The sequence below is a fragment of the Rhea pennata genome, chromosome 1 (genome assembly GCF_028389875.1).
Source record: "Rhea pennata isolate bPtePen1 chromosome 1, bPtePen1.pri, whole genome shotgun sequence".
NCBI lineage: Eukaryota > Metazoa > Chordata > Aves > Rheiformes > Rheidae > Rhea > Rhea pennata.
In genome coordinates, this window is record NC_084663.1 from 41,562,986 (window position 1) to 41,684,764 (window position 121,779).

The 121,779-nt window shown below is 37.2% G+C and overlaps 1 protein-coding gene across 8 annotated transcripts; it reads right to left on the reverse strand.

Moving 5' to 3' along the window:
• Positions 1–958: 958 nt before the first annotated feature.
• Positions 959–102,296, reverse strand: KCNC2 (potassium voltage-gated channel subfamily C member 2). Of its 8 annotated transcripts, XM_062567839.1 has the most exons (5): positions 101,655–102,296; positions 9,915–10,845; positions 9,462–9,593; positions 7,338–7,505; positions 3,099–3,235 (listed from the first exon to the last, which is right to left on the reverse strand). In XM_062567839.1, the coding sequence occupies exons 1-5, from the start codon at positions 102,294–102,296 to the stop codon at positions 3,099–3,101; spliced, it is 2,010 nt and encodes a 669-aa protein (XP_062423823.1). The 8 variants fall into 8 exon arrangements, with proteins under 8 accessions (XP_062423842.1, XP_062423866.1, XP_062423882.1 ...); XM_062567858.1 differs by lacking the exons at positions 3,099–3,235; positions 9,462–9,593 and adding an exon at positions 959–1,260; XM_062567882.1 differs by lacking the exons at positions 3,099–3,235; positions 9,462–9,593 and adding an exon at positions 2,301–2,389.
• Between the last annotated feature and the right edge of the window lie 19,483 nt (positions 102,297–121,779).

Genomic DNA, 121,779 nt, shown 5'->3' on the forward strand with positions numbered 1-121,779 from the left:
TTTAAATTGGCTTAAAAGCCAGCTCATGCTAGTCTTTGAATTAGCTCCTCATGTACCCCAGGAAACTGGTGTGAGGATCAGAAGGATGGCCAGCAGCAGGGAAAGGACCGATACAGCTAAAGAAAGCGCATGAGCCACTTCAGAAGTATGTTCCAAGTTCCTCCCCAGATCTTTCACCTTTTATTCTCCAGTTCAGGTATTACATTTCCACTGGTTTCCACCAGGATTGTGCATGCACCTTGACATGTTCACAGAAGTTCCACAATACAGAGTTTCACAACTGGGATATGTCCCTACAATCGGGACACCAGGGTGACAAACAGATTCTGGAGAATTTCTCATTGAATTGGATGGACAGAACATAATTATCACATCGTACCACTACAATGCTTCATAAACATAGAATAGACTGGATCCATTTACCACAAAAATCACAAAAAGTAACTGATCAAAGAATATCTCTTTTATGTAAAATATACACTTTTAGGATATAATTTTAATACATCTTACATACTTATTGATGTTGGGTTTGCAACACTTTGAATAAAAAAGAAATATTCTTGCTGCCAGAATTTTATTTCTCATAATACTTATAGTCTGAGGTAACAATGAAGAAAGACTGTGCTGTGAACAGAGTCAGTGATGTTTGTCTGCAGTCACGTTTCTCTTATCAAAGTGAAAAGTAAACCTAAGATTTGGCAGGTACGCTAGAATTCATATAAATATAGATCATGGCAAACTGAGGAAGCAAAGACTTATGCAAGCCTACTCTGTCCATATTTGTGACCTTTGCAAAATATACCATTATTATGACAGAAATCAAGACAGATGTAGTTTACATCACTATCATTATAAGTGTGTGTCTTTGTATGATCCACAGCACAACTTACTGCAGGAACCAGGAAGAATATACACAGGGGTGTGGGTCTTTGCATGGAGTCTTAGCAATGATGACTTGATTTCAGCTTTCCTTGATATAGATAAAAACTGATATTCCATGCACATACATTTTATTTACAGCTGACTCATCAACAGTGACTAGTCACCCCTTCCTCTGGCAGCAGTAATCATGAGCAGTCTTTAATCTTCTTTCACAAACTCTACTTCCCATGTAAAGTCTCAGTGACCTCTTCAAGGCGCGAGTTGTTTATCAGGGCCCATTCAGCAGCAGCAGTCTCTTTCCAGTACAGTCCTTGGTATGGCTAAATTCCATTGTCCCTTTTTCAGCAGTCAAAAATCCATGATAAATTCTGTACAACACTGTAGTTAATATAACAGCAGCACCAGATATTATATTAATTCCTTTGCTGAAAGCTGTTTGCAATTATCTATTGACCAAAATTAAACAAATGTACATCTCTAAATATCAGAAATGTATACTTTGATAAATACATTATTATACAAGAATTCTGGCATGCAGGTCATGCTGTTGGGCTAGGCTATATACAGGAGAACATGTTACATGATCAACAATAAGTTATATTTCTTTTCCTAATAAAAATCAAAACATGACAATCAGGGATTATTCAACAATCTCAAGGATACCTTAAGATTTGGGGAGTTATGGTCTTCCCCATGTAGTTCTAAAACTCTATGTTTTATGGTAATTTTTCCTCACCAGCCCAGAATACCGAATCTGCTATTGTGTTTGTCCTATTGCATAAACATAGGTTTAGATCAAAGAAAAAGCTACTAGAGGAGATACAGTTTCAAAATGTAATGAATGTTGGTTGCTAGGAAACAGGATTGATGGTCATGCAATAGGCAACTGATCAGAACTATAAAATCATTACTAAATTCCACTCAAAAATTCTTCATAGTGCCTATGTGAGTTAGTCTAAATGATACTAACTTGCACTTGATATATAAATATATATAAATGTATCTATACATATATGTATAGTCCACATGAAAAAAAGAGAAAAGGAGAAATATGTCCTTAGTTTATCTTAAAAGAGGGGAGCCTTTTAACAGTATCTCAGTGCTTTATGGAGACAGATGGAGAATACAGTAGACAGGCTGCAAAACAGACAGACAAACAACATATAGGACAAAGCACCTCAAAAAACACTGACTGAAGAAATTTTTGAAGCTCATGAGCCAGAGGTATAAGGCTGGTCAAAAATCCCACTTGAGAATCACTACCCTCCTACAATTGTACAAAAACAACCCAATAATCTTGATTTACTTGGTACTCAGCCTCTGAAAATGTTGAAGAACCCTGGAGTAGAGAAATGACTACAGTACCAAGCAGCACTTGCTAGCTTAAAATTGCAAGCCTGGATGGCGTTTACCTTTCTTGCATGTTTTGTGCCTTCCCCAAGCCATTAAGAAAGAGATCTGGCTTCTGCTTGCGTGTAACCAGTAATGACAACCTCTTTGCAGTTATCTGTGTGCAAACAACCGGAGACATTCAGAACTCTGATACAGCAATCTAATACCAAAGTAAGTTAATCAAGAAACAAAGCCATTTATAAACAAGTAGTTTGTTAAAAAAAATAAAGGAAAAAGTTAAACAAAGAAAAACAATCTCACATGCAGACCAGTTTATCAGTGCTTTCATTTCAGCAGGATGGTACAATGCAAGAACACACATCCAGAGCCATCTGTGGTCTCCGTAATCGGCAACACGGCTTGTCAGGTGATGGAGACAGGATGGTCCATGCAAATGAGCAGACCCAAGTCACATTGTGTGCAACCAAGACACGATTCCAGACATCTTCAGAATGGAGTAGAGTCACAAGAAATGAAGGTTCAATGGAGTGATTGATAATTGGTTGGAAGCACATTATTTAAAATATATCTCCCTGAAAATATGCTTATTTATTGAATATACTGGCCAATGGCATCCACTAACTGTCCTTTTATTGCCACAGGAAAGTAGGACAATATAGTAGATAAAAGCACTACCTTAGGTAATTTTTAAAAGCCAAGATAAAAATCTTCAGCTACCCAAGTGGCATTTCTTACTACTGACAGTTATATCATGCAGGAGTTATACCATATTTGTGGAGCCTATAGTTAATGCTACATTTATTTCCAGTATGCGTAAACAGTATTTGAATTAATATTAATGTAGCCGATTGACGCCAGCTGGTTTACAAGATAGAAGGGATAGGAGACCGAGAGCGCCTTAGAGGACAAGGTGAGCTGTAGGGTGATGTTACTGGAGACAGTCGCAGAGCATTGCCTGCCAAGCCAGCTATGTTGTTTAAGCTTCGAGATTTTTCGTAGCCTTGTATGAGAAAATGCACAGACATCAGTTGAATTCAGCCAAAAAATACACAAAGACAAACAATACAATGTAATGTAATCCAAGGAGCTAACTGGGACTCAAAGGGAATCTGCCTGCAAGCAAACTCAATCCTAGTACAAGTTACTACTCAAAGATATTAATAAATTAAATAATTCACAAATTAATGCAGCTATTCTTTCCAGGAAGTGAAACAGAGCATCACACAAGAGCTCTGGCCTGTTCTTCTACATCCCAACTTGCACTCAGAACCACTCTGTTGGCTTCAGCAGGGTTGCACAGAGTGTAAGATGAAGGATGCCAAGAGGGTTGTTGGGAAACCTATCTGCCTAAGCATATCCAAAACTCCATTGAAAGAAAGGCCAACTATAAAAACTGTTAGAATAATACAGTTGCTATCAAACCAAATTCCTAATAAAGGAACATTTTTATTTAAAAATAAATACAACAAAAACCAGATGAAATGGCATAAAGTATTTGTAAGTCATTTCTACAGAGGATTTAAAGACATTATAGTAAGAAAAGCTCCATCTTCAGATTTGTTAACCCTAACACTTTCTGTCTAATATTAAAGTATAATAAGATAGCAGAGTTTGACATATTTAAAATTCCTTCTCCCTGGCAAATATAAATCACCATATTTGTACTCGTTATCCAGATGACTAAAATGAAATACAGTTTTATTCTACATAAGCAAGTAGCACAGAATTAATCACTAAATGAGGCAATCACATAATAACACTTCACAATTTGGAGAGAATATTGCACTTGCAGATATTGCACTTGCAGACATTTCTGTTCACATACACTGTCAGCTCCAGCTGCTATTTTTGGTGACATATAGATTATTTTCACTTTGTAAAGGCTATGGTATAAAACATCACCCCTTCACTATCCTCATATTTAAGTATTTTCGGTAACGCCTGAATAATTTCACCTATGAAGAAAGGGATCCACCCATTGGTCTGCAGAGAGCTATCAGCAAAGAGAATTTAATGAAGACCAAGCTTTTTTGGACTACTCTTCCCTCATCCCATGTCACTTTTCCTTGACGTTGCTGGACAGGACCTCACTCCTAAAAGGACTGAGATACCTGTTTCATTATAAGCATGAGAAGTTCTTTTGATTTTAATAGCACTACTTACTTGCTTATTAATAGCAAGCATGTATCTAAGTATTTGCAACGGTAAGGCATTCAGGTGTAAACTGCTTACAGGAAATACTGAGGTTTTTCCTGCAGCAAGTATAAACTGACAATACATGTAAACCTTACATGGGATGTCACCAAGCATTTTCTTTATCTTATTAAAGCAGTTATTGGTTCAAATCCCATGTCTCAGGTAACAGAGCACAGGTGATCGGCATCTTTAAGAAAAACCAAGTCGTACGTTCCTTTCAAAGTACACATTCTTTTCGACAATCACTGCACCCGTTTGTGTTTGCACAAGTCTCCAGCTACTGAGCACCATGGTGAAAACATGCGCAGTAATAATAATAGAGACAATTAATGGTTCTTACTTACTGAAAACTGCATGCTGTAAACCTGTACTTAAAACAAATGTGTAATCTCATGTCTGTTTTAACATTGTGCAGTATCTTCTCCAGATTGCAAGAGCAGGTTGGACTGTGAGGCTTCACGAACCTCTGACACATTTCAAATCCAAACTCCAGTTTCTGAGTTTCTATCAACATTTATATAGATTAGCAAGAATCATGTTTGAAAGGGGAAGCCCAATCCTAATGCATGTATTTAAATTTTCCTCTAAACTTAACACTGGCAAAAAGATCTAAAAGATCAGGTAGCTTCTTTTGCCACACAGAAGCTAGGAAACTAATATTTTTAATATTCTTCCTGTTACTTTTTTAAGTAATAGTTTTTTTCACTTTTCTATAAGCAAAGAGGAACTGATAGAGGAAGGAAGGCAAGATGGTAAAAGCAGTAAAGAAAATAGGAACTCCTAAAAAATGAAAATCAGATACACAAGATGAATAGAGATAGAGGCATAATCCAAACTTGGTCATTTCCAGGTATTTCAATGGAGTTTGGATCAGTTCTGAAGCAATATCTCCTTAGAGATGGAGATACGATGCTAATGCAAAAAAGCTCAGAATAAACAATCATTGAACACAACTAAGAATCAATCAAGGAACCAACCAAACCAAAAGGATATATCAATAGAAAATAAAAAGGGAAAAAATGAAAAACTAGTAGACTTGATGTGTGAATTAAATTCAGGTAATCAAAACCATCTGGATGTTCCTTGAAGATGTTTTCTGCTTATGAGCTAGCTTCCCTACTCCATCTAAAATAAACTCCAAAGCCATTGGCTAAAACATTTCAGCCTAGGTTAAGGTTATCACTAGGGCCAGTCAAAGACCACATTTCTCATTGAGAAAATGTTAGTTCTGAACTTAAAAGTCTCTTTTTGTAGGACAAACTATGAAAAAAAATGGATTTCCTCTTGAATCTAGATTTTGAAATGAAAATGTTCATGTAGTCCCAGTATAACATATATTTCATTTTTATATGAAATATACATATCTCCAGAAATTAATGACTGACTTCTTTTAGTATTTCTGAACTGTTCTAACTACAGCTATTGCTAAGTGAGCAGTCCTGAAATTTTTATACTAACATCTCTAAAAGGGCCTGATCTTGCAAGATGCCATGGTAATCTGCATTATTCAGGTGTCCTTGACCTCCTCAAAAGACTAGACCTTACCATTAGAGGTTTTGTGAATAACTCAAGGTATCTAGAAGTCAATACATGACATATTCTCATTAGACAAGGGTCCTAAAATCTGCGCGCAAATACGTGCTCACAACCAAGTACCACTTAATCTAAACATTCTATTCTATAGCAATATGTAAAATGTAGGAGAATAGACACTATCATATTCTTTACGAATACTATATACATTGCACTGTGGCTGCACATCTGCCTTCACAGGTTTAACCTACTGAGCTCATGGTTTTGAAATGTGAAAACATATCCTCTTGCATTTTGCTGAATAACCAACATAGTTTCTTTTAGAGCCTGTGTCTGGCTGGGACTGCTACATTTGCTGCAAACAGAGCTAGTAAAAAAATAAATCAAAAATCTCAGCCAAAGTTGTTTGTCCAGTGCCACATGGCTACTGCAGATGGTGAATTCTGAGGGAAATTGCACATCTATGATGAGGAATATGAAAATTATTAGAATGCTATAATTTGCCAAGAAACCAAAGCTAATCTTGTATAAGGAAATGGCAAGATTACCACCGGCATTGCCAGTTCTTGTGCTATGCCCTAAGGTTAGCCTTCCAGACACTGCCAGCTCTGGCCCGTTCAGATAGTCACATAATTAATTGTATGAGCGACACATAATGCCAGAAGGTTTTGCAAATGCCACCCGGAGAACCCAAACCTAATGAACAGTGAGTGATCAGATTTGAACAGGATGGAGAGCTATACAGGACATTTTCAGCACCTTGCAAGATCACACCTCTTTTTTTAAAATGTAGTTGAATTCTGATTGGAGTAGACTGTGCTATTGCTGTCACCTTTAAGCATTAGTGGTGTTTTACAAAGAGGAAACTTTTTTTTGTAACATTTTGTGGCAGAAATCTCAGTAGAATCTCTCGTGATATGGTTTGTTGTGTCCAGAACAAAAATACTGTTTACTTCTGATATTTCAATGTTTTAAATGGAATTTATTCAGCTTTAATTTTTACTAAAAAACTTACTAAGTGTAGAACAAAGTTATTAACTATTTAATCTGCCTTTTGGAATGACAAATGGCATTGAGTGATGAGTGCTTGAATGAGGAATGTCTGAATTACAGGCTTTTCCATAAAAAGTAACAGACAAATGAAGACACAAGTGGAATGAGAGTCCAAGATCAAGCACTTTTTTTGAAGACTGACAGATAAAGTGTATTTTGGAAAGGAAAGCAAGAAAAGAATGACTAGGAAGAAATAAGAAGATACATTGTGAGTACAATTTTTCCTATCAGAGCATTGTGCACACGATTTTACTCTAAGCTTGCTTTTCACAAGCACATTGCTGAGTGACCTTTTATGATCTAATGAAAGAAGTCCATACCTTTCCTGATCCCTCCATCAGTAGCACACGTGTAATCACCTGTTGTCAGTAGGAAACATGTTCCCCCTCTTCTGTTTTTGTCTCTGGTACTAGAGCGTCTGATGGGAGGGAGCCTTTCACCAGGTGAGAGTGGCTGCTCACTTCCTGCACTGTCTTCACCTGATAACACTGGTTAAAGCACCATGCCCATTTACAGACAATAATGAATGAGGAAATGAGACATCACAAAGAGCTTACGTTGAATGCCAGATATTCCCATCACTCAAAAAATAGTCATAAAGTAAATCATTGGAAGAAAATAAGATTGCAATTCATCATTCATCAGTACAAAATGGCAAAAATATATTTTTTTCCAAGTACAAATGATCTTTTGATTTTCTGTTCTTCTTTTTAAATCTCACTTAATGTTCCACTAACTTAACATGAAATAAAAAATAATCAAATCAAGATTAAGTTAGTTGCATTTTGTGGACTGTAACCTTTCTGAGTATAGTCAATCTCAGATATTTCAAAAATGAATTTTTTATTTTGGCTATCCTTTTTATTAAACAAGAAGCCATGCTAGTCATTTTTACCTAGAACATGTTCCTTAACATACTTTAAAAAAATCCTCCCAGAAGGGTTAAATTATGAAATATTTGGCACTAAAACCTCCTTCAAAATACACACCTAGCATTCATTTCCAGGCTTGTTACCATACTGGTATTGCTTGTCATCATAATTACCCAATACTAAACGCTTTCTTTCATCTGTGTAGTTAATTTAGTCCAATGGCAAAACTCTAACTCTACTCATCCCAAAGGACTCTTTTTAAAATTATCTACTATTTCAGACTTGGGCCACACTTCCAGAAAAAAATCATCTCTGCTCAGTAAGGGATGTAACAGGTACTGGCATGTTATTGACTTCAACTTTACCTTTGCATTTAATGCTGAGCAGGTGCTTTTCTGAAATGGTAATGCAAAGAAAGGGCTATATATGCATATAGATTCAGCCTTAAAGTTTGCACAAAATTCCTAATTAGTCTAACAGAATTCTCCAAACAAAATGAAGTTAGCATATACAATGTAAGTGGTGGCACTACCAAAGAGAAAGTTAACACTTAAAAATTGTTCCTTCTGTGTATCCACTTTCTCACTAACCTCAAGGATTATAACACCTTGTAAATAAAGCTATAGACACACTAGAAGTGTCTCTTTGCTCTGATCATACTGAGCCTCCTCCATTCTGGTACACCTTTAGCAGGACCTGATGACTTGAAAAAGCTGTTCTCATTAACACTTTAAAGATGTCATCTGAAAGTGTGTATCAGTCAAAGCACTGTAAAACTAACTATATTCCACCCACCATGCAAGACCTTTCAAGGGTTTCCATCCTCTTAAATATCCTTAAGATGTTCAAAAAGCTGTGTTAACTTTGTGAACACTCACTCGGAGACTGAGCTTCTTTAAACATAAATGCTATTCAGTAGCAGAGCAACAGAACAAAGAAGGATATTTTTCAGAGACTGATTTCCCAGATTCTTCTTTCTAAAAAATAAATTTCAGTTACTGAATGACATCAGTCATGGTTTTTGGGGGGTCTTATGATCACTTAATAACTTCCCACTAGGAGTCTAATGACTGGTCTGTGAGCTTTGTAATCATACTGTGTTTGGCTTAAAAATAAATACATTCAATAAACAAGCAAGCAAAGATCGTTGCTGCTACAAATTTGTTTCAATTATACTGTAAAATAATCCTCTCTCTTTAATTCAAAAGATACAGAATTTGGGGCAGTGGTTTGGAGGAGTAGAGGCTGTCATTTGATATTTTTTTTCACAGAAATTAGCATCAGTCCAGGTCCATGACTTGGGGCTCTAAGAGTGGAGGTAATACAAATCATAAAAATCAACACTGATAGCAATGATGATGTTGCTGGGGATTGCCATTTTCATTTTTGCTTGACAAATTTTACATCAGCTTTACTATTATCATTCAATTAATAGTAAATACCATGCAATGTCTCATCTAACAGAGTTGAAGGAGGTTCCTCCTGCCAGGGAAGCAAAATCAAATGGAAAGAAAGCTAGAAAGAGAATTTCTTCTTATTTCCTTTGAGTGCTGGGCTTTTTATGTAAAGCACCTGTTCCTTGTAAGTGGCTGCTTCTTTTTAGGATCTTATTTAACAGCCCACTGTGTGGCATAGGCAAAGCTGATACAAGAGACAAACACTGAGGCAAAACACCATGGAATTCAACAGGGTGGGACACGGTGGCTGTTCAAATTGTCACAGTCATGCAGAAAAACAAGAAACATCCACACAACACAACGAACAACAGGCAAAAAAAAAGGTTGATATCATCAGCAGGAAAGCATTCGCAACAGAGCAAGCAAAACTGTATAGACCAGCTACATATAGAATTGGGAACATCACTGTAACTATTTTGTCCTCTACAAGAACACGCAAACACTGGAGGGGAGAAGGGTGGGGGCTATATCTGCTCATTGCAGAAAGACTGGCTGCTTTCTGACACCTACCAAGCATACTGGTCTATAAAGTGTTTTGAGAGGACATGCATTTCTAGTGGGGTCCTACCTGATGATCTGTTGTGTTCCATCAGCTGGTTGTCCTTGCCCAGGCAGATGTCCCCCTGCGTGCTGTTGCAGGCCATGTTCAAGTCCGTCTTGCAGAACGTAGGGGAGCTGGCTTGAGGGGCAGGAGGGATGTGCTTCTTCCGCTTCCTCGGCAGTTTCTGCTTTGCCATTGCCAGGGAGTAGTACATTCCAAAATTGTTAACAATAACAGGCACGGGCATGGCTATGGTCAGCACCCCGGCCAAAGCACACAAGGCCCCCACCAGCATGCCCGACCAAGTCCGCGGATACATATCTCCGTACCCGAGGGTCGTCATGGTGACGACAGCCCACCAGAAGCCAATAGGGATATTTTTGAACTGCGTGTGCTCGCTTGCTGACGGGTCATTGGGCTGGGCTCCCACTCGTTCTGCGTAGTAGATCATGGTAGCAAATATCAAAACACCTAGTGCCAGGAATATTATAAGCAGCAGAAACTCGTTGGTGCTGGCTCGCAGAGTGTGGCCCAGCACCCTGAGACCCACAAAGTGCCGGGTGAGCTTGAAGATTCGCAGGATTCTCACAAACCTTACCACCCTGAGGAAGCCAAGCACATCCTTAGCAGCTTTGGAGGAGAGCCCACTCAGGCCCACTTCTAGGTAAAAGGGCAGGATGGCCACAAAGTCAATGATATTCAACAGGTTTTTGATGAATTCGAGTTTGTTTGGGGAAAACACAACACGGACTAAAAATTCAAATGTAAACCACACCACGCAGACTCCTTCCACGTACGTCAGAGCAGGATCTGTCTCAATTTCATACTGTAGAACAGCTTCTGTCCCGTTGACAACCTGCTCAGTTTTGTTTATAATAGTATTGAAAGCCTCATGTGTTTCCAGGCAAAAGGTTGTGATTGAAACTAGGATGAAGAATAAAGAAGCAAAAGCAATAAACTGCAAAAAAAAGAGAGGAAAATAGGACATCAGAACCTTGCTTTAACAGTAACAAAAAATCGACTATCATAACTTTTATGCTGATTCATCCCCAAAGCTCCCCAATTTTTTCGCAGATTTCTACTCATGAAACTCATGAAGCATTCAGCCCAGAGGAGAACAGCAGACAGCTCCCACACTGCATGAGGCCAAGAGTCTAGGAGCAAGGAAAATGTTGGTGATGGACACTACTGCAGACTGCCATCCAGAAAAGCGGCAACAAATTCTTCAATCCACATTAAGTAATCCGAATTCCGTTCAAGACTTAAGACACCTTATGAATAACCTTCAAACATACCCATTGCAGCAAAATTTAAGGCTGTCAGCCGCTCAAACAGAGATGAGTAGGAAACTGGGCTGACCCTAAGAGTCTTTGAATTATGGTTCAGGAATTTACACCTGGTCTGAAGGGTACCTCAGCATGTCCTAGGAACAGATCCAAATTGAAGGTTTCCTTTGGATTTTCAGTAATTCACAGACACAGAATACTCACTGACAGAAAATGTCTTTGGCATCATAGCTAGTTGGTTGCATAGCCTGTCTAGTTGAGTCATCCACAGTTTTGTTGAAAATCTTCACTTGTACTCTTTGGCAGAACTAAAATAAACCTAATGTACTTGTCCTCTCTTCTAGGGCCTTTCTTAGCAAAACACTTTATTACTTTTAGCCAGCACTGAGAAATCAAGTACCATTTCCCAAAAAGCTAATACACCAATGTCCTTCACCCATCGTCATGCTTCTGCAGTTCCTTTGCTCAGAAGGAAAGCTCTGGAAAACACAGGGGCTGAAGCAGTCTCGCAATGTAAGACACAACTTCAGATGTTTTCTAATCACATCAGACTTTAACCACTAAGGTTAAACTCAGGTGCCTTACAGTGCTCTATGCTGGGTCTTGGTCTCTACTTTTTTGTTTGTTATATTCCAGTAAAAAATGGGTCCAGTCATTTCTATCAACAAGATCAGATGAAGATATTTTCCTTTATCTCATTTTCAGAAATGCATGCAATCATTTCATTGAAAACATCTAGGACACACAGGATCTGGAACAAGGCGGCAGCACTTTACTGGTGCTTTAGGAGTGCTCTACCACAGCCCTATTTTTGAAATTACAAATCCAGGACATCCTGAACAAACAGGGAAATCAAAATACAGGTGTTCTAGTAAGGATACTTGAACCTATAAAATACTATTAATCTGGAGACATCACAACACTTACCTAGGACTGTTAAGCACAGCACTTACCGAGGATTGTTAAGGATTTAAGGCTCTTTAAGTCAAGTTGCAACAGTTAAACACAGAAGAAAAACAGCATTTCCAAGACAGGATCTCACAAAAATTAACACTGAGCCAAACAAGAGGGAGAGATAAAAATCCTTACATCCAGCAGAACGCATAGAACAAAAAGATATTTCGAGGGCACATGCTCCTCTGCTAACTTATTTTTTTTGAATGACAACATTTTACCAGCATATCATCATTCCATGGTACATGAAAAGGCAATGTGTCCAAACACTTCTCTGAGCTAGGATTTACAACATGTTCTCAAACGTCCTTGTTATTTTGGAATTCCAGCTTAATAAACATTTTATAGCCACTATCACCCTCAAACACATTTTCTAAAGACTGAACATTTTCAAAGGTATTAAGGCCCAAAGAGGTAGAATGATTCCTAAGCAGATTTTTGAAAATATCATAGTACATATATGCTTCCTTACACATCTAGCAGCCTGAAATTGGACCATTGTGTGATATCAAAGCAGAAATAAAACAAAACAGCAGCAGGTGACTAATTCTCTTAGCCTTTGATTTTTATAATCTTAAATGCTCATTTACTAGTAAAATAAAAACATGTAATAAAAAATTCAGAGCTTAACTTATTCTCATGAAGCAGTCTCTTTATCCTTTTTAAATATTATTTATTTTACTAAACAGACTTAATGTGCTTTGTATTTGTCTTAAAACTACTCAAAAATCACTCAGGGTATCACTTTCTTAATCTTCTAATACCCTACCTGAAACTGAGCACCTTAACAATGTCCAGCAAGTAGAAAAAAATATTATGTTCTCTGCTACCAATCTAATGGAAAGGGCATCTTAGGTTCTGGGTCCCAGAGCTACAGACAGGAGAGACTACGGCAGCAGTAGGATGTTGGCATGTGAGCACACCAAGACCTTGAATCTCACTGAAAAAAATTCTAGTTACAGTGGAGACGATGTGGTAGCCATAAGCAAGAATGTCTCCATTCCACCACTTTAATGCAGACTGCAATTTTATTGTAAAGCCCATTTTGCATACTTTGGTAATCAATCACTGAATCACGATTCAGAATTGTGTGCTAGAATAGATCACTTGGGCCGGCATGGCTCTGTTTTCCTAATACAGAATGTTAGTTAGGTGACAAAATGTTGTCTGTGCAACCTGTAGAGACAATTGCTTTTATTCCGTGCAACAAGTTTAAATTTGCAATGAGGGTCTGATTCGGACTGACAAGCTATATCCACCCATCTAAAAAAAAACATATAACTAACATATATCTAATACCTATATCAGACATTTGTGCCTTGTTTATGGCTTCCTTTTCCCAATCAAAGGAACTAAGTTATTCCACCCAGCCCTTCAATTACAAACACTCTAAATCTGATCCCTTTCAGAAAGGACTGACTCAGGGACTGAACTGAACAACACTTAACACCCAGTCTGAATTTCCTGCTGCAAACTAAGCAAACAATCCATCTAGCTGATTTTTACCAAGTAGGCTTTCTGCCTTTGCCTTAACTGCAAAACTGCTGCACATTCACAGACAATTTCTTCCTGGCACCTGACACCAGTATAAACACACAAGCCCTAGCCCTGCTTGAGACAGCTACCGTCAGCAAACACAAACAGATTTATATAACCTAAATGAATTAATCTCAGCAGATCTTTGTAAATACTCTCCCTAATGCCGACAGAGAATATATCAGACTCTAAGCCAACAGTGGGCTAAGAATGACCCCTGGGATGCTATGACAGCACCTTCCAGCATCTTTTTATACGGTGCAAGAGGGTACGAGGCAAATGAATCTGTGGAGTGTAAGGATCACCGATGCTAAGTCATGCTCTATTCTGCAATTTTGGTGAGGATTTTTAATAGATAGAATACTTTTTTAGAAGCAACACGTCTGCTTATTTCAGGCCACTGTGAATGTTTTTCATCTGAGAAAAACAAAAAATTACATTCAACCTAGCCAAAAAACAAATTTACCAACAACCTGGAAATAATAAAGACTATATGAGCCTTCAACAATACATTGAATCTAGTAGTAGGTAAGTAATTAGCATAGCACCTTTTTGGGGCTGCTTTTCAGCAAAAGTGTCCTCTCTGGTTCAGATTCTTTCCAAAATCACCAAACAGCATGGGACTTATTATGGGCAGAACTGCCTGACAAGCTTTTTATTACTATAATGTATAACACTGACACTGTGAAAAGCCGCAGTTCACTTGACGTTTGACAAAGAAGCTAGGAGTTTTTAAACGGTGAACCTACATTCAAAGACACTTTATTATCCCTACAGGAGAAAAACATTCAGTCATTTTCAAGATCAGCTGAGTATCCTGTTATGATATCCTGATGGCAAGCATATTTCAGAGGTTATAAAAAGAAAGGCAAGAAAAAAGAAAGACGAGAAAACATGGTTTTCTTAATCCAGTGACAGATTTCTTGATAATCCTATGACTTCCATTCATAGTAGTATAAAATGAGATATACACATTTATCCATATACACAACCACATATATGTCACAGACTTTGAGCGAAGGCACTCATTTTTTTTTGCTACTCCATATATCTCTTCTTGTATCTCGTTTCAGGCTGTAAATTCCTGACATCAGGACATTACAGACAGAGTTTGTGCAGGACCTATCACAATGAAATTGCATACACATGAAGGACCTATGATGTTATGGCAATAATCAGAGAGTTCAAAAAAAAAAAAATAAAAATAATACCAGTGTGATAAAGAATAGTTTCTCAATGAATAAAAAAGAGCTTGGGGTTTTATATTATATTAATAAAGTCATTTTGTTAAGTGGCACTACACAAGTTCAGGCAACAGGTTGAATGGAATCTATCAACCTCTTCACAAACAGCGGTAATGATAGAAACTGAGTTAAAACTCACATGCTAGCCTTGCTTTCCACTATTTTCTTGCTTCATACTAATTCCATATTCTCATTTTAAAGGCAATGAGCCTCAAAAAAAAAAAAAAAAAAAAAAAAAAACACACATCTAGTTTTGTCACACGAGTAACCACCACATTTCAGACACAGCTGGTATAGATTCAAAATCTCAGCTTCTCTTGTGGATGAGATCACTAGCTGAGTTCTGCTCCTGAGTCCTACTAATGTTCACTGTAACTGGTGTACCATCCATAACCGTTATTTTTCATGAGGCACATAAATCTAAAAGGAGACTGACAGATCATCATTTGAGAAAGGCTATCGAAAGAGATAATTTTTTGTTTGAATTACTAGTAACTCTTCATTATGGGAAGTTCTGAAAAATTAGGTTTTGATCAGCTGTAAGACAAATACAATCTTCCTGTACAGCAAAAACATTTCCTTGACCTCCTCTTTTGCACTGAAGAATTTGACTCAAGCACATGGCTTAAATCAGAATTGAAGAAAAAGCCTCAAATAACATCTTAATAATTATGATTATTTTCTCAATTCATAACAGTTTTCCAGAAATAGCTGTTTCTTGTTTGTTTCAATGGGCATGATAAAATTGTCTTTCTTCTTTTAGTTTTTTTTTATTCCATGGGGGCAAAATGTTCTTAAGTGAGAGAATGGTTGCAAAGATAGCCCAGTGGCAACAAAGGCAGTCATTTCCAGAAATTATTTGAATTAAGAACATTTTTAATGCATTTGGACTGGAGAGAGCACAGTTAAAAGGAGTATTAAAATGTTTAATATGTAATACAAAGCACGCAGAAAGTTCTTCATTAAGTTAAAGCTCTCAGTAGGCTGACAATTTCCTCTGCTCATATTTTGAAGGCAAAACCCACTTTTGTTCCTGTGTGTAAACATCACAACATCACATTTCAAGCAAAGCTGGTACAAATTCCAGCTCCCAGTTTCTCCTGTTGATGAGCTCACCAGCCAAGTTCTGCTGTTGAGTCCTACTAATGTTCATGAAAACTGGTTTAATCACCCACAACCTTGGTTTTTAGTGAAGTGCACAAACCTAAAACAAGTGGCAGATGCTTGCAGATAACTGTTAGGAGATGAATAATTTTATGATACCTATTTTGACGTGTGTTCCACGTGGAAGAGCCGCTCAGAGTTTAAAGCAATTCCAAATGACAGCCAGTTTTAGGAAAACAAGTTGAGCAATTTGGGAGTTATCAGAACTTCCATGCATTTAATGACCTGCTTTATCTGTACACAGCTCCTGAAGTGCCTCGAAGAAATTAGAGTCAGTTTAAAAACCTCGGCTGCAAACGACCTGACAATAGTCTCTTAGGCCATCTTTCACTTTCACAAGAGAAGAAGGTAGCCGGTCAGAGGGTGCTGCGACTCACGTCTGGCCCACCTGTCCGAGCTTCCTTTCCAATGCAAACCTAGTCATAGTCATGGTGCACACCTTGATTTTGTCCTGTAATGGAGTCAGGGCATGGCCTCAATTATTTTAAGGTTTACCAGCTTAGACATAGCCCCAATAAATCAGCAACACATCAAGAAATTGATCCTCATACTCAGATGTGTGATTCATATTCATAAAATCATATTAATATTCACTATTCAATACATGTTCTTCCCTTCCTCTCTCTTAAAACATGCTGCTTCGACATACTATTTCTATTCCAAGATGGACAATTCACAGTCAGCTAAGTGGTTAATGCACTGTCAGTTGTTGTTAATCCTCACATTTTGTTTTATAGTTAACTTTTGAATAAAATCTATCATAGCATTTTAGTATTCTCTCAGAAAGATTCTGTATCCTGTCTGAATACAATTTATTCTAGGTTGAATCTCAGTATCTCCTCCTTTAGCTCCCCTCACTGTATAAGGTATATTTTCTATTATGAGTAATCAGTAGCAGCTTTTAAGGTTCAGTTAGCTCATTTGAATTTCATTGTAGGACTTACAAGGCTTGCCCTTGATACACTCAGCTACAGAAAAAGAAAACTACTTAATATTTAATAAGGCCTTGGAAATACAACAATTTGTATTCTCTAATGCAGGTATAGTGCTGACTTTAAGAAAACGTCTCTAAATAAATGTCTTCACAGACACATTATGAGGCTTACCATATAACACTATATACTATATAATACAAAATACTAGAGTAATTCTGAAAAATCAAAGAAAATACTTTGGAGATTTAAAAGTAAGTTCCAATGATGTCTGTTTACATTTGTTAGTTTAACCTTCATCTTTTCATAGTTCTGAATATGACACAAATTATTTGAAAATGGATTCCATTTGTTCAGCTCACTTACCCCGAGGCTATACAAGTAGAGATAATCTACGCACTAAACGCATCCAATCTCACTAACTATGACAATTTGATCAGATGCATTAATTAATTGTATTTTATAACATGATTTTTCTTCATATGTACTCTAAAACTGATATACCCACATTACGTCTTGATTAAAAATAACCTTAAATAAGATAGAGGTTATATCAAAATAAATTTCAATCATTCCCATCATAAACATTATAATCTAATATCTATTTTTTCCTCTCTCAAGATTCAGGGCAGAAAAGTCTCTGTTCATGTAGATTTTCTTCATATTTGTCATGTAACAGTTTCCATCAGCCTTTTTTACTCTTCCAGGAACTCAAACCTCCAATTTTTTGAATTTCTCTAATTCTCTAGGAGAGAGACTCAATCAAACAGGGAACAAAGCCAATGTCATGTACTATTTCTGATCCATCACAGCTAACTGGCAATGCTAATTTCTTTAAATCAAATCTTGTAGCTGCTTAGCCACATTCCCGTAAACTCCAGTACTTTGGGAATTCAAGAAACTATAACTATGGATATTATGCAAGCAGAAAAAGAAACTGTATTTGTAAAGTACAACAATGTGCTTCACTAATAAGCAGCAGCTAACTGTGGAACAAAATCATAGAATTAGGTATTACAGTCTTACTTCCTTGTATTCCTTAATGTTCTGCTCAGGTGAAATTTAAATATTAAAGTTCATTCTGCACAAAAACTCACCAAAAAGAGAAGCTATTCCAAAATCTCACCAAAAATATCAGTCTCTTCAAGACTTAAAGTTTAAATTTCTCAAAGTTGCTATTCTTCCCTAAGTACAAGCTCATCTTGGTAGATTACTATCCCACTCAAGAAAAAGGAAAAGTCATAGATGTTTTTATGTTGTGTTATGTTTGGTGCATTACATCTGGGTATATTGAGTAGGAAACAGAAGACCACCAGTAGCTACTTATCAGACTATTGGAATTTGAAATATAAACTCAAACCAAATAGGCCAGCACTACCGTTTTGCATTATCACTCATAAATCATAATCTCCTATATTATCACTCTCCAAATATTAAAGAATAGATACAGGTATAGAATTTTAATGAAATCTTCAAGGAAAAAACAAAAACCCATTAGAAGAATTAGAAAACACAGTTGGTAGAGCTCTTGCCAACGTTTTAAGTTTTTATCTGAACAGCCTCCTGTTTTTAAATCTCCAGTGCAGTTCTTTCTCATTTGTACTCTCTCCTGTTAGCATTATTTGGCATTTGATCTAATGGTTAACATTCTGTTGTTACAATTCTATGCAGCGTCATATTCAAATGAAAAAATCTATATATTAATACACTGTTATTGATATAATGTTTAAGAACAGCATATAGGACAGAGAAAAATATGCTTGCAAAGATTTATAGTGTGAGAGTATTTATAGTTCAGACTGGCTACCATCTGTATATAGTAGTGGGAACACAAATGTTCTCTTGCTTGCTCATTCTCTTCCCATTTGTTACAGTCTCACAAAGCAGTTTTCTTTCATTACCAGCTGGAGCACAGATAAAAAGGTTATGAATGCCCCTGCTCATATTCAGGAATCCAGTTCCACAATTAAGTCGCTCTAATTCAGCGATCAGGTAAATCAGCAGCCTGATAATAGTCTACACCAGATAAATACCTGACTCAACAAATCTACATTTTAAAGCATATCATAAAGAAAAAGTTATAAATTTTGCTGTATTTTAATTGCATTTAAATGACATATATCTTCCCAAAGGACCAAAAAACAATTTACAAACTTATCGTGATACATACATATATTCTGCTGCTCAACACAGATAATTTTGCTACTGCTATGCAGCTGGAAAGAAGATGTGATAGTGCATGTCAGTGGTGGGTCAAAGTTTCTGTGATGGAAGTCCCAGGGACAACACGCCTCTGCTGTCTGTGACATTCCTCCACATCCCCTGAACTTCATCCCTAATTGGCTTATTTCCACGAGAGTTATTAATTTCCCAAATGACCATTTCACCTTGGACAAACGAAAATTATTTGACTTAGTTGTTGCTTTCAGAGGCTAAGTCAAATATGTAACACCCAACACACAGCACACTACCCACTGCTTATGTTTTTTATTCTTGAAGATGCAACAGATCTTCTGGTTAAAAAGTAATTGCACTGCTCCAGAAGCTTGCTTTTCTCATCCACTTGAATCTATCAAGCTGATTTTACTTACGGTCTTTCTGAGCCGTGACTATCCCAGTAATATACTAGGTTTTACAGCCAGTTGCTTTTAGCTAGACTTGGCATTTCCATTCCAGCAATCATTTTTTTAAAAATGCATCAGCAAGGCTCATTTTGACCTTGCTTTATTGAAAATGTCTGCATGGTTACATGGACTGATAAGCAAATCACTACCACTCATTCATTAAACATTGTTATACATCTACGCACTAAAACAGGCAAAAAATTTCCAACAGCTGCAAAAATGCAATGCATGCTCTTCCTGGAGTTAAGGGAAAGGTAAGAAATAGAAGAATTCTCTAAGTCAGTGTTCTAGGTTCTGCTATCAGATATTCAGAGGTTTCTTATTACTAATGGAGCATCTCACAAAAACAAGCTAAAACTCATTGAATGGCTGAAAAAGGTAGATTCCAAAGGACCCATTTCAGACAATGCCAAATTTACATTCTTTGCCAAGTTAGCCTCTCTGCATGCTTTATTCTCCTGCCCTAGACTACCTGCTCTTCACACCATTACAGCAGAGATTAGGCTTTGGGACTGGCAACTAGAAACAGTACATACACACACTGTCTTTCCCCACTTGACTTGTTATGAAAGCTTGTATTTGGCTCAGTGGGTCAAAACTGGGAAAAGTATTTAGTATAATATTATTTATCATTCATACACTTTCACACCTAAGCAGACAAATAAAGAAAGAGAGAAGTCTTAAGTAGAAGACAAATTCATGAAAAATCTATTATGCTGTAGCTTGTCTAGCACATCAATCTGACGTCCATTAAAGTTACAGAAACACTCTGTGTTCTATTATCTCTTTCTCATTTAAGCACTCACGTTCATTTATGTTGTAATTTTTCTCTCACTTAGAGCAAGTCTGACAATGCAATTCAAAATTACACTTTGACAAATTTAGAAAATGTTACAAGTATGAGGTTAGTCATCCCTTAGGATTTTTAATAGACACCATCTTAGCTTTCAACAGAGAAACCTTATAACCAAATCATATAACCTTTTTGCCAACCATAATCTAATCAAAACATATTGGAATTATTTACAAGTTTTCTGAGCTTTCATCTTTCCTGTACAACATAATAAGACTTGTACTGCAAGCACTGGAATGGAAATTGCCAAACTACATCTTAAAAATTAAAGAGATGGAGCCATCTCCAAGATGTTCAAAAGCATTTGCAGCCTTCAAACACCTGATTACTAGGTCTCATTTGACTAGAAGCTTTTTCTTCTTTATGCTGCCTTGTTGGTTTAATTCTTCACAGCTACAGCACTGAAATACAATACAGATGATATTAACTGGTACCCCTACTGGCAGTTAGAAGAGAATAAAATATAGAATGGAAATGGAGATTAAAATTCATCTCTTTATACTGCTAAAGACAAGTCTGGAATAAAAAACCAGATTCTTAATAGTTACATGCTAAAATATTGAGAGATGAAATAGTCTTCCTTTAGTGCAGATTACTGCAATCTATATTTAATTACACACATAGAGAAAGGCTTCATTAAAAAGAACATTATAAAAATTGCAAAGTGAAGCACTTAAAAGTCAGGAAGCGCCTAAAATGAAATTACATGGAGCAACCTCTACTCTGCCTCAGTGGGAGTGCACGGGTTGGGAGATAGTCCTTATTACACAACTGAAAATTAATTACGCAAACCCTGATTATGTCATTGCCTAAATCTTTATTACTTGGCATGGCAGTCTTAATGACAACCTTTCAATGCAGCAGGTTGTGTGTAGTGATCTAGGTTTCATAAAAGGAAATGAGGAACCCAGAAACTTTATCATCTGGCTTCTTCCAGGAGCTGTTATAGATGCAGAACCTTGCAGGCAAGCACACGCGAGCCCTCTGCCCCCGTGCACTAACACAGCAGCCAGTTTGGGAAGCAATGTGAACTATCTCATGGTACAGCACAGTGCTGAGACTTGGGAGTCTCAGGTTTCCCAGCTTTGATATGAAAAACCTCTAGCAAGCACCGATTTTTCTCCCCACATTTGTTAAGTTTGAGCTATTCTGCCATTTAGTTTGTAGACTGCCCCGTCCTGCTACTGCCTTTTCTCTGTCCTTCATTTCTTTTCTCAACCTCAGCTGTATTCCTCAGGATTAGCATTCCAGTCACCTTTCCTCTTTCTTCTTTTGAGCTCCCCACCCTTGCCTTATTTCTATATCCATATCTTGCATGTCCAGTCATTCTGTATTTCCATACGCAACAGCTAGTGCGTCTCCCCTCGTCCCTCCAGGCCCTCAGTTCCAGCCCCTTCTTCCAAGATCTGTCTCCAGGCTCAGCCTTTACTTCACATGCTGCCCTAGTTATTTGTCCCAGTTTATTTGCTCAGCCAACTCTTTGCCCCCTAGTCTCAATCTCTTTATTCTTCTGCCTCCCTCCACTTTTGTGGAGGCTCTTAAAAGTCCTTCTCTTCTCCCCTTCCTTGATCTCCAAATGCAACTTCAGCTTCTACCTACCGCAGGCTCCTCATCCAGTGGCTCTAAGCTTCCAGTCACAACCTCATCAGGATTTTTATGCCACTACACTCTTAAGAGTCCCTGTGAGGTTTCTGTGACTTATTTTTGAAGGGCACATGTGCCTGCAAACTCATCTGCTTTTTCCAATTGGATCAGTTGATCTAATGAAAGATATTATTTCTTCCTCCAAACCTTGTCTTACTCTGCATCTGAAGGTTTCCACCCCTGCACTAGCTAGATGCCAGGAAGGAGGAAGGGAGCACAGGATAAAAGCTGACCTTAATTAAACAAATCTACCATCTAATAAAATTAAAACAGTTCCTCTTCAGATGAACATTTATGCCTTTCTATTGTCAAAACACTGGACTTTCTATAAAATAAAAATAATATCTCAGCTTTATCCTTTCCCTAAGCCAGACAAGATAGCACCTTGGAATTCCTCCATGATCTCACAGAAGGCACTGAAAAGTCTTCCAAGGTGGGGAAAAAAAAAAAAAAAAAAAAAAAAAAACCACTTTGAGATACCTAAACTAATGAACTGTGCACCCTAATATTCTGGTACAATTCTGGTACAACTCAAAGAGTGATGCACTTGGAGAACAGTTTGAGGTCAGAAGGGTTTGGGTTTTTTATGAGAGGAGGAAAGGGAGAGCAGTTTAAGCTCTTCTGCATGTGTATGTGAATGTGTTCCAAACTCACAACACAATCACATGGATCAAAGCTAAATTTAGAGACAGTGAATTATTCATTGCAACAATGGTCAGCTAAGCTTTTCTGGACTCTCAGGAACTGAGTACATCATCCGAGATAAGTTTATTTCATACACATGCCTTATTTTTTCAGCTCTCACTTCTGACTTCATGGTCCAATCAGTTGCCTAGAATCCTGTTGAAGGTTTCATTTAAAAAGGCCAAAATTAATATGTAGTTTACATGCAGTTTTTAATACATTAAAATTCCATTTACCTCTGTAATCAGGGGTGCAGCACTGACATTTCAATTGAACTCAAAAAGGGTAACATATAAAAGAGAAAAGTCTCTAGTAGGATAGCTGTTAGGATGATCCTAAGACCGTGATGTTCAGACTTCATCGCTGCCCTATTCAAAGCAAACACTTGATTTCAGACAAAAAGTAGTTCAAGTCCCTCCGCAAGATCCTGGGAGAAGCATGTTTAAGTTTATGAAAAAGATTACTCAGGTTTATCAGAGGGATTATTGGGCCTGTGATAACCAAGACCTGGACTGAATGGCACAAGAGGCACCTCTAGCTCTCTGTCCCTCTGCGTACTTCAAGATCCAGTTCACATGTTGCATTCAGTGCAGAGATTATATTCTAAGCTATTGCCATTGCAAGTATTAGCAGTGAAGCTGCATACAGCACCATATCAAATGTATTCCCATTAAAGGCATCTGCATTGCCAATACCACTCAGCCTAAACATTTTCTCATAGCTTTATTGCCAGGGCTGACACTTATCCTTATACTCAGGATTGGACTAATTAGTGTAACAACAAAATATCAGTGATATTGTGCATAAATCGTCATTCTGCTGAAAATTTCTTTATCCAAGAGCTTCTTATTGATGAGCTGGAATTCTCTAGCAGCAAAGGGGAACATATGGAACTTGCCTTGCTATCTCAGGAGAATCAAGGAATGAGTTTATTTACTAAACCTGTCAATCCACCATAGTATTTATTCCTTCAGAATTGTAAGGTGCTGAGATGGACGAGAGTGGTTGTCCCAATCTGGTAGGCTTCAGAATAATAAAATTGCTTGGGAGAGATACTATCTGCCATACTTCTACGCAGTACAATAATTCAATCTCTTTCACAGGTATAACAGTAATTCAAAAAATAAACATCTTTATTTTTTTTCAGGTGATTCTAAACCTCATTTTTTTATTTTTTAACTTACATTAATAGTTTATTTATGGGAAACCATTAGTAGAATATGAACAGTGCATCCATTTAATGTTCTTTTTGACTATATTCTCCACACAGAGGGGTGTAGGAAGTAATTTAAATTTAGTATAAATATTTGGATTTTTGGAGGACTAAAATTCATCTGCAGTAAAGCAGTCAGCAGTATCTATACTATCATTTAAGTTTCAAAGTCAATATGCTGTTAAGATAGCTGGGACCATTCTTGCTCCATGCAACCAGGATTTTGGGCTAATGGAAGGAAAATAACTGCACTGCTTGTAGTTTGAGCTGCTATCTTTAAAATGATCCTCACACAGCAATGAAACACAAAGTTCATAGCTTATAGTGTATGCTTTGCATTACGGAAACACAATTCTCCAGGGACAGTTTCTGTAGTTAAGACCACAGTCAGAAAATGTTTCTTGACATGACTTGAGACTTTGCTGTTGATTATTCACAGACTGGGATCTCTGCGAGAAGGAACTGCAACTGCTGCCAGCACTAGACAGCCTTTGCTCATTAGAGACTGTTTGTAAATTTAACCTGCAGAAGGATTGGCATGCAATGTTGCACAGAGGCACAGCTTTCAGTTTCCATTTCTCATTTCAGATGTACGTGGGATATTTACTACTAGCGCATTCCTTTCAAGCCTCGCTATGCCTTTCTGTGTGCACCCCTTAGATAAGGATCAGGTCGCTTGTACATGGATTTACAAGTATTGTCACTGCTGAAGTATGCATGGGACATACCAGCAGAGAACAGTCACTGATGGTGTTTATGGAGTAACATGCCAGGCTTTGGGAACTCTGTGATTTTATTTAGGGCTTTGCAGTTCCGATTTGAAGAATAATAAATTCTCTTTGTTTACATATCACTGACAGTCATATAACGTCTTGACAAAATGATACAAGCCAAGAAATACGACTTCATTTAACAACATACAAGCAGAGAAGTCTAGCGGCAAGTTCAGCTTCAATTTCTACTTTGTTTCTTCAGCTCTTTCTCATCAGTTCACCTACTCTTACCCTTCTGCAGTTCAAGATGTACAAAATGCAGATATGCCATTTTGCTCAATTTTTCCAGATGGTTTGCTTCTTCTGGAGTTGAATGAAAGCCCATTTCCCTGGTAGCTAATGAGATTTGCCCTGGTAATTCTTGGGGAAACTGAAAACAAAAATAAAGGATTACCAGGATGTTAACGGCAACTGCATTTTTACAGTCACCTAATTCCTAAGAAATATATTGTCTCTTACTCACAAAGATTCTTAACTATTAGACTCTCTGCCCCTTAAAATGTTCAGTATAATACCAGCATTAAAATGCCACCCTTTATTTAACTAGACACTAATTTGGGGGGACTAAAACAAGCAGGAGAGATGAGATTCACTAAAATAGTCCAACATAAAGTTCTCTCTTGCAGGATCCATTTGCAAAGTTAGAGCCAAGACACATTAAGAGACCAATGATCTAATGACCTGGAAAGATTGGGGGAAAACAGAGCTAACTTGAATGCACCAGAGAGTTTTTTCCAGTTTGCAGCACGCAGCAGGGAGAGGTCACCTTTCATCCCCATTTTAGGAACAAAAGACTGTTTTGTTTCACTAAAGAATATGCTATAGTGTAGATATTATCACAGCCAGTCCGGTAGTTTGCCTGGTCTCAATACATGAACAGTTCAAAAAATAACATCTGTGAGCAGGGTTTATCATGTTGCAATGTTTATACCATATGTGATATGTTTATAGCATATGTTGTGTCATCTTTAGTTTTGCAGTTTCCTGTTCAAATACAGATTCCTATACTTCATTGTGTTTGACCTCTATTTTTATGCAATTTTAAGCAATTATGACTTTGATCACTAGGGAGAGACAGCGAGTGACCACTGATGAGTGTGCTACAGGAATCCCAAATGTGCCAAAATTGGCAGCAGCACATAACACGGAATAAATGGAAGAATGTTCTCCTGCAAATGGGAGTTTTACAACTGCAAGAAACTACAGTCATCTTATTTTACAACAGTAGTGACTGTACAAGTCTGCTCCCTCTGTTCTCCAGAGCAATACGGTGAAGAAAGGCATTATTTGACAAAGAAAAACTCATAGCAAAGAAACTCACATGCATAGCGTGTTTTTCATTGATCCAGTTCAAGTCCTCCAGAATGATCCATGGTATCTGTTCTGTGTGGGCAGGGATTTTGGATTCCAGTTCCCTCCACTTCTTGATCTTGAGCTTCCTTCTATCTTGCCACAAGACCAGGCAGCTCCCAGGCCACAACACTGTTCCAGATGTCTCAGTGTCAAAAAATATATATATATATTTCTAGCTCCCTCATATAGAAAGGAGATGAAAATGGTTGAAATCTGCATACGGCGTATAGGGTCTTTAACTGGCAAAATTTGTGTGTGTAGACTATACTTCTGTCTCAGGCTATATGACATATACTCTCCAAACCTACACACTTGCACATGAATAACACATTTCTAATAATACCTTCATTTAAACACAACGTGGACATTGATATGTTACCTTATATATATGATAGTCTTAATACATGAATATGGGACTTCCATTTTAAAAAATTTTCTGTTGCAGTGGATCTTCCAAGCATACTGAAAACCATCAGATTTCTTTGTCCCATAAGTGTCAACATATTTTTGGGTGGGAAGACAAAGGGAGGTGTTATACAACCTCTGGAGCTGTTCCAGTTTGAAAAATCCTAATGTGTGGTCAAGTCTCTTCGTTCTAGCTCATCATTATGATGCTACTTTTATTTCCAAAATAACGCTATCCAAGAGATGAAAGGTCACAATTATTCACAGAGAAACTGTTCACAAAATTTTCAGTATGAATCACAGTTTCACTGGGCCAAGATTGAATTTTTATTCCACCTCCCCCCCAACACACACACACAAAAAAAACGTTTCCCAGCAAAATAGCCAGTAGGTGGGGGTTGATGTGATCACATGGGAAGTGAAAAACTACATTCGAGTCTCCACTGAGTACGTGCCTGTCCTAGACCAGAGTCTTGGACTGAGGTGGATTACATCTTCCCTCTCCTTCCCAAGGGTTAAGCAGAATGACAACAAGCTTCAAAACCCCAAATGTTTCATGAAATAAAATTCCTGTTTTCCAGTCGGCCATAATCATGAACCCATTTCAGTTCCCAGTGGGCAGGCAACAACCACCAAAAAAAAAGACTTTAAAATCATCATGGAATGACTCTTGAGATGCTAAGACCAGAAAGACTAATGCTTAACTGAAGCCAAAACTATTGCTGTTCTAGTGTGATAGGCAAAATAATTTGCACTGCCATAACTCACAAGACATCTATCCTCAACAATAAAGACTTCATGTGCAACACTGTTGATCAAACAACTTTCATAATCATTCTCTATATTAAAACAGGGGACGGTATAGTATTACGGGATGTTAATATATTTTATTGTATTTCTTCACCATCTTTTCTCTCCCAGAAGACAGTCACTGTTCCTACTTCTAAATTGTATTTGTGAAGCACAAAAATGATCAACAACAATAACTTATGATCTCACTTCCAAACCCCCCTTTCAATACCACGAGTAACAGATGTTGTACAACCTTGTTCAAAAGGCCTGGTCAAAGAAATTCCCATTCATCTTTTTCTCACCCTCTTTGGTAATACTGCCCTGTCAAAATTGTTTTGAAAGCAGACACTTCCAAACCAACAACATGCTTTGAAAACTAGCCAACTTACCATCTCACCCCTTAACAGCCTTCTTGGCGGTTCACTGAGAAGTCAGGCTTGTATTTATACCCAGCAAACTATGAAAGAAACTGTCCCAAAATGAAATTTTCATTCCATTTCATGAGAAGCTTCAAAAATCTGGGAAGTTATTTTAAGTTGGGAGTGAATCCTGTATTCCTATGTTTAGGAATAAAATACATTTATCCGCCATGAAACAGAATACCTTTCTTGGCCCATCTGCTAACCTAACACAGTAACAACACTCAAGCATTAAAAACATGCATGGTAGACTGGGACATTACTTTTTACCAACATGTAACAAGAAAAGTTTACTATTTGGCTGGCATTTAATGATACTTTAAAGTTTCAAATAGATGTTTCTTCAGTTTGTACCATACAGGATTATGTTCAGGTTTCCCAGTTTAGGTTTTCTAGCTGTAACACGCCATGCATATTCTGTCTCTAACTTTTCCTCTCCCTCTCTTCTTTCTGTATCAAGCACCATCTAAACTGACAGGCAGACAATGCATCAGCCTTTTCAAACTCTACTAGGAAACACACTTGAAATAAAAGTATCAAAACCACCCAAAAGCACACACAAAATATAATGGCATGCAATTAATTAACCTGTCAAGAGAGAAGCAGGCATTATTGTTTGAATGAGCTTTTCAGATCGTGAGTTGCTTCTTCTCGCCAGGTGCAGCTGGCAGCAGTGATAGCACGGGGAAGTCTACAAAAATACCGGGTTTTGCCATCCCAGGGCAAACACTGGCCTTCAGACAAATGGCTTGGTCATGCACTCACTGAACACAAGAGCTTCTCTCCAGAAGAAATCAGATGCAGGACAAGACAAAGCAAGGGGTTTTTTTTTGTTGTTGTTTTTTCCTATTTTGCACAGCTGGTACCAATACTATTTCCATCAAAAAAAGTTTAATAGAAAGAGTGGTTGGGGCTCAATCAGAGCTAAATATACGGTGCATTTAATGCTCAATCCTGTAAAATACTGAGCACCTCCTGCTTTGGAAACTGAGGATACATAACACATTACAGGAAGAGACAAGTAGAAAATAGAAACAGTTCGGTGAGGGCTGTTTACCCAGGCTCCTTACAGGAAATATAAGAATGTAGGAATCTGACAAAGCCATTTAGCTTTATGGCAAATAAAAAGACCAGAAATCCCAGTTTGCACACACTGTTTCATCTGGCACTGTTAGACTTTTATCTCAATTTCTGTATGGGATTTATAATAAATTCTATTTTAGTGTTTCCAGAGTTCATATTTTGCCACCATAGCTTTCTGGACTTTTTTTTTCACTTTGTTAATGTTTCATTTACTGTTTCTTTGATTATGTAATCCCTTAGTGCAGTTCTTATATTACCCACACTGCCAGTTATAACTTTCTTTTCTTGGTCTAATCTTTAAAAATTATCTGGGACTCAGAAAACTCTCTGTTACATGGGGTTAAGTCACAACCAAGATTCACAGGGTTTGTTGAAAAGTTACCTTTATATGTATGTCACCTTACCCTGGGGTGTTTCTTATTCATACTTTTGTTGCAGGTTATTCATAAGGTAAATGAGTAGGAAACAGATAATCCTTTAGGTTCAGGTAATTGCAGTACTGGGTTGGAAGGCTCTTTAAATACAGAGCATTTTATAGGTGTTTTATGCTCCTTTTTCTGGTATCAGCCGTAAAACTTAAAAGGAAGCTCAACAGGCATCCTAGGCTACAGATACACATTATAGTTTGGGAATATATTCTAACAGCTAGGTTCTGAAAATATTGACAGCAAGACGTTGATTTGTACAGCTAAAGACTGCTTCTTTTTTAGAAGACTATCTATGTGCAATGGATTTTGAGAGTACCTATGTAAGAAACAGAGTTATAGGCATATACATTCCCAACTGAAATCCATCAGGTCAGCTGAGATAGTTTTTTTCACTAGATAAAAGCCTGTATTTAAAAGATATGGAAAGTTTTATTCCCTATGCCACTTGTAGGGATTTCATTAAAGATAAACATTATGATTATTAGCAGGCTATCAAGTGATAAAATGCTTCAGGTATGAAGTGATGAGCCACAGTATAAAAATCTAGGTTTCATAGCATCATATCCATTACCAACGTTCTTCAAATGCATGAAAAATGATGCTGGATATGACCAGAAAAAGCACTCTGAGACTATTATTAAATACCTTTTTATCTGCCAATAGCTAATGATGCAGACAATCAGATGTCAGAAACTGGGGATGGTTGGAGAAGGGCTTGGTACATCTGTAAATAGACCTGTGCCTATCCTAGAAGACCAGATTGCTAGTATATTACATTACTCTTTGTCCAAATCCATGAATGCATCAGATAACTAGAACAGGAAAACAGAAAGTCATCGACCTGCACTACTTGAGTTAAAGTATTTTCTTTATTTTATTTTACTTACCTGATAATAGTACTATGTGAAAATTTGATTACATTTGTTTTCTTGAATTGTCTGCTACTGAAATAGCCACGTTTCAAGAGACTCACAAGGTCAAAATGTGACATTGCCCTAATTGCATATGAGATTCTTGCACTTATCAGAGAAAGAACATAGAGTAGGTGAAAAACTTCCCATATGAAGGCAAAAGAAGCCTAAGCTATGTGTAAATGGGGCCACAAAGTAATCTTTTCTTTGGCTGCAGAAGTGACATAAAATTGCCTCATGCAAGATATGGTCATATAAAATTTACATATATGAACAGATACACATGGAGGTCTGTAGCACCCCATTTGAAAATGCGGCTCATGAAAGATAATAGAAAGCAAAGGGTAAGCAACATTCAAGAGCAAAAAGTTGGAAACAAATATCTATCAGCCAGGTGTACATTTACAAGGTGCACTAAGGAGGCAGATAAGGCTTAGCAAGGTATACACAGACCCATCTACGTGCAAGCAGCAATGGCCTGCACGGGCCAAGGACCTCTTTCCCTCACTGCAATCAGAACCAGGCTGTCTGCAACACTAGCTGGTAACAAAAGGCACACTTCCAAAAATATAAATTGATTGAGGCTTGAATTCCTTTAGTGGCTGATCATTAGCATATGAGATCTGATTACAAATGCAGCTGCACAGATAAAATTCCAAAATAATTTAATGCAACTCTGTGGAGTTTCATGCTGTTGTAATCGGGATCAGAAATAAACCCAACGTTACAGAACTTGAGAAATGGGAGAGGAAGCCAAAAAAAGTGACCTAGACAATGCATGGCAACGTCAGTAAGTCTAACACAGTGACTCTGCGGCTCTTTTGAAGTCAATGTGATGACCCAGAGGTTTGAATAGGGCATGTATTTATGAATCTTGCTGACCCAGGGATAAATGCATCGATTTTGGTAATGTGATGCTGACTTTGCATACCCTATGGGTGTGTAAGCTCACCAAATGTGCACAGACTGGTGCTGGTATTCTACAGCTACTAGCTGTAGTAGTTTTATAGAAAAACAATGAAACAAACTTTCAAATCCATTGTTACATGATTCAAGATTCAGCTTGTGACAAAGACCTTGAGACCTTTCTTATATTCCAAGTAAATCTGTAAAGGTTTATGTAATTTAGAACTGCCTGCAAAAGTCTTCGGTGCAGGCCTGTAAGATATGCAGACACATAGCATGATGTTGGTTCTGAAACATCAATTAAAATGCTCTTACCTCAAAAGAAAGCTTGAAATGAAGTTCAAAATGGTGACAGTGCAAGTGAAAAAGTTTCATTTCTCCCAGGTCCCTGGAAAATTTCTCCATGAAGCTATTATCATGATAGAAAGCATTTATTAAACAAAATCTGACTAGTATATATACATTAAATTAACGGAAACTCTTCATATATCTAATCAGCCAAACTGATTGTACTCAGTCATCACTATAAAACACTTATATGTGGATAGCCTGGGAACCCCCCTTTGGGTAATGGAGAAGGTTAGTAAAATGAAACTTACCCAGTTCTGCACTGGGGCATTTCTAAGAAAACTGTGGCACTGCCATTTTTAAGATTACCAGCTAACAAGACTCACTGGAGACTGTAAACAGCTGTTTGCATTTCCAAAATCTGGTTTTGTAAAGAAGCTCCTATTTTCTAAAAATAATACTAATAACTATATCAAATAATGTAGCTGAGAGCAAGAAAAAAAGTAAAACATTCAAATTTTTCAAATTAAATTCAAATTTTTGGTGCTACTTTTAACCTAGATCTAACCCAAATGGATTAAATGCCAGCACAGATGTTTTGAATTAATGGCATTCAGCTAACTAGAAGTTTCATTTTGATTTTCAGCATGAACGTACGCTAAGCCTCAGGCTAGATTTCAGAGCTACTTACAATATGTGTGCTGAGTAGCTCAAGGAGGAGATAGGAGGAATCCCCAGGTTAGCAAGGGGGGAGAAGAAAGCTTATTTTCTCACTCTAGACCACAGATAAACAAAAGTATTTTTCAATTTCAGTTTCTGTGTCCTCTAATTTTTTCAACACACTACCTGCAAACAGGGCAGTTTGGCTTAGATCAGTGTTTGATGCCTCCATGCAGCACTGCAAGACTGAAGCTATTCCTACCATCATACCTCTTTAGCATTTCCTCTTTCTCCAATGCAAGTAATTTGAACAGAGAGTTTAACCTACAGATGAAAACACTGTGAGGCCCAGGTTTAAATTCTTTAAACTTATTCCAGTTTTTAAGGGTGTAATTGTGCTTGAGTGTATATGCATTTTTATGTTCTTACAATTCTTTATATTTTCTGCCCACATTATTAAGGAGAAAATTGTCAGGAAAAATGGAAAAATATCTGTTCCATATTTTGACTGCTGTAATGCTTATTTACTCAGAGCTGCTGAAAGAGAAGATAAATCCCAGGCTTCAAAGGTTTAATTATTTTTTTGATTGTGTAGGCAAAGAAGAGAGATCCCACTAGGACCTCCAAAAGCTATGCTAGATATTGGAACGAAACAGAAGAATACGTTTCAGCCTATGTGAGAGAATAGTGAGAGTGGCAGACCATCGTCAAATGGGCTACCATGAGCAGCCCATGAGCTGCTGCCCTCAAGTCAAACTGAGCTGTTTTTTGAAACTGCAGTGTAGAAGTGCACCAAAAACAACTCTGATTTATTTTCTTAGGACCTTCATCCAGAAGGTCATTTACAGTGTTTCTCTTGAGAGCAACATCCTAACTCCCCAGGTGGGCAGCCTGCTTGGGGAAAAAGAGATTTGGGCAGAATACTCGCTCTGCTGATCAGCACTGATTTAATATGGTAGCCATTCACACGTCTTGGCACCCACTACTGCCACAGCCAAAACCAAGTTTTCTGTAAGTATCTACCACCTTTCCCAGAAAGGCCAGACATCCCCTCAGGTCTAGTTTAGACACACACCACTAACTGTACATGGATCAGATCACAGACTTATCTCATAGTACTGGCATGTCCACGGGAAAATAGTGAATATTGAAAAATTGCGAGGAAGGAGATTATCACAGTTACCATAGATTCACATCACTGGAAAACATGGAGAGAAACAATTGTTTCCCTCCTTAACTGAACCAGTTTGGTGAATTGCTCTTGCACAGTCATCTACAAAAGACAGGAGAAAGAACTGCTGTTCAGAAGACAGGACTCCTCTCTGATAAATGTAGGTAGCTGAAAATACGCCACTGCTGCTGGCCTCTCTGAAAATTTTGCAGCATGCTAGTTCCTCTATTTAGGAGTTCTTGTTTTAAGAGCACAGCTGAAGAGAAGCCCATATTTTCCCTAGAAACAATAAAAATAACAGCATCTTATCTTTAACCCAACCATGCCATAAGTAATTAATTTGTTTTCTTTCCTAATAAAAAAGGTAAATAAACAAGATATAAATATTTAATCTGCAATGTTCTGTCTTGCCAGTATGTGGTTGGTTTCTCATAGCAACATAGCTGTTCCACCGTCAACAACAGACCACTTGAGTTACTGCGAGTCTGGAGTAATTCCACTGAACAAAACAGCCCGATATCTGTCCTTCACCGCAGCTGTTCCTACAACACCAGCTGGAAAGGCTCACTAATGGCTGTTCTGCTAGTCAAGGGTCAGCACGCAGTCCTGATCCCAATCCCTCCCATCTCCTCTGGCTCCTCTCCCTTAGATGCTTCTCCTACTAGGACCCGGGAACAAGTGGTATTAAGCACACAGATAGATATGTGCCTTTCAGGGAGCATTGTACAGAAACAGCTCCGCAACGGTGAAAATCAGAGGGAGTAAAAACCCTGGATGGCACAGTGATTTCAGAAAGTTACTGCAGATTCAAAATGGTGTAACATAAGCAGCACCTGATCCAATGTCATTTCACTAGGCTGCTATTAAATCCTGTATCTTACAGACTCTACTGCATTCTCCCTTTTGGCAATTAGTCAAAGTCCCTGATTTCATTCTGCAGATGATCATGCTACTTATCAGCAAATCAATTTTCTGCACATGAATTTCTTCTCGATATCTAGTTGACCTTGGTCAAACTCCCCACTAGACCTTCTCCTCTCATTACTAAATTGTTTGTTTATATACCACTTTTTATTATAGCAGCACATCATTCAAGATGACAACAGGCCAGCCACTATAAGCAAGTTTCTTCTTTCATACAAAGTAGCTGTTAGTTGCTCAAGCTGCCTGTAGATTTCATACATCAACTAATAATGAGGTGAGAGCACCTAAATGTGAGGAAAATTATAATAGACTGAAATATAAGAGCTTTTTATTGAAGTTGATATTGCCAATATCTAGAATCCTGGAAACATTACTGATCAGATCACTATTATTGCAAGTAACTGCATGTAACATGGTGAATTATTCACTCCTCACATTTGACTGTAAAAGAAACTGCCTTGATAATTCAGCTGGAGCATTCCAGAAGACAAGGATTTAATCAGAAATCAATCAGCATATATATGTTTCAAGTTTAGTAATAGGGAACTGTCAGCACAGCTAGAAAATTTCCTAAGTTTGACTTCACCATAGTTACTAGCCTGTTAGAAGAACATGAAATATGATTTTAAAAAGACCCTGTAACCAATTGACTACATGTGTCAACTTGCCTTGAAAGATTAACTTAATTATGTTGAAAGGGGAAACAGAGCTGGTAGGATTGGTAGGGTTTAAAACTCTTTGATGTATGTTTTTTTAAGTGTTGAAACCTCATATAATACTATGAAAAAGTAGTGTTTAATGTAAATGCCACGCACACATTTGGGGTATTTAAGCTGGCTGACACTTCAGAAAATAGGCATTCTCTCTTATCTACATGGTATCCTTGCAGAAATCCTGTCTTGTAGTCACCCTTTACAGTCAATGGAGAGAGTCGGCCGTTTTTAGGTTACAATTCACCTGAACCATAAGGATCTTTGCTTTAGGAGGAAATAGAGCATGTAAGTGTGTGTTTACCTCCACTGGTTATAAAAGGAGCACAGCATGATTGAAATACGGTGTAGACACCAACATTTGAGCTGATGACTCCCATCTACATATCTAACTCACCTGAGATGTTAATTCCATAGAAACAACTTGCTTCTTATCTGTCAATTTAATTTATCTGTAGATACTTCATACACACGGAAGCCAGATTCAATAGTGGGATCAAGTCTAGTTACATTTGTCAGGCTTCAGTTACCTTAATTTTGAGGGGAGGAAGAGGAGAAGTACAGATATGGAATTCATATTAAGCGAAGAAAGTCTGAAATGTTTACTATAAAATTGTGTATTTGAGAGAAAATAAAAAATTTTGGAATGTTTATGGTCAGGATTTCTATAATATCACTCAATAAAAATCAAAGCGATAAGTTTTCTTTTCGCTAAAATATTTCATATGGTAAGACTGCATCACATTGTTTAGATATCCTTTAAAAATTTCCTTTAAAAATAATGTCCTTTAAAAATTTTCACTTACAAATCAAAGTATTTGTCTTGGCCCCTGCAGCACTATAGAACAGTTTCTGCTTGTTGCATCTCAGGCCATTTGTAACTGTAAAATTATGTCAAAAGAAAGAATACCGCTAAGTCAGGCAGTAAAGAGAATTGTAATATAAGAGCAGATTTCAAAGGACTTTTTTCTGATGTATTATTAAAGTCAGATCAGAAGAAATTTTTATCAAAAGAATAACAGTGCAATTTTATCAGGTCATGAAACAAATGTGCAGCCTTAATCTGACCTTCAAATACAGTCTATTTGGTTGAATGACTGGCCATTTACTCCTTTCTATTTAAAACACAGACATACAATCTGTGGCAGAAAAATGATCAATTAGAGCAAATAGCATGCCTAAAAATTATCTTTTATACTAGAGCAGCAATATAAGTATTGTAATGAACAAAACCTCTTATTTTAAAAACAAAATAAGAAATATTTTACTCAAGAGAAGTAATACACAGAAAAGTTTCACAAAAAAAAATTTATATAATTTGATTTAAAGACTGCTTATTACTGCAAGAACAAGTGATATTTCCTGTTACACTACCACATTTTTATTTAACAGAGGTAAAACTTTGCTTTCTACTGTTTAAGCTAGATATGTATATGTATAAGCAGCAATATGTGTATGTAGAAAGCAGAAGTAGTAGAAATTGTGGAAAGTAGTCTACATTTCCAAAGGTAAATCATGTTTTAGAGAACATGAGTTTTTAATGGCTCCCCAGAGACTTATTAAGACTGGATCTTCAGGGAACAATCTCTTCCTGACGCACCTGAGGGCTGTGCTGCCATTCAGAGAGACCTGGACAGGCTGGAGAGCTGGGCGGAGAGGAACCTCATGAGGTTCAACAAGGGCAAGTGCAGAGTCCTGCACCTAGGGAGAAATAACCCTAGGCACCAGTACAAGGTAGGGGATGACCTGCTGGAGAGCAGCTCTGCAGAGAAGGACCTGGCAGTGCTGGTGGATGACAAGTTGGCCATGAGCCAGCAAGGTGCCCTTGTGGCCAAGGAGGCCAATGGTCTCCTGGGGTGCATTAGGAAGAGTGTTACCAGCAGGTCGAGGGAGGTGGTCCTGCCCCTCTACTCAGCCCTGGGGAGGCCTCATCTCGAGTAGTGTGTCCAGTTCTGGGCTCCCCAGTACAAGAGAGACATGGAGCTACTGGAGAGAGTCCAGCGTGGGGCTACAAAGATGATCCGAGGGCTGGAGCACCTGCCCTATGAGGAACGGCTGCGAGAGCTGGGCCTCTTCAGCCTGGGGAAGAGAAGCCTGAGGGGGGATCTTATCAATGTGTACAAGTACCTGAAGGGAGGGTGTCAAGGGGACGGGGACAAACTCTTTTCAGTTGTCCTGTGTGACAGGACAAGAGGCAATGGGCAGAAGTTGAACCATAGGAAGTTCCGCCTGACCGTGAGGGGGAATTTCTTAATCGAAAGAAAATAACAACTAAATAAATCTTTACACAAAAATAAAAGGATCTGAAGTACTTTGCCTTTAATTTTACATCTTCACTGCACACATACACAGCCTGCATCTTCCTATTGACTTATCAACGCAAGACAAAGCAAAACAAAACAAAATAAAAACACAGTAAAAAAAATGCTTGACTTGAAAGAGTAAAATCAAAGCAAAATTCAGTACTGGATGAACTCCTTTCCCTCTTGTTTCAAAAGTAAGAGCACACCATTGAAGAAAGCACTTTGTTTTCTCATTTAATTCCGTTGGCATGCCTCCCAAGGGGAAACGACGTCTGAATTATGAACTACTGCCTCAGGATTCTCAAAATTTCTTGAAGTACTTAGTTGCTTTACATCCCTTGTCCTTCATCCCTGAGGTTCATGTAATAAGGTTAAAAAACAGCCTGAGTTTCTTGACAGGCAGGATTCTGTGTGAATGAAGCTGCTGAGGGTTCAAATGACTTTCATTTCTTGCTCTTCATATGGCAAATGGGCATTAGTTGTTTATCATCTCTTTAATGGTGCTAAACTGCCTGATCAGGCATAAAATCACAGCAAGAATGTTTCTGTTCAGTGTTTTTTCCTTTGTACATAAAAATGCCTATTGTAGTAACCTAAAAGGGTCCTTATTCTGGGGATGGATTTTTGTGGTGCAGTGGCACAATACTGTTTGGTTTGATTTGCTTTCTGGCTCTCACAGAAATGAAACACATTATAACAGGTGAATAAAATAATTCAGTTGGCAGATCCATATTCCACACTAGTGTTTTACAGCACAGAGATTACACAGGCAGAAAAACATCAACTGCAATTCCTTGCACAAGAAGTATCGAGATCTCCATTCTGAGGACATGGACTTCAGGATGGACTTGAAATTGAAAAAGCTGGATGGACAACATAAATGAAAGAACCAATATAAATGAAGGAAATATTATAACGAATAGTAACAACATCGTGCTGTTTTGTAGCATTGCCCTTGTTTCAGATATTTGTGAACTTTGTTTCTGATTTGCTGAACTATTTTATATCCATTTTATCTCCTAAGTGATATGGCTGAAAAAAACCAAATCATTGTATAATTCAAGAACTATTATGATCAATTATAATCTCATTTAGTGTTACACACTTGCAGAAAGCTTTTCAGGCAATACAATTCACTCTTAACACTGCAAACATCATTCTAGGGTTTCTCCTTTGCAATGATCACTGCAACGAGCTGGCCAAGAGCAGGCTACCTACCTTCCTGTTTTAAAAGGAGATAGGGAAATGTTTCTGCCACTGACTGTGAAGGTTACACACCAAATTCCATTTACAGAGAGCTTCAAATGACAACAGATGGTGCTACGTGATTTCAATCCTACTTGACTCTTTTATGGATATATCATTTATCTATTGCTCCATTTGCCATATAAACAAAAAAGAATGGAAGAAGCTTGGATATTTCTTTTAATTGCATTTTTTGTGTTTGATATTGAAATGGTTGCGCCTCAAAATTTCATACTTCAGTAGACTCATTATGAAACTTATTATGAAACATAAAATTATGAAATTATTATGAAATTATGAGTTATGCAAAACATATAGACTTTTGCAACAGTCCCTCTAGACACACCTGAGGGGCTAAAAAATAAAATAAAAGTTTGCTTCTGTTTAGAAGAATCTGACAGAATTATACTTAAAGCTGAATGAATTTCTTCTAAAAATGTGAATAATGGCATTGTTTGTTAATGCACAGATACATACAAAAACACAAGAGTTAAATGGGAATATAGCACAGCAGTGTGAACATTTAGACATATTGGTATGTTTATTCTTTCCCCATTTTCTCATTGCAGAAAGTTCTGAAAAACATATTTGAAGACACAGTATATATACTGTGACATACTAAATCATTTCTACCTACTATATGAATATATACATTAATATACTTATATATTTCACACATCCAAAAATATTCTATACAAGTGCTATGCTTCTAAATTTTCTAAATTTCTAAAAATGTTTTATGCAAGTGCTGGTATAATAATATTTGTGAGCCTAGAAAAGTTTTCCCTTTCTACATCAGTTTTCTTTCTCTGTCTTTACTCTCTTAGGACAGATTCCATGCTTAAAAGAGGGGAAAGCAAAGAAAAGCAGAAGAAATCCTGCTGGCTGAACTGAAGTAACTAAAGAGCATTGACTAGAAGGGACCCGTAATTTTACCAGCTAGAGAGTTCTTAGGTACTCCCTGCAACTCAGTCGATAGCAGTCTTGCTTCCTAGTAACTGGAGTTATAATACAGTAAATGAAGTCCAATAATTGATTATGAGAAGGAAAAGAAATACATAAAAAGACAATTTTCTTCAGCTCCTTCTGACAACGAAAGAACTGAATACCTTGGCTCTCCATTGTGCTTCTAGCAGGGAAGGGCATATTCACAATCCACTAACCTTGGACTGTGGCTCAAAGCCACAGTTTATTTTTAAACACTTTAACAATAGAAGTCTGAAATAACCTTCTGAGGCTTGTATGAGACATACTAGCATGCACATTTGACAGACGGATAGCTAACTATGCCTACACAGCCAGTAACAGTCAGCGATACTGTCAGTGAACTTGATTGAAATACAATAGCCCAGCCTAGCTGCACTTTGAACGCAGCACCCTCAAGCTGTGGCTTCTCAGAAGTCCTCTGCCCAGACCACCAGAGCAGTGAGCAGACTCTGAAGGGGCTCTAACTCTTCACACTTGCCACACAGGGACTCTTAGGTGTGAACAGGATAAACCACAAGAACTTCCCGGGCCAGTGGAAAACCTCTGAACTCTCAGGTATGGGGTGCTGCTAACGGAGAAACACAAAATAGCGTAAGCCCCAGTGTTTCCTCTAACGGAGCACCAAGAGAGCAGCCAGGTGCTGTACTTGCATTGGTAAATGTAAAATGGATAACTGCAAATGAAAATTCCAGTTTGTGTACATACCACTGGTAATAACCTGGTTTGCACAAAATACATGACCCTACACATTCTGTGAGCATCAGAGGGCTTATTAAATTAAAATATTTATTTAAATCCACAAAAAGGGACAATTCAGTTAGGGCTCCTCCAAAAATGTCATTCTATAAAGCACCTTCCAACTCATTAGCTTTATTGACTTAACTATAAGCTAGTTCCCTCAGTAGTGAATGGGGAGCTCTTCCAAGGAATAACACTTTCTCTTCATTTACTACACAAGGTTCCTCAGAAGACTATCCTCTGAATTTGGCTGTGGTTTCATGAGAATACTGCAATGCTGTCTTGAATTTTCCCAGCTCATAGGCTTTTAAATTTTTGATTCCCAAGTCATCAACTTCCAAATTCAATTCACAGCACAGCTGCACTGAGTGCGGGCAAAACAGCAAAGGGAGAAATGCACTGTGTTGCAGGAGGGGAAATGACTACTTGAGGACAGAGAACATACCACAGGCCAATATTGCACATACGATTTTGTCTTACAAAACCTTGGATAATTATTAGCCAAATTATTAAAACTAGTTGGCTAATGAGATGCTTGAATTTGGGTGATGAAATCTCTCTTCTCTCACTCACACGTCAGTAGTTAGCAGTGGCAAGTAACACAGTAAGCCTAAGGACTAATAGGAGTTTCTTTATTTGGAACCTACCCCTCTCTCACTGCTGCCAACCTATATAATCCCCTACGACTTTCCACAGTAACGTAGGTCTTGAAACACTCAGTGAACAGAAAGAAATGTACAATCAAATTTTAGAAGCATTTACTGGAATAATCAATCTGCCACAGAAAAATTAGTATTTCTATTCTTTGTACTAAGTATTGACCACGTTACATTCTCCATGCTGATAAGGATGCTAAACACTGTGTTTGCCCCTCTAGCAAGCATCTACCCCCAGGCTGCCAGGGTGTGAAAGCAGGAGGGAAGGAAGGATACAAGGCCGGAACTGGATCACCTTGAAAACCACACAAGGCATCACGCGGCTACGTACAAAGGACAATGTTATCTTTGCAACAGCTTCATGCAAGACATGTTTCATTAAGTCTGATCTGAGGAGATAACGAACGCTCACACAGCTCCTTTTAACGTTAGCATTAGCTGTCAACATTTAATTTATTCAAGAGCAGGCCTTAAAACTGGAAATGGACAAGTAAAGTCGCACCTTGTTCACTTTACTTCACATCACTTCTAGCATCCAAGTCACCAAACACTGCTGAGTCTTCTTAACCCTACATCTTAACTCTAAAAGGAAAGGAGGAGTATGTTTTTCTTTGCTGACCAAATTCAGTAAGCTCTCAATTTACATTAAAAGCAACTTTTCATTAAGGACTAAAAGAAAAAATATCTGAACACAGAAACAATCCAGCTCAAACAGTTTATGCCAGCAATGGAAAGTGACAGCATATGCACTCATATAATCACATGGAAAATAATAATAGTACATCCCAGTGCACTGCATAGCATGAGAAAGCCAAGTGCCCAAGGGAGATGTCAAGAATGATTTATTTGTATACAGTGCTCTCTTTCCGTGTGTCACTGCCTGATTTCTTCAATGGAATCACCTAAATCTCAGAAGGAAAAGCATCTACAGCTTCCTTCTCTCACCTTATCTCTTTTCATTTGAAAATGAATTAAATAGTTCTTCTAAAAGAAACATAAGATCTTTCTCAGTAATTGAAAAATTGGGGAAAGCTGTTTAAAAGCACTTAGCTTCCAACTCACATTAAAACACACATACACAGGTAAAATTTTACTGAAAATATGATTGGTATTTTGAGACTGAATGACAGCTTTTCTTGTCACTATTTTTGGGGCCTTTCTCACATAATCTTTTGACTCAATACTGTCCAGTTTTTGCAATGTAATTGTTTTGCTTCTATATATCCATTATATCCTTTCAAACTAATCAGATGTAGAGGTGATCTATTCATTTATATAAATCACAAAGCTACTATATTCTTTTCCCCACAACATTACTCTCTTCTTACTACTTACTATCTTTTTTCACTTTTTTGTTTCTCACATCCTGCCATGCAACTTCCTTGGAAAGTTTAAAGGAAACAGTATCTGCAATGTCAATGTAACCTGGGGAAAAAATATGTCAATTTGCCACTATGGCTTATTCTCTCAATTCTTTTATTATCAGTCAATATTGAGATTATATTTAACCTGTCATCTATTTTTTATTAATTTTTTAGATATTATTTTTAATTTTCACTCAAAAAATCCATTCAAATTCTGAGATAAAAACAGCAATCAGTAACTTCTGCAATGGATTTACCATAAATCTGAGGCTTCTGATTACCTCAAATATCTTTGGGTTTTGCAGTAATCCTATGCATAAGCTTCATTTTGGCACTTTGTCAACCACAAAGCAAAACTATGTCTTCCTTTACTAAAGTGCTATGAATACTATACCTTCTATTAAGTGTTGGTCAAATGAGAATAAAAAGGATCAAATACATTATACAAATGAATACTTTGAACATCCAGAAGTATAGTATTTACCTCTGATAGGTAAAAATCAGAAAATTGCAGGGAAGTTGCCTTTTTCCTCTTTTGATACTAACATGGTTTCCATCAGAACAATATTGGAATATCTCCCAAACAGCAGAGTTTATTCTTACATCACTCTTACAAATTCCCATCGCTCAGATAAGAAACTAGAGAAAAGACAAAATAGAAGACTAGTCCAAGAACATGTGGTCACCCTGTGTCAGATGTAAGGAGTTTACAAAATCCTCAGAAATCCAGCACAGTATTTCACCTATTAAGCACAAAACTTGTAGCAATGTACTACACTTTTAAAAAGACAAAATTCAACACAATTATATGCATCCACTGTGAAAATGTCACAAAGAATACACAAAATAAAGTACTGTTAAAAGATACAGCCTGCCTTTTCAAAAACAGCCCCTATCCTGCACTGAGACACCTGGCAGCTGTGTTTTGCGATGATGCATGCCCACAGGAGAGCTGAAACAAAAGGAACTCCTAGGTGATCAGCGTGGCCACTAGTCACCCACAAGATACCTCAAATTGAATAAACCTTGAAAACTTTGGCCCATGTGATTTCAGATTATATTTTACAAGATTCTGTCACATTCCTATCTTTTCCGTAAAGAGTATCATTCAATCAACAAATCAGTCTTAAGACAGTTTATAAAGAAGGTTTATACCTAGGTGGAACAAGGTCCACCTCTCTGTCTAGGCAATACGTGTATTGCAGTCATTGTAACAAAAAGAGAAGTGTGCAAACAGCCTTTCTTATTCCAACCAAAACTATAGAAAATGTTTTGACATTAGTGATTAGGAATTCATCAGTATTGTCTGAAGTACAAGCGAAAAGATATCTGACCAGGAAAATGAAATTCAAGAAACAGATCAAGCCCACATCATTGACAGCATCGTGCTCAGAATGGAATCAGCAGTGGTATTATCTGATTTCCTCTGTAAGAATCACATGCGGAAGAGGATTGTTAATCAGCATCTTTCCAAAGATTTAACACTTTCTGCAGTATGAGCTTTACCCAGTGTGCAGAAGCAAGCTGAGTATGAAACAGTGCTGCTTCATCCACTGATCTGACAGATGAAAGGATTTTCTGTTTTGAAATCTTCAATATCATTAACACTTACCAAATCAGAATTCTTACAAAGACAAAAATGATATTCCTTCTTAGTAACCTAACTCTTCCAGTTGCTGTTGACTTGAACAGTTAGTCTATCTTTCTCTTCATCTTCATGTATGCTATCACCACGAAAGCCCTTAATGACACAATGTTATTTCCCATGGCATTTCTAGATACATTAAAAATTTGAAATAGTTTAAATTTTACAAGATTTCCAGGTGACTTTTGAAGATCAGAAAGCTTCAACTTCAACTAGTAAGGTTTTGAAAAAAATAATTTATATTAATTCATAATAAATAATGAAGCAAGGCTACCTATCACATGAAGACGATGATGAGATAAAAATGGATACTAATATGCAACCAGCTGCAGAGAACAGTCTATAACAAGATGAAGTAGGTCCTAATGCACTGAATCAAGGTGGGTCAGCATGAAACACACATCTATCAATAGCATAGAATGGCATACATGAAAAACACCAATGAACAGGTTTACTGTCACTGATATTCTTGTTACTGCCAAGGAAAGGAAGACAAGGATGGTACACTGACTAATACAATTACAGAATATTGAACACATCTGGACCTAGTTAGTCATTAACCTAAATTAATAGAAATGTTCAATACCTGACACAATACAGCATTATTAAACAGGATGAATTCTAGATCTCTGATGATGATCAGCCTATGTTGCGCCAGAGATACCAGCAAAGCATTGCTATTGTTTGCTTGATAGTGTTAAAGATTATCATCAAATAAATTCTTGATTAACAGACAATAGCAAATGCTATGAACAAAGCTGCCAGTGTTAAGCATGTGGCTGAGATAAACGAAAGGAGCAATTGTGCCCCTTTATGAAGCAAGACAGGTGGGCACACTAAAAGCCACAGCGTAAGTCCACGAAGTGCATAGGACATATGGCACAGTGCATAGCAAAGCCATGCTACATGGGAACTACAGAATTTCTTAAGTCCCAGCACAGAAGAAGGCTTATCAGCAAGCAAGGAAGACAGCATGTACTGGGGGGGAGAGGGGAGTGTGGAGATAGAAACTCAGCAAACAGAGGAAAACTCTCTTGGCATTAGTCAGAGAGAGCATAAAGACAGAATTCTTTGGATGTGGCATATACTGAAAGGCAGAGATGGGAATTTCTACATAAGCACCCACATCCAAAGTACTTCCAAAATACCATTCATGGCATGATTAGGTAGTGACAGATTTATTTCAGCAGCAATAATTATTACCCTTCTCCATGCTAATCCACAGAAAAGGAAACAAAGGCAAAAACATTCAGTTACCTTTTTACCTTTACTGATGAGTTTGAGTTTTGGAGGGCAGAGGATTTCATGTCTTACACATTTTCAGTTTGCATGCAGACAAAATACTGCATTCATTTATCATCAGTCAATTTGCAAATGGGAGAACAACAATGTACACAATCATCAAGATTTTTATTTTCAAAATGTTGTGGCCCCAAGTCTCCTTGGCAGATTTCATAACCTGCATTATTTTCCACCCATATTAGGTAAGCAAGACAGGGATGATTATGTATTATACAAAGGACATTATACAAATCTCTAGAACAAACTATACATTCTGAGCTAATGCCTTTTAATCACAGGTCTGCATTAGCAGCTAGGAAATGTCACCCAACTGAAGAGAATGACTGGGGAACGTGTCAGGAGACTCAGTCCCCAAAAGTCACCTTTCCTCTCAGACCGCAGAGGCTGACCTGAGAGGTGGGAGGACCTTCCCTGAGTCCCGTAGGAATATTCAGAGCTTCTGAGAACAGCAGCAATTCATTTCTGCAGGATTTCTGATCCTCTGCAGCACCAGAACGCTCAGTTCAGAATATGGTTTTGCCTCCCCTCTTCAAATCCCCAAGTAACCTAAAAAGGTTATCTGCAAATCTGAAAGTAAAACTCACGCATGCAGCCCTGTGCAACATGCCTGTGCCACAGGGATGAGGCCAAGGGCTAGCGCTCTAAACGCACATCGGTCAGGATGTAATCAGGAACAGGCTTTGTCTATTCCTAACAAGAACCACTTTGCCTCCCCATGCAAATAGGAATCTCTGATGAAGAGAGAGGATGTTCCCTAGCATTGGTTATGTTTAATAAGTCATTTCCCCCTCTTCTTGAGCTCTTTTCACGGAGCTTGGGAGAGACATCTGTTCTTTTGTTATTTTGTTATTTGGCTGCTGCTACAGAAACAATAAAAGGACTGGTAAATACTCATAAATGCAATCCTTATTTCCTTAAAATACAGTTACAAATTGCTATCAATTAGATATGAAAGATTTCAGAAGCCACTGTTCAGCTACTTAAACATCAAGGTCTTTCTCTCTGTACTACAAGTATTCATTCAAATACAAAGACATGTAAAACTAGATTGTTACTTAAACATTTCTAGGCTCCAGTTCATTTTGCTTTTTATATATTGTCCCTTGCATTTAAAAGGGCTTTTTGTATCTCAGAAGAATATGAAATATTTGTGTAAGGAAGAAAAATAACCCTGTATGAAAGTGATAGTTATTCAGAAATAAACCAATTCATGCATCTGATGTTACACAGGAGGATGCACATTAACATGGCATGTTAGTGAAGTACATGTGGAGGTAAAAAGGAGGAAATGTCTAATTTTTAAGGAAGCACTGATAACATCTGTCAGATTCAGAAAAAGTGAAGTAGAAGCCTCCATAAAATATTTATATATGCCCCAAAAATATATCTGGCCTCCCCAGTACCAGAGAGGCACGGAGCTACTGGAGAGAGTCCAGCGTAGGGCTACGAGGATGATCCGAGGGCTGGAGCACCTGCCCTATGAGGAACAGCTGCGAGAGCTGGGCCTCTTCAGCCTGGGGAAGAGAAGGCTGAGGGGGGATCTTATCAGTGTGTACAAGTACCTGAAGGGAGGGTGTCAAGGGGACGGGGACAAACTCTTTTCAGTTGTCCCGTGTGACAGGACAAGAGGCAATGGGCAGAAATTGAAGCACAGGAAGTTCCACCTGACCGTGAGGGGGAATTTCTTCACTGGGAGAGTGACGGAGCACTGGCACAGGTTGCCCAGAGAGGTTGTGGAGTCTCCTTGTCTGGAGATCTTCAAGGCCCGCCTGGATGCAGCTCTGTCAACCATGCTCTAGGTGATCCTGCTAAGTGGGCAGGTTGGACTAGATGATCTCCAGAGGTCCCTTCCAACCTTTCTGAATCTATGAAATTAACAGATTCCTATCTTATGTTATTATTATTATACATTCAATTGTGGTAACACCAAAATTTCAATTGCAATCAAAGTATAATTTTGCAAACACTGAAGTGTCAAGTCCCTGCCCCAGAGAGTTTCTAATGTAATTTGAATTCATAAAATCTGTAACAATTTAATTGATTCAAAATTTTAGAGGACAAATATAACTACTTATATGATGAAAGGACGACATTACTAAGTTTAGTAAAAATATTTTTTGATTATTTAATTAAAAATACAGCGTTGTATATAGTTATTTCTACTTGTATCAACTTGGATAGCCAATGAACCTTAATTAGTTGCAATTTTTACAATGCATGATCTTTAGAGACTACAGAATTTTTTTCATCATAACAACTAAGTTGTTAGGTCCTGCAGTTATATGCTTAAAAGGTACATAACATTTATTACTCATGCAGAATGGAAGTAGATTGTATGGATCATGGCAAATAAACCAGTTACTCTGTAATTCACACTCTCTATAGGAATAAATAGACATATAAAATACAAATATTTATATGTATGTTTGTATGTATGCATATACACAATTATGAGGACAATGTTCACAGTGGTTTAAATCAGCAGGAAAAAAAATGGGGTTTTCATTACGCTAATTCTGAAAATATACTCCTGTTACAACTCCATCAGCTGTGTAGAATTTGATTATATTATAGTCGGCACTATGGACACTTGACTTTTTTCCATCTACCTAAGAGTTAGCTTTTTCTGTAGCCAGACAAAGTAAGACTTTGCACAGTGCTCTAAGATAGTGTTTAACCAACAGGTCCTGTCAGTTGCTTCTTTGTCATCCTTGGACTACACTAATCAAATGACACTAGAATAGTAAATCTGAAAAAAAAAATACTCTCCTATTCTTAAGGCATTCAATCATTCAAATCATTGGGTTATTTTATATGGAATCCAGACAGAAGACGAAGTGCATGCGTAGCATTATGCAAGCATTAATGAGCAAACGTAGATGTCTATGCTGTAGGCACCTAAATCTAGGTTCCCTTCACAGTCAGTGGAGACAAGCAGGTATTTTTAAGGTCTGCTTCATCTCAACCCAAAGTAAAGATTTTATCCTCCCACTACAGTCCAGACAGAGGCAAGATAACAGGCCTGGAACAAATAAATAGTTGGAAAATTAAAACATTTGCTTGGCACATTGGTATTCAATTCAATAAAGAAAAAGCCAGGATAAGTGAGAAGTTTTGCTGGAAACATCCTCTTCTGTGCATGAAGGGTACATAAAGACAAGTACAAAAAGCATCAGACAGAAGGGAGCAAACTGAAATGCCCCCAATGAATAAACATACAAAGGTATGAGCTACAACATGAACACTGGAAAGGGCAAAGCACAGCCTAGGTCTGGGGTGGTTTAGCTCCATCAGCTGCAGAGGCTGTTCTCTGTCTCATCAAAGGGAAAATGCTGTGCATCTGCCCACAATCACCAGTCAACTTAGCTGAGGAACTGGAAACAACCAGGGAACATATGGATGATAAAGAAAACAGATACATTAGCTTCCTCTCACTTTCCAGTAGTTGGAATTTTGACCGCTTTCCACATTCCAGATAGGATCATACAAGCACAACAAGGGTAATTCCAGAACTCTCCTGCTGCCAAGGGTTAAAGACAGGAAGTATTCTGCCTTTAAAATCACCCTTGGGCTAATCTATACAGCCATGACATCTGAGTGACAGGCATTTTGGATGTTGATATTAGCATTAGCTTCTTTACTTTTATGAACTGTGTTGCTAAGAGAAACTCATGTGCAACTTTTACTCTTAAGGTTATAACTTTTTTCCCCACTCTGTGAATTTTCTGTGTATTATCACTTGCTGTAGGGCCCCATGTCCCAAAGTTTACTGCTGACCCTGAACTTCTCCAAAGCCCATATACCAACTAGATTTTGTCTGGAAGCTTCTCTGCTCTATGAAATTTAAAGAAAAATACTATATGCATTTTATAAAACAGCAGTTTTAAGAATTAATTTACTGAAAAGTTTATTTAGTTAATGGGACGAACGCAGATATGTTATATGCAGAAGTCATGCATTATGATTCAGAGTAAATAGCTCAAAAACATTAAATAAGCATGGTATATTTCCATGTTCATCTTTTTCTGCAGATAAGTGACTGAAGACCAGTTATTTTTTTCTTACGCCACTGAGGAGAAGTAAGAGAGAAGTACATGTGGGAACTCAAAAACCCAGTTTAATTTCCTGTTGGATACACAGGATGGCTTTTTCAAAAAGAAACAGAAAATACTTGTTGACACATGGAACTGCTCACAGCACTGTCTTTTTCCTGTATATATTCTAGATTAGGGCAAGGGAAGGGTAATTCTTTGCTAATTCCTGCAACGTTGTAGAAGAAAACATTAAATTTAAGCACCATTACTCAGATCCTGTGTACTCCCTTCAGTATTTTTGCTCCTGGCCTACACATAGTTAGACTCATGAAAATCTCATGTTATGAATGCTTTCTATCAGGAACATTGATATAGTCTAAGCAGACATTTGCATAGACTATGGGTCAAACTACTACTCAAGTGTTTTCCCAAACTGATTGTATATATTTATGATACATCAATTCCTGCATTTTTTCAACCTGACTGACTGGTATTTACTTTTTCTTTAGCTCTCCACTCCACAACACCTACTATTTTTTCAAAAGGTGTAAGACTGGATAAGCCTGTAGAGAAAGGGCACAGATTCTAATAAATACTCAATGAAATAATTCCTAGAACTACATCTCCAAACTTAAAGAGTTTTCTTGGGAACAAAAGCAGCTAAATTACAGATTATAAAGCATGGCACTCCTATATTTTTAACAGGTTTTCTAAATTCAGTGGCAATGCTTCAATGCGGTAAATCTGCGTCCTGGAACTTATGTAGTCTATAGGATTATCTGGGGGTGAATGAAACATTTGGCAAGGCAGACAGCCTCAGAAACCTTAAATTGGTTATTCACACGCAACATTTGTAGTTCAATAAAATAAAAGCTATAAAAGACAGTGAGAGTCACAGCCTCCATCTTTAGCCCAAGTCTGTGCCTTGAAGTATAATTCTTGCTAAAAGTAGCACTGTCCTGCCAATCCTGGTTTTCTTATTAGAAAGATATAGCTAGCAAAAGTCTCCGACCATTAAAACATGTATTTTTGCTTTAACCTTAGATTTTCACAGGCAATGTGAGTCTAACTCACACTGAGTCTAACTTTAGCCAAGGGTTACCTTTTTTTGTGTTCTAGCTAATCTTGGGTTTGTTACCACGAGGTTTGCAGGCATCATCTCCCCTCCAGCACTTATTGTCTTTATCAAATTTAGACAATTAATATTTGCTTAAGGGATTTCAAGAGAGCACTCAATTGTCCCATCTCTCAGCAGACAGCAGGTCTACTAAATATCAGCCCTCAGAAAAGTTTTATAGAAGTAAATCCTAATTAAAATTTTGAGAAAATTAATCGAGTTTGGTTTATAAGCTTAATGGTATACTAGAAAGGAATTCTTCTCTTCTAGTGGAAAAGCTAAGGCTGTGGCTAAACTTGTGGAGCTGGAGCCCAATGTCTGGTTTGCCTTGTCCTGACCCTTATCCCATGATTAAGGCCCTGACAGGCAACAGGTTCCCTCCTGAACAAGGTTTTCCCAGGAAGGAAAGCTAGACACGCAATGCTGGGAGCACTGAGTCTGAGGCACTCACCTAGGTCCTCAGGAAGAATGATACATTTACAATGAGTTACTTGTTCTCAGAGATAGCAAGAAAAGATAAGTGAACTTGGTAAAGGGCTCACGTTATGTGTCACTGAGTCTCAAAAACAGAGAGAAAATCAAGGACTTTTTGAAGTATCCAAATACAGTAGAAGTGAAACTATGTTACAGTTATTTTAGGAGCACCCTGTAAAATGTTTGTAATATTGCACTATATGAATAATGAAGTGGCAAAGACGAGAGGAGACAACAAATAAATCTTGCTAAATAAGAAGGAGCAGAAGTGCCTGAAGAAGGGGTTAGCGGAAGTTGAATTGACTAGCAGCTAACTGAGGACCAGCTAGTGTTGAGAACAGGCAGCTGAGAAGCAACTGGAAAAAGAAAAGTGGAGAGATCATGTAGGGTTCTGCCAATTAAAGACAGTGACTAAGCCTCTAACTTGGGTAGGTTCACAGCTAGGAGTATCCCATGGAGTAGGATGAATTTGAGTTGAAGAGACTAACTAATTCGTTCATCTGAGCTCAGCTCAAAATAATGTAAGAAAGCAAATTCATCAGCTATATTTTTTCAGTTATATAAAGCCAGGTCGGGCTCATATATCCCCCTGGATACTTGAATACAGATGTTGCACATAATATAGAAAACAACTCAAGGAATTGGAAGAAAAGCAAGTACTTTTGCCAAACATCACTCTTAAGCAGGGATGCCTCCAGAAAAGCACAGTATATACTGCAGTATGCTAGACTAGGGACCTAGGATAGAACTAATTTCCTCCAATATTAGCCATATAATGTTATCTATCTGAAGTTGTCTAGGCTCTCTCTATAGTCAATAGAGAGAGATGGGTCTCTCAGGACAGTAATTTGTCTTATCCTTTGGTAACTCCTTTCATTGATTACTATGGCAGTCCAGACCACTACCTAAATCTAGATAAAAAATTTTTAGATGGATTAGGCTAGGTGAAAAGAATCATACATTCTTTGACTCTAGCGAGTCTGAATCTGTACTGTCCCCTGCGTCTCATATATTGTATGCTGAAATCAGCATCTCACCAGGCTAAATATAACTATTATATACAGTTGCATATATCAGTGACCTGTATGCAGTGTGTTAGATAATTTACATCACTACTGAGAGCAATGATGCATGGTACCCAACCACAAGCCATGTAAAACAAGAAATTAGGAGCTAAAAATCTACTAGAGAAATTTCAGCTTTTCTTAATTGTTTCTAATCCTTTTCTTTTCGTGGATTGCCATGGAATCATACAAATTGACTGTAACCTAAGTCTAATTAGGATTAGAAACTAGCAGTGTCTCTACATGACACTTACGGTTTTTGCATCTTACAGTCACCCAGGGACAGGCTTTAGGAAAACACAGACTAAGTCTAAGGAATGTTTCAAGGCCAAAAATACTAAGTTGACTCACAGAGTTTCTTAGGGAGTTGCGTACTAATACAAACCAATAATCTTCCAGGGGAAGAGATGATTATTAACCCTATCTCCTTCAAGTATATAGGGAGGCTTGAAAGTCCTATTGTAGGTTTTATAAATAAGCAGTTTGATGAAAAGAAGGTAACAAAGAAATACCACACTTCTGCATAAAACATTTGGATGAGCACTGTTATTATCATTAGAACACAGTCATTACCATAAAGAGATTATATGAGGTTTACGTATACTGTATTTCTACAAAAATACCTGGCTCTGCAAAATAAACATATTTAAAACTTCAGGGAAGTAATGAAGTAATGAAGGCAGAACATGATTTGTCAAAAGGTCTATTTTACTAAGTAAAATAGTCAGCTTATTCCATTTTCTGACAAAGAGATGATTAAAATCAGCAAGGTTCTTCAGACTTTCATCTACCTGCGTTTGAACTCCTGAAAACTGTTCCTACATTCTGTGATGGCATATGTATACAAAGAAAATCTAGCTGAAACTGAAATCAATAGGATAATCTTTTTCTTAGATGAAATCGTTATTTTCCATGAAGAACTGTAATTCAATACATATTTGTCCTAGCAGTGTAAAGTATCTGAAATACAGGCCCTAATACAGGTCCTGCTAGAGACCAGGGTGACAGAACTTCAAAAAGCAGGATATATTACTTTTTCCCCCATGAACCTAATAGGAACATAGCTAAATCACTGGGTTCTCCAGTACAGGTAGCTACTCTCCTGACTGAGTTAGGGAGATGGTGTTGTTCAATCCATTAGCAACAGAAAAGAATAAAGAATCTTGAAAGTTCGGTTGTCGTTTGGGTTTACTGCGACTCTATTGCTATAGTTTTGGATGATGTTTTATACATCATCCATAAAACAGAAAGATGTTTTATAAGCCTGATAAAAGTTGCTAAGAATAATTCCACTTCTATTCATAAAAAAATTCTTGCATTCTAATTCCAATAGCTTACTTTTACCCAGATTTCTGCCTTCTTTAATTATATGTTTAAATAGTTAAAAATAATCCACTTACTCTATGACATCCCCAATGGATTTTTTCTAAAATTCGCTAGAGGAGATACTGAAAAAAAAAAAAAAAAAAGTGGCTAGAGGCAACTACCTATGAGTTCGGATTATTATTCAGTTAATTTTCAGTGCACATTCATACTAGATGGTACATACCATATTTCAAAATCTTCCTTTCTGGAGACTCTACAACTGCTTTATGCAGCAGAATATAAAACTAGTGTAGTTTCAACACTTCAGAACTAGCATGTTTAAAGACAGGGCATCTACAAAGCACTTAAATGTTAGGATTTTTCCCCTAAGCCATCGCTGTTCTCAGGAGAAAGTTAAGAAATTGGTTATTCATAGCTAAGAGAAAATGTCCTGGTCAGACAGAGACCTTAACATACAAATAAAATTTGTCTTTCATTCAAGATATCCAGCTTCTCAAATTCCAAATTTGCAAAGCCACTTAAGATTTTCAGTTGTTTTGATTCTGCTCTAAATTAAATTCCTTTGATTTTCAAGTTGCTACTAAACAGGACAGAAATAAGTACTTTTAAAGCCAGGGTTTAGGTAATGAAAATTCTTCAAGTATAAACTTCTAGGACATGTCCCTCTTTTGTACAGCTAGCTTTAAAAATGCAAGAAGAAGAAAGTAGATCATTTAGCTGAACTAACACAAACCTCTTTACATAAATGAAATAAATGGCCACAGTTCTACGAGTTGAAGAATGCAGGATGATGAAATGTTGCACATATATTAAGCCAGAGAGCTACGTAAACAACCATCTTTAGCCTATTACCTACACTATGAATCTTTCTTTGATTCTACCTTAGTTGTAGTCCTATTTATCTCTGATAGGACAGCTTTTTGCATCTGTTGTATAATTCCTTTATCTGCCCAATAGACTAAAATAGCTTTTGAAGCTGTAATGCAAAAGCTATAACAAGAATCAACAAGCAAAACATGTAAAATGTTAATAAACTATATGGTGAGGAAAAAGCCTCAAATATATTTGATCATTTTTTCCTTTAAGAGCTGACAATTTGGAGACATAGTAGAATATACACATGTACACATGCAGAGGGCTTGATATTATTGGCTCAAAACCCTAAGTATGACATTCAAAACCACATCTTCATTTGTCATCTAAAGAGGAAAAAGACTGGCAGTTTGCCTTGCTCATCACTACAAGGCTGAGGCAGTTAACTACACTGATTTGTTCTGCAGCCCTTACAATGTATAGAACAGAATTATACGATCTAAAACTCAGTCAAAGTGCCTAAGATGAGGCAGGCTTCCTTTTTCATATAAACAGGAGACGCAACTGCTTTGGTTACTAGCTGTTCTTGAAATCTATACATGGATTTTGCATTCAGAGGTCTGTATTTGGATAGGTTGCTCACTCACTCCTCTCTTATTTATTATCTTGCAATTCAAGTGCCTCAGGCTCTTGAAGAATTGAAAAGAAATGTTAAAAGTTTCTTTCTGGACCTAGAGTAAGTTCCTCCTTTCACCTGCTTTATGTATATGTATTTCTTAGTATAACAAAATTAATATCTTAATAAACCATATGCTAGTGATAGAATTTTCAAATATACACTATTTGCCTAACCCCATAAAAGCTTATCATTTAATTAGAAGGAAGTTTATATAATACTTTCAATAACTTTTCCTAAATGAAGAACAGATTAACTTCAGATTTTTCTCTTTTATATTTCTTCCCTGCAAAGGCAGCTATGATAAAATAGTATCTTTCTACTGGCTGATTTTCCACGTCGTCACCAGAATAACATACACTGCATTTCATTTTTTTTTCACTAAGGCAATAAGGTAGGCACTTTAGCAAGTAACATGAAGCTCGTTAATTCATTATTCACTTATTTTTAGTTGTTTCATTTGCATGGACTAGCTATTAAGTATTTCAGCGTGGGACAGTAAATTTTCTAATTCAGAGTAAATCAAAAACAATAGTAGGCTCAATCTTAATAGAAGGGAAAAATTACTTACTTGAACATAATTCTGTTGAGGAACGTTTACTTTTCCACCCCATATACTGATATGAAATTAAAATTTACTCAAATTTCAAAAAACACATTTTTTCAAGTATCTCAAAGTGCCTGCATAGAATTTCAGTTCTTTACTCCCCTAAATGACAGTACCTCTGGGGAACTCTAAAAGCATTTCTAAAATGAAATAGGTAAGCTGGTCTTGAAGAAACAGGTCTTTTATCAAAATCCTATGCAAGTTAGCTGAACTCATAGGTTTCCAAAAAAACTTTTTGAGTTCAAGTAATCAGCATTTCTAAACAGATTTTGCTTTGCTTGAAAATCTATGATCATGTCTTTTCTTCAGATAATGTCTGAGAATTATTGCCAGTGAAGATTCCTAGCAAAATTCAAAATTATTTCAGAAATGGAATAAACTAAATAGAGACTATAAATCTGGTCTCCGTTGTATGATGTGATATGAAATACATTTCTAGCTCTTGCAAAATTCTCTGTGACTTATTACTCTGATATACATGAGCTATTCAATAGTGCACTTTACGCTCTAGATAAAAAAAACTAATTAGCATGGTAATCAAGTTAAATTAAATAAGGTAAATTTTCATCCTGAAATAAATTGCAGTTATTCCTATCTAATGCATTTACAGGTCTAAAAATACTTTGCTGCTTTGAAATAGTTTAGTCTTCCCATACACCTTTATCATGTGTTTTTACAGCTCTAGAAATGAAGACCTGTAAAAAGGTTAAATGGTTTCCTAAAGCTTCTGCCAGAGTTAGAAATAGACACCAAGCCTGACTCTTATTTCCTTGCTTTAATTATTAGCCATTTCCCTTTTCCTCTACAATAGTTTTTCATAAATAACATTTCCAACACTTTCAAAATATTCTTCCTTGTTTCTCATTCACTGTTAACATTCCGGTTCACCGCTAGGGGAAAAAAACAGACTGAAATATTTGATGAAAACAATCGGCCTAAAAGTGTAGTTGTCCCATCAAAATACGACAATTCAGCCATAAGAAGAATGGAAGTAAATGTGCACAGTGTGAAGAAGAAAAGAACAGTTCATGAAGATAAATTCAAGTGTTTTAATATATTTGTATCCACAGATTTGGCATTACTGTCTATGTCTTCACTAATTGGTTAGTCAGCAATAACTGACACTGGAGGCACTTAGTTGTCTTGTGAAATCCGTTAAATTTCATCTGCCACTTCTGCCTAAAATCTACTCAGACGCTAAAAACTTGTTTAGACTACTTTGTCTCATCATGAAAAAAAAAAAACTTTACAAGAATACTTCTTTTTCCCACTTTTTCGCCTATCATTTTACACAAAGTACTCTGCAAGAAATTTAAATGTCTAGTAATCAAAAGCACCCATTTGAAGCCATTAATTTGAAATTAGTTGACTCCATATGGACAAAGTCAGTACAGCAGATTCCCTCTTTTGGGGGTCACATTCAGTACTGATTGGACTTTATCTTGTTCGAGAAAAGAGACTTGAGTATAAAAATCAAACTGTTTTTACCAGTATCAGAATCTGTTTGATTTTGCCGGGACACATATACTTTATGATATAATCTGTAACTAATACATCACACAGTATTTTTCTCCAGAACTCCTTGTATTCAATGCAGAGGTTGAATTAGTCACAATAAAACAAACACTAGCACATAATGTGAGAGATAGGAAGCCAAATGTTCCTGTTTCTAGATAAAACTCTCTTCACAAGTGCTACCCTGCAAATCCAGAACTCTTCCGAGTGTACCACCATTGTATGCCTTTGTAACTGAAGGCAAAAGTCAGTCTGCACATTAAATTAGGCTGGGATGTTTTCAATGAAAGCAGAAAAAACTAATTAATAATAAAGCAGCTTAATTACAGCCTTGCTAGAGGCTAACATTCACAAGGTAAATGGTGTATTACATGAGACTCTGCAAGACACAGCTGCTATAGCTGCTATGTAAACCTCAGCCTCCATAGCTCCATGAAAAAGCTGTTGATGCTCACGGACTGCAACCTTGAATAGCCCTGATAACTACAGTGTCACTTCTCCTCCTGTGCTTTACAGAGGGTTCAAAATGTGCTGGGTTTGAACTCATGTTTATCTCTAGCAGAGTCATTTTTCCAGACTGGAGCACCATGACACGTGAAGTCGAGATTCCATCCCCACGGCTTACCCTATGTTTATAAAGACATACGTATTTCTTTTTCTGTATAGAAATAAAATATATTTACTTGATTAAATAAATATTCACAGATAGGATACTGATCATGTGCAATTGCTTTCTGCTACAGTAGCATATAAAAGCTCTAACCATGGACCAAAATATCAGTAAATGATGTACCATACAGGGATTTGGGAAAGGAGGCTGCCTTTGATGGACAGGAGAGATCCTTAATAGATAAGGTCGTGGTAAAAGAGATATAGATTGTTAAGGCAATGAAGCACCATTAATACAAAGAAACCTTGCATTCTATTTAGTTATAGAACTCAATATCAATACGTGTTATTTAAGAACTTCATTCATAATTACATCATTAACTCAACTGCTAAAGGAAAAGCCCTGAAGAAATGAAAATGATGGAGCAATTATATCCACTATAATGCACATGCAGAGAAGGGAGGAGGTGAGGCTGCGCAGCTGCTTGAGCTTTTGCACATTCTGCCTCTTGAAGTGCGCAAGCCTCACAACTTCTGCAGTCACACACAGCAGTAAGCCTGGGCATTCCTAGGTTTTGTGTGTCCCTTTGAAGCTCTGCAGATCTTCTTGGTGCCTGGCACTACTGATAGTTATCTCAGAATGATCTCAGAAATCTCAGTGCATCTGTATCAGAAGATTAAAAATAAGTTATCTGCTGCTATGCACAGATTTTGAGCTTTTTGACCTGTTGAGCTCCAACGAATTTCACCATACAGATGTTTCAATAGATCAATATGACAGTAAGAGTTCACCCTCCTACCAGTCTGAGCTTGTTAAGAGTTACCAATGAGATATGTCATCAGATATCACCTCCAACTCGAGCATCCATACGGGGAAAGTTGTCCTTTAAAAGCAGCTGTGAAAACAGTCTTGTAAAAGGTGTGTACAGCTGAAGTGGAGAACAGATTTGTTGGAAAAATGTTCCTAACAGCTTTAGCTAGGTAGTGTCTTGTAGCAGCCATTTTACTTATTTTTCCTGCAGATTTCTACAATTAATATTAAAGAGTATTAATTAAAGAAGTCAAAAATTGTCACAGAAAAAAGTCATTTTAAAAACATTTGGGAATTGAAAACATAAATGCAATTAAAACATATAATTCTTACTGCCTTACCTCAAAAATTGACCAAAAAGCCTTCATGAAGGCCACTGTCTACATTTCTACCCTCTTCTTCATCCAAGCTACAAATTTCACACCACCACATTAATGAGATATTTTTCTCTTCTACATACAATGGTGGTTTTTTTTTTCAAATCTCCCTTATTATTTCTGTTATTTGGTTATTTCTTTTTACTTTTGAAACAAAAACCTTTTCTGTCTTATTTTACTTATGCTACTTGACAATATACAATATATCATTGATTTTAGCTCCACCCATAGTGCTTGTATTAAAGGTTTTCAAACTTAGATCAGATATCATTTAGCTGCTCAGGCAGCTTTTGCATGCAACTTTGAAGTAGCTTTCATACCACTAGTTCTACGCTTGCCACAGTTGGGAATCAGTGTTGCACACCAACAGAGGATACTGAAAACAGTGTTCACTTTTCCTACCTAAAAATAATAACCTGTTACCATCATAACACTCAGGGTTCTTAAGAAAAAAGTTAGATTCTTCAAATATTTATATTTGCATCTATATTGTATAGCTTTTGTAAGTACATATGAAATATATTTCATACAGGTAACATGCTTCTCATTTAAACATAAACCTTTTCTAAATATAGTTCCTTGAGAACAGGTGTTCAATAACTTTTCATAAGCTGTGGGGGTGGACGGTGTGCTATCATTTCCAAGGCTGTACAGCAGGATAGGAGATAGGGATGCCAGTGTGAGTGGCAGGAGGAAGGGAAGAAAAACAGAAATCTCCCATTTCTCTGCTACAGAAAGGGACCTACTTGATAAACTTTCCCTTCTGTGCACCATATATTCATTCAATACATACTATTATTCAGCTAATTTGACAAAAAATATAAAGAACTGGAGATAGGAATTTGTAGTGAAAAGGACGGGTGATGTAACCATGGGTTACAGCTATGGGTTGCTCTGATTCTCATGGTGATCAGAGAAACCGCCCTCTGCTTTCTTTGTTGATAAACAAAAAGAAAGGGTAAGAGACAGAGGCTCTATAATCAATTTCTTTTCTCACCAGAAACAAATGAAAACACTTTAAACCTGACTAAGTGCTCAAGTCAAAAAACAAGAAAACAAGTAATTTTTCTTTCTGCCTTTAAGATTTTTAAAGGGAATCTCTGCCTCCTTCACTCTGCACTTCCAACATCCACAAATCATGCAACAACACTGACTCCAGTTGCCTTCACAATATAAATTTTAATCGTTTAATGGATATTCATCTGGGAATGAGGCCATCCTGTGAAAAAGTAGTATACTGAAGTGCTATATTAAAAGCTGCCTCACACTGGATGTGTGCAATCTAGCATTTCTTAACTTTTGCATAACTGACTGTACCTTTTTTATTCCTATACTGTGTTTTTCTGTCATTGTCATAGAATTTCATAAACTGAAACAACAATGCAAAGAAGTTTATCATGTAGAGACAAAATGGCCCAAAGTTGGTGTAATCAGGAATGTACACACACACACATGCATGTATGTACCCACATAAAAGATGGAATGCAGTGAGAGAAGACTAAAAAAGATACTTGAAAAAAGAAGGCACAGAAGACATTGTTGACCATAACAAGGGGAAAATCTAGGTATGGAATACGTCTGGGTGAATCTTCACTATTACATATTTTTTCAATAGAAAAATTGCTATTTCTAAGAGATGGAGAGAGAAGCAGGGAGAATGAGAATTCACTTACAATTGTTTTATTGGAACTGACTTGCAAAAGAAAGAAAGAAGACTGCAACTTCTACTTTCCAAATATTCCCAGGTTGTCAAACTCACCAGAAATGCCTGATCCCATGATTTCCCTAGCTCAATAGTTGGGCTAGGAGAAAAGAGCAAGTCTTGCTCATATTCTCATTCTCTCAATTTCCCCTCCTTTTTTTTTTAACAAACAAATCTAGAAGGTCTCTAGATAGCAGTCAACAAGCACAATGCAAGACCTTAAAACCTAGTAGTCCAATCAGTATTTTGATTTTTTTTCTTTTTGTTTGTTCTCTTTCCATGTCTCCTCTTGCAAAGAGAAATCATTAATCATTAAGGAACATGATATACATTAATGTCAAAATCGAGACCAATTTTGCAGCACTTGAGAGGAAAAGACAGAATTCCATTGCATAGCAAAATCCATGTAAATAGCATACATAGAGTTTGACACAGAAGTTGTTTAAAGTCAGTTTCTACGACACTGTATGCAAAACTTCTTAGAAGTCTGAATATATGAAGTAGAAACACTCACTTTTCTCTCTCAGAATTAAGTAAAAATTTTATCCAGAAACTCTCCATTAAGGAGTTTAAATATGATAAATTATCACAACTTTATTTTCAATATGCTATAAGCAGCTGAAGAGAAGGGATTTGAATGAAATATCTGTCTCAGCTTTAGTTAGTGTCATTTCCTGAAAGCTGTAATAAGGTCTATTTCCACAAGGCAGTTTTCATTTTTTCCCCTTGCTTATTTTATCTCAGCAGCAAGTGCAAGATTAAACAATTCTTAGAATTAGACCAAATGTAACATGCTACATAAAGATTTAACAAATCCTCTGAATCAGTTCTCAGGTGAAAATTAAGGAAAGGGATAAATATAAAATGCATAAAATCACCACAAACAGAATTGTTGCTCTGCTGTAAGTGCTGTAAAAGAATGAAGACTATCAGTCTATTTTAAACATTGCAAAAGTACTGGAAATATCATCTCCTTCTAATGAGAAATGTGATAGAATCAGTAGGAGCAAAAAAACTTGCACATTGGCAAAGGACAGTTAACTACATTAGCAGATCACAAACAGCTCACACATCTATTTCAGTAGTTTTCTCCACCTTTTTATACTAAATCCTTGTGAGCACTAAGTGTCTGAATGGTCCAGGAATACTCTGGATACTTTATGAATGGCTTATAACATTTGAATCATCTTGCTCATATTTTGGTTTGAAGGTTCTCCATGCACCGAGTCTGGCAATTCTGGCACCAGTGCTGTGGAGGGTAAATCACTACCTTTCTGAAGAGTTTGGCTGTTTTCTCCTGTCAAGATAAAGGGGACATATCCCCCGAAACAATAAGCAAAGACGACACAGAATTTCAACCCAAGTGTGAACTTAAGCTCCAAGCTAGCTTGACAGGAGAGACTACCCAACACAGGCATTACAATATAGATACAATAGCTGTAGACTACTTTAAGATGCATCACACCCAATATACTAGTGCCTATCAGGCCACTTCAGAGTTAAAATCACCAATAGACAAAAAGAGAGCCTTTATATCTGAAGCTAATTTCTTAATTTCAGAAACAAGTAAAGGAGGTTGGCAGAAAACAGAGCAAAAAAACAACAAAAAAGCTGCTTTTAGCCTTCTGCCTTCTAGTGAAGGCAAAACATGGAGTAAATAGATTGACTACGTAATTTATGAAAAATCAAGGGAAAGAGCTGGCAGCAAAACAGACATATGCAGGAGTGAAGAGTTAAGGCTTCATGTCCCTTTTTGACAAGAAAGTTAAGGTTAAGGCCAGCAGGCAGTAGGAAAACTTCATGCTGTTTGTTGATGTGCAATACAAAACCTGATCAAGATTTGCAAATTCAAAGTGCTGTGTGTTTATTCTGGGAATTAACTGATTCTGTGCCCCGTAATGAAAAATCTCATAGTTCTGCTACAGAGGGCCAATCCTATAGACCCTGCACTACTGTCCTCTTATTTCCAAACTACTTAATTCAAAATATGCAGTTTCAGGTAACTAGGACTACTGATTCCTGGACATGTCATCTGGGGCACTTGGATAAAAACTGTTCAAATAAATATTCTTCTACTGCTTCATAAAACTCCAGAGAGTCAGTTTGTTCTAAAGTACAGTATGACACAGTAGCCAATATACAGCAGAAAACTGCATGAAATCTCTTTACTGGCTAATTTATTACATCAGGGGAAAAACCACACACAAGTATTTTTATATGGATCGTTATTTTCTGTTTCTATTTAGGTGTTGACTAAATGCACTAATTACATTTTAAATGTCCTGCGGTCAAGTAGGACCTATCAAATTGAATCACTGCCAACATGGAGAGGTAAACCTTTACAGCACATAAAATTTAGTCTCTGCTTGGCCGTGGGACTGTCTAGGCACATGCTCAGGCATGCATCCTCACTCTGCAATCGTTCAGCGATCTGCTGGACAGGAGGATTAACTGGCTATCAGGAACCATTAACTGCCATGAGGAGCAGCTTTAGGCTCCACAGTCCAGAAGTCACCGTGCAGTTCGGCAGCCTTCCTCTTCCTTCCTCCTGCTTTCCTCCCTTTTTCTCTGGGTCCCTCACCACCACCGCAGCGGAGATCAGCCTCTCGCAGAGGCCTAGAAACACAGCGCCTAAGATGAAGATCCTTCCTACAGGCCTGCTGAGATACTGGTGAATATCTGGAAGCCAGTTAGCAAACAAGAAATGCACGCTCACTGAGTCAAGGCGTGATTCATTTCATTTGAAAGCCAAGAGCTGTAACAAACAGAACAGGATGAGGCTGAGTCTATGACCAGGTAACTTTTGCAGCCCCCGTACGGCTCAGTACAGTGGTTGAGAGTGAGCAGAACTCTTCTGCCTCTCGCTCGGACAGCGCTCGCGTCTCACGGATGGCGGTTTACGTAATGCGAACGAGCAGCTGTCAGAGCGTTTGTCGCTTACACACGATTCAGTATTGGCAGTCTTTTGGAAGGGGAAAAAAAATGTTTTCAAACCAGCAAAACACCACCTAAAAATCAATCTCCCTGGCATAAAAATAGCAATAAGATACGGTAATCAGCACAAAGTACTGACTGGGGAGCTAGGGAAGAGATATTCTTGACCATTTTGAAAACTGCTAGAGCGGCTCAGTGTTACCATCCTTTCCCCAAGCTGCTTGGTATTTGTCCTCTCCTAGAGCTTACCAGTCCTACAGGAAAAGAATGTGCAAGCGTCCTTATTTCCTTTCAAAGCACAGGTTTTCATCTTAGCTCAAAATACTTTCCAAAAGCATCTAGGAAGACCTGAATGACAAAAAGATAAATAATTCTTCCTTGTAGCAGGGACGTTTTGGCCGTAATAACCTCCATCTTGGTGATAACATGTAGGCAGCTATAACAACATTTTTGATGTCTGCAGGACAGAGGTTCTGCCTTTGCCCTTAGCAGACAAGGAAACTGTTTGTCATTCAGGCTTCATTTAATGGCCACATTTTAGCATTTGTTACAGCTGTGCAATCAGGCTGAGGTCAACGCACCGGGACCAGTGTATATAAAAGCCTACTTTGGCTCATTTTTAGTGTTAGATTCTCCCTCATCAAAAAGAAGAGCTTAAATTAATTAACTGCTAAACATTAATTTGCTAATACTGACTATTCCTATTTCTCTTCACATATTCTTTTTAATAAATCACCTTTGTAGTCATGAACGCTTCATACTTGTAAGAAAAACACAAACTAATTTAAAAGATTAATTTCCCCATCTTAAATATACTACATTTTTTACACTATCAGATACTGTGCAATTATTTTCTCGTGCTAGTTCTGCCTGTGGATTTGTAGTACAGAACTGGGTTGGAGTAGTGTCTTTCAAACCCAGAGTGAGGAACTTCTGTCAAAAAAAGCCTTCATCAAACCTTGTCTAGTTACAAAATAAAACACAAGCACCTCATTTCCTGTATGTGAGTAAGTAAATGAAGTTAAGCAACAGCTAAATAACATACCTGTCATCTGCTGCCTCATAGCTTTTTTGGTTCATTCTCTCTGCACCAAAAAAGTCAGTGGAGCTTTATATTCTGTCCCTCAAAATACAAAAAAAAAGAGGAAATCTCAATAAATGGCCATTTCAAGCCAAATCAGGTTCTGATCAAATGCAAGCTGCAAAATTTAAAGTGGCATTGACACATTTTACACATTTTCCTCAATTTCAGCTTTTACTGTTCATTAGCATGCAATATAAAATTCTTTACTTCCTAGTTATCTTCACATTTCTCAGCAAATAGTTGCTTCTATAAACAGGTTCCAAAAAAAGTATATCCTTTTAGCTGAAAAAATTGTATAGACCTTAAACTTATATGCATTTTTTGTGCAAAAAAACTCATCTGAATCTAGACTGCAGACCTTCCAACTTAAAATTGCAATAGAGAAATAGAAAGAGATGTACTTGAAAGTGAATTGAAACAACTGTAGTCCATCAATACACAGCTACACACTTGAGTAGTACCCAATCCACCCACACAGAACTTAATAAACTATAATTTTTGCATAATTCATAAGCCAATAAATTCTAACTGTTTTACATTCAGACTCAGTGTTAATTAGGGATCATGAATGTAATGAAGTAGTGAATACTCAGAGGTAGTCTACCAATATAAACATATGCTGAGAGAAAAGCTTCAGAATATTTGTAGTATTTTCAAGCTTACACACCAAAAGAAAAAGGAGTGGGACTTGAAAAATCTGAAGAAGGGTGAAGGGACTTCCAACACATCTTTCAATATAATGTCACAATGTTTAATCTTCACACCCACTCTTTCAAAAAAAGAAAAAAAAAATAAAGGAAGGGTACAAATGGGAATAGGTATTAACTTGACATCTTTGTAAGTGCAGTCTTCATATTTATTGATATGTCTGCCAAACAAAAATCCCTTAAAGGAAGGCAAGCCCAGATCCATTTGTAGTGTTCTTTTTAGACCATGTGATTTAGAAGATAGGCTGTTCCTGCTCCCCATATAGTTCAATAACATATTATCCCTTCATAAGGTTGAAAAAAAAAGATCTTACTCTTCTCTCCAACTGCTGCATGTGTAGACATATATATTTTATTAATAACGTAATTCAAAAACTCTCCTGATTTTTTTAGTATACAATATATTAGTGTTTTATATCCTCAGTTTCAAATTAGGCTTGATGGATATTCTACAAAGTATTTTGGCTCATCTCATGTTCTGATTTCCAGGGAGAACACTCTTAGAACTAGTGTGCATTTTAGGATTTACAGAAATAAACTTATGACAAATCTTCAACAAGTATGAATTGTCATTTTTCCATTGATCTCTGCTCCTCCCACCTGCCATGAATTCTTCAGGTGCTCTTGGCTCTTCTAGTCCATCTGTGTTTTGCTTAAAGGGATCATTTTGGAATTTGATCGCCAGTTACTAGTTTGTTTTATGTTATTTTATTTTTAAGCGACAGCTAGCTATTCAGCTGCTGGCCCTTCTACAGAAAATATCCTGGCCACCTCAGAGCTACAGCTGCAGAATGATTGCCTGGTTTCAGCATTTGTAACAACCAATGTTGGCAGCTGCTGAAGGCTTTCCTTGCCACTGCCTCCAACTACAATACATAAAGATCATTTCTTTACTCCTGTTCTAGATATCACGCATGTGATATGACATCCACAGAACTTGTACTGGCATGTTCAGTTAACTTTCCTGACTTCTTGCCAGAGAAGACAGAACTCTGATTAACATGAAAAATGAAAGTAAGCTGTAAACTAAGCAGATTTATGATATGAAAGGAAAAGAAATTATTAAAAAAAAAGAGAGAGAGAGCAGAGAGCAACAAAAGCTCTCAGGAGTCCTCAGGGAAAAAAAAATGACATTAGATAATATTTTAAAATTGCATTAGAATAATTTCAACAGATGCCTGTCAACAGGCAGTGAAAGAAATTCCAGCATGACAACAAAGTAATTGCCCAAACAAAAATGATTGTAAGGACACATTCCTCCTAATGTACCTGTAGATTTGAAGTAAAAGCTGTATGTCAACCAAAGACATGCCTCAGCCAGATCAAACAATATGATCCAACACAATATCCCTCTCTGCTCCACAGGCAGAAAGGCCCCTTTTCTCTGAATTGTCTAGCTGATCTGGATAATTCATCTAAATTCACAACTGTTTGCAACCTGTACTAAGTCTGTATTTTTCTGTTTCTCACCTGAACCCAAAGCCTTGCCTATTTCTTCCATCCATGTCTTCTGATCTAGGAGGAGATATTATCTCTCCCCATAAATCTTTTTTCTCTTCCATCCTTACTCCATCAGAGCTCCAACAACTTGACTACCAGAACTAAAAAGAACATCTCACAGAGGATGGTCAGTTTCTCTTTACCTCTTTGATCTATCAAAAAGTCAAGTTTGCCAACTGTCCTCAATTGAGAAGGTTGAATTACAGTCCACAAAAGCAGAAAGGGTTCAAACTGCATTTTGACATCATCACGTCAAAACACCCACTTCTTGGCTGCCTTCTCTCTCTCTCTCTCTCTCTCTCTCTTTTTTTTTTTTTTTTTTTTTTTTTTTTTTTTTTTTTTTTTCTCCTTAAACTCACCAAGACTAAAGAAACAGAACTATTTGGTGTGGAAAGTCATGATCTGCTTCCTAACTCAATTCTTCACTATGGCAGCCTCCAGCTGCTGAGGTCTGCCCTCAGCAAGGGTTACTAAGTCAATGGAAAAATTTTCGAAAATTTGTGGGAGATCAAAGGCCAATTCATCCATATGAAAACAAAAACCAAAAACGGAATAAACAAAATAAAAAATGCAGCTGGTCCTGTATGTTTGCTACATGGTTACTCTTCATCTCACAGAATAAAATATTCATTAACTTCCCAACACTAGCTGCCTACTGCTCAAGAGAAACTGCTAAATATGTAGTAGGATGATATGCTGTTTGAGTTTTATACATTAGGGCATTCATTTTTTTAGATGATACTTTTAGGATTTTCATGCATTTCACAGTTTTATGCATCTAAGTTCTCTGCCAATGACTCTCACAAAAGGCATTATATCACATGGAAAATGGGCAAAGAAGGTTGGCAAATTTTCTCTTTCAATTCAAGTAGAAACAGTGTTAAAAAGACAGTATTCGTCTTACACAGCAGAATAAAATTCAACTAAAGAAAATATCTCTTTAAAATAACACTGTAAAATCAAAAAAAAGCCATGGAGCGAAATTTAAGCTGACAAGAAAAGCTTATCAACCTTTTGGATTCCCAAATTTACAGAATTACAAACCTGGACCTTATTGCTGATGAGAATTTTGATCATGTAAGCAGTACAGGAGAAAACTGTACTTCTAACTTTAACATCTGTATCCACCGATTTAAAACTCCTAGATATATTTTTCAAAAACCTAGTCCCCTTAGCACTGTCCAGATTAATCTCTGCCCCAAGCAAGGAACACCCTCAAGACCCTTCTCAAGATATTCCCACATAAAACCCATCTGAATTCAGAGAAGGACACAGCACACTTCTTTTCCAACCTACCAAGAATTACTGTGATTCTGCCTCTTAGACTTTTGACAGCTTGAAAGCTCTCAGTTTCCAGTTTTGTACTTGGCAATTAAATGATATGCTAGGTAACTAAGTAATATTCCAAACCTTCTGAAGGCACCAGCTTTATTTCCTATAATAAACACTGCCTGGACCAATGCTTCAGTCAAAAGATCTTGCAGCAGTTTGTCATGACTTTTTGAAAAGAGGAAATGTGTTATATGATAAACACTCCCATATCTCACAGACAATTGATAAATACCAGTTGCCTAAACAATTCCTTCACTGATGTACATGAAAGCACAATCGTTATTCAATTCTTCATAACAGCTGTAGGCTATCCAGTGACAATAAAAGTTCAAAATTTCTCAATAAATATAGAATTCTGTTAATATGTTTGAATAAAAGACCTATTGAGTGAGGTGAAATATTTATACACTACCTTGGACAAAGTAAATTTGCAAATGTTTAAAAAGGACTGAATATTAAATCAATTTATTTTTTAATGTTTCTGATTTTTTTCAGAGATTCATCCAGCTCAAGACTAAGAAATATTTTTTGAGGGATAAATTTCATGAATGACTGGAATATAACTTGTGAAATAACTGCTGAAGCAGATACCTGTTGCTTTTATATTTTGTTTTGTTCATATGTAAGATCTAATACAAATACTTCATCTTTCAAAATAATTAGTGTCTGATAAAAAATATTGCTATAAAAAGACTGCAAGAGGAAAAATACAAATATTCTACCCTAATGGAAAAAATATCTACTGCATTATCTTTGCATATATTTCCCACATGTGAAAGTTTCTTTTTCATAACTGAAATCTGAGATATTTTCTACTCAGTATTTTTCAAAATCAATTTGCATAAAGCAATATTCTGTATTATATACTCTACTAATAACAAAGTACATTAAGACTCAAACACTCAAAAGCTGGGGAAAAAAAGCCAGACTTACTTGTAGAGCATCCATTCATAGAAACACAGAAACAGAATGTTACCTGTGTCATCAAGCCTAATTCCTCATAACTGCAGGCAACTATGCAATAAATACATATATTTTAAGTGACTCCAAATTTGCTGGTAGCAAGCACTTTACAACAGCCTACAAAACACCCCTACAGTTCCATAGTATAAGACCAGAAGTTCCAAAGAAGTAACCCAGACTCCAGTCTGCAATGTAAAAAAAAAATATATATATATATATATATATATAAAGGAAAATCAACCAAGCATTGAACCCTGACTTCCAAAGCATTTGAAAACATTTACCCTTTTCAAAGGGTAAAATTCTTCCCCTAGCCCCAAATCTGGTGATAGGTCTGATCATGCATGACAGGCCACCCTAGGATCCAAGACACTCTGGTACTTCTCATAGCATCATCCTTTCCTTGTCACTCACTCCTATTCACAAACTTACTAAGCTCTATTGTAAAAGAATTCTTCATCTTTGTTATTTTTTATAGCATGAGCTTTCCTAATTCCAGCAAAGGCTAAGCTAGGCTACAGCAACATTAATTTGCCACTGAAGCCAATAAAAAAAAAATGAAAGGCATAAAAGCAGTGGTCAAATGAAGGATATTTTTTCTCCTGGCTTCCACACTTCCTCCACATTACTCTCTTGAGCAGTCCTATTGATGGTTATCCTGTTAATGAAAGATTCCCAGGTACTAGCAGATGCTCAATGAGCATTTAGTTTTGTTTACCTTTTGTGAACTGAAGCTTTTCATTCTTCCCTCACCACAAACACACACGCATACAGTCCTTAGAGACCACAAGGGAACTTTTTTTAAAAAGTCTAATGGCAGCTTTTGACTTGCTTCTAATACCTCTGCTTGTAGTAGCCATTTGCTGTAAGTCCTGATGGAGCCATAATTAAACAATAAGCCTTTTAAAGGACTAGGTGGTCAGACTTCACAATTAGACTGGTTAGAATCCAAGGCAAAGCTCTATGATACCTAATCATATATTCTACAATTGTAGAAGAGAGGGATTTTATACTTCCCGAAAGAACTTAATTATTCTCCAGAGCCAAAGTCTGAAGACTTCTTGCAAGACAACAACCAATGCAGCTAATTTCATATTGCCTTAATTCTTTGACAGTCTGACTGTATGTGTTCTTCTCAGGGAGTAATCAACTCAGGACATATATGCCCCCTTTGGGCAGGAAAAATTATTTATACAAAGCCATATGCCTCTACACAAATCTGAAGGCTTACAATGAACAAAGTATCATGCAGGAAACTAATCTTTCTGAACCTCCTTTTTCCTCTCTTAGTCAATCTTCATTTCTACTTATTTAAAAAAAATACAGGAATTTTACTCATAACGTCGTTTGAGCTACAGAAGAACCATTTTCTGAATAAATATTTTTATTTTAACAGAGTGTATGAAGCGACCAATTTGGCAAACCTTGTGTTTAAATGTCTTGATGACAGAACTGTTTATCTTCTGCGAAAGTGAATTTGAATTTGACATTTCATATGGGTGAAACTAAGGCTGTTGCTCTTTACCTAAACCCCCAGCAGAGGCATGCCCTCCTATCAACCTTTGATGCTTTCCCCATAACATAGACTGTTTCACAGGAGAGATCCACCGCAGGACAGATGAGGTAGGTGACTGGGGATGAAGTCAATGGCAAAGGATGGGAAGCGTGCAGGCTTTTTATCTGTGCCAAAGACAATTTCTCCCACTCTCATGAGCTTTCCATTAAAATGAATTAAATTAAATCATTTTGCTAATATATTAAGACCTTGTCTATCATATTTCAACTAGAAAGTATTTAGTGTAGTTAAATCCTGAAAATCAGGACTTATAATGGAAGTGCTGACACATCCTAAATTGTTCGAGGCCACAAATAACACTGTGGTAATTAAAAAGTCTGCTTTGAAGCACTGTTTTAGTAGTTTAGGAATAATCATGGAAAGTGGTGGTTATGAATTAACAATGTCATACAAAAAAGCTGATATGGTTTTCCAAAGATCACAGACTACCTCAAGCAAAAGGCATCGAGAAACATGAGCTCTTGCATTAGCAATTTGCAGTCTCTAAATTCAATACATGTTAGATTGTTGTTAAAATTTTCTGCATATTGGGGAAATGTTTCAATACTGAAGAAATCAAACACAAACATTTCGTATTAATCCAAGACGGGTTTCTACTGCTAGTGTGCTGTGACCGTGGTTCATCAATATCTTTTGAAATGTTTGCTGCTGTGAAGAATTTTCACATACATTTCTCAGAGTTATGTAATTATGAATCCACAATGGCTACACAAGTTTTAACTGAGAAATATTATACCTTACTCTTTGGTGCTACAGGTTAACTTAATAAGAATCTTTCTCATGTAGTGAGGGAAACATCTGGATGTTTTCCATGCTGTATTTCTTCCTCTCTGAAAAGCAAAAAAAATCACTCACCCAAACAGAAACACCCTACTGACTGAAAACTAAAACCAGCTGTTTGTCTTGGAAAACTTAAATAGTAACTTCACCTTCAAATGGCAGTGCAATTGTTTAGACCCTCATTACTAAGGGGCCCATCTGTGCTATCAGTTTTTCTGCCAATGCAAATGACACTATAAAAGCATATTGCTTTATAAATGAATACTAATTTTACTCACTGAGCTAAGGACATGTGATGGACAGCAGAAGGGAATCTGTGCAATAAGAAGGTGCCATACTTTTGGGAACAGTAAGTTAAGCAGATTTACCCTTTTTGAGTATAATTAATGCTTTTTTGACCAAATGAATAATAACTGATCTTGAATACTGAAGACTCATCAAAATGTAACTTTAATTAACGATAGCAAATGGAATATTTAGATCACCGTTTTCCCATATGGTCTTACAAAAATCTGAAAGGAACTGCATCTTAATGCTTCATGCCTCTCCATACAAATGTCTTGGCGCAGGTATAGCGTGATGGTTCAAGCCAAGTTTAGCCCTGACCTGGCTCTCAGTGCATCTATAAAAATGAAAAACCACCCTAACAAGATTATTCCTGAGGAAGATTATTTATATTCTGTGTATACGTCATCAGCTCAGCTCTTATTCTAGCCTAAATAATTAAGTCAGTCCCTTTTGGCTACAGTCTGACTTAGAAGTACCTTCAAGCTTTCACTAGATCATAACTATAAATAGAGCTGTGTTACATGAAGGAAAAGAAATGAGACATGGCTTGGACTTCTAATGACAACTTAGGAGGAAAAATATTTTTTATGGCAAAATATTTCTTGTATCATTAAATTATAAAAGGAATTTTCAAACTAGGAAACCAATATCCTAATCAGGTTTAAGAAATATTTCCACCACTTGTGACAATGACATTTAATAGGAAGCTGATAGTAAACCTAGAATTGTTCACAGTCCTATAAATGGGATTACATTTGGCTTCCATTCCATATTAAATTAATTTCTAGAGTTTTGAAGATATGTCCATCAGCACCTCATGCCAAACTCTCAAGCAGCTGCCTTTCATGCACCTTATTTTGGTGTAACATAAAATAAAAGTTTCCTTTTCACTCTGAAAATTGTTTTCCCAAGCAAGTAAGATAAAGTGAGAATAAAATTTTCCACTGAATAGCAAAAGGAAACAACTACTCTTCAATGTCAGATCTACAATTAGGAAACTGAGGCTGTGAATATTTATTAAAAGCAAAGCCATAGAATTCTCACATCTAAAACTGAAACTTTTCCCTACTTAACAAAGGACAACGATTCTGAGGAAAATTATTAAATAAAACAAGAAATACTGATAGTTTTCTGGTACATCTATTAAAGAAAGAATAAATCTATAAATCAGGGCAGCTTCACTGAACTACACCAGAGTTTACAGGATCAGTGATACATTGGACTATTCACATGTCAGCTGAGATTTGCATACTACTGGTATGCAAAAGAAATTGGCATTTAATTTTTCTCCTTTGAAAAACCATGGAGAATTTCAGCACTAGGGAGGCAAAGTACCATTTAATTCTTCTTTTGGAAAAAAGAAATCTCACATGGTGTCAGTTTTATTCATTACAGATAGGATAAAAAAAAAAATCAGTCAATGCTGTTAACTTCAGAGCTGTGAAGCACAGTTAGATCTACAGTTCACTCCACAAATGTTTCCTCCTCAAACATTTTAATGCTTCCTCAATATATACTTCTAATTCAGAGCTCAAAAGTTAAAACAACACAAGATAATACTCAAGTCAGAAACTCATGCTTCATTCAAAACACAAGCAAATAAAATTTCAAGTCAAAATGCAAGCCACTCTGCAATTTCATTTGGGGGCATTCTTTTGGCACATTTCAAAGGCCTGAGACAGTAATTTTGAAATGCATATCAGTAGGATCAGATCACTCACCTCTACATTAACAGGAGGCATTCAGTTTTCCCACCTTTTATATCTAATCTCACTGATTGCTGCTAATGGAAACTTACAGGCTCTGATCTTAAAGGCAGTGATTACTATTAAAAAACCCCAAGAGTTTCTCCTGCTCTTACAGATTTCAATACTCCTATCAGCTTCAACACGTCAGATGTTCTTACTTTGCCTCATAAAGTTCTGTGACATCCCATTTGACCAGCAACACATTCAAATATCATAGTTTCAATTTTCAGTTGTGTCCTGAGACATTTAGAACTCTGCATTTCCACAAGGAAGAAGGGCTCAGAGTGATTAAATATATCATGTCACAACAACTTGTTTTCCTGCACCTCTCTGCTCCAGTGGCATTTCAGCTGCCTTTTCTTTTTTTTTTTTTTTTTTTTTTTTTTTTAAGAACATTTGGAAATCCCTAAATGCCTGATCTGTTATGGTGGAAGTTTAATTAGACTAAAACTAATTTAAAAGTGTCAGCAGTATCTTTTCTGAAGTGCATTTAGGTATACTCCATTTAATAATAACATGACATGAAGTAAGTAATGAAATTACTACCGTAGGAGTGAAAATTGTTTTAAAAGAAAGACTATTATTCATACTGAATACCGCATGCTTAAATGACTGGCATTGCATTATAATTATAGTAGTTCCCACTCTTATTGAATATAAAATATATTCAGATTACTAGTTCTATTATATTATAGCAAATGGGGAAAAAAAGATAAATTTAACAAATGTTATTGCCTAGTTGGGATAGTCGTTTGCCGAATTCTATTCCTGTTATTAGTAGCCAACTTGTTCTGAAGCCACTGAAAATCTGGGTAAGAAAACTGTTATTCATAGGCATTTATTTTATTGATAGAAGACCAAATAGATATAAGCACACACAGAAAATTCAGAAGGTGCTTTTTTGCATCTCTTTTAGTTTTCTTCACCATGCTCCAGCTGGCCCAACCATGGTATTAAGTCAAGAATAACTAAAACTTTGTTCAATAATTGTTCTACTGCTCTCACAAGTAGGAGTTTGTATGTAGGGACAGATGGACTTAAAAAGTGCAATTTCTACTTCTGGTTTCCATCACAAAGAATTATATAAGCTAAAGTGCCTTTACCTTGGCAGGTTTCTTATAAGGATGCCCCATGATGATCATCCTGGTATTCCCTGGGATTTGAAGATTTCTGCAGCAGTTCTCCCACTCGCCCATCAGACTGCCTGCTGTTCTTTAAAAAAGTGTAATGCCATAACACTGCAATCAAAAGAATGACCTTGCTGGCTACACGTTGAAATTACGTACATAGCAAAAGACTATCTCTACCACAAAAACTTTATTTTCTAAAGGATACTGGTTGCATCTATACTAGTTATGCACTGATGCAAAATCACATTCTTCCAAATAGAGAGCTAGTTTATCGTCCTAGGGATGCTATGAAATAGAGATAGCCTATCACTTTGAATAGAACGGGTAAGCTTCCCATAAGGAGCTGCAAGACCATTCATCTGTTATAAAAGGTTTCTCATATAAAGAAACAGGAGGAACCGTAAGCAGTTCTTAAGCCCTGGACTGATCTGAGAAATCAGAATAACCAGTCACATTGTACCGTACAATTCTGTCTTCCACCTGAACATAGTTATCAGGCTGTGTTTGGGGTTTTGTTTTTATTTTTTACTTTTTGGTTGGAAGTATTTGCTGCTTCAAACATTCACAGAACCATGGAAGTTTTTAGCTTCAGACACTTAAGATATGTCTTTTCATTATTTCATCATTTGCATTATTTCAGCATTTCGTTCACCCTTCAGCAAGACTGCTTTGCTCTAAAAGGAGAAAATTCTGTAACATGTTCAGTGCCAGAGAAAAACACTACTGCACCTCTCAGATGAAAACCCTCCAGCATCAGGAATTCAACACTCCTGCTAGAACAGCTGCTGGAGACAGTTAACCTTGACAGCCTTGTGAGCAAAAATATTTGTAATAAAACAAGCCCACACTGTGAGCATATGTGTCTGTTGATGTTCTTGTCCAAAGGACTATCACCTCAGACTTTTTCCATCTTCATTACAATATCAAACAAATAGTCAAGCGGTTTTAAATAATATTTTAACTTGTGCTACAGTGATTGGGAAATACCTTTGGGCATAGTGCTCACAAGAACCGCAAAAAAATCGTATTAATTTTAGAATAAAATATTAATACCTCAATTAAGTTTTTTTCTTTTTTTTTTTTTTTTTTTTTTTTACACAACACACAAAAGGACTTCTCATAAGTTTGCAGAGAACTAATACGACAGTAGTAACATTCCCCTAGGAAAGCAGTGCAAGAGGGAGCCAGCATTTCTTCAAACAGATTTTTCTCCCTTCAAAATTTTAAAAATTTTCCTGCAACCAATAAGCAGTAAGTAATCTTCAAAGATGATTTCTGGTCTAAATTTTTGACTAGTTTATAACTATTTAATCTTGACTATCACAACCATCTAATTCAAATAACATTTCTCCTGCCTTGAGCTTTCAAAGTATTCACATCTCGAAAACAGGGCTGATGCTGATTAACTCCACTGACAGAGCCAAGTCAAAACTGAGTGCTCTGTAAAAGGCTACTTTGTGTAGAAAGAGAGTATGTAGAACTAGTTTCCAATTCTCCCATGTATTTGAAAAAGAAGTTCCTCTGTCTTCACAAGTAGGTCTGCTGTATTCTGTAAGAGGAAAAATACTCCTGTGAGTCTACAACTGACATCACACCAGCCAGGTGGGACACAACATAGAGGTCTTCATATTAATGACACTAGATGACCTGGCCTCCATCGGACTGCTAACATTCACAGAGCAAGCAGCAAGCTCAAGCACTTGGAGAACAGTTCAGAGATAACCTGTACAAAAAAAACTCACATGTACATCTTACTAGCAGTGCAAAGAGGAGGCAATCTAACACAAATTACAATACCATACAAGAATTCAGTAGTTATTCTAAATAGCTGAGCAAAAGCAACTTATTCCTCCTGCAGAGATCACTTTTAAACCGTTCTTCACTTTTTCTGTGGTATGTCAAATGATAATGTGTTTTTCTTTTAAGAGAAAAGTCCCGTCTGCAACCTGTGTGTAGTAGAACAGCTGCTGTTATAGAGAAGTTAACTATTGTAATTTCTTATATTCAAACTTTTATTATTTTCTACTTGCTTTTTTCAATTAATATTTAGAAGTAATCTAAATTGATCATATTTATTTACATTTTATCATCTGTGAAGAAATTCCACTTCACTTCTTCTAGCAAATGGACCATTTGTTACAATTTATTTATTTATTCAGCAGAACAAAGCCTACATTAATAAGTTATGCACATTCATAACAGACTATTACTCATCTCATCTTCTTATGAATCAATCAGTCTAATATCCAAACTTCAAAATGAGCAAAAGAGACATATTTCTGCCAAACAATTTTTGTTAAGAAGTCAAGAAATGAAAAAAACTCACTACTTGTATCTACACAGGCTCTTAATAAAAAATATTTATGCTTATATGTGAAACTTCAGATACTATGTTTTTCAAATATTTGAAATATTTGTTTTTCATTTTTAACAAAATCTTTAATTAAAATGGTGCTTCAGAATTAAAAACTGATAACAATCAATATTTCACCATTATAAAAATGCTATCCCTTCTCATTATTTCTCCTTTTCCATATCTAAAATATTCAAGAAAAAAACTTTATGAATAGTTTGTCTCCTTTAAGCTACTACATGGATATATTCCTTACTGATTTAAAAATGCATATTGCCCAGGATTTCACCAGTTTTTCATACATTTTCTTACTTCCATGTATGAAACATGCACACTACAGTAAAAAATTTTAGCCCTGACTCAGAAAATCACACATGTGCATTAAACAGCCATTGATCTGCATAAACACAAATCTGAAAAGACATAACATCAAAAGGCATGACAAAGGTGGAAAGAGAAACGTCTGAATGAATGTAAAATACGTGCAAGGTAAAACTGCCAGAATTCAAGGCTTTGGAGGATACTTCTTAAGTTTTTATTATTTTCAAGGTTTTCTAAATTTATTTTAAAATCTTGTCCCGGGTAACTTGTTTCTGCTATTTGCAGGAGGAAAAGTTCGGTCCCTTAAAGATGAAGTATTTTTGGCACAAATGCTCACCACATATGTTTCTATTTTCCCTGCATTGAGTTAGATACGTTACTGGATTATTTATAAACCAGTGTAAGCCATTCCCATGGAGGTTACAGAGGTACGAATTGGCCAGCATCTTCTCTTGTGCACGACAAAATTGTAAATCTTAATTTATGTCACCAAAAATGGTAAATGATACCTCTGGATTTGATGTGGCCAAAACAATAGGATCTGGAGCGCTCTTGACCACCTTTCAGAGTCTCCTTGTTAAAAAGCTAATGCTTGTTTCATGCCTCCAATTAGAGGCTGTAGAGTAAAAATGTTCCAACTTCCCAAAGGTACCTATAATTTTCATTACAACAACTCTTCTTGGTTGACTTCTGGGCCTCCTCATCACGTGAAATGCATCTGTTCCATTGTTACACAGCAATTTCAATATAAACACAAAATAGCTTCAGTCTACATTGCCTCACTTGACAATTCTCTTAGCTGAGAACAATTCTGTAGTAGTAGCCTAGTACCTAGTGTTTTTAGTAGCTATACACAATGGCAGTATGGAATAAGAATGTCCACCAAAAAAAATCCTAAGGAATACACAAAATCTTAACCTACCATCTGAGATCATCATCTTATTCTACAAATTTATGTTTGCAATATACCAATAACTACGTATATCCCAATTTTTTGTGATTAGAAATACATTCTGTACCATATATTAACAATTTCTACTACTATTTTAAAATCTTACAAACTACTATTGCAACTAAGAACAAAAAAAGAAAACAAACATAGACGTAATCAAAGTACGGATGATCTCATCTAAGGTAATCACTTATTATTCTGTAACTCTCCAGCTACAGAAGTACAATTTGAACCTTAAATTCTAAAGACTATTAATCTTTTGCAACCCCATAGAATCTGTAAAAATGCAAGGAGATAAGAGCAAATTAAGGCTTGATGTTTTGTGCCTAAGGCCTCAATTCAGTCTAATTTCATTAGAATCTGTTCTGGCCAAACCAAAGCACTTAAGTATCATGGGACTGACTTTGAAATGTTGAGATTGCACAGATTCATACATTAGGAGGTCCTTATACTTTCAATCTTTCCTTTTTACAGAGTATTGGATGGAGCATAAAGAAGTCACGCATGCACTGGCTGTCTAATTGTAGGTATCTAACTGTATTCAGGATAGTAAAGGGATATCTAAACTGATCTTAAAAGCCTCAGTAGATGACAATTCTACAGACTCCTTCAGCCATCTTTTCTAATACCTTCTTAGCCTTAGTGTTCTGAACTATATCTACACTAAAACAAAACTAAATTAAAATGGAACTACATGTTTACTAACTCTTTTCCTCTCTGGATTTAATCCCATTACACCTTGGTGTTTTTGATATGGACGCTAAAAAAGCTTATTCTTTTCTTTGTAGCAGCCTATTTGAACAGCCACAGTATTCTGTTCCCTCATCCAAACACTCTAAAGCCATTTCACTCTTTGCCATGATTTCTAAATCTCTGATTACTTTGGTGATCTGGACTCTCTCCCATCAGTTCACATCATTTAATTTTTGCTCCATACTCATTTAAATAAATAAAAAGAGAAACTCATGCTTACAGGACAAGGAGTTATGGAGAAAAAGCAATACCTGTATACCCACAAGGCTTCATAAGAGTAAGTCCTGTTTTCTTCCTTCTTTCCTTTCCTTTCCTCTCTGTTTTTCATTCTTTCCCAAAACATGACATTATCAGTCATTTCAAAGCAGTGCAGAGATACTTGAGAGTTTGATGCAAATACAATCAATAAAGACATACAACTCATTAGAAGCCCAGGTAGCAAATGGAAGACGCCATGAGCCTGGTCTGCCCATTCACACAAACGACCTGGAAAGAAAAGAACTGTCCCCTATTACTGTTCCTTGAAGACAGCCACTTACTCGTCCATAGGAAGTCCTTCAGAAGTGGAAATATTTACACAGCTGTTCGGCTGAACGTACAGCCTTCATGGCTGTCTACAAAAAAGACTATTTTTCACAAAAATATCCACAAAACCACAACAGGTCAGGTCAGATCAACAGTCACACAGGATTCAGTTGCACAGCGTAAGCTCTGCAGTGTTATCTTCTGAATGTTATCAAATATTTCACAATTTGAATTCATGAAAATAATAGCCATCATAACATCAGTCTCTGCATATTTAATTTTAGTCTTATTTCTTAAGCTATAATCTTTGCAAGTTAATGAACTTCAAATTTTTTGACAGGACTATTTAAGTAACTAGAAAAATAAGACTCTTTTTTTGTGTGTCTGTTCCTCAGTTAAAGGGTTAATCATGTTGGCACTTACATGCCCACAACCTGGCTTCAGCATCCACCAATGTGAAGGAGAAAATTCGTGCTTCTTAACATTATTGTTCACTTTACCTAGCTGCAGACTAAACAAAATATCATTTTAGATTCAGAATCAAACCTACACTCTGCTACAGCCAAACTGTAGAAAGTGTGTGTGTCCTCAGAGACAAAATCATGGAACATTAATTTCTCTGCTAACTAGGATCCTACAGTGGCTACTAATACTTGAAAATGTAATAAATGCTACTACATTTAGGAGCAAACTTAATTAAAGAAACCTATCAGCATTAGGTAACACCTCTCATCAGCATCCACCAGCCAATAAAGCAAGAAAACTATGATTCACACAACCTTTCTCATCTGAAAACTACAACGCAAGCATGAAATAAAATACATTGAAATGATATCAAGCAGTTATATATTGCATGACCTGTGTTAGAATCCCACCAGCAAGACCTGTAGCTTTGAAATTTAAAGCAAATTATTTTCATGTTTATGACATTTCTAGTGACATTTAGTCAAAAAAAAAGAACAAAACAAAATCAATCTCTGACGCGTGACTGATAGCTTCCTCTGAAATAGGCAAAACCATTAATTTCAGCCAAGCAAATGCAGTTGGCTTCCAGCTTCAAAGAAAATCTTTTGGAGAAATAAAACAGCAATGGGCAGCCAACCTTCAGAAGTGGTTTTTCTTACTGCTTTATTTCTAGCAATATTTGGAGAAGGAGAATTTTTATTCTATGACACAGAGTCTGTATTTGTTCACTAGACTCTTTGCCAGTGCTGCACACTAAACTGAAACAAATTGTCCATTCAAACTAATGCATGTTTGAACCAAACAGCAACTTGAATGGATATAAATCACAGAGAAGCTCACAGCAGTGTTGAGAAGGAAGCTTAACATGCAGTGGTGAAACCAGAAGGTCTTCACAGCATCACGATATTATCATTCATTATCTAATCTCTGAATGTTTCTTTAAAATTCACCCTATAAAAATAACATCTTTCTCAGATTTTTCAAAATTATGAGACTATTTTTACTCTCACAGAGGTAGAATAGGCATAATTCAAAAAAAAGGGAGGGGAACCCTTTTAGCACATAAGAAAACACAATGGTCCCAAATGAAAGCAATTTACAGTCTAAACTGGCATCCTATGCTTTTGATTGCACCACATCGCCTATTCCACAGATACTGAATTCATTACAACACTTTCAATGAAGTATGAAGACATAACAAGCTAATAGCTATCTACACCATACATGCAGTAGAGTTTGGTGAACAAACTCTGAAGGTAGTAACAAACCACACTGACTGGGTAAACAGTGTCATATGGCACTAGGATTTACATCTTAAACAAACACACAGGATGAAGTTACTGCTTAATGCCAAATTTGATGAAGCTATTGCTAAATGCCAAATTTTGACATTGTCTAATTTGACAGTGCTAACTTTACTAACTTAGTAAGTATCTTTATTGTATTTTATGCATTTAAATATTATATATTGGGTATGAAAGCATTCCCCACAGCAGAAAGCACAGGTTAATTATCTACAATGACAAAAAGATCTTGAGAAAGTTTGGAGTTTCTATTCCCTAGGCAGAGACAGACTGAGTAAATGATATAAAAGTTGTAACTAAATATCTCATATCCCATTCACAACATAGAGGGCTGCATTCATTTCCTCAGAAACATAGAATAGTGGAAAGGATGTAGTGAACAACAGGCAAAATTCAGTCCCCAATAGCTTTTTCTACTATCAAAAATTAAAATAGAAAAATTAGAATTTAAAGATACAGAATTTTTAAAGCTTCGTAAAGTGAAAGGAGCAGAGCTACCATGATGCTGCACAGGAACATGGTGCTTTCTACTTGAACATCCCTTCAACACTGCTGAGCAGGTATGTGCCTACTGCAGGCTAGCACAACGTTTCCTGCTGAGCCTCTTCCTTTCCATTTGAACAGTGACCATTTACATACCTTTTAATATAAAAATATACCTGGGTTGAGGTTGGCTTCTCTTTTGATTATGATTGCTGTTGTTGCGATTGCCATTATTGTGTTATGAAGAAAAACAGCTTTTGAGGTTGCTGATGCTCTGTTGTGTCTCTTATCCTATCTCCAAGAAAGGCCTGAAAGATAAAACCAAGACTGCACCTGCATGGACCTCCACAGTTACATCCAGGCAGTTGTCTCTGCCCACTCCTTCTGTATTGTTCTCATTATCTTACATAGCAAAGGACAGTCCTCACTCTTTCAACTTTCTGTATGTGGGCCACCACAAAAACACTGGCCTGCAATTTCCTACAAGAAGTTCTCTGCCGATTTTGAACACAGCCCAGCCTCATTATCAATTCTGCCATGATGTGCAAGCATCCTAGCATCTGCTCATTGGTTTGGAAGGACAGATGTTTGTAGGAGAGAAGGACAGAAATCACTGTTTTAGAAGTAACAGAGTTCGAGTTATACCTCAACAGGGTCCATATAATCACAGCATGTCTGAAAAACATGCAATAACTCTGTTGTGAATTTGAGGGGCATAGCAAACAAGGAGGGAATCCAGTATGAATGCAAAGAATTAAAGAACATCACTTGGCAGTCATGTGAGGTTACAATTTGCAATAAAGTATGCTAGCAGCTGTCACAGTTATTCCCTATTAACATTAATAAGACCTGCTAGAGTGGAATTAAGATGATTTTATTGACTTCCTAAAAGAATATTCATGCTCTCTGCAACTGCACTTGACTTTGATGAGGTTACAGACTTGACAGTGAATTGTGTTTGGAACTCATCATTATCATTATCCGTACTGCAAAACCAGCTAGAGAACCCTCTGACTGATACTAGCACTTCCACTGCAAAATCCACAATGTGAACAGGTCACATACATACATACATATGGAAACAACAGTCTATGCTTACACAGGACTTACAGCTGAAACAGATCAAGACAAATATTAGGAGCAGAAAAATAATAAACAAGGTCAGAAAGTGACTCAGAAGCAGGTAACTGAGTCTCAGTTCAATATGATTTTACTCAAATATTTTAATTTCAAGAAAAGCATAACGTATTGAAAGCAAGCATACATCAGACATGTCAAGTGTTAGGAAGCAAAACTGATAGCTCTAGCTGTAGAATAATGGTTTCCTAGGAATATTCCATTAATGTCTGAAGACCTTAAAACTAAACTGGTCTACACAGAAATTGCATAGACTTAGCTAAACTGGTTTGGAAATTGACTTACTTAGATCAGAGCAACCCGATGGTGTATCAAGTGTGGGAAAATTGGTTTAGTATCCAAACTAAACTAAATAGATACTGGACACTTAATCTGATTCAGCCATGGTCACACAAGATTGCTGTACTGATTTAGCTAAAGCAGCTTTAGCAAGAAATTTTGTTAAATCAATGCCAATTCTGTATTTACATCATAAATAAAACTATTTGCTCTTTTTCCACTATTCACCTTGCCTATTTCTCAATAGTACTATTTATATAAAAACAAATGTTTTACAGTGCAATACACTCAGTACAAATGCCTATTTGGTCACATAGAATTATTTTTTAAATATTCAAAAAGGGATTCATTCTGTTCAAATTTATGCATCTCTCTCAGCTATTTTTTGTCATCCAACCTGTATCTATAACCGTTAAGAACATAGAGAACTTGTCTCCTAATTTGATAGGCTCTGAATTGCACTTGCTGGACACCTAGCTATAAATTATATGCTACAATCTGAGAATTTTCAGGCAAAAGTTGCGCGGAAGATTCTATAATAACAATATAATGGTGATGCAAATAGGATAAAACATAGAAGCAGTTAAGGTTGTAAGTCAGTTTAAAAAACAGAAGAATACTGTTCATTTTATGTAATAAACTGTGAATATAAAGATTTTTTTACATCACATGTTTAAGGGGTGGGGGGAGAGAGACTTGGACCCTGCTCATGTGTTCTACTTTGAAGGATCAGAGATCTAACCTAATGAGGTGCCCCTCTCACTCTGTGAAGCTCTTCACAGGTGAAGACCTGCCCTTACGGTTCTCTTAAGGAACGGAGCCTTCCTGATTAATCTTTCTGCTAGGGAGCCAAGGGTTACTTCAATTTAGAAAGTCCTCAAATTATAAGGAAAATAGATGAAAAATAAAAAGGATAGGAAAAACAAGTATGTGAATTAGAAAAATAGGAAAGACATTTTTAGGAATAGGAAAGAAGATTAATTTGTTCCAAAAATGAACAACTTATGAAATGTGAAAATGATATGCCATGTCACATATCTTAACAAAAGAGGTAAAGAAAAACATGGGTTTAGTGCTGGACTAGAACTGCCTCTAACTTCAACTAGTTATGGAATCAGTTATAGAACTGATTTTTTATCTAGATGGACTTTTACTTATAAACAATTATCAATAAGGCACGCCAAAGAAAAGATCTGGAGGAAAAGTATCATAAAATATCATTCACACATATTGATTTTCATATACTGGGCTGTTCCATTTCATCCTATTTGTTCCAAAATAACTCCAATTTTCATAAAGTGGTGTGATTACATCATAGACAAGGCTGTCTGACACTAATTTATATCATCAATAATTCATGAAAAAGGGTGCTGCAAATCTTCAGACTTCATTACTATTCTCCCCCTCCTTTTCTGAGTATTCATATTAATTGAAGGCTACATAAGTTTCCTGGACTTAACACTAAAAATGCAACCTGGATGTCAAAGGGCCTGGCATTTTTATGCTATTTCAAACCACTCAATCTTCAGCCCTTTTTTGTCTCTCATTCTTCATACCAAACTAACATTAGCTATTAGCATTAATAGCTCTATCTTCAAAGGCAGAAAACTGATGACACAATCAAGGACAATTCCACTTTCTTATATTCGTTATCCAGAGCAGAAACAGTTTCACTGTGAAATACCCCTTGAATAAGGTAAGACTCCCACAGCCAAGCAAAGGATTTCCAGTTATGGATTACAATAAAGCATGACTAACTACTATCAGAATTACAGAGAAGTATATTAAATGAACAATGAAGTAAACCACCTACTCTTCACTACTGTGAGCATAAAAAAAGAAAAAAATCACAAACAAAAATTTTTATTACAAAAATGTCACCCTCCTTTAAAAAGTTTTGCCCCATCACTTATAGTTGTCTTTACCTTTTCTCTGCAGAGTAAGATTTTAGCCATTCTTGGTGTTACATTCTGTGATTCTTTCTCAAAAGAATAAAAAACAATATTAGCTGATACCAATAAAGAAAGTTTTGTGGAAGAGTAGCCCAAGATGGACTACAGGTCACGTATCTTCCTTAGTCTTCAGTAACTTCAAAATGATTTTCTTTGTTTTAAAAAAGTAGAGGAATATCTGTTATTTGAGTTTCTTCAAAGCCTTAGCAGAATCCTTTCTTACTGCTTTAGCACTCATTCTTTCAATTACAGCCCTAAAAAAAGGTTCTGCGGTTGATAAAAAGCATTGATTTGAGTAGGTCAATTCAGAATGTTACAGTATAGCCTGCCTTAGGATAATTTTATTAAAGGCTGTTTTGTTTCTAGCTCAATTTTTCTAGGGAAAAAAAAATCTTTATGCTACTTGACCGTTTTTCAAAATTTTATATATTAAACATTTATCTTATTAGCCTCTTCTGTCCCTTCAGCATGACCTATTTTCACTTACCCATCAACTGAAAAAAAAACAGTGTTGAGTTTTCTTGAAAATCACCATAATATAATAATACCACCATCAGGATTTTTAATGACTCAGAGATAGTGTTTTGTCCAAAGTACATCTCAGTACACATTTCAAGATATTTAAAATTCAAATCTTGTACCGAGAAAGCTACAAATATTATAGAATAATAACCAGTTTTGATAAAGAGTTTATGCAGAAGCATAATCTCAGGATTTTGAGCTATCAATCCTTACTAGAAAAATAAAAAGCAAACACATATAAGACTATATTCTGAAGCGTACTAAACAGATTTTTTTCCCATTCAGACATGGCTTCAGTAAGATGCACTGCAAACTGAGAAGTTTTAAGTAGTTTTTCAAAATTCAAGAACCTTCAAGTGTATAATTATGCCCCAAAAGTCTGTGCTAATGGGCATTGCGGTTTCTCCCTCTCCTTTCGCTTCCCCATCCAAATACTTAATTATAATCAACTGAAGAATTCCCAAGGACAGTGACAAATGCAAATATTTTTACCCTACAAAACTGTTAACATATATTTTTCCTTCCCTAGGCAGCAGAATAAAACAAATCTAGAAGCAACTATAACTAGCACAACCTACATTTCAAGGCAATGACACTCCCTAATCTTCTGATTCTCACTCACTTTGTAATTTATAAAAAAAAATAAAAATAAAAATAAAATCCTTTCAAACAGTCATTTTCAATTCTCTCTCTTGGTCTTTTTTAATTAATTGTCATTTAAAAGAAACTTTTTCAAAGATGCTTTTTCTCAGCATCTACTGACTGGATTTTCCCTTTAAGAATCTCTTTCCTCAAGGTCATAATATGGGTATTGGGAGTTCTTTTTCAGATTCATTTCCTAGCTTATCAATTCAACAATGCTTAGTTTGTCAGGATCCCTACCTAACTTTAGGAAATTCTTTCTTGATTAATGAGGCTGCCAGACTAATGCAGGAAGAGCGAGCGTCATTCTTCAAACACAAACACCCTGACTTTGAAATAACAGTAAAATAACAATCATTATAAAGTTTTTAACTTGATAACTTTTGAAAACATTAAGTTTTTATAGTTTTCACTCTAAGATACCTGACAGCAGTGCAGGAGGATCTTTCTAACATCTAGTGCCAAACTTGGTTTAAAAAGCACTGTGGTTCATTACTGTGGCTACCAATTCCTCCCTTCATCAGTGCCAGACTAGTCACCCATGCCAACAATTTTCCATTACCCCTAGGAATATGCATAATTGTTTTTTCATACCCCATGCCTCTAATGGAAGATTTATTTTTTAAAGTTATATGGTGAATGTGAAATAAGTTATATCCCATACTCTACTCATGGTCCAGAACCAACTTTGGTAAACATAGAACCGTGTACAAAACCAACACAGCATATGCACAGAACAAAAACCATATGTGGCAGAATTCTGAAGTTATAATTATATATTTTTTTCTATTGCTGAATAATTAACAATTGATTTTTGACTTGAACATGTGCACTCAGTTCTAAATAAAATCTTGTATATGCCAAATACTGTTTCAAGATTATTCTGTGTAAGGAATCATTTAAGGAATCATGCTGAAATCTAGCTCTGCTCTATGCAACTACTGAAAACATGCTAGAGAAGAATTTTTCATACTTCAGAAGCCTCAGAAGGCATTCCAAAAATGCAGCTTTCTCCTGTCAAGGCTGCAGGCAGTGATCCTTTCAGGTGAATAAAGAAACTAAACTCATGTGTTTATCCCCCATCTTATTCCAAAAGAATTAACTGAACGAAGAAACTGTTTGCCTGTCCATGATCAGAGCAGATTTAACACTTGTCAGTTGCCCTCTTTTTGGAATTAATTCAGCCAATGTTGTCATGGGCTTTAAACACATCCCCAAATCTTGGCCAAATATAGTTACACATTTTCCCAGCATAGAAACACATTAGTTAAACTATTGATGAATTTCCTGTAATAATTCATCACAACTTCCTGGTATGTAAAAAATGTAAAAGCCTGAGTTGAAATGAAAAGCAGTTTTGGGGTGGAGGAGGAAATACAACTAACAACGTTAATGCCCTCAGGCATCTGTATAGGCAGATCTTCAGAATACTTCAAAAAAATTTTTGAATTTTGGCTCTCGGTGAGAGTTGGTCTCACTGACTTCAACCACATTTTGAATAACTCAGAAGTTAGCAAAATTTCTGGCATTGATTCAAAATGAACTGCTGGATGACATCTTACTTATGAAAATGCATTCATCTACATGGGAAAGTTTCCTTACTAGAATTCTTCTATCCATGTTAGATGAGGTAGGACAGAAAGATGAATGTTATTTCTGAAATAAAAAACAAGTATTTCCTACACTTTTGGAAAATTTTCTTCTCAAAATTTACAGCAATTCAATACAATACTGCAGTCTGGTTAACCAAAACAGACTGTTGATATAGCTGAATACACTATTTAACATATTAAAAAGCAGCAAACAATAATAAGCTTTCAATAATCAATCAGAACGCTCTTGAAATTCATAATTAAATGCTACCATAATTATTCCTTACATTGGGCACAGCTTTGGAGTCTCCCTTGTTTTTCAGGAGAAGTCTGGTAAAGTGTTTTTACTAGAATTACAGCATTCAAGCTCAAATACCCTCTCCTGCATGGCTGGTGGCTAAAGATCACAACAAATCTATAATCCAAAAGGGCTACAGAACACAACCAAAAATCAACATGAAAATATTTAACAATTATTTTGATATACTGCACATGGAATTGATAGATAAGTCTACTGTAAAGATGGCCCAATATTTATCATTTTAAGACTCTGTACTCTGTTCTGCTAGAATTTAACTGCACAGGTTAAATGCCAAATGCTGTTGCAAACATGAAGCAATCCTTGAGAAAGTGGGTGAATTAAATTGTTTTCTCTAATATAAAATTCTGGAAACCTCTTATTTTAGTAATTTTAATTTTTGAAGAAAAATTTATATTTAATAAACACCACACGTGTGTCAACCCTTTCCTGAATTTGATCTCTTAGATTTATATGTTATAAAGCAATCTTTATTAACATTCCCGAAGAGTATTTCTCCATGTAGACCCTGCCTCAAGTCAGTTCACAGAACAGACAACATTTACCTACTGAACTCAAAGTTTTCCTTATTCTATATTGTTTAGGTATGCAATATATGCCTTTATAGCTAAATATACTCCTTCGACTCTGCTCTGCAAACAGGTTATCAAATTTAGGGAGGTTTCTTTCATAGTCATCATTGCATATATCCAAGTGATTATGCAAACCTGTTTTTTTTCTCAGCACATATTTATGCTGTAAACTGAGTGAGGCAAGAGTCCTGAAAAAAAGACCATGAGATGATTATACATGCTTTACCTTTGGGCATAGATGAGTAGACCGTCCCCAGCCTTCCTTTAAAACCACCAAAGCCCTCTTTGTATTACATTTGACAGTCACCAATTAAAAAACTATGCCCCTTTATTGCATTATTTGAGCTCTGCATAATCCTTATTTTTATCTGTACACAGAGAAGTGACTCACAGAAAACATTACGGCCTAGCAAACAAGTAAATTTGGAGCTCCAGAATTCCCTGCCAGTGCTTTAGTCATTGAGGCCTCTTCACCTTCTGTGGCCCTCCTAGCCTGAACCAAACAAGTTCACCATGTAGAAAGAAGCACTGAAAGGAAAGGAATACATCTGGGAAAGCAGAACTAAAAATAATTTTAGTACGGAAAACTCTCTTTGGACTTGCCATTGGGATTATTCCTCCAAACAAAACAGGAACAAAGTCACTACCCTAATATATTGCACATTAAACATCTCTCCTAGAGGCAATGGCAACTACATCATTTCAGACTGCTACTGCCTGAAAAATAACATTATCCCACAGGGACACAGCCTCCAGCCATCTTGCCTTGCTCACTCATAACACAACCCCTATACTACTCACTGCATTCACTGTACTGTGATTTTTAAAATCTATTTAAATGCTGGCTCTTATGTTTTCATGTTTCTCTTTAGTCAGTATTTCTCACAAGAAACAGATTCATGAACCTGGTTTGAACAGATCCTCTTTTCCCTCTACATTAAACAATAAATAAATTATAAATGAATTAATAACAAAACAGGTTGCAACATTTCAAAGATGAAAAAATGTATGTGTTTATCACCACGATCTGATGAAAATGATTGCCAAATCTGATTTTGGTTTATATTTGCCCATTACCAACAGTTGCAGAAAGGGAAGCTGTATCCTCTGGAGGAATGTTTTTCTTAAAATTTTCTCATAAAAATATAAACAATATACATATTTTAATAATTATAAAAAACAATCCATTGAAGGATCATATAACTACCAGAAGAACTTGATCTTTCTATAGGTGTTTGAACATTCCATATAATTCTATAGAAGTACTATAGCTCTTTTAAATCTTATAGAATGTTTGAAAATTATCCTGTGGAAAGAATATTCTTCCCATTTACATTTTCTAGAGTCTGTCCATAAAAATTGACACCACAAAACATTAGTTTTCTTTAGAAAAATTAAATAGTTTCTTAAAAAACATTGTACGTGTCATAATGCAGTAGTGACTACACAAAAAACAGTGAAATAATTTCCATCCTGTTTTAGCATTTCCTGACCAAAATACATAGTTCTCAAATATGGAAGGATTTCCTTATTTCAGCCAAATCCACTCCTAGTCAGAACAACACTTAAGCCTCTGTTTGTTGTTTTGACCTATTCTTGACTTCCTGTTACCCTGGCAGAGTCAATTTTCCTGATATAGCAGGTGTAAATATAAATGCTTTTTCGAAAAAAAAAATATGTTTTTTTAATCAGGGCTTTAAATTAAATGCCACTTTACTATCTTGTTTTCTAAAGAAAAAGCTTTACCTGTCCCCTACCTAACAACTTTGAATCAGCTGGCCATTTATAAGTTATACCAAAAGATAGAGATCCTGAAAACAGTTACATCTCTACCCAACTGTGAAAATAAGGGGCCACACAGATAGAGAAGAAAGCTATAATGGAAGCTAAAGACTCTGACAGCAATGAATCTGCTCTCAGAAGAGACTTTATAATATGTCAACAGCAGGAAAAAGGTGTATTGGAACTAGGAGTCAACTGTAAGACATACATTCACAGAAAATGAGATTCCTTCAGTTCCAGTACTCACAGAACTGCTTCAGGTTTTCTTCCGATTTTTACTGAGGTACAATTCATAAAGGATGGAACACTGTATCTATTGGTAAATGTAATTAAGAAATACTAGATGCCAATATATAAATATAGCCAATAAGATAGATCTATCACAGCCATATAAAGCAGGATATTCAGAGAGTACACAAAGCTCTACTTGAATTACTAAGTGAGATCTGAATTAAACAAGTAAAAGCAAGAACATTGTGAATTAAATAATGAGATTTGGACTGTAGCCTTCTTTATTAAAGTCTTGAGTAACAAGCAGATAAAAATTTTTAAAAATCAGAGAAAATCATCTCTACTTTCCTAACTATAGGTTAGCAATACTAATACATGCCCGTATGTATGTATATAAGTGTGTCTGTATGTTCATATACATAAAAACTCCACCTGAAGTTTGAAAGCACTAGAACCAAATGTTCTCATCCTCTATCTGCAATTAACAATTTGCATCTGTTTTTGTAATGCACATTGGCACTGTACTTGTCTGAACAGTAGAACTGCAAAGAAGAATTTCTATCACACATTATCCTTTAGCCTCCACTACTGCCAAGATTTTTACTTTCAGAGACCAGATTTTGGTTTCTGGAGGCAGGATTTTGCTCACAATATGATTAGAAACTGTAACAATTACCTTGTTTTTCTGGAATAGCACTGCTGGTAAATATTAAAAAAAAAAAAAATCTGCAATGTTCATTCACTATAATTACTATTGCATACATCCTGATCTATATATTCAAGGAATGCACAAACAGTATAGGATTGTAATAATTTTCCTCACACTACTTTATAAAGTTGTCTATTGCTAGTTAAACAAAAGCAGACATTATTACAAAGACTATTTATCTTATATGAATTTGTCAGGATTCCAGTGCAAGATAAGTTGCTGTAATGAAATTCTAACTCAATATGAACTAAATCTGTACTTCTCTAGAGACTAATGGGTACATTTCTTTTACCAAATGCCCCAGAGTCTTTAAACTGTTGAGAATACAAAATCATTGAAATTTTGCTGGCTTTTCATTTCAGTAAGTGATGTATGCCACCAAGCTTTCAGATAAAAGTTGCTAATGCAGCTACTAGATGTAGCACAAACAGTAGGGAGGCATTTGTAACAGTCATTGTACTTGAAACTGTAGCAGAATGGCTCATTTTATTACAAAAGCATTGGAAAGCTATTGATTCAAAAGTACTAAAATAGTCAGTCAGTGACAGACACGTAAAGAGGTGGGACAAAAGACTGAGGAAATAACAAATTAACTTTGAGATTCTCCAGAAGTTAGTTTTGGGAGATACCTTCAGCTGTCAAAAAACCTGGATTAAGGTGGAAGCCTACTGCAAAAGTGAGTTGTACTGCCTATGTTAGCTGTTTCGAAAATACAATAAACCTGGTCATTAGAGAAGTCATTTTTAAGAAGATCAACACTCCCTTCTCACTTAAAAATTAAGGAAGTGGCAATCACAACAAAAAGTATAAATGTGGGTAGATAAGCCTGTAATTTAAAAACAACCATCACCTTTCAACCTTAAAATAATTAATATCACCAATAGAAAACACATGTAATACAAAATGCCTTTGCCAGTTTTAAGCCATGGTTGGTTGTGTTGTGATAAACTAAAATTATGGAACCATATTCTTTACTTTATTCTATAATGGTACTTTTTCATTTTCCATTAAGATGCAATTTTCCCTTTTATCAAATGCTTTTTTATTTTTAACTCCCCCACTTAATTTGTTCTGCTATTGAGGCACCAACTTAAACTTGCCGTGACTAACCAAGGAGACCCTGTAGCTGCAATGCATCAAACCAATTTTGCTGAATATTCGTGGGTCACAGACATCAGTCTCGTAGTCCTTTTTGGGAGATAAATGACAAATACATCCATTTCTTTCTCCAAACAGCACCAAGAATCCTATTACCCAGTCAAGCAGGAGAACAACTTTGTCCTGATGCCAAAAGGTTCACTCTAAGCCTAGAATATAACCACTACAAACTTCCACGGTCAAAGATGCTTTAAGTGTGTACATTCATTTGTTTAATAGCAAATAATACTATATAATGAACTAAAGCATTTGGTACAGTATAGCAAAGTTGATATTCAATACTTGGACTGAAATCCTACCCTACTTGATTTCAACCTAAGAGAGTTGTTGATGCTGTTTATTATATACCATTTACTATGTACATTTGATTTTTAAAACTATAAAGATGAATCACAGAATAGTTATTGAATAAAAGGATTTCGTCTCTAGTGTAAGAGAAAAAAAAATTGGAAGACAAGAATTTGATCCTGCAAGTCATCAAAATTTAGTTGGCAGTCCAACACAGCATTTCAACATGTGCTTAATTTTAAGCAGACAAAAGAGTAAATCACCTGTTTAAGTAATTTCCCAGATTAATGCCATGATGTACCAGATGAAAACCGGATGTGCTTGCACATCAATTATGTCCTAAAATTCAAATAGAAATTTGAAGATAGACACTAAATCTAGAATTTAAAGTGCAAGAAAACAGTTTTCCCAAGTGCAATCGAAAACCAAGGAGACAAAATAGGTTCCTCTCAAAACAAATCTGGATTAAATTCAGGATACTGCAAAACCACTACCAGGAAAAATAGTACATCAGTTGGGATAATAAAAAATGATCTCAAATAACTTTTCTACCTCTTAACCATCATAATTCTCCAAAAATTAAAATATTCCTGTGACCAGTTATTACAAATAATTGCCATTCAAAGGGGTAGAGAATTGCCAATTGCCAGTGATAAAAATATAAAAAAGGACAGCTTCCTTGAAAAGCACAGAGAATTTTTTTAATACCTCTAAGAATAAGGACTAAAGATTAATATCTTTGTGGTATTAAGCATCTAAATAAATAAATAAAAATAAAGAAATTTTATATCCACACATTTGTATACTTTAAAAGTTTAAAAGAAGTTAAAAAGAAGTTTAAAAACTTCTTTACCTTAAGGATTTTTACCACTACTTACAAGGAAGATCTACGATTGCAAAGGCTTTTACCAAACACTAATTACTACACGCTTAATTTCACAGCATATAAAAGACTAATATATCTTGTGGACATGTGTTCCAGAATATTAAGTAGGCCAATAAAAATACGATTAGAAGAAATTACTCTTCCTTAAGACCACCATGATCAGCCTGACACTATTTGAGATCCTTAAACACTGTATCTCAGTGCTATGACAGGCACTGATGAAGCCTCCGATCACTATGAACCCAGACAGTGCTCCTTATTACTGCAGCTTTTTACAGTACTCTTCTCTAGCCTTCCTTTTCTCTGTATGAAACTTCAACTTCATGTTCTCAAAAGCAACTCCCTGAAAGAGAACTGTCTTATCCATCCATCAAGTTTCCACTTTTCACTTATGTTGCTTTAAAATCTCACACACTACCCAGACCCCTAGTATTAGGGTATTCCTGTGCTTTTATCAAAGAAAGCATTTTAGTATGATGAATTCATTCCTGAAGAAGAATTCTCTCTTAGGATAAGTATGTAACACTTAGAAAGAGGATTACTGCAATACAACTAGTACTGTATACATTATCAGAACCAGAAGCACAAACTTGAAGAGATACAGCAGCAACTTGCTCAAAGAGTAGATATACTAAAAGATACAATTTAGTACGCTATATACTGACGAAAATATACACCTATTTGTACTTAAACAATACCTACACCATGCAAAGGATACAGCTATTTTTATCTATACAATAAAAGATACTTATATTTACTTCAGAAATAAAGTTAATTGATATTGAGCAGTATATTTTACACATGATATTAGCAAAGTTTACATACTATTTAGCACTAGGCTAAGAGATTGTTCTCCTTTATTTACAGCATTTTTAGGAGTGTGATATGTATTTAAGATTCACCTGGAAACACTAAGAAACTTCTATTAATGTGCTTGCATTTAAAAATTACTCCAGTTTGTTCTACTCTATATAATGGGAAGAAAACAAAACAGTGGTCTTGAACTTAATGACTGACCACTGGGTTTGGAGATTACCTCCCATAAATTAAGTAATAAATCTGTTTGTAAATGGGCAATAGCACTCTGGACACTAAACAAGTATAATTTTGCCATGCACACAAATATATACATATATATGTGTAAGAATATACAACAAAGTATATGTTTCTAAAACAAAGAATTTATCTGTGCCAAAAGGAAGATTTCCTTCTGAAGAAAATTAAAAGCCTCTTAGCATTAATTTTAAGGAGCAAAGTAGTATACATACATGTATTATACCTACATGAGTAAAATAGGATCTCTGCTGAGCCTTTTGTAGACAAACTACACTAGCTCACTATCATGAAGACTAAAAGCACAGAGAAATCTCAGAATTTTCAAACAATATTTTGAAAACAGAAGAAAGGTATGTTGAAGAAACAGTATATCTTTATAATATATACTTGGATAATTTTCAAGCCTCATGACATCACTTCAGTCAAAAATTCTGTAAAGACAATTGCAAATCACAAAACTTTGTGTTTTGTCTGATTAGATAGCATTCTGTTTCTAACAATATTGATTTAACAGATGGAAATAGTTTTTTTAAAGTGCTTTAGTCATCATAAAGTACTAACAATTATATCAGTTTAATAACATTTGTAGAACTAAAAAGCCTGTGGTTTCACGTTCTTTCTATATAGCTATTTCTGTGGGTATTTCTGACAAAATACCATTTAATTACAGCAGCTTATGCAACATATCATGATAGGGAAGTAAATAAATCAAGTCATCACTACAACTTGAATCTGTTTTGTTGTGTTGATAAATATTGCCAATAATAGGTTCATATCAGAATGCCTGTACTTTTTCCACAATTGTATATTGCATTCACCATTTTAAATTATTTCTGATGCATGAAAGGCCCTCATGTTTCAGTCCTTGTACCAAGTTAAAGGCCCTTTGGAAACAATGGTTACTGTAAGAATGCATAGAGCTTCAACATGCTCTCTACATGAAATTCTTCAATAGCCTTGCTTAGTGCTGATTTAAAAACAAGTTTTTGTTCCTGTGCAAGCACTCATTTATATTGGAAAGGGCATGCAAGTGAAAGAATGACTAGGTAAGTATAAAGGAACCTCCTTACTAGAAGAAATACTCATTAGTAGAACTAATAATAATAACAACAAACAGTTTGATATTCCAAATATTACCCTAACTATATTTTTATTTGCCTATTTACTCATGATAAAAAGTAAACTGCAAAAATCCCCAAAAATTTCTGCACTGCATCAGTAAGTTTATGTGAATCATACCAGCAGAAATGAGATCTAAAGAAGAGTTCAATAAGAAGAATTAAAAGGAAACAATCCCATTAGGTTCTAAATACAGAGAGTATAAACCCTTTCTTTGCAGTTATGGCTTGAAGGAAACCATGTTTCCCCAATACAAATCAGCATATGAAGTGTAAGCATCAGGAAAAAAGTATCAGTAGAAATCAACAGTACTGAAATAGCACTTGATAATGAGAAGAACTTGTCTCTATCATCATAAAATGATGAGACAGCACTTCATAAGAGATTATAAAAACACTAAGAATTTGTATAGGAATGCCCTTCTTCTTCTCTGATCCTTCCACTCTGATTGAAACATAACTGCTCAAAGGAAGAGGAAAACAGGAATTCAGACTTTCTGTGCACTATCACTGAAGGAAAAAAAGACAAGTAACTTTAAAAGGAACTTTCTGTAAAACTATCTTCAAGTTCCTATATTGAAGGAAACCAATCAAGGATTTCAGATTAGTCCAACTTCTGACTCTTTTATCTCTAAATCACCAAAACAGCAAATTCTTCACAGAATATCTAGAAATATCTCTTGGGCTAGGTACCAAACACCTTACAAATATAAGGACCTCAAAGATACCATTTCTCTTATGTCACTTTTTTTTATCCTGTTTCCTGTGACTACAAGATAATGTAATATCTCTGCTAAAGGTAACACTGAAACCTATACAATATTCACAAGAAGTTGTGAGCTCATCCTCCAACAACCCTCCATCTTAAACAATATGAAATTCTCATTCCCAAAGCAAATTGTTTAAGATTTTAAACGCTATAAACAAGATGTGACTGACAGCACTTTATGTATTAACTAAATTCAAGAAGGGAATGTTGTTTACCAGCCTTCTCAAACAAAAATAATTCTGCCACTGTTATTATTATGGACTTTGCATGTTAGGCCAATTTCCACTTCTAATTACACCAAAGCAAATTCAGAGTAAATCCATTCACCAAATTTTGCTAGAGTCATTAGGAAATGAATCTGGCTGCGTGCATATGCACATATGTAATACCATCTTTTTCTGAAATGATACGACAGATCATCTCTGTGGCATTTATGTCAGAGTCATGACAAAATGCTTTTCTGAGATTAATAAGTGACAGAAAGCAGGCTGTTTTCAATGGAAAAAGGAAGCCAAGAGCTGGCTTGTTTCCATGGAAACAGTAGCAGCAGCAGGCAGAACAGCTGTAGAGAAAAAGGCAGAAGTTAGGGAGGCAGAAATCTTTCTTATTTTACCTCACTGATATGCCAGTACCATCACAGAGCATCTAAATTTAAGGTAGATCAAGCCAGTGTATGTTGAACAAGCAATTTATTAAGCAACAACTTACAATTAAGCCTTCTAATAGACAGCATTCCAGACATAAGTTAATAGAAATCACTTATAATGTGATTTAGTCAGCCTATGTACACATGAAGCTATGGATTCTATGAATATCTGTAATAGTGATGCATTATCATTTCTGTCATTAGATGAAAGTCTTGCTTTAAAAGAAACTACAGTTCCCACAGAGTAAATGCTTCAAGCTGAATGACTGGTTTTAGCCAGTTTAAATTAATGGTCTCTTTTCCCACGTAAAAATAAATTCAACTCTTCGATTACCAAAATGGCAAAAGAAATTCCCTCCCTTTCAGTTTCCAGACAGAAAAATTCTGCAAAACTCATAAATTATTAGAACATGTACTTGCTTTCCTTGTTGAAGATGAAATGAAGAGTAAAAGACTTGCATTTATGAGTTAAAGGGCTTTTCTATTATTTTTTAAGAAAGCAGATAAACTATTAATCTACATATGTATATTCTGAACTGAATATATTTTCACTTCATTCACTGTGTCTGAATTAGACTATTCCAGCAGTGTTTCTTAAAACAAAAACTGTCTTGCATCACAAACTGTCAAAGTCCTAAATATATTCCACCCAAATCATTCACCCTGGTATATGACCGGTATCTACCTACCTGGAAAAAATGCAACTAAATCACCAAATAAAAAGGTAAGATGCCTTTAGTAAGAACGTTCTCTAATAATGAGTTCTGTGACTTCAGCATTTTGAGCAGATCTACAAAATCATGTTTTCTCTCTCTCCCACTTTGCCCATTTCGGATGATTCTACCTATCACCAGCATCACAAAATGTTCAAAGCTGGCTTAAATATTATGGGACACTGACATGAGTCTCTGTCAATGTAACTTTACACAAATCAGTACATATGGACATCAAATATTGCCTAATGCTCAAGTCCAGCCCCTCATGTCAAGAGGGATGAGTACTTTTAAGGATGAGTGCTTTTAAGAACACTTACACAAGTATCTTAAGTCCCAGACTGGAAGGCTCTTGGAGGTTTTATTTGCATTTCAGTGAATACTTACAAATGCACACAGGGAACTTCACAAATATTTGCCAAACAGTTTTTATCTTTCCCTTGTAAATCAAGTAATTATGATGTTGCTACTTATAGATAAGAATGCATAGCAAAGTGGTTATGTAAGTTGCCCTCCGCTCTTGGAAATGAAAAGGGAATTAGGGCTGGAGTGCCCTAGGCCACACTGTTGCTCAGCCACCCAACTTTGTAGTCGCTGTGTAAACAGATACACACTCTTCCCAAAAAGTGATGGGAACTTTTGAGTTCTTGTAGTAAGTACATGAGCAATCCATAAACCTTAGGAAACATCAATGACAAATATTAATTATTTCTTTACACTGAATCATATTTCAAATATCATTCAAATGTAAAAGGCCTAAAAAGCTTAATTAATTTGAAACATCGACATTGTAGCTCCCGCTGGGCATCTGCAGGCACTCTTTCAAACTCAGCGCTTAATTATGCCTCTTGAACTTCCTCACAAATTGTTTAGATATAGCTTTGGACTTGACTATTCTAAAGTATAATGAATACTTCACACTTATGAACCAATTGTCATCAAAGGATATCGGTGTCATTTATGGATATTGACTAATCAAACTCACAATACACATGTACGATTCAGAGAAGAATTAAAGTATCTGTTTCACAGATGCTTAAACCAATGCACAGAAAGATTTAGTTTGCTGCCCAACATGCTCCTTCTATGAGAATATCTTATGTCAGTATCTTTCTGTATCTACATAAAAGCATTCTGTCAAAGAGCAGCGTGTGAATGATTGCTCTATTACTTAAGCCTACAGTGAAAGAATTACTACTTTGCTATTTAATTTAAAATTAAGTCTATGAAATCCAAAATGATAAAATGAAAACAGATAATAGTCAAACATAATTCCTGAACTCAAGGTACAAAGTGTTGCAGGTTTCAAAACAACTGCATATAGTTATACAAGCAAGATTAGTAGGTGTCACTATCTGAATATAAAATTGTACACAGCAGAAGTTGAAAATCTTTCAGAATCTCAGATGAAGTATACCTTTTTGTTAACAAACTAGTTTCACTATTTATATAACATCATTGGATGGTCTTGCTAGAATAATCTTGTGTGTGCACTATCCCCCCAATAGGTTACCATGGCAACTTATATTTGAATTTCTGTAAATTTCTATTTTTAGAGATCACAGTTCAGGATAAAGAAAGTCATAAATATTAAAGACCAATTCATTAATAAAAAATATCCAATTTTTATTATTATCACACTTCCCAAAACAGACATTGCTGAAGTTAAATCAGGCAGGAATTCTTAAAAAACAAAAAAAACAAAAAAAACAAAACAAAAAAAAACTATTGCAATTATTAAGAAAGATTAAGAAAGTTTACCATTCACATTTAAGTGGTATACGAGTCACTAACACTGTGAAGCAAAGACTGATGTCTGCAGAGTTTTGTCTTGATTTCAGTAAGACCAAGATTTCATCCAAAATGGTTTTAGAGCTACACATTTCAGCTGACAAAACAAAACTGTCCTTGCCAGAATACTCAGAAAGTAGTATCTCTGTTTCAGAGGTAAGGAAAGGCTGAATTGAAAGCAGCATCTCAGATCCAAACTAAGGTTACCATGACCTTAAATTGTTTGTTATGCGTTCAAGTGTGCTTATTAAGTGTATGCCTTAAAGATAAATTTATTTACCGTTTTAAAAGCTGTCTTGTTACCTGAAAGATCAACATACAGGGTAGCAGTCTTGAGGAAAACTAAAACACTAACTTAGATACAGTTGTTATAGCTCAGACACTGTCTTATTCAGCTGAAAACTGAATATAAGGCTTAAAGTCAGTTTTTACATTATAAAAAAGAAAATGTATTATCTTCTAAAAGATTAATATTGCCACTTTACAAGTTTATACTATTCATTTTGCAGATTCAAAATGCTTTTACTCAAAGTACTGATGATAATGTTCAGGATATTCTAGTAAGGACAGACAACTTGCAAGACAGTGCTTACAGGTGCTATCAAGGAGTTCAAGCAGACTGAGAACACAAGTGGCAGCTATAATCTCACGACGTAATTGCGATCAGCATGCCTATCTCCACTTTTCACCTGGTATCTTCCATTTAACTTTTACTTCATCAAACCTCCAGCAAAACAGAGTAGAAAGATTCTGCGCTGTAAAAGTCACAGACCCAGTGTAGCCAGCACACGTCTGAAGAATCAGTAGTTGATGGAAGTGCAGTGGAACCACCACGCACACTAGTATTTTGTCGAAAAACTGACAGCAACGTTTACTTGAAAATTCAGAGAGCAAAGATGTGAGCAACACATGTATGTCATTGACGAGCAAAAGCAGACACCTCTGGCAGTTATTCTTTAGAATTAATCCTGCACTAAAAATATGTATCAGTATCAGTCGGGGCCAGCTGTCAAGGAAAAATAAACTGCTGCACAATTTTGGGGAACGTAAACAATGCTGGCAGTCGGCAGAGGACAGAAATTACTATGAGGCCTTTCACGTATTGTTCATTTAACTTATCCCACTAAGTTCATAGGAGTTGCTAACTTTTTCATAGGAACTGGATCAGGCCATGAGGTACTATTTGGGGAACCACTTAACTTGTGCTTATGTTTGCATCTATGAGATTTCCAGAGAAATTCATATGACTGATCTGGAGATGACTTTGACAGTAATTGCACTTTTTACAGGATGAAGTTTAGGTCTGAATGCTTCACACACAATCCTGATACATATGTTACAAAACAGTTATTACCATTAAAAAAAAAATGAACACACTTCTCATTAAAATTTCTTCTTTTTGTGTGTGTGTGTATCACAAAGAGGATTTGCTGCTAGTTGCTTTTCTTTCATTGTTAAACTTGAGAAAACCGCTGTATTTTTTCCCCTTCAAAGGAATTACAAGGTTTACTTGCTCCAAAGCCACAGTTTAGAAAGTGAATCCTCGTCACCATTGACAACAGCAACTAAAGTGCAGCATGAATCGGAGTCGCCCTCAAAAGCGGGAAATACTCAGTGGCAAAATCTAAAATCCCTGTCTAAAGAAGTGTAACTTCAGCGAAGTCTTCCACGCCCTAACCCGCAACCAGGGATTCGGCGAGGGTCACTCTGAGAAGTCACAGCGGCAGGAGCACCAGGGTCACCCTCTCCCTGGGGCACTCGCCTTTGCTGCACCTTCCCGGGCGCAGCGCGAAGCCGGCAAAGGGCCGAGCTCGCCGCGCCGCCGCCGCGGGCACCCAGCGGCGGGCCGAGGTGCCCCGGCCCGCGCTCGCGAAGAGCCGGCGGCGCCCGGGGCGTCCCCAGCCGCGCGAGAACGCGAGCTGCCCGCGGCGAGGCAGCACCTCCGCGCGCGCGCCCCTCCCCCCACACACACAACGGTCACCAACGGTCCCCAACGGTCACCTAACGGCTGCCGCGGGCGGCCCCGCCCCGCCCCCTCACCGGCCGCCTCCCGCCGGGCGAGCGGGCAGCGGCGGCAGCGCTTACCCTGGCGGCCCGCGAGGAGTAGGGGTCCTCGAAGAGCGCCCAGACGCGGGGCTGCAGCCGCCGCCAGCGCCCGCCCTTGCCGTCGGCGGCCGCCCCCACGTCCTCGATGCCCAGCCTCTTGGCGGCCAGGTCGTCGTCGTCGCCGCCGCCGCCGTCGGGGGGCGGCTCGCCCGTGAGCAGGTCGGGCGCCTCGAAGATGTCGAGCGCCTCCTCAGCGTCGCGGTGCTGGCGGTAGGTCATCCAGCAGCAGGGCTCCACGTCGGTCTCGTCGATGCCCCAGAAGGCCAGCTCCTCCTCGAAGAGCGGCCCGCAGACGTCGGCGGGGCAGTGCAGCTTGCCGGTGCGGTAGTAGTTGAGCACATAGGCGAAGACCCCCGGGTGCCGGTCGAAGAAGAACTCGCTGGCGCCGCCGCTGCTCCGGGGGCTGCAGCCGCTGCCGGAGTCGGGGCAGCCGCCCGCCAGCGGCGGCGGGTTGGGGGGTGCCGGCGGCGGCTCCTCGCCGCCCGGGGAGTCGCCCTGGGGCTCGCAGGCGAGCAGGGCCAGGCGAGTGCCTGGCAGGGTCTTCAGGGTGCTGCGGTAGGTCTCGTGCCGCGTGCCCCCCACGTTGAGGATCACCCTCTCGTTGTCCTCGAGCTTCCCCATCGCTCCGGGTCGGACATGACTGGGGAGGGCGCGGGAGATGGCGGCGGGGGAGGGAGACCGGGCGGCGGGAGCCGGCCCCGCTGGGGCGCCGCGCAGATCCGCGGGGGACTAGTTTCCGCCTTAAAAACAAGGACAGCAACGATGAAGACGACGACCCCCGAGCATCACAGCTCCCTTCGCCCGCTCCGCGCCTTCTCCCTCGCCACCGAGCCCAGTCCCTGCCGGGCGCCCCTCGGGGCTCGTCCCGCCGCGGCTCCCGGCCCCGCGCAGCCGCTCCGCGGGAGGCGCGCGCGGGGCTCCGCTCCCCCTCCCCGGGGTCTTCCCCCGGCCCCAGGCAGCCCAACGAAACGGTTCTGCTGCACCGCCCCCACCCCCGGCTCCTTCTCAGGGCCGCTTGAAGGGAGCGGATGGAATAGAAAGTGAGCAGTTAATTATTTAATGGGCATCTATCTTTTATTATGCTAACAGCGTAATAAGAAAAAAAAAAGGATTAGAGGTTTCTTTCTTTTTTTGTTTTTCCCCTTTTTCGGGGAGTAAAGGATTGCTCCCTGGGAGGAAATACCGAGCCCCCCCCCCCCCCCCCCCAAGCAGCTCAGGCAGCAGGCAACACCCTTGGAAAAGCTGAATGTGTGGTGCTCGGGTTGCTACTTTCTCAGATAAATCATGAGAATGAGCATGCATCTCGAGGAAGAGCCACTGGAAGCAGAGTCAGGCTGCCGCAGATTTTTCCACGGTCTCTCCCCGACCCCTGCGATCCCCTCTTCCTCCCTGCCACCCCTCAGATACCTTAGCAAGAGGCGAGAAAGCGGCTTCTCTTCCTACACCAGCCTTGCTTTGCTTCACAGTGGATGCCAGAATCTCAGCCGATCTGCGCGTCTCTCTCAGGCGGGAACTACTTGTTGTTTTTTTCCATGTTCAGGTAGCTATTTTACTCCCTTCCTGCTCAACTCCGAAAGGAATAAAAGCTGCTGCCGCCGCCTGCTCGGAGATCCTGCTTTCTTCCTTTTAGAAGGGAGAGGCAGTCTGTCCGCATCGGGATTGCGAGTAAGCATCACCGACGGAAAGCAAAACCATAGGGCAGGTCAGGGCACACAGGGCACCAGCACTGCCATAATCCCAGCGGCTCCTTGGGAAGACTAACCTAAAGGTGAAAGCGCACCTCCTGTTAGGGTTGTAGCCCCTCCCCGGGGCGGGGGCAGGAGAGCCATCCCTCCATACCCCTCCAGCCCCCCACTCCCAGCACTGAGGGGTGGAGGGAGGCGACAGCTAAAACAAATACCACCTCTATTCAAAAAAAGCAACACCACCTCCGCTGCTCCACTCCATATAAATTTGGTTCACTTAAGCAAAACACCAGGAAGGGATTGGGACTGAGAAAAGCTATTTATCGGAGGGGTGCAGGGAGAGCAGCACCTGGTTACAGGTGATACTAAAGAGGAGCTGGCCAGCTCTCCAAGGGTCTTTACACCTAGCAGACCTGTGCTTACAAAGCTCCTGACTCGCATGCTGTTTGCAGACTCGGTAGGGATAGCAAGGGTGCTGGACGGCTGCAGCAGGGAGAAGTACCCTGGCTTCCAAGGCAGCCCTCAGAGCCAGCTCAAGTGCCTGCCAGCAGCTAGAAGAGCCCCTGCCTCCAGGTCTCTTCAGGCACACTGGAAGGTGGGGCCAAGTAGAGGCAATCCAACTTTTATGTCAGCAGGAAAAAATTGATATAGTGCCCTGGGTACTTTTCACACTTAGTACACTTTGTCCTCAGTACAGTGGGGTGGAAGGAGTTTTGAAGTTGAAAGCTCCCAATAAAGTGTGAGCCCACAAGTCCCCTCTAAATGGCTCTGCCAGGGACTGCCACCAATACAGCTGAGTTATTTTTCTACAGCCTAGTTTGCTGATGCCTAATTGCAGCCAATCTGGGAGCTGGTCAAAGGAAAAAGAAACTTCTGGCCCCAGAAAGAAGATAGGCAAAGTTAGAAGTGATTCCTCCTGCGCCTGCCTCAAAAGAAAGTTCATCCTCTTTGCCAAGGGCAGTCCCTGGCACAGAGGAGAGTAGAGTGGGGTGATGGTAGCTGAGATATCCTTCCACATGAGGACCTTTGGTGGGACATCTGCTGGCCTTGGGAGGGCAAGGCTCTGCTAGAAGCAATGATCAGAGGACACTGCTTCAAACAGATTGCTTTAACCCAAATCTGTCTGTATGTGGCACTCATGATGTAAATACATAATCCCAAAGCAGCAGCAACTTTAGGGAGCATTTCAAAAGCTTACTCCAGATGTACATTTTGAAGTTCCTAAAAAAAAGCCAGGGCAGAATATATCCTGCCAAAACAGATCTAAATCAGTTAGTGAAAACTCCTCGAAGCCAAAATTAATATTCAATTACATAGTTGTAAATCCAGTGGAAGAGACTCATCCATCCTAAACTGAAGCAGCACAATTCATGCCATACTCTCCTTTGCAAAGGGGATTTTTGTGGTAAGGCGGGAGTAGACCAAAATGAATATTCATTGTTTTCTCTCCGACCTATGAGAGACTTCTGGAGAAATGCAATGTATTACAGCTCTGCAGCATTCATCCATTAGGGAAAACCACAGAGTGGCAGTAACTGCCAAAACACCAGGCAAACCATCACCACGGAATACTAGGACTTCCCACTGAATTACCAGTGTCTGCTGAAGTCCCACATGCATGCTGAAGTTACAGACCAGCACTTCTATCATTCATCTCCACCAAAAAAAAAAAAAAAAAAAAAAAAAAGAAAAAAAAGCCAGAGACTAACCAGGACAGCATCTCATACAAAATTTTACAGACATACCTAGTAACGCAAGTGCCACGAGAAAGACCAGTATTATGAGAAATGTTTACACTTCAGGTTTCTTAAACACACAGGTTTTTTTATTGCCTGCTTGGCCTGATGGTCTCTTTTGTAACAGTCCTTCAGTCAAGTCAAGGTGTCCATATTCTACCATACGTCTGTTACTTAATATAATGCTATTTATTTCTCTGTCACTCTTCCTTGTATTTTCAGCATGCAGGAGATTTCTCAATGAAGGATGAAATTATATTAGAATTGACTTTCCAGAGCCAATACTGTCTTGAGTGATATCATAGAATAACAGACAGTATTCTATGTAGGCAACTGTTACATTTATGAGTTCTTTTCCCCACTTGTAATACACCGACCTGAATTTTTGCACGCCTCAATTTCCAATAACAGTGAGAGCATGAGAGACATATGAGAGTTAGAAATGAGTCTCCTGAATGAGTCTTACTATGAAATAGAGCTGCAAGTGGAAAAAAACCAAAAACTATTCACACAAACTCTCAAAAACATTTGTGTTAAAGTTTAGTAGAAACCCTTCTGTATGTGGGGATTTAGAGCTGTCTTTAAAGAACAGAGTGAAACTAAGCAAAATGCAATCAATTTTCCGTGCGGACTGTGTTATGAAAGGAAAAGGTCCCATGTCATTTTTTTTTCTGATTGACAAAGCAGTAAAACTGCATGTTAGCAGCTCAAGCCAAATGAGCATTTTACTTACTAGCAGAAATCATTCTTTTCCGAAGTTTAAATACTACAATGCAAAGTCATTAGAATTGCCACTGTCCAACAATAGAAGAGTAAATGAAAGAAAGGAAAGGTCTTCTCTGAAATTATGACTTGTGTCAAAGAAAAGCAGATCTGTGGACAAATGCAGCACATCCAAGTTACAGTCATGCTCTGAATCACCTTCTGGAGGAGCTCTGCATCTGTCAATGAGAGGAGACCTGAGAAGATTAGCTTGCCCAGCTAAAGATAGCCTTTTGGAGGGGGAGGTGGTATATGGGAGGCACAAAACTTTGTATCTACTAAATTTTTCTAATGCAGTCCAGCATTTCGTATTTTTGGACAATGTCATAATTAGGAAAGGCAACAAAGAAATCAATTTTATAATTGAAAACTATAATTGAAGACAGTGTGACACAGCCAAAATATGATCAGTTTAGTTGATGATGAAATAAATGAACTAATTATCTTAAATATCCACTGCCATCAACATTTTAAGCTTCTACTTGTTGCTCTTACTTTTCTCTGTTCTTCCTTATTTATAATCATCTCTACTATTTAAAATTACATGTAATAATTCATTATAGTTCTTGCAGAACATGACAGCCACGTTATATTAAAGTACATTGACACTAAGTCAGATTTAGTCTTTAGAATTTCTTGCAGAAAGAGGGAAAAGAAAAAGATGAAAACCTGTATCAACTAAATGACCATGAAATACAACTAGTAGGAGCCATGGAGTAGTTAAAGTTCACAAGATTGAAAACAAAACCAGCAGGCAGTTGTTACTATTTTTTAAGTCTAAAGCACAGCTATATTTTTATTAAATAAGGCTGAAATGTAAAACTGGTTTATCAGTAACAAAATTGGTGAAAATGGGGCTTAATGTAGAAAAATATAAACAAAACTAAGATTGAACAAGACAAGTGGACAAAGTGTGACAGCAGTTATGAAATCAGTCTGTGTGTCCTACTGTAGTAGATAGAACTCCGTCCTACTAGGCACTGCATAAACACAGATGTACTTCATCTGACTCCTTCCACCTCAGATATTCAATTCTTTGTGAAATTCTGGGGAATTTGGTATCCCTCGCCAAAAAATATAAAATTGGAAAGGTTCCATTTACATTTTTGCTAGAGCATGCAAACCCAAATGTTCTCCTTCTGATCTCTTCTTTGTTCTGCAGTCCTCCCACAGATGCTCAGAAGCACAGATGCTTTAAGATTTCAAAGTTACATCCCTCTTCATGAGTATCCAGTATCATGAACTGTACCTTTTTTTGAGCTTTACAGAATCTAAGAATTATGTTTTTTGGGGGTTGATATCAATCTGACCACCTTCCAAGAGGCTATCCCTTCAGACTCCCCTGAGCAGAGGAACCTATAGTAACCCTGCTCCACAGCCCAGCCCTCTCCAGAGGGATCCTCTTCATATCTTCTCTACTCCTGCCCCAAGTTCCTTTCATTTCTCTGTGGTCTGCAGAGTTCTTATAACTGGCATGTACACGGTCAGTAACCCTGACTTAGCGTTGGCCCTGGGGCAAATGGAAATCCTTCAAATACAATCACGTTTGCTAAGAGTATTGGACATAAGAGGCTGGTTTCTGTGAGTGGGGGGCACCAGTGCAGAGGAGACCATGAGCTGAAATGGACTGATCCCAGCCAGTTCTGACCCTGGTGCAAGTGCCTGCTGCCCACCAAACTGCCAGCAGTGTCAGCCGCACATGGCTCAGACGTGGCCCAAGGTGAGAAACAGCCATGAGGGTCAGGAAATAAGTGAAGAGACCTGTGAGGAGAAATGGAGGAATGAGAAGATGTGCAAAGGAAACATGGAGGAGACTAAAGATGCATTTGGAAAAATGGAGGAGGTATAAGGAGAACAAAAGGTGATGTGGAAGGGGCCACTGTTGTGGAAACAGCTGGAAGGGTGCTCTTGGAAGGAGGCACTCCACATAGAGGAGGAACACCACTGAGGGAATGCGACCCATGGATAAACCATGCTGGGGCAGGGCCACGCTCAGAGAGACTGCAGCCTATAGGCAACCCACAACAGAGCAAGGAAACCCCCAAAAGTGACTATGGTGGTAGAGGAACTATGCTAGAGCAGTGACACCGAGCAGTCCAGAGATGACCCCCACTAAGATGCAAAGAGCAGCAGCAAGAAACGATTATGCACCAACCCTCACCTCTGCCAACACCCATCTCCTCTGTCACCTTGCAGGAGGAGCTGGGAGGGATCAAGGGTTACAGGCAGTGAAATCCAGGCAAACAGAGACTAGGCAGGGGGAAAAGAGGTGTTTGGCTGAAACTGAGCTTGGGAAAAGAGGAGGAAAAGCATTTGCCTAAGCATGTCGTTATACCTGTATTTTCTTTTTCTCAATACCCGTTCTCAATTCTCAGTGTTTAAAAGTTTACGTTAATCGACAATAAATTAAGTAAAAAATTCGAGTCAAGACTGCTTCACCCACTGTACTACAACAGCACATACATAATTCTAATAAAGTCATACTGTTCAATCAACTCCTCTAATTAGTCTCATAAATTTCCAGACCCCCAAAACCTACTGTTACAGGGACCAGTTCCTTAGAAGCTGTCACCTTTCACTTTTGATTTCAGAATGGGCACTACTCCTCAGCAGTGTATCACACTCATCCTTTGACCAAATGTCAATCATCACAGAATCTTCTTATAGCCACTGCCTTTTTCATTCATGACAGGGTGCCCTTTGGCCCTCCCTAGCTACTAATGCCAGGGGTATTAGTAATGGTGGAACAAAAGATTACTCACTTGTTTCTGCAGTAGTTCAAGTAACTTTGTCAGTGCTGATTCACGTTTGTGGGATGTACATGTTCCTCCAAAAATACAGAATATTACATTTTGCTTATAAAAGGAGACATTGCCCTAGGCTCTGTCCATATTCCATCCCCCCAGTAATAATTCTGAAATATTGTCAATGAATTTTTGATTCTATCTGCACAATTTGCCTCAATTTCAGTTAAAGGTCAATAATCTTTAATAATCTTTCTTATTCATATTTGCTGGCACACAATGCCACTTCTGAGGGACTGTCACCTGCCAACAAAACAATGGCTTTGTGGGAAAAAAAAAAAAAAAAGAAAAGAAAAAAGAGAGAGAGAGAGACTAGTTAAACAGTGAGAATAGCACCAAGCTCCTTCACAGGCATTTTCTCTTTAGTTCAAGCAGAATCTAAATATATAAATTGAGCTTCTGCCACAGCCTCTATATATTTACAAAGAATGAAAAACATATTAGAATGATCTAATCAAACCTACAGAGTCCTGAGGGACAGGAAAATGAATACAACATCTCCAAACTAGTCTTAGCTCTTAGGTACAAGTTTCTATCATTTAAAAGGGGTTGATTTTCTTTCCGTACGCAATGAGAATGCGCAGAGACATGGAAAAAAGAAAAGAAAAGAAAAGGAAATAAAGGGGAAATGCCAAAGTCATGTATCTCCTCTTACAATGTGACTATCTGAGCCAAAAGAGATGAGCTAGCCTCCACTAGGCCTCAGGGTCCTGCCTCTAGGCACATGAGCACAAACTTCATGAAGATTTTAGGAAATGCCATTTCCAAAATTTCCACAATTTTCTGTTCTTCATCCATCTCATTCGTTGCTATTGAAGCTTTCTGATGATATATCAATGACAGAACTTTGTTCCTATGTGTGTATTCAGAATAATCAAGACTTCATCTTGGTGTAATTCTTAAGCACTCCAGTAATACAAATAATAAAATCAACAGTCACCTAAAAGATACTGGCCAAACAGTATTCTTCAGGTACAGAAGAGCATGCCCTGAATGTACAAAATCTGTCTAAACAGAAGAGGTTGTCTTATTGTCTACTTTAGCAGCCTCTTCAGAAAAGAAAAAATAGATCTGTAATATAGCTTGCCTTGAAACAGCTGTCATTTTCAGTTCCTTGGCAAAGACTGTATTAAGAAACAGTCAGTTTACAGGACTAAGTAAGTGCCACCTTATGAAGAAAATTAAAGCAATCATTAGTTTCTACATCTGTGAAATGACTGAATTGAGTTGGATATAATTCAACTCACAGGGCAAAAAATACTCTTACATTTTGATTTTGTTAATTATATTATCTATCACCCAACAGAGCACTCACTACCACCAATCAACATTCAAAGGGTGTTAAACAGCTAGTCTACGTTTTTAAGAGTAAGAGCACTGACTAAAATTCCCTAGGAGTGATTTTATGTTTCACCTAATGCTAGTTTTGAGGGATTTTTTTTTCTTAAAATCAGTTCAAATCTGATACACAGCATAATGGTGATTTATCAGAGGAAGTCATCAAACCTTCCCTCATAAGCCATCCAAATCAATGAAAACACGCTAAAAGGTCTACAGCAGTTTTAAAAGCACTCTCTACGTGCTTTTAAACTGCTTTTAAAAGCACTCTCCATGTGCTCTATGCTCCACGTATTTCCTGAATTCCAACAAAGCTTAACCAGAAGCCTACCTCATCTAGCTCTCCTTTTTGTGACTAACAAACTCCCATTATTTTTGTTAATTTTCAGTCTGAGACTACAGTATATTTATCCTAACAAGGCAATGGAGCTACTTTATTAGTTTATCTTCTGATAATTGTATAGATGATCTTTCATACATCCCTAAAAGAACAGCCATTTTATTGATCATTCTATCAGTGAAGAAAAAAGATTTCTGTAATAATATTTAATTCTCTACTATTGTTTCAAAGTTTAATAGTTATGTTTTATAATGACTTTGTATTAGCATTATTAGTAGTTATAGTTTATGTGGCAGAAGGGAAACTCTCAAAACACAAATGGCTGAAGTCTTATGCACAGTTTCACTGATAGAGGCAGGCAGATTTTAAATCAGATGGCTTAGCTATGCAGGAAGCAAAGAGCTTCCTTCATAGCATTTGCAGTCTCATACAGCAGACCCAATCTCAGTGTACGCAAGCTTGATTAATTTTGACTGTCTGCATTCAGCTACAGTCAAGTTTTTCTCTCTGATTTTTTTTTTCATATTACTTTGCAGACAAGATTGCCCAAATCTGGACTGAGCTGTCTACTGCCATGGAAACAGCACAGTATTCTCAAGAGATAAACACTGCATCTCTTCTGCTTGTGCTTCAGTGTTTCTCGCAAAAGTTAGAGGTGATGGCATAGATTTCTGCCATAATCCATAAACTGGATCACTGTCCTACCTGGCAGGGGAAAAATATCATATTCATCCCAGGTGGAATTGTCAGCATTTTCTCCTTAGAGGCAAGGGGGTAGTGATCCTTAAAGAGCTGTGCAAGGTCATGTTCAAGAAAAGAAGCCTTAACAGAAACAGCCTAGCTAACTCTCAGTTAGTAGCCCATCATTTAGTTTGAGAAAAAGAAAATAAGAGGTTGTAAAACTGCAAGTTCATTCGTTGAGTCTTTGGGTGCCTTTAAACAAGTCAGCTTATATACAGAGTATATACATACTCTCTATATATACACTCTGTGTATACACCATGTATATAAGTGTGTATACATATAGTATACGTACTTATATAAAAGTACAGAGTGAAATTGTGTTGGCTATATTAGACAAGTGTTTTACTTAGTTGTCAAAGAGCCAAGGCCTGTTCATACTAATCCTGTAAGTATTTCAGCAACATTTGATATCCCTGAGAGTTTTTTCCCCCTCCAATTTGTTTTGAACTGCAGTGGTCTAAGAGCTCTATATCCTCCTCAAAAGAACAAAGCACTAGTTTGGAGCAACTGGGGAAGGTGTGGGCCCAGCAGCTGTTTTTATTGCAGGTGTTACTAAGACACTACTCTCACTGAGCTCACCAGCTGCTCAGGATACTCAATGTACTAATGAGAGGAGAGCAGGTATACTGCCAATAAAATGCCAGCCTCATACCTTTATCTTTTGCACATGTCACATACATGGAACAGTGGACTGACTACTATGAACTGGAAGAAACAGAGCAGTTGATACATTAGCATTCTTGTCCAAGGCCTTGAATATCTTTTGCAATAGAAGCTCAACATGGAGATATGTTGTTAGACCTTGGACTGCTCTACCCTGCCAAAGCAGAAACTAGAGCAGACACTGCTTTTAACATCCATGTCTCATAGAACAAATGCATACCCTCCTAATTTTAGCCAATTAGTTTAGCTGTGGTAATTTCCCTAGGTAATTTCCCTATTTTCTCCCAGGGAGATATATGTCTCCAAGTCTGGTGGACCCTACTCCTTGTACAGAATAGGTAGAGAGCCTAAAGACATTCGCACCATAACACAAGAACCTAGAATAGGTGCCTAAAGTTAAGCAATACACTATTGCCAGTGACAGCCCACTGCTGCCAGTGACTAATCAAGACCTTGCCTCAACAAATTGTGTCTTTGTTTCTTGAGATTAGGTTGCTGTAACCCCTTCTTCATCCCTCTCCACATTGAAAGCATGCAAATTAAAATGAGTTCAGAACATTATACCCATTAGCAAACAAAATGTCACCTCAAGAACAGAATGCACACTGCGGCAGTACTAACTTCCTGGGAGTCCCCAGCTGGGTTCAAGGTGTCAGTTTTATAACCTATAGCATTCTACTTAGCTTGCAATTTGAAAATTAGCAAGACTGGCAAAGAGACAGAAGTCAATCTACCATTGCTGTAGTGAGGAAAGCTATTTAAGTATGCAAGACAGCTATTGGCAAGGCACGCATGAGCAAGTCACTTATCGCCACTTTGTTCTACTCAGGTCTCACCTGCTTTTTCACAAGATGGAGGCTAAAAAAAAAGAAGACAAAAAAAGAAAAAAAATCCCTCCTGTTATAGGTACTAGTCAATGTCAACAGACAAAAATGGAAGAAGCACTTCCATATCATGTAATTATTGTTATTTTTAAAAATATTTTGTTCAGTAAAAGTCAAAAATATCACATGGCAGATTATCAGGACCTTGCCACAAAAGGATGAATTCTAAAGATCATCTAGTTGGGAGCTGCCTAAACAACAACAACAAAATTCAAAATATTTTAAGACCCTTTAAACTAGAGCTCTATTTTAGTGTTTCTGCTAATCTATGCAGAGATGAAGATTTGCTCCAAGTTTTTGATAATCTTTTCATTCTATGAATTGATATTGTTGATACTTGTTAAGCAACAGCCAAGCTGCGATGTTTGTGGTAATGTTAAATTTAGCTGCTGGTATTAACTTATCATCCCTGTTTCCTAACCTCTCTTTTCTCTCATACCTTCTCTAACAATAAGGTTTCCTGCTTTCTGAGGCAAGCATTGGACCCTGTAATAATTGTTTGCACAACTCAGCCCATGACTGACTTTACTTTTAGGTGCTACAACTGTAGGAAACACATTGCTGAAATAAGCTACATATGACCCAGCTCAAAGTTTCTGCATCAAAAGGAGAAGTACTATGGAAGTCAGAATATAGAGAGATACTCTGCAAACAAAGTTGTCATCTTAAGTGTACGTTAAACTTCTCCTAATGCTATGGCTGAAAAGGAGTTTAGTTTCTAGTACTAGAAACCTAGTAGTATCATAATTAATGTGAACGTTATACTAATCTTGTAAGAAATTGCTACTGCTTACCAGACTCATTTATATTTTTCAATATCTCCTTGACTTAAGCTTTTAACATTAATTTTTAAGATTGCTTAGGAGGTTCCATGTGTCAGTTCATGTTCTAACCACCTTGTCCTTTCCTTAGGCAAAAGATGTTCTGGAATACAAACGAGCAAAAAGATCTATCATCTCTCCTAAAGGGAAAACATCACTACGTCCTGTTTTGTCAGCCATCCGTTCAGCTTCACAGTACAGAACTGACACAATGCAGTTCCAGTAGCACAGATACATATCATCAGCCCCCATTAACATTTTATTTAGATTACTAAATTGACATCAACCATGCCAATTTTTGTTCAACGCTTCTCAATATTTTGTATCAGCAGAGATATTAGGAATTCATAATTAAAACAGTCTAGCATTTCCTTGCTGTTGTTATTCTGAGTTGTTTTTCAAAATGTCAGAACCATTTCCCTCCACCTTTCAACTGCTTATAGATATGAGTTATGAATACACAGTCTACATTAACTACTGCAATCAACTATTCTGTACAGCCTCAGAGCACAAGTCAATCTAACAAGCTATGATAAAGATTGCCCTTGGAGGAAAATGGCAAAGGAACAGTTTCATGTCTGTGATTATTAGAAACTAGTAACACTACTGCTTTTAATATTCCTTTTATTTTACTGAGAGAAAAATGCAATTAAGCTGAAAAAATACTAACAAGTTAATAATCCTGACATAATCCTGACTAGTGTATAAAACACCTTGTGGTCTGCTCCTTCTGGCTGAAAGGCACTTCATTATTTAATGTATTATTAGAGGAAATTAATTCACTGGGAAGGAGGGGGAAGGTACTGTAGAAATAAATACACTAGTAAGTTAATAAGGGGGTGGAAGAAAAATCTCACCTGGTAACAGTGCTCTTCAACTGTGTTTAACTGAACAAAACATTTTGGTTCTCCAGGCAAGGGAAAGGCTAATTTAAGCAAATGGTGAAAAAAGAAAGCAGCAGGAAATAATAGAAGTCCTACTTATTGAACACAGTTCAGAGGAAGCCAGTTTTGGCGTGGGAATTTACTGTAAAGTATCTGTAGATTGAAGGTGGCCTACCTGCATTTATAACATGTGAGATAGGTATGCATACCAAAACCTAATAAAAATATGTTTCATTTAAGTATTTTTCTATATGACATCAGATATAAACAATGATAAAGTCTGACCTAATATCTCTATAAATTATTATGTTACATCTCATATATACTAACAGCATAAGAAAAGACCTATTTATATACAGTGTGTAAAAAAGCTGCCCTGTAAACAAATCACATTCTGGTCCAGCCTTTTCTCCTCCCTCTTTCTTCTCATCTCCTCCTCCTCCTTCACCCCCTTTCTCTCTGTATCTATCTCCCTCCCTGTATTTTATGGAGCTAAACTTACACAAATAAGGAATGCTTCTAGTCTCAAATATGGTTGAGGACAGCACGTTAGTCATTTGAAAAGAAACATGAGCACAAAGCTCCCACCTGGCTGAGACACTAAAGATTTTCCAGTTGGAACACCTCTCAGCGGAAAAGGCTGGCAGTACTGAAGAAGAAAATCTGTGCATTAAACCTCATCACAACCTTAAAATTAAACAACAATAGGTTGTCCCCTTCCCTCCAAAAACAAACAAAATAACTAACTCAGAGCATACTGAGAAGCAAAATCTGCAGGACAAGTATCCCTTTGGCAAGACTTTAATCAAAGCATTGTGCCTAGTTTAGGGTGTCACATTCAAGACAAGAGACACACCAATTGGCATTACAAGAGAATAGTGAAAATAGGCTAAATATGTCCAGTTAATATAAATTTCCTAAGAAGTCATATTTACCAGACTTCAGGTCAAAGGAGTCTTCACAGCTACTACGTAAGGAAAGGATGAGATAGTGGAAGCAGTAATCAGCTTAAACTGAAGCAAGAGAAAGGTTCAGATTAATCAGTAGGGAACTTTTTCTAACATTAAGTGCAACAAAGCAATTGAACAGATTACACTGGGGTACTGTGGAATCTCCACCACGCACAAGAAGAGACCAGACACTCTATTTGTCCAGATGATATAGGGTAAATGGAGTAGACAACTTTGTAAAAGCTCTTCTAGACTGATTTTTTTCTGACTGAAGGTGAAGACAGAATATTTATATTGACCTATGCTAGGGGGTAAGGCTCCTTTTGGTGGATGGCATTCCAAAGGGAAGAATGAAAAATTTACATTTCTTCTAAGGATCTCACCTGTATTACAGAAAGATGTAGAATTAAGCAGATTTACTTTTTCAGGAACACAGGGGTCAAAAATTGTCTACAGCTTCTGTGAAGCATGCACAAGGGGAGGACCTATCTTCTTCCATCGTGTAGTCTCACCTCTGCAGAGGCCTACACATAGTAACAAAGCCTTTCTCTAGTCATTCCTTGCTGAACAATATTTAAACTTACAAGCATATTTGACAAGGGCTGAGAGATACAAATGAACCAAAAATGTACGAGTAGCAATGCCACCAAAGCTACTGTTTGGTTTTTGTTACCTGTCCAGTCTGCTATCCTGTCCCCCCAAGGATTTTTGCTGTTGGGTATTACTTTATATTTTGATTTATCTCAGAAAAGTCTTCAGGGTTGTGGATTTACTGAGCATCCAAGGAGGACATTTCTAAAAGAACAGATTTTGGAGGGATATCAAAAATCAGAGTTTAGAAGGAGGTGTAAGCATCAGGAAAGACTACAAACTAACCAATTCCCTTCTCTTGTTTTGCTTTTCATTAAAAAAATAATCAAAGTTTTTCTGAGTGCCCAGTTCCCTATGATTACTTGAAACTATGCAACAGTAACATCTAGAACAGGAGTTTCTCAAAAGTCTATCAAACCCACTAAAAGCAGAGTATTATAATGTAACTTAGTTTAAACCAAGGTGTTTTATCAGGCCCTTCCAAAAAGCTATTTAAAAGAAAGAGTGAAAATTGGAGCACTAGGCTGACAGTTAAGTGCATTAAATCCTTTTTCTCAGAACTCTAGATGAGGTCCTGGACTGCTAGAACATCATCTAAAGCTTTGAGCTTCCAAACCTCAGCTGCTCTTCCATTTGGTCCTGCAATACTAAGAAGGGGGGTGGGGGAAGAGAAATCAAATCTAATGCACGAAAGCAACTGCAATAATTACAAATGAAACCTGCAGTTAATCACTAACATCTGCAAGACAAATACTATTGTCAAAAGGAAATGACTTCGGGGGAATAATTTTACCAGCATGACTGCAGGACTTAATTCATGCTAAAACAAATCATAGGATCCCAGAATTAGTCATAGGAGACATTAAACGTTCACTTACCACAAGCTATAAGAAAAGGGAACATTGCTTTAAGATGCATCACTCAAGCTGCTGTTTTAGCTTCCAGTGATTTTTACATATGCTTTCCTGTAACAGCCTGCAGTTTTCCCACATGAAACCTAAAACAGTGTAAAGCAGATATCACCCATGGTGTGCTCATCCCAAAATGAATTTTGTGATGACCTTGGCGAAACTGTCAAAAGAACGTCTGCAGAATTACCAGCAATAACCCAGAACTGGGATAGATAAAAAAGGAGGGTACCAAGAGATATCCTTTGAATAGAGTCATTCTGAACCTAAATTAAACACTTCCTGCTGAGTTTCATTCCCAACTTACAACCAAACAGGAGATGAGGCATAGAAGTATGTGGAAAAGATGCGGAAGAAGCCCCATTAATCCCTATTGCCTTATTGCAGGAAGGTCTTTGTCATTGCTATGGTGTCTTGTCTTGGCAACAGGCAGTTGGTTTGGCTAAAGATGCCTAGCTACAAAGATAGGAAGACATTTGTGTTCATCAGTGGAGCACCAACAGATTATACAGTTCCTAACAGTTACATTTGCTTTTTCGTCTCCTCCATTGGCCCCTTAGTGCTAACATTTTACATCTTTTGCTTAATCTTTTTCATGTCTTCTCTTTGGTTCCTCTCTATCCAGCCTCTGCCCTCACCATCACTTGCCTGCAGCTAGACTTACTAAGAGGCTGATTTTCTGAAAAGCTACTGAAGTGAGCAGCTCTGCCACGAAAAGGACAGTCATTTTGTTCTAGCTTGGCAAAGGTAGACTAGCGGATATTTAAATTTCTGCATCATATTTCCTTCCCATAAGCTATTATAGGGGGGTATGGAAGAAGCCCAGCATCACAGCAGTTGTCAGAGAGCCCAGCAGCAAGGTAAGCAGATAGCCACACTGGGACTGAAGTAGGTCCCTTTGCCTCTCCCAGTCACAAAACTGGCTCTTCTCACCAGCACCTGTATTGTTCTGCCTTCTGATCTCAGGGAGCAGATCTTTATGATTATTTACAGCACGTAGAGGAGATTGCCAGTGTCATGTTCTTACAGAAGCCTCATTAGTAAGATACCTAGTCAGTACAGCTTCTGTCATTTTTTCTAGCTTTTCCAGAGCCTCCAGGTTCCCCTCTTCCTCTCTTCTCCTTCCAAAACTGAAGAGAGGGGAGGGAAACGGGGAGAATGGGAGAACCTAAGTTCAAAATACACCACCAAGAAGAAGATTCTAAACTTTTAAAACTCTTTCATGAGAACACAGACTATGAAAAAATCAAACCACAAAAAAATAACGATTACTTTCTTATTTTGAAAATGCTGCTCTGGGATGCTGGACATATGAAATCCTCTGCAGGGCACAGACATGAAAGTTTCTATGCACAAATCCAACAAATTCCATCCAAACTACAAGAGTGAGGAGTAACTCAGAACACAAGAATTCAGATTCAGTAAATTCTAAAGAAATACAACAGATACTATAACAAACATTAAATACACTGTAATAAACAGATGACTTCTTTTTTCCTTCTAACCTCTTTCTTTAAGCCTCTTTCCCCTCAATCACAGAAGAACATGCAACAAAAATACAGAAGCCACAAAACAAAATTTAGAAAAATCTCATAGGGTTATCATGCAGGTGCCTTCTTGACACATTTTGTTCCTAAGTACTTTCCAGTTCAGGTAGTATTTTTAAAAGTTTTCTGTGGAAAAAATAGCCTAAATAGGTCTGGAAGAAGTGACACTTCCTTTTTCATGACTAGAGATGCCTCACAAGAGACTCCTCCTGACTCAGCTTCTCAAAGACCACAAGGTTAATAATGTGTAAAGCAAGTATGGGATTGTGTAAGTCCCTAAATTCATGAATAAAAGGGAAATTAGGAATAAATAATTGTTTGAATAATTTCCAGAAAAAAATTATGTGATTTTCTACCTTCCCTCTTTTTGCTACAGAATCTTACCTTATTTTGTCTTTGTATGGACTTGACCAACATACGAAATCAGTTCTAGATTTCCCCTTAGACTAGAGATAGCCTGTTCAAAAATAAAGAAAAGCTAAACAGCACCTCAATACACACAGATTTTGGTAGCTGTATTTTTTATTTCTTTCTGGGCCCAAAAGACTCAAAAAAATTTCACCAGCTGGCAGTGACTTACATGAGAAAGATAGGTTTGTGTGCTGTGTGAATCAGTAATACTTACTCTTACCAATACAGCTATACCAAACTAGTTTACCCATAAGTTTTATCAAAATTGTGACATCTAGATCAGGATGCCATCTTTCCATTAGCTGACAAAGTGGAGCTTCTGCATGTTTGTACATGTGCTTGTGTTTTGTTTTTAAAAATATTCTTAAACATTCCAGCTACCTTGCAGAAGAGAAAATACACTTGCCAATGCATATTCATTTCATGAAGTGGTCATAGCCCTCAAGAACGAGGAGTTGCATTGCTTCATTGATTTCTACTCGTCTTCTGGTATATGTGAATATAATAGGGCAAAATGTTTGTGGTGTACTGTACTACTTATAGTCTTAATTATAGCAAGTTACTAAGACTTTTTAGTGGCAGTATAACTTAGGGCAGTATGAAAACACTTGTCTTATTAAACACTAAGTTTCAGAGAAGTGAGACAGCTTCTCTGACAGAGCACTACTTCTAACTGAGAACATGTTCTAATTCCAAAAACTTGGGCAATACTGAGGAAGGTAGCAAATATAGAAGATTACATTTGTCTGAAACATATTTAAAGGCAGTAAATCCCAGCAGACACCTCCAGAAAGCTTTAAAGCACTATAAAGTATTGATCAACAGAAAAGGATTCAAGTTCATCAGATGACTTAAAATTAAATAAAAGCAAATCAGAACAGAAATATAGCACCGAGACCACTGATGCTGAAAACAAAAAGTCTTGACAGCTGCCGTTCTTATAGTTGGATGGCAAAAGTGAACAGAACTCTCATGTACGAGACAGAAAGAATGGAGCATGACATCTGTTTATTATCTCAGAGTGACTCAGCCATACAAACACTTTTCAAATATCTTCAAATAACAATTACAAATGCCTTAGATACTCAGTGAAAAAAGACAAAATATTGGAATTTACAAAAATTGCATAGGCACCATATTAGGAGTTCCTGCTGCAGTATTTGATTTCTAAAGAGGAATAAATCTAGATTAAAGTCTCCAGTACTGCCAAATTATAGTTTTCAATAGAGTTAATGAAACAAAACCCAGACATCAGAGACTGGTTTGAATAGTTTCTGTGTTTTTCTACTAGTTAGGTAAGGATGGCGTGCTAACCTTAGGTAGACTTTGGTATGCTAGTCTTTGTCCTCTCCTGAGTTTAGACAAGGGCCAATAGCAAACAGATGCACAATGACTTTTAGGCACTTGTATAAACTCTATTAAAAATTTACCATAGACATCATAGCTGATGGTTTGAAGCAACCACTGATGCGTAACTGACCTTACAGTTAACAGAAGTCATATGCCCACTAGGTTTCACAGAAGTAGGAAGTACCTTCCTGCATTTTTAGGCACTTTTTATTTAAGTCTGACTTTTAGAATTTATCCTAGATTACCCTGCTAGGGATCCATCTTCAGATGAAGGGGAAAAAATGCATGACTATCAAAGCTATGAAAGTAATATTCACTTAAAAGCACTTCATTTTTGTGATAAGAACAAAACTAAAAGAACATTAATTTGCAACAGATACTGCCTCTGCTGCTAAGTAGACCTACAAAGGATACATCCAGTTGTTATCATTTTTTCCATCCATAGGGTAATGTAATGCTTCCTAAGAACATCACCAGGGAGATCTTCTTGCAATAGAGTCCTCCTTCATATTGAAGAGAAATTTAAATGAGTTTCAAATTTGAAAGCTACACTGAAATGCAAAAGCAGCACTGGGCATATCTTAATTATGTAGTAAAAACATACAGGTAGGAGCAAATTATTACCTGAGCAAACAAGTAGAACTTCATTTCCAGTTTGACTTTTTTTAAAAAAAAAAAAAAAAAAAGTCAGGTTTTCCAGTAAAATATTTCTGAACTCACTATTGTAAGATAAATACCAGTAAATCATCCCCAAATCACTATCAAATTCATTAAATTGAGTTGCAACTTTATGTACGGGTACAACTCTCATAAGTGAGTAACTCTAACAGAGCAGACGATTCTTTGAAAGACTGATAAAAATGTCACTTGGTATTCTCCAATTATTTGAACAGACACAATAAGAAACAGATCCCCATAAAACTAGCTGCAGGTGGATTTCTCAGAATCATTAATTTCTTGAACCCTCATTAACATCTTTTCAGTAAGAAAAATTCCAGCAGAAACAGCAAGTAAGGAAATGTTAATGAGCTGCATCACAATTTTCGCTTTACAGTAAGCATTGGCAGGATTTGTCTTCTTCTGACAAGACTTAGCATATAGACCTGTGTGACACCAGAAGAACTGAAAAGAGTCCCTCATTTGACAATTTGGAGAGGAAACTGCAATGCTAGCTACAAGCAAGGACATGGTACAAACAAACTGATAATCAAAAGACAACAATGCACAAGTTATTAAAACAAGGTAAGAAAATACTATTATCTAAAAAAAGCAAGGCACTCATAGAGGGAACCAAAGCCTCATTTCAGCTCTGACCTTAAACTCCCATGGAACAGAAATTCTGTCTCAGAGGAACGTTCTGTCAGCCACGGGCTATATATTCAAAACGTAGTCAGACAAGCATGGAGAAAACTATTATATTTTAATTGCATAGGCTCAAGAAATGCAGTTCAATATACAGTTAATTTTGGTGACAGGCATACAGAAACTAAAGGCTATCAAAATATATAGAAAATTAATGATACGTATTTTTTATAGTCCTTAACACAATGAACCTTACAGAATTAACAAGATTTATTACACTGAAAGGCATATCTGGCTGAACATTTGAAGTAGCAAGGAATATCTTACTTCATGGTTTAATTTTTGTTGTGATAGAGGTGGAGCTTTTTATACTTTTCTGTTTTA

Excerpts from the sequence above, each read along its gene's own strand:
- KCNC2 (XM_062567839.1), bottom strand. The coding sequence starts at position 102,296 with ATGGGGAAGCTCGAGGACAACGAGAGGGTGATCCTCAACGTGGGGGGC. Across the intron at positions 10,846-101,654 it reads ACTCCTCGCGGGCCGCCAGG|TTTATTGCTTTTGCTTCTTT; the intron begins GTAAGCGCTGCC and ends TTTTTTTTGCAG. Across the intron at positions 3,236-7,337 it reads TGATGGAGGGATCAGGAAAG|GCTACGAAAAATCTCGAAGC; the intron begins GTATGGACTTCT and ends TTCTCATACAAG.